The 137,593-nt window shown below is 48.7% G+C and overlaps 10 non-coding genes across 10 annotated transcripts; all 10 read left to right on the forward strand.

The window, feature by feature from the left end:
• Window positions 1-52,858: 52,858 nt before the first annotated feature.
• TRNAN-GUU (transfer RNA asparagine (anticodon GUU)) lies at window positions 52,859-52,932 on the forward strand. Its single transcript has one exon. It is a non-coding gene; the product is annotated as a tRNA-Asn (tRNA).
• A 4,055-nt stretch (window positions 52,933-56,987) lies between these two features.
• TRNAN-GUU (transfer RNA asparagine (anticodon GUU)) lies at window positions 56,988-57,061 on the forward strand. Its single transcript has one exon. It is a non-coding gene; the product is annotated as a tRNA-Asn (tRNA).
• An 807-nt stretch (window positions 57,062-57,868) lies between these two features.
• Window positions 57,869-57,945, forward strand: TRNAN-GUU (transfer RNA asparagine (anticodon GUU)). The gene has a single exon. It is a non-coding gene; the product is annotated as a tRNA-Asn (tRNA).
• A 1,111-nt stretch (window positions 57,946-59,056) lies between these two features.
• Window positions 59,057-59,130, forward strand: TRNAN-GUU (transfer RNA asparagine (anticodon GUU)). The gene has a single exon. It is a non-coding gene; the product is annotated as a tRNA-Asn (tRNA).
• A 955-nt stretch (window positions 59,131-60,085) lies between these two features.
• Window positions 60,086-60,162, forward strand: TRNAN-GUU (transfer RNA asparagine (anticodon GUU)). The gene has a single exon. It is a non-coding gene; the product is annotated as a tRNA-Asn (tRNA).
• A 669-nt stretch (window positions 60,163-60,831) lies between these two features.
• TRNAN-GUU (transfer RNA asparagine (anticodon GUU)) lies at window positions 60,832-60,905 on the forward strand. Its single transcript has one exon. It is a non-coding gene; the product is annotated as a tRNA-Asn (tRNA).
• Window positions 60,906-82,369: 21,464 nt separating this feature from the next.
• On the forward strand, window positions 82,370-82,443 carry TRNAN-GUU (transfer RNA asparagine (anticodon GUU)). The gene has a single exon. It is a non-coding gene; the product is annotated as a tRNA-Asn (tRNA).
• Window positions 82,444-91,070: 8,627 nt separating this feature from the next.
• TRNAN-GUU (transfer RNA asparagine (anticodon GUU)) lies at window positions 91,071-91,144 on the forward strand. Its single transcript has one exon. It is a non-coding gene; the product is annotated as a tRNA-Asn (tRNA).
• A 4,806-nt stretch (window positions 91,145-95,950) lies between these two features.
• TRNAN-GUU (transfer RNA asparagine (anticodon GUU)) lies at window positions 95,951-96,024 on the forward strand. Its single transcript has one exon. It is a non-coding gene; the product is annotated as a tRNA-Asn (tRNA).
• A 956-nt stretch (window positions 96,025-96,980) lies between these two features.
• Window positions 96,981-97,054, forward strand: TRNAN-GUU (transfer RNA asparagine (anticodon GUU)). Its single transcript has one exon. It is a non-coding gene; the product is annotated as a tRNA-Asn (tRNA).
• Window positions 97,055-137,593: the final 40,539 nt, after the last annotated feature.

Consider the following 137,593-nt stretch of genomic DNA (forward strand, 5'->3'; position numbering starts at 1 on the left):
GTTGTGGAGTTTCTAGTTGCGGAGTCTCTAGTTGTGGCGTTTCTAGTTGTGGAGTTTCTAGTTGTGGAGTTTCCAGTTGTGGAGTTTTTAGTTGTGGAGTTTCTAGTTGTGGAGTTTCTAGTTGTGGAGTTTCTAGTTGTGGAGTCTCTAGTTGTGTAGTTTCTAGCTGCGGAGTTTCTAGTTGCGGAGTTTCTAGTTGCAGAGTCTCTGGTTGTGGAGTTTCTAGTTGCGGAGTCTCTAGTTGTGGAGTTTCTAGTTGTGGAGTTTCCAGTTGTGGAGTTTTTAGTTGTGGAGTTTCTAGTTGTGGAGTTTCTGGTTGTGGAGTTTCTAATTGTGGAGTTTCCAGTTGTGGAGTTTTGAGTTGTGGAGTTTCTAGTTGTGGAGTCTCAAGTTGTGGAGTTTAAAGTTGTGACGTTTCAAGTTGTGGAGTCTCTAGTTGTGGAGTTTCTAGTTGTGGAGTATCTAGTTGTGGAGTTTCCAGTTGTGGAGTTTCTAGTTGTGGAGTTTCTACTTGCGGAGTCTCTAGTTGTGGAGCTTCAAGTTGTGGAGTCTAGTTGCGGAGACTCTAGTTGTGGAGTTTCTAGTTTTGGAGTTTCCAGTTGTGAAGTTTTTAGTTGTGGACTTTCTAGACATGAAATGTCGTAGCCGAGTCTCTATTTGTGGAGTTTGTAGTTGTGGAGTTTCTAGTTGTGGAGTCTCTAGTTGCAGAGTTTCTAGTTGTGGAGTTTCTAGTTGTGGAGTCTCAAGTTGTGGAGTTTAAAGTTGTGGAGTATCTAGTTGTGGAGTTTTAACTTGTGGAGTTTCTAGTTGTGGAGTTTCTAGTTGCGGAGTTTTTAATAGCGGAGTTTCTAGTTGTGAAGTTTCAAGTTGCGGAGTCTCAAGTTGTGGAGTTTTCAGTTGTCGAGTTTTAGCTGTGGAGATTCTAGTTGTTGAGTTTCTAGTTGAGAAGTCTCTAGTTTTGCAGTTTTAGTTGTGGAGTTTCTAGATACGAAATTTCTGGTTGCCGAGTCTGTATTTGTGGAGCTTGTAGTTGTGGAGTTTCTAGTTGTGGAGTTTCTAGTTGGTGAGTCTCTAGTTGTGGAGTTTCTAGTTGTGGAGCTTCTAGTTGTGGAGTTTCTGGTTGTGGAGTTTCTATTTGTGGAATTTCTAGTGGTGGAGTCTCTAGTGGCGGAGTTTCTAGTTGTGAAGTTTCTAGTTGTGGAGTTTCTAGTTTTGTAGTTTCTAGTTGTGGAGTTTCTAGTTGTAGAGTCTCCTGTTGCGGAGTTTCTAGTTGCGGAGTTTCTAGTTGTGGAGTTTCCAGTTGTGGAGTTTCCAGTTGTGGAGTTTTGAGTTGTGGAGTTTAAAGTTGTGGAGTTTCAAGTTGTGGAGTCCCTAGTTGTGGAGTTTCTAGTTGCGGAGTATCTAGTTGTGGAGTTTCCAGTTGTGGAGTTCCTAGTTGTGGAGTTTCTACTTGCGGAGTCTCTAGTTGTGGAGCTTCAAGTTGTGGAGTCTAGTTGCGGAGACTCTAGTTGTGGAGTTTCTAGTTTTGGAGTTTCCAGTTGTGAAGTTTTTAGTTGTGGACTTTCTAGACATGAAATGTCTTGTAGCCGAGTCTCTATTTGTGGAGTTTGTAGTTGTGGAGTTTCTAGTTGTGGAGTCTCTAGTTGCAGAGTTTATAGTTGTGGAATTTCTAGTTGTGGAGTTTCTAGTTACGGAGTCTCTAGTTGTGGAGTTTCTGGCTGTGGAGTTTCTACTTGCGGAGTCTCTAGTTGTGGAGTTTCCAGTTGTGAAGTTTTCAGTTGTGGAGTTTCTAGTTGTGGAGTTTTCAGTTGTGGAGTTTCTAGTTGTGGAGTTTCTAGTTGTGGAGTTTCTAGTTGTGGAGTCTCTAGTTGTGTAGTTTCTAGCTGCCGAGTTTCTAGTTGTGGAGTTTCTAGTACTGGAGTTTCTAGTTGTGGAGATTTGAGTTGTGGAGTCTCTAGTTGTGGAGTTTCTAGTTGTGGAGTTTCCAGTTGTGGAGTATCTAGTTGTGGAGTTTCCAGTTGTGAAGTATCTATTTGTAAAGTTTCCAGTTGTGGAGTATCTAGTTGCGGAGTTTCTAGTTGCGGAGTTTTTAATAGCAGAGTTTCTAGTTGTGGAGTTTCCAGTTGTGGAGTTTCGAGTTGTGGAGTTTCGAGTTTTGGAGTTTCTAGTTGTGGAGTATTAAGTTGTAGAGTTTCTAGTTGTGGAGTTTCTAGTTGCGGAGTTTCTAGTTGTGGAGTCTCTAGTTGTGTAGTTTCTAGCTGCAGAGTTTCTAGTTGCGGAGTTTCTAGTTGCAGAGTCTCTGGTTGTGGAGTTTCTAGTTGCGGAGTTTCTAGTTGCGGAGTATCTAGTTGTGGAGTTTGCAGTTGTGGAGTTTCTAGTTGTGGAATTGCAGAGTCTCTGGTTGTGGAGTTTCTAGTTGTGGAGTTTATAGTTGTGGAGTCTCTAGTTGCGGAGTCTCTAGTTGTGAAGTTTCTAGTTGTGGAGTTTCTAGTTGTGGAGTTTCTTGTTTTGGAGTTTCTAGTTGTGGAGTTTCTAGTTGTATAGTCTTCTGTTGCGGAGTTTCTAGTTGCGGAGTCTCTACTTGTGGAGTTTCTAGTTTTGGAGTTTCCAGTTGTGGAGTCTTAAGTTGTGGAGTTTAAACTTTCGGAGTTTCAAGTTGTTGAGTCTATAGTTGTGGAGTTTCTAGTTGTGGATTTTCTAGTTGTGGAGTATCTAGTTGTGGATTTTTCAGTTGTGGAGTTCCTAGTTGTGGAGTTGCGGAGTCTCTAGTTGTGAAGTTTCTAGTTGCAGAGTCTCTAGTTGTGGAGTTTCCACTTGTGGAGTCTCCAGTTGTGGAGTTCCTAGTTGTGGAGTATCTTGTTGGAGTTTAATGTTGTGGAGTTTCTAGTTGTGGAGTTGGGGCGTCTGTGGTTGTGGAGTTTCTAGTACTGGAGTTTCTAGTTGTTGAGATTCGAGTTGTGGAGTCTCTAGTTGTGGAGTTTCTAGTTGTGCAGTTTCCAGTTGTGAAGTATCTAGTTGTGGAGTTTCCAGTTGTGAAGTATCTAGTTGCAAAGTTTCCAGTTGTGGAGTATCTAGTTGTGGAGTTTCTAGTTGTGGAGTTTCTAGTTGTGGAGTCTCTAGTTTGAAGTCTCTAGTTGTAGATTCTCTAGTTGTGGAGTCTCTAGTTTAGGAGTTTCTAGTTGAAGAGTTTTTAGTTGTGGAGTGTCTAGTTGTGGAGTTTCTAGTCGTGAAGTTTCTAGTTGTGGAGTCTCGAGTTGTGTAGTTTCTAGCTGCGGAGTTTCTAGTTGCGGAGTTTCTAGTTGCAGAGTCTCTGGTTGTGGAGTTTCTAGTTGCGGAGTTTCTAGTTGCAGAGTATCTAGTTGTGGAGTTTGCAGTTGTGGAGTTTCTAGTTATGGAATTGCAGAGTCTCTGGTTGTGGAGTTTCTAGTTGTGGAGTTTATAGTTGTGGAGTCTCTAGTTGCGGAGTCTCTAGCTGTGAAGTTTCTAGTTGTGGAGTTTCTAGTTGTGGAGTTTCTGGTTGTGGAGTTTCTAGTTGTGGAATTTCTAGTGGTGGAGTCTCTAGTGGCGGAGTTTCTAGTTGTGAAGTTTCTAGTTGTGGAGTTTCTAGTCTTGGAGTTTCTAGTTGTGGAGTTTCTAGTTGTAGAGTCTCCTGTTGCGGAGTTTCTAGTTGCGGAGTTTCTAGTTGTGGAGTTTCCAGTTGTGGAGTTTCTAGTTGTGGAGTTGCGGAGTCTCTAGTTGTGAAGTTTCTAGTTGCAGAGTCTCTAGTTGTGGAGTTTCCAGTTGTGGAGTCTCTATTTGTGGAGATTCTAGTTTTGGAGTATCTAGTTGGAGTTTCATGTTGTGAAGTTTCTAGTTGTGAAGTTGGGGAGTCTCTGGTTGTGGAGTTTCTAGTACTGGAGTTTCTAGTTGTGGAGATTCGAGTTGTGGAGTCTCTAGTTGTAGAGTTTCGAGTTGTGGAGTTTCCAGCTGTGGAATATCTAGTTGTGGAGTTTCCAGTTGTAAAGTATCTAGTTGTAAAGTTTCCAGTTGTGGAGTATCTAGTTGTGGAGTTTTAAGTTGTGGAGTTTCTAGTTGCGGAATTTCTAGTTGCGGAGTTTTTAATAGCGGAGTTTCTAGTTGTGAAGTTTCAAGTTGCGGAGTCTCAAGTTGTGGAGTTTTCAGTTGTGGAGTTTTTAGTTGTGGAGTTTCTAGTTGTTGAGTTTCTAGTTGAGAAGTCTCTAGTTTTGCAGTTTTTAGTTGTGGAGTTTTGAGTTGTGGAGTTTCAAGTTGTGGTGTTTCTAGTTGTGGAGTTTCGAGTTGTGGAGTTTCTAGTTGTGGAGTTTCTAGCTGCGGAGTTTCTAGGTGCAGAGTCTCTAGTTTTGGAGTTTCTAGTTGCGAATTCTCTAGTTGAGGAGCCTCTAGTTGCAGAGTTTTTAGTTGTGGAGTTTCTAGTTGTGGAGTTTCAAGTTGTGGAGTTTCTAGTTGCGGCGTCTCAAGTTGTGGAGTTTTTAAATGCGGAGTTTCTAGCTGCGGAGTTTCTAGTTGCAGAGTCTCTGGTTGTGGAGTTTCTAGTTGCGGAGTCTTTAGTTGTGGAGTTTCTAGTTGTGGAGTTTCTAGTTGTGGAGTTTCCAGTTGTGGAGTTTTTAGTTGTGGAGTTTCTAGTTGTGGAGTTTCTAGTTGTGGAGTTTCTAGTTGTGGAGTCTCTAGTTGTGTAGTTTCTAGCTGCGGAGTTTCTAGTTGCGGAGTTTCTAGTTGCAGAGTCTCTGGTTGTGGAGTTTCTAGTTGCGGAGTCTCTAGTTGTGGAGTTTCTAGTTGTGGAGTTTCCAGTTGTGGAGTTTTTATTGTGGAGTTTCTAGTTGTGGAGTTTCTGGTTGTGGAGTTTCTAATTGTGGAGTTTCCAGTTGTGGAGTTTTGAGTTGTGGAGTTTCTAGTTGTGGAGTCTCAAGTTGTGGAGTTTAAAGTTGTGACGTTTCAAGTTGTGGAGTCTCTAGTTGTGGAGTTTCTAGTTGCGGAGTATCTAGTTGTGGAGTTTCCAGTTGTGGAGTTTCTAGTTGTGGAGTTTCTAGTTGCGGAGTCTCTAGTTGTGGAGTTTCAAGTTGTGGAGTCTAGTTGCGGAGTCTCTAGTTGTGGAGTTTCTAGTTTTGGAGTTTCCAGTTGTGAAGTTTTTAGTTGTGGACTTTCTAGACATGAAATTTTTTGTAGCCGAGTCTCTATTTGTGGAGTTTGTAGTTGTGGAGTTTCTAGTTGTGGAGTCTCTAGTTGTGGAGTTTCTAGTTGTGGAGTTTCTAGTTGTGGAGTCTCTAGTTGCAGAGTTTCTAGTTGTGGAGTTTCCAGTTGTGGAGTTTCTAGTTGTGGAGTTTCTAGTTGCGGAGTCTCTAGTTGTGGAGTTTCAAGTTGTGGAGCCTAGTTGCGGAGTCTCTAGTTGTGAAGTTTCTAGTTTTGGAGTTTCCAGTTGTGAAGTTTTTAGTTGTGGACTTTCTAGACATGAAATTTCTTGTAGGCAGGTCTCTATTTGTGGAGTTTGTAGTTGTGGAGTTTCTAGTTGTGGAGTTTCTAGTTGTGGAGTCTCTAGTTGCAGAGTTTCTAGTTGTGGAGTTTCTAGTTGTGGAGTCTCAAGTTGTGGAGTTTAAAGTTGTGGAGTATCTAGTTGTGGAGTTTTAAGTTGTGGAGTTTCTAGTTGTGGAGTTTCTAGTTGCGGAGTTTTTTATAGCGGAGTTTCTAGTTGTGAAGTTTCAAGTTGCGGAGTCTCAAGTTGTGGAGTTTTCAGTTGTCGAGTTTTTTTTGTTGTGGAGTTTCTAGTTGTTGAGTTTCTAGTTGAGAAGTCTCTAGATTTGCAGTTTTAGTTGTGGAGTTTCTAGATATGGAATTTCTAGTTGCCGAGTCTGTATTTGGGGAGTTTGTAGTTGTGGAGTTTCTAGTTGTGGAGTTTCTAGTTGTGGAGTTTCTAGTTGTGGAGTTTCCAGTTGTGGAGTTTTTATTGTGGAGTTTCTAGTTGTGGAGTTTCTGGTTGTGGAGTTTCTAATTGTGGAGTTTCCAGTTGTGGAGTTTTGAGTTGTGGAGTTTCTAGTTGTGGAGTCTCAAGTTGTGGAGTTTAAAGTTGTGACGTTTCAAGTTGTGGAGTTTCTAGTTGTGGAGTCTCTAGTTGCAGAGTTTCTAGTTGTGGAGTTTCCAGTTGTGGAGTTTCTAGTTGTGGAGTTTCTAGTTGCGGAGTCTCTAGTTGTGGAGTTTCAAGTTGTGGAGTCTAGTTGCGGAGTCTCTAGTTGTGGAGTTTCTAGTTTTGGAGTTTCCAGTTGTGAAGTTTTTAGTTGTGGACTTTCTAGACATGAAATTTCTTGTAGGCAGGTCTCTATTTGTGGAGTTTGTAGTTGTGGAGTTTCTAGTTGTGGAGTTTCTAGTTGTGGAGTCTCTAGTTGCAGAGTTTCTAGTTGTGGAGTTTCTGGTTGTGGAGTCTCAAGTTGTGGAGTTTAAAGTTGTGGAGTGTCTAGTTGTGGAGTTTTAAGTTGTGGAGTTTCTAGTTGTGGAGTTTCTAGTTGCGGAGTTTTTAATAGCGGAGTTTCTAGTTGTGAAGTTTCAAGTTGCGGAGTCTCAAGTTGTGGAGTTTTCAGTTGTCGAGTTTTTTTTGTTGTGGAGTTTCTAGTTGTTGAGTTTCTAGTTGAGAAGTCTCTAGATTTGCAGTTTTAGTTGTGGAGTTTCTAGATATGGAATTTCTAGTTGCCGAGTCTGTATTTGGGGAGTTTCTAGTTGTCGAGTTTCTCGTTGTGAAGTTTCAAGTTGTGGAGTTTCTAGTTGCGGCGTCTCAAGTTGTGGAGTTTCTAGTAGCGGAGTGTCTAGTTGTGATGTTTCTAGCTCTGGAATTTCTTGTTGCGGAGTTTCTAGTTGCGGAGTTCCATAGTTGCAGAGTCTCTAGTTGTGGAGTTTCTAGTTGTGGAGTGTCTAGTTGTGGAGTTTCCAGTTGTGTAGTTTCTAGTAGATTTTCGAATTTTGAAGTTTCTAGTTGTTGAGTTTTTAGGTCTCTAGTTGTAGTCTCTCTAGTTGTGGAGTCTCTAGTTTTGGAGTTTCTAGTTGAAGAGTTTTTAGTTGTGGAGTGTCTAGTTGTGGAGTTTCCAGTTGTGGAGTTTCGAGTTGTGGAGTTTCGAGTTTTGGAGTTTGTAGTTGTGGAGTTTGAGTTGTGGAGTTTCTAGTTGTGGAGTTTCTAGTCGCGGAGTTTCTAGTTGTGGAGTCTCTAGTTGTGTAGTTTCTAGCTGCGGAGTTTCTAGTTGCGGAGTTTCTAGTTGCAGAGTCTCTATTTTAGGAGTTTCTAGTTGCGGAGTCTCTAGTTGTGGAGTTTCTAGTTGTGGAGTTTCTAGTTGTGGAGTTTCCAGTTCTGGAGTTTTTAGTTGTGGAGTTTCTAGTTGTGGAGTTTCTAGTTGTGGAGTTTCTAGTTGTTGAGTCTCTAGTTGTGTAGTTTCTAGCTGCGGAGTTTCTAGTTGCGGAGTTTCTAGTTGCAGAGTCTCTGGATGTGGAGTTTCTAGTTGCGGAGTCTCTAGTTGTGGAGTTTCTAGTTGTGGAGTTTCTAGTTGTGGAGTTTCCAGTTGTGGAGTTTTTAGTTGTGGAGTTGTTAGTTGTGGAGTTTCTGGTTGTGGAGTTTCTAATTGTGGAGTTTCCAGTTGTGGAGTTTTGAGTTGTGGAGTTTCTAGTTGTGGAGTCTCAAGTTGTGGAGTTTAAAGTTGTGGAGTTTCAAGTTGTGGAGTCTCTAGTTGTGGAGTTTCTAGTTGTGGAGTATCTAGTTGTGGAGTTTCCAGTTGTGGAGTTTCTAGTTGTGGAGTTTCTAGTTGCGGAGTCTCTAGTTGTGGAGTTTCAAGTTGTGGAGTCTAGTTGCGGAGTCTCTAGTTGTGGAGTTTCTAGTTTTGGAGTTTCCAGTTGTGAAGTTTTTAGTTGTGGACTTTCTAGACATGAAATTTCTTGTAGCCGAGTCTCTATTTGTGGAGTTTGTAGTTGTGGAGTTTCTAGTTGTGGAGTTTCTAGTTGTGGAGTCTCTAGTTGCAGAGTTTCTAGTTGTGGAGTTTCTAGTTGTGGAGTCTCAAGTTGTGGAGTTTTCAGTTGTCGAGTTTTTTTTGTTGTGGAGTTTCTAGTTGTTGAGTTTCTAGTTGAGAAGTCTCTAGATTTGCAGTTTTAGTTGTGGAGTTTCTAGATATGGAATCTCTAGTTGCCGAGTCTGTATTTCGGGAGTTTGTAGTTGTGGAGTTTCTAGTTGTGGAGTTTCTAGTTGGTGAGTCTCTAGTTGTGGAGTTTCTAGTTGTGGAGTTTCTGGTTGTGGAGTTTCTAGTTGTGGAATTTCTAGTGGTGGAGTCTCTAGTGGTGGAGTTTCTAGTTGTGAAGTTTCTAGTTGTGGAGTTTCTAGTCTTGGAGTTTCTAGTTGTGGAGTTTCTAGTTGTAGAGTCTCCTGTTGCGGAGTTTCTAGTTGCGGAGTTTCTAGTTGTGGAGTTTCCAGTTGTGGAGTTTCTAGTTGTGGAGTTGCGGAGTCTCTAGTTGTGAAGTTTCTAGTTGCAGAGTCTCTAGTTGTGGAGTTTCCAGTTGTGGAGTCTCTATTTGTGGAGTTTCTAGTTTTGGAGTATCTAGTTGGAGTTTCATGTTGTGAAGTTTCTAGTTGTGAAGTTGGGGAGTCTCTGGTTGTGGAGTTTCTAGTACTGGAGTTTCTAGTTGTGGAGATTCGAGTTGTGGAGTCTCTAGTTGTGGAGTTTCGAGTTGTGGAGTTTCCAGCTGTGGAGTATCTAGTTGTGGAGTTTCCAGTTGTAAAGTATCTACTTGTAAAGTTTCCAGTTGTGGAGTATCTAGTTGTGGAGTTTTAAGTTGTGGAGTTTCTAGTTGCGGAGTTTCTAGTTGCGGAGTTTTTAATAGCGGAGTTTCTAGTTGTGAAGTTTCAAGTTGCGGAGTCTCAAGTTGTGGAGTTTTCAGTTGTGGAGTTTTTAGTTGTGGAGTTTCTAGTTGTTGAGTTTCTAGTTGAGAAGTCTCTAGTTTTGCAGTTTTTAGTTGTGGAGTTTTGAGTTGTGGAGTTTCAAGTTGTGGTGTTTCTAGTTGTGGAGTTTAGAGTTGTGGAGTTTTTAGTTGTGGAGTCTCTAGTTGTGTAGTTTCTAGCTGAGGAGTTTCTAGTTGCGGAGTTTCTAGTTGCAGAGTCTCTGGTTGTGGAGTTTCTAGTTGCGGAGTCTCTAGTTGTGGAGTTTCTAGTTGTGGAGTTTCCAGTTGTGGATTTTTAATTGTGGAGTTTCTAGTTGTGGAGTTTCTGGTTGTGGAGTTTCTAATTGTGGAGTTTCCAGTTGTGGAGTTTTGAGTTGTGGAGTTTCTAGTTGTGGAGTCTCAAGTTGTGGAGTTTAAAGTTGTGACGTTTCAAGTTGTGGAGTCTCTAGTTGTGGAGTTTCTAGTTGCGGAGTATCTAGTTGTGGAGTTTCCAGTTGTGGAGTTTCTAGTTGTGGAGTTTCTAGTTGCGGAGTCTCTAGTTGTGGAGTTTCAAGTTGTGGAGTCTAGTTGCGGAGTCTCTAGTTGTGGAGTTTCTAGTTTTGGAGTTTCCAGTTGTGAAGTTTTTAGTTGTGGACTTTGTAGACATGACATTTTTTGTAGCCGAGTCTCTATTTGTGGAGTTTGTAGTTGTGGAGTTTCTAGTTGTGGAGTCTCTAGTTGTGGAGTTTCTAGTTGTGGAGTTTCTAGTTGTGGAGTCTCTAGTTGCAGAGTTTCCAGTTGTGGAGTTTCCAGTTGTGGAGTTTCTAGTTGTGGAGTTTCTAGTTGCGGAGTCTCTAGTTGTGGAGTTTCAAGTTGTGGAGTCTAGTTGCGGAGTCTCTAGTTGTGGAGTTTCTAGTTTTGGAGTTTCCAGTTGTGAAGTTTTTAGTTGTGGACTTTCTAGACATGAAATTTCTTGTAGGCAGGTCTCTATTTGTGGAGTTTGTAGTTGTGGAGTTTCTAGTTGTGGAGTTTCTAGTTGTGGAGTCTCTAGTTGCAGAGTTTCTTGTTGTGGAGTTTCTAGTTGTGGAGTCTCAAGTTGTGGAGTTTAAAGTTGTGGAGTATCTAGTTGTGGAGTTTTAAGTTGTGGAGTTTCTAGTTGTGGAGTTTCTAGTTGCGGAGTTTTTAATAGCGGAGTTTCTAGTTGTGAAGTTTCAAGTTGCGGAGTCTCAAGTTGTGGAGTTTTCAGTTGTCGAGTTTTTTTTGTTGTGGAGTTTCTAGTTGTTGAGTTTCTAGTTGAGAAGTCTCTAGATTTGCAGTTTTAGTTGTGGAGTTTCTAGATATGGAATTTCTAGTTGCCGAGTCTGTATTTGGGGAGTTTGTAGTTGTGGAGTTTGTAGTTGTGGAGTTTCTAGTTGGTGAGTCTCTAGTTGTGGAGTTTCTAGTTGTGGAGTTTCTGGTTGTGGAGTTTCTAGTTGTGGAATTTCTAGTGGTGGAGTCTCTAGTGGCGGAGTTTCTAGTTGTGAAGTTTCTAGTTGTGGAGTTTCTAGTCTTGGAGTTTCTAGTTGTGGAGTTTCTAGTTGTAGAGTCTCCTGTTGCGGAGTTTCTAGTTGCGGAGTTTCTAGTTGTGGAGTTTCTAGTTGTGGAGTTTCTAGTTGTGGAGTTTCTAGTTGTGGAGTTGCGGAGTCTCTAGTTGTGAAGTTTCTAGTTGCAGAGTCTCTAGTTGTGGAGTTTCCAGTTGTGGAGTCTCTATTTGTGGAGTTTCTAGTTTTGGAGTATCTAGTTGGAGTTTCATGTTGTGAAGTTTCTAGTTGTGAAGTTGGGGAGTCTCTGGTTGTGGAGTTTCTAGTACGGGAGTTTCTAGTTGTGGAGATTCGAGTTGTGGAGTCTCTAGTTGTGGAGTTTCGAGTTGTGGAGTTTCCAGCTGTGGAGTATCTAGTTGTGGAGTTTCCAGTTGTGAAGTATCTAGTTGTAAAGTTTCCAGTTGTGGAGTATCTAGTTGTGGAGTTTTAAGTTGTGGAGTTTCTAGTTGCGGAGTTTCTAGTTGCGGAGTTTTTAATAGCGGAGTTTCTAGTTGTGAAGTTTCAAGTTGCGGAGTCTCAAGTTGTGGTTTTCAGTTGTGGAGTTTTTAGTTGTGGAGTTTCTAGTTGTTGAGTTTCTAGTTGAGAAGTCTCTAGTTTTGCAGTTTTTAGTTGTGGAGTTTTGAGTTGTGGAGTTTCAAGTTGTGGTGTTTCTAGTTGTGGAGTTTCGAGTTGTGGAGTTTCTAGTTGTGGAGTTTCTAGCTGCGGAGTTTCTAGGTGCAGAGTCTCTAGTTTTGGAGTTTCTAGTTGCGAATTCTCTAGTAGAGGAGCCTCTAGTTGCAGAGTTTTACTTGTGGAGTTTCTAGTTGTGGAGTTTCAAGTTGTGGAGTTTCTAGTTGCAGCGTCTCAAGTTGTGGAGTTTTTTAATGCGGAGTTTCTAGCTGCGGAGTTTCTAGTTGCAGAGTCTCTGGTTGTGGAGTTTCTAGTTGCGGAGTCTCTAGTTGTGGCGTTTCTAGTTGTGGAGTTTCTAGTTGTGGAGTTTCCAGTTGTGGAGTTTTTAGTTGTGGAGTTTCTAGTTGTGGAGTTTCTAGTTGTGGAGTTTCTAGTTGTGGAGTCTCTAGTTGTGTAGTTTCTAGCTGCGGAGTTTCTAGTTGCGGAGTTTCTAGTTGCAGAGTCTCTGGTTGTGGAGTTTCTAGTTGCGGAGTCTCTAGTTGTGGAGTTTCTAGTTGTGGAGTTTCCAGTTGTGGAGTTTTTAGTTGTGGAGTTTCTAGTTGTGGAGTTTCTGGTTGTGGAGTTTCTAATTGTGGAGTTTCCAGTTGTGGAGTTTTGAGTTGTGGAGTTTCTAGTTGTGGAGTCTCAAGTTGTGGAGTTTAAAGTTGTGACGTTTCAAGTTGTGGAGTCTCTAGTTGTGGAGTTTCTAGTTGCGGAGTATCTAGTTGTGGAGTTTCCAGTTGTGGAGTTTCTAGTTGTGGAGTTTCTACTTTCGGAGTCTCTAGTTGTGGAGCTTCAAGTTGTGGAGTCTAGTTGCGGAGACTCTAGTTGTGGAGTTTCTAGTTTTGGAGTTTCCAGTTGTGAAGTTTTTAGTTGTGGACTTTCTAGACATGAAATGTCGTAGCCGAGTCTCTATTTGTGGAGTTTGTAGTTGTGGAGTTTCTAGTTGTGGAGTCTCTAGTTGCAGAGTTTCTAGTTGTGGAGTTTCTAGTTGTGGAGTCTCAAGTTGTGGAGTTTAAAGTTGTGGAGTATCTAGTTGTGGAGTTTTGTTTTAACTTGTGGAGTTTCTAGTTGTGGAGTTTCTAGTTGCGGAGTTTTTAATAGCGGAGTTTCTAGTTGTGAAGTTTCAAGTTGCGGAGTCTCAAGTTGTGGAGTTTTCAGTTGTCGAGTTTTTAGCTGTGGAGATTCTAGTTGTTGAGTTTCTAGTTGAGAAGTCTCTAGTTTTGCAGTTTTAGTTGTGGAGTTTCTAGATATGAAATTTCTGGTTGCCGAGTCTGTATTTGTGGAGCTTGTAGTTGTGGAGTTTCTAGTTGTGGAGTTTCTAGTTGGTGAGTCTCTAGTTGTGGAGTTTCTAGTTGTGGAGCTTCTAGTTGTGGAGTTTCTGGTTGTGGAGTTTCTAGTTGTGGAATTTCTAGTGGTGGAGTCTCTAGTGGCGGAGTTTCTAGTTGTGAAGTTTCTAGTTTTGGAGTTTCTAGTTTTGGAGTTTCTAGTTGTGGAGTTTCTAGTTGTAGAGTCTCCTGTTGCGGAGTTTCTAGTTGCGGAGTTTCTAGTTGTGGAGTTTCCAGTTGTGGAGTTTCCAGTTGTGGAGTTTTGAGTTGTGGAGTTTAAAGTTGTGGAGTTTCAAGTTGTGGAGTCCCTAGTTGTGGAGTTTCTAGTTGCGGAGTATCTAGTTGTGGAGTTTCCAGTTGTGGAGTTCCTAGTTGTGGAGTTTCTACTTGCGGAGTCTCTAGTTGTGGAGCTTCAAGTTGTGGAGTCTAGTTGCGGAGACTCTAGTTGTGGAGTTTCTAGTTTTGGAGTTTCCAGTTGTGAAGTTTTTAGTTGTGGACTTTCTAGACATGAAATGTCTTGTAGCCGAGTCTCTATTTGTGGAGTTTGTAGTTGTGGAGTTTCTAGTTGTGGAGTCTCTAGTTGCAGAGTTTATAGTTGTGGAATTTCTAGTTGTGGAGTTTCTAGTTACGGAGTCTCTAGTTGTGGAGTTTCTGGCTGTGGAGTTTCTAGTTGCGGAGTCTCTAGTTGTGGAGTTTCCAGTTGTGAAGTTTTCAGTTGTGGAGTTTCTAGTTGTGGAGTTTTCAGTTGTGGAGTTTCTAGTTGTGGAGTTTCTAGTTGTGGAGTTTCTAGTTGTGGAGTCTCTAGTTGTGTAGTTTCTAGCTGCCGAGTTTCTAGTTGTGGAGTTTCTAGTACTGGAGTTTCTAGTTGTGGAGATTTGAGTTGTGGAGTCTCTAGTTGTGGAGTTTCTAGTTGTGGAGTTTCCAGTTGTGGAGTATCTAGTTGTGGAGTTTCCAGTTGTGAAGTATCTAGTTGTAAAGTTTCCAGTTGTGGAGTATCTAGTTGCGGAGTTTCTAGTTGCGGAGTTTTTAATAGCAGAGTTTCTAGTTGTGGAGTTTCCAGTTGTGGAGTTTCTAGTTGTGGAGTATTGAGTTGTAGAGTTTCTAGTTGTGGAGTTTCTAGTTGCGGAGTTTCTAGTTGTGGAGTCTCTAGTTGTGTAGTTTCTAGCTGCAGAGTTTCTAGTTGCGGAGTTTCTAGTTGCAGAGTCTCTGGTTGTGGAGTTTCTAGTTGCGGAGTTTCTAGTTGCGGAGTATCTAGTTGTGGAGTTTGCAGTTGTGGAGTTTCTAGTTGTGGAATTGCAGAGTCTCTGGTTGTGGAGTTTCTAGTTGTGGAGTTTATAGTTGTGGAGTCTCTAGTTGCGGAGTCTCTAGTTGTGAAGTTTCTAGTTGTGGAGTTTCTAGTTGTGGAGTTTCTTGTTTTGGAGTTTCTAGTTGTGGAGTTTCTAGTTGTATAGTCTTCTGTTGCGGAGTTTCTAGTTGCGGAGTCTCTACTTGTGGAGTTTCTAGTTTTGGAGTTTCCAGTTGTGGAGTCTTAAGTTGTGGAGTTTAAACTTTCGGAGTTTCAAGTTGTTGAGTCTATAGTTGTGGAGTTTCTAGTTGTGGATTTTCTAGTTGTGGAGTATCTAGTTGTGGATTTTTCAGTTGTGGAGTTCCTAGTTGTGGAGTTGCGGAGTCTCTAGTTGTGAAGTTTCTAGTTGCAGAGTCTCTAGTTGTGGAGTTTCCACTTGTGGAGTCTCCAGTTGTGGAGTTCCTAGTTGTGGAGTATCTTGTTGGAGTTTAATGTTGTGGAGTTTCTAGTTGTGGAGTTGGGGCGTCTGTGGTTGTGGAGTTTCTAGTACTGGAGTTTCTAGTTGTTGAGATTCGAGTTGTGGAGTCTCTAGTTGTGGAGTTTCTAGTTGTGGAGTTTCCAGTTGTGAAGTATCTAGTTGTGGAGTTTCCAGTTGTGAAGTATCTAGTTGCAAAGTTTCCAGTTGTGGAGTATCTAGTTGTGGAGTTTCTAGTTGTGGAGTTTCCAGTTGTTGAGTTTCTAGTTTGAAGTCTCTAGTTGTAGATTCTCTAGTTGTGGAGTCTCTAGTTTAGGAGTTTCTAGTTGAAGAGTTTTTAGTTGTGGAGTGTCTAGTTGTGGAGTTTCTAGTCGTGAAGTTTCTAGTTGTGGAGTCTCGAGTTTGTGTAGTTTCTAGCTGCGGAGTTTCTAGTTGCGGAGTTTCTAGTTGCAGAGTCTCTGGTTGTGGAGTTTCTAGTTGCGGAGTTTCTAGTTGCAGAGTATCTAGTTGTGGAGTTTGCAGTTGTGGAGTTTCTAGTTATGGAATTGCAGAGTCTCTGGTTGTGGAGTTTCTAGTTGTGGAGTTTATAGTTGTGGAGTCTCTAGTTGCGGAGTCTCTAGCTGTGAAGTTTCTAGTTGTGGAGTTTCTAGTTGTGGAGTTTCTGGTTGTGGAGTTTCTAGTTGTGGAATTTCTAGTGGTGGAGTCTCTAGTGGCGGAGTTTCTAGTTGTGAAGTTTCTAGTTGTGGAGTTTCTAGTCTTGGAGTTTCTAGTTGTGGAGTTTCTAGTTGTAGAGTCTCCTGTTGCGGAGTTTCTAGTTGCGGAGTTTCTAGTTGTGGAGTTTCCAGTTGTGGAGTTTCTAGTTGTGGAGTTGCGGAGTCTCTAGTTGTGAAGTTTCTAGTTGCAGAGTCTCTAGTTGTGGAGTTTCCAGTTGTGGAGTCTCTATTTGTGGAGTTTCTAGTTTTGGAGTATCTAGTTGGAGTTTCATGTTGTGAAGTTTCTAGTTGTGAAGTTGGGGAGTCTCTGGTTGTGGAGTTTCTAGTACTGGAGTTTCTAGTTGTGGAGATTCGAGTTGTGGAGTCTCTAGTTGTAGAGTTTCGAGTTGTGGAGTTTCCAGCTGTGGAATATCTAGTTGTGGAGTTTCCAGTTGTAAAGTATCTAGTTGTAAAGTTTCCAGTTGTGGAGTATCTAGTTGTGGAGTTTTAAGTTGTGGAGTTTCTAGTTGCGGAGTTTCTAGTTGCGGAGTTTTTAATAGCGGAGTTTCTAGTTGTGAAGTTTCAAGTTGCGGAGTCTCAAGTTGTGGAGTTTTCAGTTGTGGAGTTTTTAGTTGTGGAGTTTCTAGTTGTTGAGTTTCTAGTTGAGAAGTCTCTAGTTTTGCAGTTTTTAGTTGTGGAGTTTTGAGTTGTGGAGTTTCAAGTTGTGGTGTTTCTAGTTGTGGAGTTTCGAGTTGTGGAGTTTCTAGTTGTGGAGTTTCTAGCTGCGGAGTTTCTAGGTGCAGAGTCTCTAGTTTTGGAGTTTCTAGTTGCGAATTCTCTAGTTGAGGAGCCTCTAGTTGCAGAGTTTTTAGTTGTGGAGTTTCTAGTTGTGGAGTTTCAAGTTGTGGAGTTTCTAGTTGCGGCGTCTCAAGTTGTGGAGTTTTTAAATGCGGAGTTTCTAGCTGCGGAGTTTCTAGTTGCAGAGTCTCTGGTTGTGGAGTTTCTAGTTGCGGAGTCTTTAGTTGTGGAGTTTCTAGTTGTGGAGTTTCTAGTTGTGGAGTTTCCAGTTGTGGAGTTTTTAGTTGTGGAGTTTCTAGTTGTGGAGTTTCTAGTTGTGGAGTTTCTAGTTGTGGAGTCTCTAGTTGTGTAGTTTCTAGCTGCGGAGTTTCTAGTTGCGGAGTTTCTAGTTGCAGAGTCTCTGGTTGTGGAGTTTCTAGTTGCGGAGTCTCTAGTTGTGGAGTTTCTAGTTGTGGAGTTTCCAGTTGTGGAGTTTTTATTGTGGAGTTTCTAGTTGTGGAGTTTCTGGTTGTGGAGTTTCTAATTGTGGAGTTTCCAGTTGTGGAGTTTTGAGTTGTGGAGTTTCTAGTTGTGGAGTCTCAAGTTGTGGAGTTTAAAGTTGTGACGTTTCAAGTTGTGGAGTCTCTAGTTGTGGAGTTTCTAGTTGCGGAGTATCTAGTTGTGGAGTTTCCAGTTGTGGAGTTTCTAGTTGTGGAGTTTCTAGTTGCGGAGTCTCTAGTTGTGGAGTTTCAAGTTGTGGAGTCTAGTTGCGGAGTCTCTAGTTGTGGAGTTTCTAGTTTTGGAGTTTCCAGTTGTGAAGTTTTTAGTTGTGGACTTTCTAGACATGAAATTTTTTGTAGCCGAGTCTCTATTTGTGGAGTTTGTAGTTGTGGAGTTTCTAGTTGTGGAGTCTCTAGTTGTGGAGTTTCTAGTTGTGGAGTTTCTAGTTGTGGAGTCTCTAGTTGCAGAGTTTCTAGTTGTGGAGTTTCCAGTTGTGGAGTTTCTAGTTGTGGAGTTTGTAGTTGTGGAGTTTCTAGTTGTGGAGTTTCTAGTTGTGGAGTCTCTAGTTGCAGAGTTTCTAGTTGTGGAGTTTCTAGTTGTGGAGTCTCAAGTTGTGGAGTTTAAAGTTGTGGAGTATCTAGTTGTGGAGTTTTAAGTTGTGGAGTTTCTAGTTGTGGAGTTTCTAGTTGCGGAGTTTTTAATAGCGGAGTTTCTAGTTGTGAAGTTTCAAGTTGCGGAGTCTCAAGTTGTGGAGTTTTCAGTTGTCGAGTTTTTTTTGTTGTGGAGTTTCTAGTTGTTGAGTTTCTAGTTGAGAAGTCTCTAGATTTGCAGTTTTAGTTGTGGAGTTTCTAGATATGGAATTTCTAGTTGCCGAGTCTGTATTTGGGGAGTTTGTAGTTGTGGAGTTTCTAGTTGTGGAGTTTCTAGTTGTGGAGTTTCTAGTTGTGGAGTTTCCAGTTGTGGAGTTTTTATTGTGGAGTTTCTAGTTGTGGAGTTTCTGGTTGTGGAGTTTCTAATTGTGGAGTTTCCAGTTGTGGAGTTTTGAGTTGTGGAGTTTCTAGTTGTGGAGTCTCAAGTTGTGGAGTTTAAAGTTGTGACGTTTCAAGTTGTGGAGTTTCTAGTTGTGGAGTCTCTAGTTGCAGAGTTTCTAGTTGTGGAGTTTCCAGTTGTGGAGTTTCTAGTTGTGGAGTTTCTAGTTGCGGAGTCTCTAGTTGTGGAGTTTCAAGTTGTGGAGTCTAGTTGCGGAGTCTCTAGTTGTGGAGTTTCTAGTTTTGGAGTTTCCAGTTGTGAAGTTTTTAGTTGTGGACTTTCTAGACATGAAATTTCTTGTAGGCAGGTCTCTATTTGTGGAGTTTGTAGTTGTGGAGTTTCTAGTTGTGGAGTTTCTAGTTGTGGAGTCTCTAGTTGCAGAGTTTCTAGTTGTGGAGTTTCTGGTTGTGGAGTCTCAAGTTGTGGAGTTTAAAGTTGTGGAGTATCTAGTTGTGGAGTTTTAAGTTGTGGAGTTTCTAGTTGTGGAGTTTCTAGTTGCGGAGTTTTTAATAGCGGAGTTTCTAGTTGTGAAGTTTCAAGTTGCGGAGTCTCAAGTTCTGGAGTTTTCAGTTGTCGAGTTTTTTTTGTTTTGGAGTTTCTAGTTGTTGAGTTTCTTGTTGAGAAGTCTCTAGATTTGCAGTTTTAGTTGTGGAGTTTCTAGATATGGAATTTCTAGTTGCCGAGTCTGTATTTGGGGAGTTTGTAGTTGTGGAGTTTGTAGTTGTGGAGTTTCTAGTTGGTGAGTCTCTAGTTGTGGAGTTTCTAGTTGTGGAGTTTCTGGTTGTGGAGTTTCTAGTTGTGGAATTTCTAGTGGTGGAGTCTCTAGTGGCGGAGTTTCTAGTTGTGAAGTTTCTAGTTGTGGAGTTTCTAGTCTTGGAGTTTCTAGTTGTGGAGTTTCTAGTTGTAGAGTCTCCTGTTGCGGAGTTTCTAGTTGCGGAGTTTCTAGTTGCAGAGTCTCTGGTTGTGGAGTTTCTAGTTGCGGAGTCTCTAGTTGTGGAGTTTCTAGTTGTGGAGTTTCCAGTTGTGGAGTTTTTATTGTGGAGTTTCTAGTTGTGGAGTTTCTGGTTGTGGAGTTTCTAATTGTGGAGTTTCCAGTTGTGGAGTTTTGAGTTGTGGAGTTTCTAGTTGTGGAGTCTCAAGTTGTGGAGTTTAAAGTTGTGACGTTTCAAGTTGTGGAGTCTCTAGTTGTGGAGTTTCTAGTTGCGGAGTATCTAGTTGTGGAGTTTCCAGTTGTGGAGTTTCTAGTTGTGGAGTTTCTAGTTGCGGAGTCTCTAGTTGTGGAGTTTCAAGTTGTGGAGTCTAGTTGCGGAGTCTCTAGTTGTGCAGTTTCTAGTTTTGGAGTTTCCAGTTGTGAAGTTTTTAGTTGTGGACTTTCTAGACATGAAATTTTTTGTAGCCGAGTCTTTATTTGTGGAGTTTGTAGTTGTGGAGTTTCTAGTTGTGGAGTCTCTAGTTGTGGAGTTTCTAGTTGTGGAGTTTCTAGTTGTGGAGTCTCTAGTTGCAGAGTTTCTAGTTGTGGAGTTTCCGGTTGTGGAGTTTCTAGTTGTGGAGTTTCTAGTTGTGGAGTCTCAAGTTGTGGAGTTTAAAGTTGTGGAGTATCTAGTTGTGGAGTTTTAAGTTGTGGAGTTTCTAGTTGTGGAGTTTCTAGTTGCGGAGTTTTTTATAGCGGAGTTTCTAGTTGTGAAGTTTCAAGTTGCGGAGTCTCAAGTTGTGGAGTTTTCAGTTGTCGAGTTTTTTTTGTTGTGGAGTTTCTAGTTGTTGAGTTTCTAGTTGAGAAGTCTCTAGATTTGCAGTTTTAGTTGTGGAGTTTCTAGATATGGAATTTCTAGTTGCCGAGTCTGTATTTGGGGAGTTTGTAGTTGTGGAGTTTCTAGTTGTGGAGTTTCTAGTTGTGGAGTTTCTAGTTGTGGAGTTTCCAGTTGTGGAGTTTTTATTGTGGAGTTTCTAGTTGTGGAGTTTCTGGTTGTGGAGTTTCTAATTGTGGAGTTTCCAGTTGTGGAGTTTTGAGTTGTGGAGTTTCTAGTTGTGGAGTCTCAAGTTGTGGAGTTTAAAGTTGTGACGTTTCAAGTTGTGGAGTTTCTAGTTGTGGAGTCTCTAGTTGCAGAGTTTCTAGTTGTGGAGTTTCCAGTTGTGGAGTTTCTAGTTGTGGAGTTTCTAGTTGCGGAGTCTCTAGTTGTGGAGTTTCAAGTTGTGGAGTCTAGTTGCGGAGTCTCTAGTTGTGGAGTTTCTAGTTTTGGAGTTTCCAGTTGTGAAGTTTTTAGTTGTGGACTTTCTAGACATGAAATTTCTTGTAGGCAGGTCTCTATTTGTGGAGTTTGTAGTTGTGGAGTTTCTAGTTGTGGAGTTTCTAGTTGTGGAGTCTCTAGTTGCAGAGTTTCTAGTTGTGGAGTTTCTGGTTGTGGAGTCTCAAGTTGTGGAGTTTAAAGTTGTGGAGTGTCTAGTTGTGGAGTTTTAAGTTGTGGAGTTTCTAGTTGTGGAGTTTCTAGTTGCGGAGTTTTTAATAGCGGAGCTTCTAGTTGTGAAGTTTCAAGTTGCGGAGTCTCAAGTTGTGGAGTTTTCAGTTGTCGAGTTTTTTTTGTTGTGGAGTTTCTAGTTGTTGAGTTTCTAGTTGAGAAGTCTCTAGATTTGCAGTTTTAGTTGTGGAGTTTCTAGATATGGAATTTCTAGTTGCCGAGTCTGTATTTGGGGAGTTTCTAGTTGTCGAGTTTCTCGTTGTGAAGTTTCAAGTTGTGGAGTTTCTAGTTGCGGCGTCTCAAGTTGTGGAGTTTCTAGTAGCGGAGTGTCTAGTTGTGATGTTTCTAGCTCTGGAATTTCTTGTTGCGGAGTTTCTAGTTGCGGAGTTCCATAGTTGCAGAGTCTCTAGTTGTGGAGTTTCTAGTTGTGGAGTGTCTAGTTGTGGAGTTTCCAGTTGTGTAGTTTCTAGTAGATTTTCGAATTTTGAAGTTTCTAGTTGTTGAGTTTTTAGGTCTCTAGTTGTAGTCTCTCTAGTTGTGGAGTCTCTAGTTTTGGAGTTTCTAGTTGAAGAGTTTTTAGTTGTGGAGTGTCTAGTTGTGGAGTTTCCAGTTGTGGAGTTTCGAGTTGTGGAGTTTCGAGTTTTGGAGTTTGTAGTTGTGGAGTTTGAGTTGTGGAGTTTCTAGTTGTGGAGTTTCTAGTCGCGGAGTTTCTAGTTGTGGAGTCTCTAGTTGTGTAGTTTCTAGCTGCGGAGTTTCTAGTTGCGGAGTTTCTAGTTGCAGAGTCTCTATTTTAGGAGTTTCTAGTTGCGGAGTCTCTAGTTGTGGAGTTTCTAGTTGTGGAGTTTCTAGTTGTGGAGTTTCCAGTTCTGGAGTTTTTAGTTGTGGAGTTTCTAGTTGTGGAGTTTCTAGTTGTGGAGTTTCTAGTTGTGGAGTCTCTAGTTGTGTAGTTTCTAGCTGCGGAGTTTCTAGTTGCGGAGTTTCTAGTTGCAGAGTCTCTGGATGTGGAGTTTCTAGTTGCGGAGTCTCTAGTTGTGGAGTTTCTAGTTGTGGAGTTTCTAGTTGTGGAGTTTCCAGTTGTGGAGTTTTTAGTTGTGGAGTTGTTAGTTGTGGAGTTTCTGGTTGTGGAGTTTCTAATTGTGGAGTTTCCAGTTGTGGAGTTTTGAGTTGTGGAGTTTCTAGTTGTGGAGTCTCAAGTTGTGGAGTTTAAAGTTGTGGAGTTTCAAGTTGTGGAGTCTCTAGTTGTGGAGTTTCTAGTTGTGGAGTATCTAGTTGTGGAGTTTCCAGTTGTGGAGTTTCTAGTTGTGGAGTTTCTAGTTGCGGAGTCTCTAGTTGTGGAGTTTCAAGTTGTGGAGTCTAGTTGCGGAGTCTCTAGTTGTGGAGTTTCTAGTTTTGGAGTTTCCAGTTGTGAAGTTTTTAGTTGTGGACTTTCTAGACATGAAATTTCTTGTAGCCGAGTCTCTATTTGTGGAGTTTGTAGTTGTGGAGTTTCTAGTTGTGGAGTTTCTAGTTGTGGAGTCTCTAGTTGCAGAGTTTCTAGTTGTGGAGTTTCTAGTTGTGGAGTCTCAAGTTGTGGAGTTTTCAGTTGTCGAGTTTTTTTTGTTGTGGAGTTTCTAGTTGTTGAGTTTCTAGTTGAGAAGTCTCTAGATTTGCAGTTTTAGTTGTGGAGTTTCTAGATATGGAATCTCTAGTTGCCGAGTCTGTATTTCGGGAGTTTGTAGTTGTGGAGTTTCTAGTTGTGGAGTTTCTAGTTGGTGAGTCTCTAGTTGTGGAGTTTCTAGTTGTGGAGTTTCTGGTTGTGGAGTTTCTAGTTGTGGAATTTCTAGTGGTGGAGTCTCTAGTGGTGGAGTTTCTAGTTGTGAAGTTTCTAGTTGTGGAGTTTCTAGTCTTGGAGTTTCTAGTTGTGGAGTTTCTAGTTGTAGAGTCTCCTGTTGCGGAGTTTCTAGTTGCGGAGTTTCTAGTTGTGGAGTTTCCAGTTGTGGAGTTTCTAGTTGTGGAGTTGCGGAGTCTCTAGTTGTGAAGTTTCTAGTTGCAGAGTCTCTAGTTGTGGAGTTTCCAGTTGTGGAGTCTCTATTTGTGGAGTTTCTAGTTTTGGAGTATCTAGTTGGAGTTTCATGTTGTGAAGTTTCTAGTTGTGAAGTTGGGGAGTCTCTGGTTGTGGAGTTTCTAGTACTGGAGTTTCTAGTTGTGGAGATTCGAGTTGTGGAGTCTCTAGTTGTGGAGTTTCGAGTTGTGGAGTTTCCAGCTGTGGAGTATCTAGTTGTGGAGTTTCCAGTTGTAAAGTATCTACTTGTAAAGTTTCCAGTTGTGGAGTATCTAGTTGTGGAGTTTTAAGTTGTGGAGTTTCTAGTTGCGGAGTTTCTAGTTGCGGAGTTTTTAATAGCGGAGTTTCTAGTTGTGAAGTTTCAAGTTGCGGAGTCTCAAGTTGTGGAGTTTTCAGTTGTGGAGTTTTTAGTTGTGGAGTTTCTAGTTGTTGAGTTTCTAGTTGAGAAGTCTCTAGTTTTGCAGTTTTTAGTTGTGGAGTTTTGAGTTGTGGAGTTTCAAGTTGTGGTGTTTCTAGTTGTGGAGTTTAGAGTTGTGGAGTTTTTAGTTGTGGAGTCTCTAGTTGTGTAGTTTCTAGCTGAGGAGTTTCTAGTTGCGGAGTTTCTAGTTGCAGAGTCTCTGGTTGTGGAGTTTCTAGTTGCGGAGTCTCTAGTTGTGGAGTTTCTAGTTGTGGAGTTTCCAGTTGTGGATTTTTAATTGTGGAGTTTCTAGTTGTGGAGTTTCTGGTTGTGGAGTTTCTAATTGTGGAGTTTCCAGTTGTGGAGTTTTGAGTTGTGGAGTTTCTAGTTGTGGAGTCTCAAGTTGTGGAGTTTAAAGTTGTGACGTTTCAAGTTGTGGAGTCTCTAGTTGTGGAGTTTCTAGTTGCGGAGTATCTAGTTGTGGAGTTTCCAGTTGTGGAGTTTCTAGTTGTGGAGTTTCTAGTTGCGGAGTCTCTAGTTGTGGAGTTTCAAGTTGTGGAGTCTAGTTGCGGAGTCTCTAGTTGTGGAGTTTCTAGTTTTGGAGTTTCCAGTTGTGAAGTTTTTAGTTGTGGACTTTGTAGACATGACATTTTTTGTAGCCGAGTCTCTATTTGTGGAGTTTGTAGTTGTGGAGTTTCTAGTTGTGGAGTCTCTAGTTGTGGAGTTTCTAGTTGTGGAGTTTCTAGTTGTGGAGTCTCTAGTTGCAGAGTTTCCAGTTGTGGAGTTTCCAGTTGTGGAGTTTCTAGTTGTGGAGTTTCTAGTTGCGGAGTCTCTAGTTGTGGAGTTTCAAGTTGTGGAGTCTAGTTGCGGAGTCTCTAGTTGTGGAGTTTCTAGTTTTGGAGTTTCCAGTTGTGAAGTTTTTAGTTGTGGACTTTCTAGACATGAAATTTCTTGTAGGCAGGTCTCTATTTGTGGAGTTTGTAGTTGTGGAGTTTCTAGTTGTGGAGTTTCTAGTTGTGGAGTCTCTAGTTGCAGAGTTTCTTGTTGTGGAGTTTCTAGTTGTGGAGTCTCAAGTTGTGGAGTTTAAAGTTGTGGAGTATCTAGTTGTGGAGTTTTAAGTTGTGGAGTTTCTAGTTGTGGAGTTTCTAGTTGCGGAGTTTTTAATAGCGGAGTTTCTAGTTGTGAAGTTTCAAGTTGCGGAGTCTCAAGTTGTGGAGTTTTCAGTTGTCGAGTTTTTTTTGTTGTGGAGTTTCTAGTTGTTGAGTTTCTAGTTGAGAAGTCTCTAGATTTGCAGTTTTAGTTGTGGAGTTTCTAGATATGGAATTTCTAGTTGCCGAGTCTGTATTTGGGGAGTTTGTAGTTGTGGAGTTTGTAGTTGTGGAGTTTCTAGTTGGTGAGTCTCTAGTTGTGGAGTTTCTAGTTGTGGAGTTTCTGGTTGTGGAGTTTCTAGTTGTGGAATTTCTAGTGGTGGAGTCTCTAGTGGCGGAGTTTCTAGTTGTGAAGTTTCTAGTTGTGGAGTTTCTAGTCTTGGAGTTTCTAGTTGTGGAGTTTCTAGTTGTAGAGTCTCCTGTTGCGGAGTTTCTAGTTGCGGAGTTTCTAGTTGTGGAGTTTCTAGTTGTGGAGTTTCTAGTTGTGGAGTTTCTAGTTGTGGAGTTGCGGAGTCTCTAGTTGTGAAGTTTCTAGTTGCAGAGTCTCTAGTTGTGGAGTTTCCAGTTGTGGAGTCTCTATTTGTGGAGTTTCTAGTTTTGGAGTATCTAGTTGGAGTTTCATGTTGTGAAGTTTCTAGTTGTGAAGTTGGGGAGTCTCTGGTTGTGGAGTTTCTAGTACGGGAGTTTCTAGTTGTGGAGATTCGAGTTGTGGAGTCTCTAGTTGTGGAGTTTCGAGTTGTGGAGTTTCCAGCTGTGGAGTATCTAGTTGTGGAGTTTCCAGTTGTGAAGTATCTAGTTGTAAAGTTTCCAGTTGTGGAGTATCTAGTTGTGGAGTTTTAAGTTGTGGAGTTTCTAGTTGCGGAGTTTGTAGTTGCGGAGTTTTTAATAGCGGAGTTTCTAGTTGTGAAGTTTCAAGTTGCGGAGTCTCAAGTTGTGGTTTTCAGTTGTGGAGTTTTTAGTTGTGGAGTTTCTAGTTGTTGAGTTTCTAGTTGAGAAGTCTCTAGTTTTGCAGTTTTTAGTTGTGGAGTTTTGAGTTGTGGAGTTTCAAGTTGTGGTGTTTCTAGTTGTGGAGTTTCGAGTTGTGGAGTTTCTAGTTGTGGAGTTTCTAGCTGCGGAGTTTCTAGGTGCAGAGTCTCTAGTTTTGGAGTTTCTAGTTGCGAATTCTCTAGTAGAGGAGCCTCTAGTTGCAGAGTTTTACTTGTGGAGTTTCTAGTTGTGGAGTTTCAAGTTGTGGAGTTTCTAGTTGCAGCGTCTCAAGTTGTGGAGTTTTTTAATGCGGAGTTTCTAGCTGCGGAGTTTCTAGTTGCAGAGTCTCTGGTTGTGGAGTTTCTAGTTGCGGAGTCTCTAGTTGTGGCGTTTCTAGTTGTGGAGTTTCTAGTTGTGGAGTTTCCAGTTGTGGAGTTTTTAGTTGTGGAGTTTCTAGTTGTGGAGTTTCTAGTTGTGGAGTCTCTAGTTGTGTAGTTTCTAGCTGCGGAGTTTCTAGTTGCGGAGTTTCTAGTTGCAGAGTCTCTGGTTGTGGAGTTTCTAGTTGCGGAGTCTCTAGTTGTGGAGTTTCTAGTTGTGGAGTTTCCAGTTGTGGAGTTTTTAGTTGTGGAGTTTCTAGTTGTGGAGTTTCTGGTTGTGGAGTTTCTAATTGTGGAGTTTCCAGTTGTGGAGTTTTGAGTTGTGGAGTTTCTAGTTGTGGAGTCTCAAGTTGTGGAGTTTAAAGTTGTGACGTTTCAAGTTGTGGAGTCTCTAGTTGTGGAGTTTCTAGTTGCGGAGTATCTAGTTGTGGAGTTTCCAGTTGTGGAGTTTCTAGTTGTGGAGTTTCTACTTGCGGAGTCTCTAGTTGTGGAGCTTCAAGTTGTGGAGTCTAGTTGCGGAGACTCTAGTTGTGGAGTTTCTAGTTTTGGAGTTTCCAGTTGTGAAGTTTTTAGTTGTGGACTTTCTAGACATGAAATGTCGTAGCCGAGTCTCTATTTGTGGAGTTTGTAGTTGTGGAGTTTCTAGTTGTGGAGTCTCTAGTTGCAGAGTTTCTAGTTGTGGAGTTTCTAGTTGTGGAGTCTCAAGTTGTGGAGTTTAAAGTTGTGGAGTATCTAGTTGTGGAGTTTTGTTTTAACTTGTGGAGTTTCTAGTTGTGGAGTTTCTAGTTGCGGAGTTTTTAATAGCGGAGTTTCTAGTTGTGAAGTTTCAAGTTGCGGAGTCTCAAGTTGTGGAGTTTTCAGTTGTCGAGTTTTTAGCTGTGGAGATTCTAGTTGTTGAGTTTCTAGTTGAGAAGTCTCTAGTTTTGCAGTTTTAGTTGTGGAGTTTCTAGATATGAAATTTCTGGTTGCCGAGTCTGTATTTGTGGAGCTTGTAGTTGTGGAGTTTCTAGTTGTGGAGTTTCTAGTTGGTGAGTCTCTAGTTGTGGAGTTTCTAGTTGTGGAGCTTCTAGTTGTGGAGTTTCTGGTTGTGGAGTTTCTAGTTGTGGAATTTCTAGTGGTGGAGTCTCTAGTGGCGGAGTTTCTAGTTGTGAAGTTTCTAGTTTTGGAGTTTCTAGTTTTGGAGTTTCTAGTTGTGGAGTTTCTAGTTGTAGAGTCTCCTGTTGCGGAGTTTCTAGTTGCGGAGTTTCTAGTTGTGGAGTTTCCAGTTGTGGAGTTTCCAGTTGTGGAGTTTTGAGTTGTGGAGTTTAAAGTTGTGGAGTTTCAAGTTGTGGAGTCCCTAGTTGTGGAGTTTCTAGTTGCGGAGTATCTAGTTGTGGAGTTTCCAGTTGTGGAGTTCCTAGTTGTGGAGTTTCTACTTGCGGAGTCTCTAGTTGTGGAGCTTCAAGTTGTGGAGTCTAGTTGCGGAGACTCTAGTTGTGGAGTTTCTAGTTTTGGAGTTTCCAGTTGTGAAGTTTTTAGTTGTGGACTTTCTAGACATGAAATGTCTTGTAGCCGAGTCTCTATTTGTGGAGTTTGTAGTTGTGGAGTTTCTAGTTGTGGAGTCTCTAGTTGCAGAGTTTATAGTTGTGGAATTTCTAGTTGTGGAGTTTCTAGTTACGGAGTCTCTAGTTGTGGAGTTTCTGGCTGTGGAGTTTCTAGTTGCGGAGTCTCTAGTTGTGGAGTTTCCAGTTGTGAAGTTTTCAGTTGTGGAGTTTCTAGTTGTGGAGTTTTCAGTTGTGGAGTTTCTAGTTGTGGAGTTTCTAGTTGTGGAGTTTCTAGTTGTGGAGTCTCTAGTTGTGTAGTTTCTAGCTGCCGAGTTTCTAGTTGTGGAGTTTCTAGTACTGGAGTTTCTAGTTGTGGAGATTTGAGTTGTGGAGTCTCTAGTTGTGGAGTTTCTAGTTGTGGAGTTTCCAGTTGTGGAGTATCTAGTTGTGGAGTTTCCAGTTGTGAAGTATCTAGTTGTAAAGTTTCCAGTTGTGGAGTATCTAGTTGCGGAGTTTCTAGTTGCGGAGTTTTTAATAGCAGAGTTTCTAGTTGTGGAGTTTCCAGTTGTGGAGTTTCTAGTTGTGGAGTATTGAGTTGTAGAGTTTCTAGTTGTGGAGTTTCTAGTTGCGGAGTTTCTAGTTGTGGAGTCTCTAGTTGTGTAGTTTCTAGCTGCAGAGTTTCTAGTTGCGGAGTTTCTAGTTGCAGAGTCTCTGGTTGTGGAGTTTCTAGTTGCGGAGTTTCTAGTTGCGGAGTATCTAGTTGTGGAGTTTGCAGTTGTGGAGTTTCTAGTTGTGGAATTGCAGAGTCTCTGGTTGTGGAGTTTCTAGTTGTGGAGTTTATAGTTGTGGAGTCTCTAGTTGCGGAGTCTCTAGTTGTGAAGTTTCTAGTTGTGGAGTTTCTAGTTGTGGAGTTTCTTGTTTTGGAGTTTCTAGTTGTGGAGTTTCTAGTTGTATAGTCTTCTGTTGCGGAGTTTCTAGTTGCGGAGTCTCTACTTGTGGAGTTTCTAGTTTTGGAGTTTCCAGTTGTGGAGTCTTAAGTTGTGGAGTTTAAACTTTCGGAGTTTCAAGTTGTTGAGTCTATAGTTGTGGAGTTTCTAGTTGTGGATTTTCTAGTTGTGGAGTATCTAGTTGTGGATTTTTCAGTTGTGGAGTTCCTAGTTGTGGAGTTGCGGAGTCTCTAGTTGTGAAGTTTCTAGTTGCAGAGTCTCTAGTTGTGGAGTTTCCACTTGTGGAGTCTCCAGTTGTGGAGTTCCTAGTTGTGGAGTATCTTGTTGGAGTTTAATGTTGTGGAGTTTCTAGTTGTGGAGTTGGGGCGTCTGTGGTTGTGGAGTTTCTAGTACTGGAGTTTCTAGTTGTTGAGATTCGAGTTGTGGAGTCTCTAGTTGTGGAGTTTCTAGTTGTGGAGTTTCCAGTTGTGAAGTATCTAGTTGTGGAGTTTCCAGTTGTGAAGTATCTAGTTGCAAAGTTTCCAGTTGTGGAGTATCTAGTTGTGGAGTTTCTAGTTGTGGAGTTTCCAGTTGTTGAGTTTCTAGTTTGAAGTCTCTAGTTGTAGATTCTCTAGTTGTGGAGTCTCTAGTTTAGGAGTTTCTAGTTGAAGAGTTTTTAGTTGTGGAGTGTCTAGTTGTGGAGTTTCTAGTCGTGAAGTTTCTAGTTGTGGAGTCTCGAGTTTGTGTAGTTTCTAGCTGCGGAGTTTCTAGTTGCGGAGTTTCTAGTTGCAGAGTCTCTGGTTGTGGAGTTTCTAGTTGCGGAGTTTCTAGTTGCAGAGTATCTAGTTGTGGAGTTTGCAGTTGTGGAGTTTCTAGTTATGGAATTGCAGAGTCTCTGGTTGTGGAGTTTCTAGTTGTGGAGTTTATAGTTGTGGAGTCTCTAGTTGCGGAGTCTCTAGCTGTGAAGTTTCTAGTTGTGGAGTTTCTAGTTGTGGAGTTTCTGGTTGTGGAGTTTCTAGTTGTGGAATTTCTAGTGGTGGAGTCTCTAGTGGCGGAGTTTCTAGTTGTGAAGTTTCTAGTTGTGGAGTTTCTAGTCTTGGAGTTTCTAGTTGTGGAGTTTCTAGTTGTAGAGTCTCCTGTTGCGGAGTTTCTAGTTGCGGAGTTTCTAGTTGTGGAGTTTCCAGTTGTGGAGTTTCTAGTTGTGGAGTTGCGGAGTCTCTAGTTGTGAAGTTTCTAGTTGCAGAGTCTCTAGTTGTGGAGTTTCCAGTTGTGGAGTCTCTATTTGTGGAGTTTCTAGTTTTGGAGTATCTAGTTGGAGTTTCATGTTGTGAAGTTTCTAGTTGTGAAGTTGGGGAGTCTCTGGTTGTGGAGTTTCTAGTACTGGAGTTTCTAGTTGTGGAGATTCGAGTTGTGGAGTCTCTAGTTGTAGAGTTTCGAGTTGTGGAGTTTCCAGCTGTGGAATATCTAGTTGTGGAGTTTCCAGTTGTAAAGTATCTAGTTGTAAAGTTTCCAGTTGTGGAGTATCTAGTTGTGGAGTTTTAAGTTGTGGAGTTTCTAGTTGCGGAGTTTCTAGTTGCGGAGTTTTTAATAGCGGAGTTTCTAGTTGTGAAGTTTCAAGTTGCGGAGTCTCAAGTTGTGGAGTTTTCAGTTGTGGAGTTTTTAGTTGTGGAGTTTCTAGTTGTTGAGTTTCTAGTTGAGAAGTCTCTAGTTTTGCAGTTTTTAGTTGTGGAGTTTTGAGTTGTGGAGTTTCAAGTTGTGGTGTTTCTAGTTGTGGAGTTTCGAGTTGTGGAGTTTCTAGTTGTGGAGTTTCTAGCTGCGGAGTTTCTAGGTGCAGAGTCTCTAGTTTTGGAGTTTCTAGTTGCGAATTCTCTAGTTGAGGAGCCTCTAGTTGCAGAGTTTTTAGTTGTGGAGTTTCTAGTTGTGGAGTTTCAAGTTGTGGAGTTTCTAGTTGCGGCGTCTCAAGTTGTGGAGTTTTTAAATGCGGAGTTTCTAGCTGCGGAGTTTCTAGTTGCAGAGTCTCTGGTTGTGGAGTTTCTAGTTGCGGAGTCTTTAGTTGTGGAGTTTCTAGTTGTGGAGTTTCTAGTTGTGGAGTTTCCAGTTGTGGAGTTTTTAGTTGTGGAGTTTCTAGTTGTGGAGTTTCTAGTTGTGGAGTTTCTAGTTGTGGAGTCTCTAGTTGTGTAGTTTCTAGCTGCGGAGTTTCTAGTTGCGGAGTTTCTAGTTGCAGAGTCTCTGGTTGTGGAGTTTCTAGTTGCGGAGTCTCTAGTTGTGGAGTTTCTAGTTGTGGAGTTTCCAGTTGTGGAGTTTTTATTGTGGAGTTTCTAGTTGTGGAGTTTCTGGTTGTGGAGTTTCTAATTGTGGAGTTTCCAGTTGTGGAGTTTTGAGTTGTGGAGTTTCTAGTTGTGGAGTCTCAAGTTGTGGAGTTTAAAGTTGTGACGTTTCAAGTTGTGGAGTCTCTAGTTGTGGAGTTTCTAGTTGCGGAGTATCTAGTTGTGGAGTTTCCAGTTGTGGAGTTTCTAGTTGTGGAGTTTCTAGTTGCGGAGTCTCTAGTTGTGGAGTTTCAAGTTGTGGAGTCTAGTTGCGGAGTCTCTAGTTGTGGAGTTTCTAGTTTTGGAGTTTCCAGTTGTGAAGTTTTTAGTTGTGGACTTTCTAGACATGAAATTTTTTGTAGCCGAGTCTCTATTTGTGGAGTTTGTAGTTGTGGAGTTTCTAGTTGTGGAGTCTCTAGTTGTGGAGTTTCTAGTTGTGGAGTTTCTAGTTGTGGAGTCTCTAGTTGCAGAGTTTCTAGTTGTGGAGTTTCCAGTTGTGGAGTTTCTAGTTGTGGAGTTTGTAGTTGTGGAGTTTCTAGTTGTGGAGTTTCTAGTTGTGGAGTCTCTAGTTGCAGAGTTTCTAGTTGTGGAGTTTCTAGTTGTGGAGTCTCAAGTTGTGGAGTTTAAAGTTGTGGAGTATCTAGTTGTGGAGTTTTAAGTTGTGGAGTTTCTAGTTGTGGAGTTTCTAGTTGCGGAGTTTTTAATAGCGGAGTTTCTAGTTGTGAAGTTTCAAGTTGCGGAGTCTCAAGTTGTGGAGTTTTCAGTTGTCGAGTTTTTTTTGTTGTGGAGTTTCTAGTTGTTGAGTTTCTAGTTGAGAAGTCTCTAGATTTGCAGTTTTAGTTGTGGAGTTTCTAGATATGGAATTTCTAGTTGCCGAGTCTGTATTTGGGGAGTTTGTAGTTGTGGAGTTTCTAGTTGTGGAGTTTCTAGTTGTGGAGTTTCTAGTTGTGGAGTTTCCAGTTGTGGAGTTTTTATTGTGGAGTTTCTAGTTGTGGAGTTTCTGGTTGTGGAGTTTCTAATTGTGGAGTTTCCAGTTGTGGAGTTTTGAGTTGTGGAGTTTCTAGTTGTGGAGTCTCAAGTTGTGGAGTTTAAAGTTGTGACGTTTCAAGTTGTGGAGTTTCTAGTTGTGGAGTCTCTAGTTGCAGAGTTTCTAGTTGTGGAGTTTCCAGTTGTGGAGTTTCTAGTTGTGGAGTTTCTAGTTGCGGAGTCTCTAGTTGTGGAGTTTCAAGTTGTGGAGTCTAGTTGCGGAGTCTCTAGTTGTGGAGTTTCTAGTTTTGGAGTTTCCAGTTGTGAAGTTTTTAGTTGTGGACTTTCTAGACATGAAATTTCTTGTAGGCAGGTCTCTATTTGTGGAGTTTGTAGTTGTGGAGTTTCTAGTTGTGGAGTTTCTAGTTGTGGAGTCTCTAGTTGCAGAGTTTCTAGTTGTGGAGTTTCTGGTTGTGGAGTCTCAAGTTGTGGAGTTTAAAGTTGTGGAGTATCTAGTTGTGGAGTTTTAAGTTGTGGAGTTTCTAGTTGTGGAGTTTCTAGTTGCGGAGTTTTTAATAGCGGAGTTTCTAGTTGTGAAGTTTCAAGTTGCGGAGTCTCAAGTTCTGGAGTTTTCAGTTGTCGAGTTTTTTTTGTTGTGGAGTTTCTAGTTGTTGAGTTTCTTGTTGAGAAGTCTCTAGATTTGCAGTTTTAGTTGTGGAGTTTCTAGATATGGAATTTCTAGTTGCCGAGTCTGTATTTGGGGAGTTTGTAGTTGTGGAGTTTGTAGTTGTGGAGTTTCTAGTTGGTGAGTCTCTAGTTGTGGAGTTTCTAGTTGTGGAGTTTCTGGTTGTGGAGTTTCTAGTTGTGGAATTTCTAGTGGTGGAGTCTCTAGTGGCGGAGTTTCTAGTTGTGAAGTTTCTAGTTGTGGAGTTTCTAGTCTTGGAGTTTCTAGTTGTGGAGTTTCTAGTTGTAGAGTCTCCTGTTGCGGAGTTTCTAGTTGCGGAGTTTCTAGTTGCAGAGTCTCTGGTTGTGGAGTTTCTAGTTGCGGAGTCTCTAGTTGTGGAGTTTCTAGTTGTGGAGTTTCCAGTTGTGGAGTTTTTATTGTGGAGTTTCTAGTTGTGGAGTTTCTGGTTGTGGAGTTTCTAATTGTGGAGTTTCCAGTTGTGGAGTTTTGAGTTGTGGAGTTTCTAGTTGTGGAGTCTCAAGTTGTGGAGTTTAAAGTTGTGACGTTTCAAGTTGTGGAGTCTCTAGTTGTGGAGTTTCTAGTTGCGGAGTATCTAGTTGTGGAGTTTCCAGTTGTGGAGTTTCTAGTTGTGGAGTTTCTAGTTGCGGAGTCTCTAGTTGTGGAGTTTCAAGTTGTGGAGTCTAGTTGCGGAGTCTCTAGTTGTGCAGTTTCTAGTTTTGGAGTTTCCAGTTGTGAAGTTTTTAGTTGTGGACTTTCTAGACATGAAATTTTTTGTAGCCGAGTCTTTATTTGTGGAGTTTGTAGTTGTGGAGTTTCTAGTTGTGGAGTCTCTAGTTGTGGAGTTTCTAGTTGTGGAGTTTCTAGTTGTGGAGTCTCTAGTTGCAGAGTTTCTAGTTGTGGAGTTTCCGGTTGTGGAGTTTCTAGTTGTGGAGTTTCTAGTTGCGGAGTCTCTAGTTGTGGAGTTTCAAGTTGTGGAGTCTAGTTGCGGAGTCTCTAGTTGTGGAGTTTCTAGTTTTGGAGTTTCCAGTTGTGAAGTTTTTAGTTGTGGACTTTCTAGACATGAAATTTCTTGTAGGCAGGTCTCTATTTGTGGAGTTTGTAGTTGTGGAGTTTCTAGTTGTGGAGTTTCTAGTTGTGGAGTCTCTAGTTGCAGAGTTTCTAGTTGTGGAGTTTCTAGTTGTGGAGTCTCAAGTTGTGGAGTTTAAAGTTGTGGAGTATCTAGTTGTGGAGTTTTAAGTTGTGGAGTTTCTAGTTGTGGAGTTTCTAGTTGCGGAGTTTTTAATAGCGGAGTTTCTAGTTGTGAAGTTTCAAGTTGCGGAGTCTCAAGTTGTGGAGTTTTCAGTTGTCGAGTTTTTTTTGTTGTGGAGTTTCTAGTTGTTGAGTTTCTAGTTGAGAAGTCTCTAGATTTGCAGTTTTAGTTGTGGAGTTTCTAGATATGGAATTTCTAGTTGCCGAGTCTGTATTTGGGGAGTTTGTAGTTGTGGAGTTTGTAGTTGTGGAGTTTCTAGTTGGTGAGTCTCTAGTTGTGGAGTTTCTAGTTGTGGAGTTTCTGGTTGTGGAGTTTCTAGTTGTGGAATTTCTAGTGGTGGAGTCTCTAGTGGCGGAGTTTCTAGTTGTGAAGTTTCTAGTTGTGGAGTTTCTAGTCTTGGAGTTTCTAGTTGTGGAGTTTCTAGTTGTAGAGTCTCCTGTTGCGGAGTTTCTAGTTGCGGAGTTTCTAGTTGTGGAGTTTCTAGTTGTGGAGTTTCTAGTTGTGGAGTTTCTAGTTGTGGAGTTGCGGAGTATCTAGTTGTGAAGTTTCTAGTTGCAGAGTCTCTAGTTGTGGAGTTTCCAGTTGTGGAGTCTCTATTTGTGGAGTTTCTAGTTTTGGAGTATTTAGTTGGAGTTTCATGTTGTGAAGTTTCTAGTTGTGAAGTTGGGGAGTCTCTGGTTGTGGAGTTTCTAGTACTGGAGTTTCTAGTTGTGGAGATTCGAGTTGTGGAGTCTCTAGTTGTGGAGTTTCGAGTTGTGGAGTTTCCAGCTGTGGAGTATCTAGTTGTGGAGTTTCCAGTTGTGAAGTATCTAGTTGTAAAGTTTCCAGTTGTGGAGTATCTAGTTGTGGAGTTTTAAGTTGTGGAGTTTCTAGTTGCGGAGTTTCTAGTTGCGGAGTTTTTAATAGCGGAGTTTCTAGTTGTGAAGTTTCAAGTTGCGGAGTCTCAAGTTGTGGAGTTTTCAGTTGTGGAGTTTTTAGTTGTGGAGTTTCTAGTTGTTGAGTTTCTAGTTGAGAAGTCTCTAGTTTTGCAGTTTTTAGTTGTGGAGTTTTGAGTTGTGGAGTTTCAAGTTGAGGTGTTTCTAGTTGTGGAGTTTCGAGTTGTGGAGTTTCCAGTTGTGGAGTTTCTAGCTGCGGAGTTTCTAGGTGCAGAGTCTCTAGTTTTGGAGTTTCTAGTTGCGAATTCTCTAGTAGAGGAGCCTCTAGTTGCAGAGTTTTACTTGTGGAGTTTCTAGTTGTGGAGTTTCAAGTTGTGGAGTTTCTAGTTGCGGCGTCTCAAGTTGTGGAGTTTTTTAATGCGGAGTTTCTAGCTGCGGAGTTTCTAGTTGCAGAGTCTCTGGTTGTGGAGTTTCTGGTTGCGGAGTCTCTAGTTGTGGCGTTTCTAGTTGTGGAGTTTCTAGTTGTGGAGTTTCCAGTTGTGGAGTTTTTAGTTGTGGAGTTTCTAGTTGTGGAGTTTCTAGTTGTGGAGTTTCTAGTTGTGGAGTCTCTAGTTGTGTAGTTTCTAGCTGCGGAGTTTCTAGTTGCGGAGTTTCTAGTTGCAGAGTCTCTGGTTGTGGAGTTTCTAGTTGCGGAGTCTCTAGTTGTGGAGTTTCTAGTTGTGGAGTTTCCAGTTGTGGAGTTTTTAGTTGTGGAGTTTCTAGTTGTGGAGTTTCTGGTTGTGGAGTTTCTAATTGTGGAGTTTCCAGTTGTGGAGTTTTGAGTTGTGGAGTTTCTAGTTGTGGAGTCTCAAGTTGTGGAGTTTAAAGTTGTGACGTTTCAAGTTGTGGAGTCTCTAGTTGTGGAGTTTCTAGTTGCGGAGTATCTAGTTGTGGAGTTTCCAGTTGTGGAGTTTCTAGTTGTGGAGTTTCTAGTTGCGGAGTCTCTAGTTGTGGAGTTTCAAGTTGTGGAGTCTAGTTGCGGAGTCTCTAGTTGTGGAGTTTCTAGTTTTGGAGTTTGCAGTTGTGAAGTTTTTAGTTGTGGACTTTCTAGACATGAAATTTTTTGTAGCCGAGTCTCTATTTGTGGAGTTTGTAGTTGTGGAGTTTCTAGTTGTGGAGTCTCTAGTTGTGGAGTTTCTAGTTGTGGAGTTTCTAGTTGTGGAGTCTCTAGTTGCAGAGTTTCTAGTTGTGGAGTTTCCAGTTGTGGAGTTTCTAGTTGTGGAGTTTCTAGTTGCGGAGTCTCTAGTTGTGGAGTTTCAAGTTGTGGAGTCTAGTTGCGGAGTCTCTAGTTGTGGAGTTTCTAGTTTTGGAGTTTCCAGTTGTGAAGTTTTTAGTTGTGGACTTTCTAGACATGAAATTTCTTGTAGGCAGGTCTCTATTTGTGGAGTTTGCAGTTGTGGAGTTTCTAGTTGTGAAGTTTCTAGTTGTGGAGTCTCTAGTTGCAGAGTTTCTAGTTGTGGAGTTTCTAGTTGTGGAGTCTCAAGTTGTGGAGTTTAAAGTTGTGGAGTATCTAGTTGTGGAGTTTTAAGTTGTGGAGTTTCTAGTTGTGGAGTTTCTAGTTGCGGAGTTTTTAATAGCGGAGTTTCTAGTTGTGAAGTTTCAAGTTGCGGAGTCTCAAGTTGTGGAGTTTTCAGTTGTCGAGTTTTTTTGTTGTGGAGTTTCTTGTTGTTGAGTTTCTAGTTGAGAAGTCTCTAGATTTGCAATTTTAGTTGTGGAGTTTCTAGATATGGAATTTCTAGTTGCCGAGTCTGTATTTGGGGAGTTTGTAGTTGTGGAGTTTCTAGTTGTGGAGTTTCTAGTTGGTGAGTCTCTAGTTGTGGAGTTTCTAGTTGTGGAGTTTCTGGTTGTGGAGTTTCTAGTTGTGGAATTTCTAGTGGTGGAGTCTCTAGTGGCGGAGTTTCTAGTTGTGAAGTTTCTAGTTGTGGAGTTTCTAGTCTTGGAGTTTCTAGTTGTGGAGTTTCTAGTTGTAGAGTCTCCTGTTGCGGAGTTTCTAGTTGCGGAGTTTCTAGTTGTGGAGTTTCCAGTTGTGGAGTTTCTAGTTGTGGAGTTGCGGAGTCTCTAGTTGTGAAGTTTCTAGTTGCAGAGTCTCTAGTTGTGGAGTTTCCAGTTGTGGAGTCTCTATTTGTGGAGTTTCTAGTTTTGGAGTATCTAGTTGGAGTTTCATGTTGTGAAGTTTCTAGTTGTGAAGTTGGGGAGTCTCTGGTTGTGGAGTTTCTAGTACTGGAGTTTCTAGTTGTGGAGATTCGAGTTGTGGAGTCTCTAGTTGTGGAGTTTCGAGTTGTGGAGTTTCCAGCTGTGGAGTATCTAGTTGTGGAGTTTCCAGTTGTGAAGTATCTAGTTGTAAAGTTTCCAGTTGTGGAGTATCTAGTTGTGGAGTTTTAAGTTGTGGAGTTTCTAGTTGCGGAGTTTCTAGTTGCGGAGTTTTTAATAGCGGAGTTTCTAGTTGTGAAGTTTCAAGTTGCGGAGTCTCAAGTTGTGGAGTTTTCAGTTGTGGAGTTTTTAGTTGTGGAGTTTCTAGTTGTTGAGTTTCTAGTTGAGAAGTCTCTAGTTTTGCAGTTTTTAGTTGTGGAGTTTTGAGTCGTGGAGTTTCAAGTTGTGGTGTTTCTAGTTGTGGAGTTTCGAGTTGTGGAGTTTCTAGTTGTGGAGTTTCTAGCTGCGGAGTTTCTAGGTGCAGAGTCTCTAGTTTTGGAGTTTCTAGTTGCGAATTCTCTAGTAGAGGAGCCTCTAGTTGCAGAGTTTTACTTGTGGAGTTTCTAGTTGTGGAGTTTCAAGTTGTGGAGTTTTTAGTTGTGGAGTTTCTAGTTGTGGAGTTTCTGGTTGTGGAGTTTCTAATTGTGGAGTTTCCAGTTGTGGAGTTTTGAGTTGTGGAGTTTCTAGTTGTGGAGTCTCAAGTTGTGGAGTTTAAAGTTGTGACGTTTCAAGTTGTGGAGTCTCTAGTTGTGGAGTTTCTAGTTGCGGAGTATCTTGTTGTGGAGTTTCCAGTTGTGGAGTTTCTAGTTGTGGAGTTTCTACTTGCGGAGTCTCTAGTTGTGGAGCTTCAAGTTGTGGAGTCTAGTTGCGGAGACTCTAGTTGTGGAGTTTCTAGTTTTGGAGTTTCCAGTTGTGAAGTTTTTAGTTGTGGACTTTCTAGACATGAATTGTCTTGTAGCCGAGTCTCTATTTGTGGAGTTTGTAGTTGTGGAGTTTCTAGTTGTGGAGTCTCTAGTTGCAGAGTTTCTAGTTGTGGAGTTTCTAGTTGTGGAGTCTCAAGTTGTGGAGTTTAAAGTTGTGGAGTATCTAGTTGTGGAGTTTTAACTTGTGGAGTTTCTAGTTGTGGAGTTTCTAGTTGCGGAGTTTTTAATAGCGGAGTTTCTAGTTGTGAAGTTTCAAGTTGCGGAGTCTCAAGTTGTGGAGTTTTCAGTTGTCGAGTTTTTAGCTGTGGAGATTCTAGTTGTTGAGTTTCTAGTTGAGAAGTCTCTAGTTTTGCAGTTTTAGTTGTGGAGTTTCTAGATATGAAATTTCTGGTTGCCGAGTCTGTATTTGTGGAGCTTGTAGTTGTGGAGTTTCTAGTTGTGGAGTTTCTAGTTGGTGAGTCTCTAGTTGTGGAGTTTCTAGTTGTGGAGTTTCTAGTTGTGGAGTTTCTGGTTGTGGAGTTTCTAGTTGTGGAATTTCTAGTGGTGGAGTCTCTAGTGGCGGAGTTTCTAGTTGTGAAGTTTCTAGTTGTGGAGTTTCTAGTTTTGGAGTTTCTAGTTGTGGAGTTTCTAGTTGTAGAGTCTCCTGTTGCGGAGTTTCTAGTTGCGGAGTTTATAGTTGTGGAGTTTCCAGTTGTGGAGTTTCCAGTTGTGGAGTTTTGAGTTGTGGAGTTTAAAGTTGTGGAAGTCCCGCTGGCCTTGTCGGCGGTGTCTTGCGTCGCTGACAGTCCCGGCATATTCTCACATAAAAAGTGACGTCGGTGGTAAGACGTGGCCAGTAGTACCTTTCTTGTATCCTCGCGAGCGTGCGAGAAACACCGAGGTGCCCTGCCGTCGGATCGTCGTGCAGGGCCTGCAGGAGTTCTGGTCGCAGAGCTGAAGGCACCACAAGGAGGTACTTAGCTCGAAGAAAAGTTTTTCTTTTGTAGAAGACCGTTTCGTAGAGAGAACGACGCAAGTGCGCGCTTGAATACCTTCGGGACTTCGGCGGTCCTGCCTTCGAGGTATTCTATTAGGGTCTTAAGTTCCGGGTCGGCCCTCTGTCGTTCAGCGAAGTCGTCGGTAGTTATCGTTCCTAACAAGTAGTCGTCATCCGGGTCGTCGGGTAGCGGTTGGTCGACAGGCGCACGAGAGAGACAGTCGGCGTCGGAGTGTTTTTTGCCGGACTTGTAAATGACAGTAATGTCATATTCTTGAAGTCTCAGGCTCCATCGTGCGAGGCGACCTGAAGAGTCCTTCAAGGTGGCTAGCCAACACAATGCATGGTGGTCGCTCACAACTTTGAAGGGTCTGCCGTAGAGGTAGGGGCGAAATTTCGACGTAGCCGAGATGATGGCGAGGCACTCCTTTTCTGTTGTGGAATAATTTGCTTCTGCTTTGGATAGCGATTGGCTGGCGTAACTAACAACCCTTTCAAGTCCGTCAGTCCTCTGCACAAGAACGGCGCCAAGACCTACGCTGCTTGCGTCAGTATGTATTTCTTTCTCGGCGAATTCGTCGAAATGGGCAAGTAACGGAGGCGTCTGGGGGCGATGTTTAAGCTCCTGGAAAGCGTGTTCCTGCGGCGTTTCCCACTTAAACTCCACGTCGGCCTTGGTAAGGTTAGTGAGAGGATGGGCGATGCGGGCGAAGTTTTTCACGAACCGCCTATAATAGGCACACAGGCCCAGAAATCGGCGCACGGCTTTCTTGTCAGTGGGCAGCGGGAAGTTGGCGATGGCGGCTGTTTTCCGTGGATCGGGACGAACTCCAGACTTGCTGATAACGTGCCCCAGAAACAAGAGCTCCTCATACGCAAATCTGCACTTTTCTGGCTTCAGTGTGAGTCCCGAAGTCTTGATGGCTTGAAGTACAACTTCAAGGCGCCGAAGATGCTCGTCGAAACTCGAGGAAAATACGACGACGTCGTCCAAGTAAACAAGGCAAGTCTGCCACTTCAATCCTGCCAGTACTGTATCCATAACGCGTTGAAAAGTTGCAGGCGCTGAGCAAAGGCCGAAGGGCATCACCTTAAACTCGAAGAGGCCATCTGGTGTTATAAACGCCGTCTTCTCTTGGTCTCTTTCGTCGACTTCGATTTGCCAATAGCCAGTCTTGAGGTCCATTGACGAAAAGTACTTGGCGTTATGGAGCCGATCAAGTGCGCCGTCTATTCGTGGGAGAGGATACACGTCCTTTCTTAAGATTTTGTTCAGGCGGCGATAATCGACACAGAAACGTAGGGTCCCATCCTTTTTCTTCACTAACACCACGGGGGATGCCCATGGACTCTTGGGCGGCTGGATAATGTCATCCCGCAGCATTTCATCAACTTGTCTCTTCATGGCCTCACGTTCTCACGTCGAAACCCTGTACGGACTCTGGCGGAGTGGTCTGGCATTTTCTTCGGTTATGATGCGATGTTTCGTGATTGGGGTCTGCCGAATTTTCGATGACGATGAAAAGCAATCTTCGTATTGCAGGAGCAGGGCCTTGAGCTGTTCTTGCTTATCGTTCGGAAGTCTGGGATTGACGTCGAAAGCTATGGGAGGGGCTTGGTTCCTGAGAGCAGGTTCCGCAGAATCGGCGAGGGCGAAAGCACTTGTGGCTTCGACAATGTCTTCGATGTATGCGACCGTTGTTCCTTTGTTCACATGTTTGTACTCATTGCTGAAATTCGTGAGCATAACCGTTGCTTTGCCTCCCAGCAGCTCTGCAATCCCTCTTGCGACGCAAATATTTCGGGTGACCAACAGATGCCGACTGCCTTCAACGACGCCTTCCAAGTCAGGTGATTTAGGAGCGCCGACTGAAATAATGACGCTTGAGCGAGGCGGAATGGTGACTTGTTCTTCCAGCACATTCAAGGCATGGTGTTCTGACGGCGTGCGCGGCGGTAGTGCTTCTTCTGTGGATAACGTTATCGACTTTGTTTTTAGGTTGATGACAGCACCATGGAGGCATAAGAAGTCCATGCCAAGGATGACATCTCTTGAGCAACGCTGTAGGACTACGAAGTATGTAGGATAAATACGGCCGTTAATGGTGACTCTCGCTGTGCAGATTCCTGCAGGCGTTACGAGATGGCCTCCGGCTGTGCGGATTTCAGGGCCTTTCCAAGCTGCCCTAACTTTCTTTAACTTCGCGGCGAACGACCCACTGATGACAGAATAGTCGGCTCAGGTATTGACGAGAGCGGTCACACTGTGGCCGTCGATAAGAACGTCGAGGTCGCTAGTTCGCCGTCTCGCGTTACAGTTAGGGCGTGGCGTCGGGTCACGGCTGCGTCGGCTTGTTCCGCTGCTTCCATGTTGCGTCGTCAGGCCATCTTCGGTAAGTGAGCTTTCGCCGTCAGGGCTTTGCCTGTTTGGCGTTGTGTTCGGAAAGCTCCGTCGCGGCGTCGTCGTCGTCGGAGGATCTTCGGTAGTTCGTCGCACAGCAACCGCCCCTCCACCGGTTGCTGCCCTTAGTTTCCCGGATACGGGCTAGGAGACCGGCCCCGCGTTGGGCCAGAGTACTGCCGGTGGTGCGGTGACGTGCGGCGGCTGGGCGACGGCGAACGCGAAGGGCATCGTGGTGTCCACCGAGTTCCTGTCAGGTAGTCGGCGATGTAACGTGGTTGTTCTCCTGGCTGTGGACGCGGTGCATTGACGGCGAAGCCACGCAGTCCCATCTGTCGGTACTGGCAGCGGCGGTATGTGTGTCCGGCCTCGCTGCAGTGGTAGCAGAGTGGGCGATGGTCAGGGGTGCGCCAGACGTCAGTCTTCCTCGGTGCACTGCGCTGGGCTGCTGGCGTACGGTATGACGTCGGTGGGGGTAGTGGCGGCGGTGGCGTCTGTCGACGGAAGTGCGATGGGGCGGCGTCTTGGCGTGGACGGGGAGGAGCGTTGTGGCGCAGTGCAGCGGCGTAGCTCATAGGTTCCGGCTCGGGCAGCGGTGCGTGGGGAATTTGAAGCGATTGCCGGACTTCTTCTCGCACAATGTCTGCGATCGAATCCACTTGAGGCTGCGCCGAAGGCAACAGTTTGCGCAGCTCTTCAAGCACGATCGCTCGGATCGTTTCACGCAGGTCGTCGGAGTCACTGGCTCGAGCAGAAGCGCATTCTGGAGACAGGTGACGATTATACTGTCTGGTTCGCATGTCCAGGGTTTTTTCGATGGTGGTCGCTTCGGGTACAAATTCTTGAACGGTGTTCGGTGGATTCCTCATTAGTTCTGCGAAGAGCTCCTGTTTGACCCCTCGCATGAGGAACCGAACTTTCTTTTCCTCAGGCATGTCTGGGTCAGCGTGACGGAATAGGCGGGTCATCTCCTCTGTGAAAATTCCAACCTTTTCATTTGGTAGCTGAACCCGGGTCTCGAGTAGAGCAGCGGCCCTCTCTTTGCGAGCGACGCTCGCGAACGTTTGCAGAAATGCGCCGCAGAAGACATCCCACGATCGGAGCGTGGACTCCCGGTTCTCTAGCCAGGTCTTTGCGGTGTCTTCCAGGTAGAAGTACACACGACGGAGCTTTTCTTCGTTGTCTCAGTGGTTGAGGGTGGCCACGCGGTCGTATGTTATTAGCCAGGTTTCCGGGTCTTCAAACGATCTCTCATAATCATAGAGTGGTTTTGGGACGTTAAACCCCACATATCAATCAATCTTCAAACGATGAGCCATGGAACGTTGGTGGTTCCCTAGGTTGATGAATGACGATCGCGGGCTGGGACGCTCCGGTTGTCATTGTCGCTGCAGTCGAGGTCATGGTCTTGGTCTTCCGTGCCTTGTCTTGTAGAAGGCCGTACTCCGGTGGGAGACCTTGCTGCCGGCGGCTTGTTCGCTGCTCTTGGTTGGCGTCGGTGTCTTCTCCGCGACGGGGGCTAGATTCACTGCTTGACGGGGGCGTCCGGTACATGAACGAAGCAGCACCTCCACCAGATGTCACGAGGTCGTGACGTGGCCGAAGACAGGAAACTTCGTGTTGTGATTTAACTGTTTATTTGGGCGAACCTGTGCCCGGTAAAGGGAAAGTCTAATTACAGCACCAGTCTTGTACACATAGCAGTCTCGGACTGATAGCGGCGAACGCAGCGTCGGCCTTCGATCAACAACTGACAGGCGGCGAAGCGCGTTGACATTTATACTCTTGCCGTCGAATGTTCTAGCGTTATCGCTGGCGGTGGCGTAGGTTCCAGAACAATCTGTACCGTTCGCACAGTGGGCGTGATCTTATCGAAATGATCTACTACAGTCCGGAACCTTCTAGAAAACTGCAGGCGCGGTTTGCGCTGAGAATCGTGTGGTGTTTTGGGATGATAACAAAAACTTGGGAAATGGAACGTGGCAATATGTTATATAGGTGAGGCTGGTAAACTGGAGACAACAATACGAACAGTTTTTAGTTCTTCCGACTCGGCCCCCTTCAAACACACTTCTATACGCCCTCTTCGACTCACAGCAGCTGCGATATAGAGCAGCAGCGATTGAATTCATTTTCTAAGACACATGATGTTGTTTTCAGGCGGGAGGAAGTCCATACAGCGTTTCCCATTTGCTTTCCACCTGAACCTACGTCACCTTCGATGTAAACTTCAGGTCAGACAAACTCCAATAAAGGCACGTCAGAGTGGTTCAAAGAGCCAGAGCTCCGACTGAGCCGTGGCTTCCCTTGCAATGTTCGAGCGTAAGGCACGAAAGTATTGCATAAGCGGCCTGCAATGCAAAAAGCTTACATTGCACGGTCACAATTAAGACACGGAAAGAACCCCTATGAGCAAAACTCTACGAAAAGTATCTTTAAATATCATTATATATATTTATGTGATAGCTGCGCTGAACGAAAATTTCGTCTGAGTTCGTTTCTCAGTGTGCAGTCGACAGCGGCCACTGCCGAAAGTGGGGGGGGGAGCTCAGCCTCCCTTACTTTCCTTAGTGGGAGGGGGCAGCACTCTCCTTGCCCCCCCAGGAGATACGCCTATGCATGAGGCATGACTCTTGTAAGCTTAATCTTCATAAAAGCATCACAAATGAATTCAACTATTGTAAATATGCTATTTCAGAGATGTCATGTATGTTTATGTATCCATTCATTACTTTTGAATTAAATGACTTGCCTTTAGATTTCCAAGTCCGTTCATTCGCTTAGTTTACATGTAATGTTGAAAATAATGTATAGTAATCAAGGCTGTGTACACTCTGGCCTATTTGGCCACCGGCTGGCACGTGCGGAAATGTCTTGTGCAAGTGGAAACAATGCATTGAAATTATCTGTGAAGTTGGATTGTGCAGAACGAAAGCCACGGTTTTTATTGAGAAACCCTTACCCAAAACTTTTTGCTCTATAGAATCCTGAGCATTTCACAGAAGCAATATTTCCTTACACGACCAGTCAAATAGCAGCACTTAGAAGAACTGAAGCGTTCTGCGATGATATCATGCATGTAACGTGGATGCACGCTGACGAAAAAAATTTCATTGAACAACCAAAAAGACAAACACAATAACCCCAATTCTAAAAGTTCTTAGCTAACTTGTGCATAGACTACAGAAAAAAAAATTTCAATATTACTCATTTATTTCTATTTCAGTATGAACAAATTCATCTAACCTTTTCTCAAGCATAATTTACAAAAAAAGCAATATTTTTATTGTACAAAACGAGAAATTATTCTATTCGCTAACCTTTAAATATATAAATTTTTTTTCTGAGCTACCCATTTCCTAATAAATCCCCCAGAATGGTTGTGAGCCAGAAATCTGCAAACCTTTTGGGCAGTACGTGCATGAAAGCAAAGGCGAGCAGCTTACGAAGAACACGACTGCATCATGTGCGAATGCATAACCAACGTATACGCAATAAATCACCAGAGAAAAGACCGCAAAGGCTCACAGCACTGTACTCACGATGCTGAAAATTCCAGCCTTCATGTTTTCGATAGTGCTGTACACTAGCGTTGCATGCTAGCCAAAATTTTTATTGGCATATCACGGGTGCCGACCCGCAAGTGAGAATAAAGATGGCGGCCTGCCCAATTTAGCGCCGGCTATGGATGGTAACTAGGTTGCCCGTCAAATTCGGTGGCTACTTGTGCTTGCACTGTTGCAGATTTCATCACCCTGAAACTGGGCGGGAGGTGCGTGTGCATAAAAGCTCCCTGAGACTACGCGAAGCTGGCGCTGAACAACCACGAGTACAAGGAAGCTCCTGGATTCGTGTTTTTGAGCGAGTTAATTTGCATTTGTGCTTCTCACCGGCTTTGCATTTGTGCTACTCGCCGGGTACAGCGAGGAAGAAAAGTAACACAAACATAGCAGCGCGCTGTTTCTACTGGGCTCTGACTGTAGTGGCAACAAAACGATGCAATATGGTCTTCGCCACATGTGTGACTCTGTCTTTTTATTATCCCAGCTCCAACCACTTAGAAATAATTGTAACAGAAAGGGAGGTACAGTATAGACCGCTTATAAGATAAGTCGCGGGAGTGAAGAATATCCCCACTATAAGTGGTACCGCACTATAACTATAACGACCTTTTTCAAGAGCTCCACTAGCACAAAACATGTTAAGCATGCAGCTTTGTGTGTCTGAGAATGAAAGCATGCGATGTGTGCTTGCTAACATTTAACTTTCTGAATGTTAAAAGAATTTAACGTTCAAAGACAGGTGTTGCCAATGAAATGAATGCGAAAGGAGGGTTCATCACAAAACATTATGATTTGTGATGTCATAAGATGACGTCTTCTTCATGTAACGATGATTTGGTGCATCATATCGTGTAAACGCAGCTGGCTTGAGAAGATGCCGGATGCCGCCAACGATCCATTTTCGCTTTTCATGAGGAATTTGTTGCATTCGCATCTGTTTTGGTGAGGATTTTTTATGCTGTTTATTTGCCCCGTTTATTCACATTGTTAATTATTGCCTCCTCATGTTATATCGCTGCGAGTTTTTTTTTCTTGCTCCTTCATAAGTGCAGCGCAACTGCAAACGCTCCAAAGTGTACAATTAGAGGGAGGGCGGAGCTTATCAAGCTGCTTGTCAGCTTTTTATCTCACCCTCGATCATTGTCTTGGTGAAAAATAAAGGATATACTATTGTTATTTATGCTTCTGCCTTAATACAATGTATGGCTGTCATTCCGCGAAATTGCAGCTCCACTGGTGTACGAGGGAGGGTGCTTGCAGTAATCAGGCAAGGTAAGTGATCTTGTAATACAATATTTGTGCTACACTCAAATATGTAGCCGTGATTCACAACTCAAATATTTTGCAGATTATAAGAAGTGGTGGCGCAAGACTACACTTCACATTTGGAAGCATGGCAATCGGTATGACTAAGCGGCACTGCGCTACGTCCGAACAGTCAACGAATGAGTCTTATCAGTAGCTACACTGCCCGGCGATCACTCCAGAGTGCAACGCTTACATTACGCCCCGAAGCTGAATGGGAGCCCTAGGGCAAAACATGAGTTACACGCGAAACACGCGACAGTTATCATGTACTGTGTCGTAATGAATGCGTCCTTCTAAGGCTGAACAGGGTGCCTCCCGTGGTGAAAGCGTCCGTGTCTACAGCCATTCAACCTCTACTGTGCTCGCTACCGAATAGAACGGCCGAAGAAAAGAAAAAAGAAACAGAACCGAGCAGCCAAATAAATCTGTCCAGGAATACACAGACGAAATCCAGGAATTGACAACAGCCAGCATTTTTCTCGCCTGTCACCTTGGCTCAAGATGTGGATCGGCATCAGACTTTACACTAACGACCGCGCCTGTTCAAAACATCGGCCACGGTTGCAGGAATCGTGCCGTACATGGAGCTGTTTTTGTTTGTTTTTCGTACCAACACCTTTCTGTCAAATGGTGAATTCAAATGGCATCTTTTCTCATTTTCTCGCACTTGCTTTCTCTCAGTGTAAACACATGTAATACTCAAAAGCGTTACGAAGGAAATGGATGATCACTTATATTCCTGGAAGCAGTTCAGTGGCAATTCATGCCATTTAGCGCATGAACTCCGTGCTTGCATATAATGTGCTACACCACTGTACAGTAGCAAGCATCAGAGAACATAAAGCACCCAAGGCTTTAGAATTGGCGTCTTGCACAGAAGCTAATACTCTCAAAAATCAACTTTCAGTAAGTCAAAAAAGCAACTCTCAGAAGAGCAAACAAAACAATGAAAAAATTATTTTCGGCGCATCGCTGGCCTGGCATGAGCTATCTGGTATCGGCTTAGCAGAGGACAAGCGATTGCCTCAATGAAGAAGTCGAAAACGACACATGCCTAGGAAACGAGCTAGGTGTCTAGAACAACAAGTGTTTCACATCTCAACAATTATACCTCAAACAATGCCAATACAGCCGAAGGCCGAACCGTATACAGCTTCGAACGCACCCCCGGCGTTGTTTGCGCGAGAGACGACGCGGTGATATGCCTACTCTGGTAGTGGTGCCTGGCAGCAAAATGCCACACTAACACCGACGGCCGCTTCCCATTGAAATCTGCTCCTTCGCCCAGGCATTGGAAAAAGGCGCTAGGCAAGCACATCGAAAGCTGTTCCACGTTGCTCACATACAAATGACGCACGAAACGTATGCGCAGGTACAGATGAACGCAAATAAGCACCTCAATTGTTACTTCCCAGTGTCTGAAAAGCATGGCGCTTTCGTAGAGACTGTGCAGCGAGTGTAGTGACCTTTGTGCACCCAATAAATACAACAAAATATTTCAAGTGGAAGACCAAGGCATACGATTCTCACCACCGTAAGATAAGCGCGCGCACGCATGAGCGTCCATTCCCCCTTTCGCAGGGCAAAGTACGCGTGAAAGACGAGAGCACGCGCCACAGCATCGTGATCTGGCGACGCGCACTTATTGCATCATCCCACTGGCAATGCTCAAAATATAGAAGATAGAATGGTGAATAGCCGGCAGTGTCGTGACGTGACGAATTATATGCGAACGTCACAAATGGCAAATGAACGTCCCAGTCCTGGTGGTCGGCCGCTACGTATTTAGAAAGCATGTCGGTTATGGTGTGGTCGAGGCGCTCCGTAAGACCGTTCGTTTGCGGATGGTACGAAGTGGCAAACTTGTGCTTTGCAGAGCAAGAGCGCAGGATTTCATCAACGACAGCTGATAGGAAGGTCCGGCCCCGGTCAGTGAGAAATTGACGTGCAGCTCCGTGTACTAAAATAATATCATATACCAGAAAGTTCGCCACATCGGTTGCGCAACTCGTTGGAAGTGCTCGTGTGATAGCGTACCGTGTCGCATAGTCAGTGGCGACAGTGATCCAATTGTTGCCTGAGCTGGAGATCGAGAATGGGCCAAGCAGGTCGAGGCCAATTCGAAAGAAGGTTCAATGGGAATGTCGATTGGCTGAAGGAATCCAGCTGGTAGGGAAGATGGCTTTTTGCGGCGCTGGCAGGGCTCACAAGCGGCGACGTAGCGTCGAACAGAGCGGGCAAGACCAGGCCAAAGGAAACGACGACGTACACGGTCGTATTGCCGAGAGACGCGCAAGTGTCCCGCCAAAGGAGCGTCATGAAGCTGGTTGAGAACAGTCGCACGAAGATGTGCTGGTATGATGGGGAGCAAGTCATGGCCATATGGATCGAGGTTATGGCGATACAGGATGCCGTCTTTTACCAGGAACCTTTGTAGAGATGCCTCGCGAGGCATTGACTCAAGCTTGTCAATGATGGTTCGCAGGGAAGCATCCAGGCGTTGTTCGTGGCCAAGGTTGAGTAGCTGCGTCACAGGCAAAAGGTCTGGAAAGGTGTCAGTATGGGCAGCCTCTTCCACAGGGTAGCGTGATAAAGAATCCGCATCTTGATGTGACCGCCCTGTTTTGTACGTTACGGTGAACGTGTATTCTTGTAATTGTAGGGACCAACGAGGGAGGCGTCCTGAGGGATTCTTGAGCGAGGCCAGCCAGCAGAGCGCGTGGTGGTCGGTGACTACCCGGAGTGAACGCCCGTATAAGTATGGGAGAAACTTGGCGACTGCCCACACAAGAGCGAGACACTCACGTTGTGTGATTGAATAGTTGCGCTTGGCTGTAGATAGCAGGCGGCTTGCATACGCTATAACACGGTCTTGTCCGCGTTGATGTTGCATTAGCATTGCCCCGATGCCATGCCCACTAGCGTCAGTGCGAACCTCGGTTGGAGCTGATGGATTGAAATGGGCTAAAATCGGCGGTGTTTTAAGGAGCATCGTGAGCTGGGAAAAAGATGAAGCTTGATCAACGCCCCAGAAAAACGGGGTGTCCTTCTTCAGGAGGTTTGTGAGTGGGCGTGCAATGATGGCGAAGTCCTTAACAAACCGTCGAAAGTAGGAGCACAAGCCCACAAAACTGCGAACGTCCTTTGTTGACTTCGGAACAGGAAAGTCCGTGACGGCGCGAATTTTCTCGGGATCTGGGCGGACTTTTGCGGCATCGACGATGTGGCCAAGTACGGTTATTTGACGACGAGCAAAGTGGCATTTAGACGAGTTCAGTTGAAGTCCGGCTCGATGAAAAACTTCAAGAATCGCCGATAAACGCTTGAGACGGGAGTCGAATGTGGGCGAGGAAACGATAACGTCGTCTTAATAACATAAGCAGGTTGACCGTTTAAACCCTTGGAGAAATGAGTCCATCATTCTTTCGAATGTGGCCGGCGCATTACAGAGACCAAAAGGGCATGACTGTTTTTCTTTGGGCTGATAGCTCTGGAGAAATGTTCTGATGGTGGTGAGAGGGGAGCACGACTGTCTCCGTGGTGCAATTGGCTAGCGCGATAGGCTGTTAACCGAAAGGTTGGAGCTTCGAGCCCTCCCGGGAGTGGTGCGGCGCTTTTTTTCTTTGGGCTGATAGCTCTGAAGAAATGTTCTTACGGAGGTGGGAGTGCTGCACTACTGTCTCCGTGGCGAAATTTGCTAGCGCGATCGGCTGTTACCTGAAAGGTTGGAGGTTCGAGCCCTCCCGGGAGTGGTTTGTTGCTTTTTTTTCTTTGGGCTAATAGCTTTGAAAATATGTTCTGATGGTGGTGAGAGTGGAGCAGGACTGTCTCCGGGGCACAATTGGCTAGCGCGATCGGCTGTTAACCGAAAGGTTGGAGGTTCGAGCCCACCCGGTGGTGGTGCGGCGCTTTTTTTCCTTTGGGCTGATAGCTTTCAAGATATGTTCTGATGATGGTGAAAGTGGAGCAGGACTGTCTCCGTGGCGCAATTGGCTAGCGCGATCATCTGTTAACCGAAAGGTTGGAGTTTCGAGCCCACCCGTGGACGGTGTGTCGCTTTTTTTGCTTTGCGCTGATGGCGTTGAAGATATGTTCTCATGGTGGTGAGAGTGAAGCACGACTGTCTCCGTGGCGCAATTGGCTAGAGCGATCGGCTGTTAACCGAAAGGTTGGAGGTTCGAGCCCACCCGGGGGTGGTGCGGCGCTTTTTTTTCTTTGGGCTGATAGCTTTGAAGATATGTTTGATGGTGGTGAGAGTGGTGCAGGACTGTCTCCGTGGCGCAGTTGGCTAGCGCGATTGGCTGTTAACCGAAAAGTTGGAGGTTCGAGCTCACCAAGGGACGGTGTGTCGCTTTTTTCTTTGCGCTGATAGCTTTGAAGATATGTTCTGATGGTGGTGAGAGGGGAGAACGACTGTCTCCGTGGCTGGCGCAATTGGCTAGCGCGATCGGCTGTTGACCGAGAAGTTGGAGGTTCGAGCCCACCCGGGGGTGGTGCGGCGTTTCTTTTTCTTTGGGCTGAAAGCTCTGAAGAAATGTTCTGACAGTGATGAGAGTGGACCACGACTGCCTCCGTGTCCCAACTGGCTAGCGCGATCGGCTGTTAACCGAATGGTTGGAGGTTCGAGCCCACCCGGTGGTGGTGCGGCGCTTTTTTTTTCTTTGGGCTGATAGCTTAGAAGATATGTTCTGCTGGTGGTGAGAGGGTAGCACGACTGTCTCCGTGGCGCAATTTCCTAGCGCGATAGGCTGTTAACCGAAAGGTTGGAGGTTCGAGCCCTCCCGGGAGTGGTGCGGCGCTCTTTTTTCTTTGCGCTGATAGCTTTGAAGATATGTTCTGATGGTGGTGAGAGTGGAGCACGACTGTCTCCGTGGCGCTACTGGCTAGCACGTTCGGCTGTTAACCAAAAATTGGAGGTTTCAGCCCTCCCGGGAGTGGTGTGTTGCTTTTTTCTTTGCGCTGATAGCTTTGAAGATATGTTCTGATGGTGGTGAGAGTGGAGCACGACTGTCTCCGTGGCGCTATTAGCTAGCGCGATGGGCTGTTAACCGAAAGGTTGGAGGTTCGAGCCCACCCGGTGGTGGAGCGGCGCTTTTTTTCTTTGGGCTGATAGCTCTGAAGAAATGTCCTGACGGAGGTGGGAGTGCTGCACTACTGTCTCCGTGGCGCAATTGGCTAGCGCGATCGGCTGTTAACAGAAAGTTTGTAGTTTTGAGCCTTCCCGGGAGTGGTGTGTTGCTCTTTTCTTTGCGCTGATAGCTTTGGAGATATGATCTGATGGTGGTGAGAGTGGAGCACGACTGTCTCCGTGGCGCGATTGGGTAGCACGATCGGCTGTTAACCGAAAGGCTGGAGGTTCGAGCCCACCCGGTGGAGGTGCGGCGCTTTTTTTTCTTTGGGCTGATAGCTCTGAAGAAATGTTCTGACGGAGGTGGGAGTGCTGCACTACCCTACCAGAAAAATTGCCATGGTGGATACTGGAAAACATGGTGGGCGTAGTGGAAATAATAGTGGGCATGGTGGAAATTATGATGGATATGGTGAGACGTAGTGGAAAATATGGTGGATATGCCGGGACATACTGGGTGGTATGGTGTACAGATGATGGGTAAAGTGGAAATGATGGTGGAAAGCAGAGGCTAGATAGTGGGCAATAATGGGACACTCGGCCCACCATTGCGATAATGCTGGGAAGCCCTAAGTATATGTTGGGTGGTGCTTATTATGGTGGGCTACATGGTGTACCAAGCTGAGAAGCTCTGCCCACCATCGCGATAATGCTGGGAAGGAGTAAGCAGATGATGGGTGGGCTTATAATGGCGGGCAATTTATATAGTGTACCAAGCTGGGATCTGTACACTACATGTTCTACCACCATGATTTCCACCAAATGTTAGGCCTACCGACCGAGCCCGTACAATTGTGTTATCCGTGCTTCCGGGTTTCAGAATACACGATTTCGACGATTAAGTATGACAATACAGCGCAGCCATGGCATCAATTAACCTAAATGAAGCATTTTTCATTGTGTATGGTGTCCGCTCAAGAAGCAACAAACATCGATGCGACGCGATTAAAGCACTCCCAGAGAACGTCAGTGTCTTCTCACCGAAAGCCACCGGTCGCGCTCGCCGGCACTTCTCTAGCTTTTGTACGGGAACTCAGAAGTGGCAATTCGTATGCTTGGTGAACCAATATGATAGCGTAATGTTTCCGGCACACTGAATTCGTTTTGGCCAAGCTGTTATGTAGTTGTTGCTTTAGCGAAAGAGCTACAGCATTGCGCTGGCACGACCGCCCTCTACATTGCGCGAAAAACATCCCAATACTCAATCAAATAAACTAGGCGGGCGAATCTATGGAATGAGCCTAGAAGCGTCATAAAGCGTGAGCAGATGTCGCCCTTTAGAACGAGCGCGAAACGGATAATAAACTTGGCAGACCCCGCCGGTAAACTGTTGCTGCTCCCCAGTACACTTGTTTTTTTTCTTGAAGTTGTGAATTGTAAAAAAATAGCACTAGTGCCATTAACACAATGGCAATCGTTACAGGCCGCAGTTGCCTGTGTCTATTAAATGTGCAATTTTTAGTAGCAGGTGTATATCTTGTCTATGTTGTGTACTCGACAAACATAAGTTGAACCGTACGTTAGTATGCCAACTAAGTATTCAGCACACCATCAACGTCATGTTGGTGTGGCGCAGTCGTTAGTGTCTTCGAATCAAAATCCGCAGGTTGCACGTTCGATCTCCCTGGGCGCCTTGTTTTTTTTTTACAGGACAGGTGTTTTTTATACCGTTTCTATGGAATTCTTTTTTATTTTTTGTGGCAGCTCGTCACGGTGATTCTGACGTCATTTCGCGCTGAAGCGTTGACGGCACTGCAGCACCCACCATACGCACCATGCACCATGGTGGGCGTTTTCCACCATTCACCCACTACATTAATCCACTATAATGGTGGGTGGTTGTTTCCACCATGCCCACCATACGTTTTTTTTCGATAGGGTACTGTCTCCGTGGCGCAAATTCCTAGCGCAATAGGCTGTTAACCGAAAGGTTGGAATTTCGAGCCCTCCCGGGAGTGGTGTGTTGCCTTTTTCTTTGCGCTGATAGCTTTGAAGACATGTTCTGATGATGGTGAGAGTGGAGCATGACTGTCTCCGTGGCGCAATTGGCTAGCGCGTTCGGCCGTTAACCGAAAGGCTGGAGGTTCGAGCCCACCCGGTGGTGGTGTGGCGCTTTTTTTTCTTTGGGCTGATAGCTATGAAGAAATGTTCTGACGGTGGTGAGAGCGGAGCACGACTGTCTCCGTGGCGCCATTGGCTAGCGCGATCGGCTGTTAACCAAAAGGTTGGAAGTTCAAGCCCACCCGGTGGTGGTGCGGCGTTTCTTTTTCTTTGGGCTGATAGCTTTGAAGATATGTTTGATGGTGGTGAGAGTGGTGCAGGACTGTCTCCGTAGCGCAATTGGCTAGCGCGATTGGCTGTTAACCAAAAGGTTGGAGGTTTGAGCCCACCAGCGGACGGTGTGTCGCTTTTTTCTTTGCGCTGATAGCTTTGAAGATATGTTCTGATGGTGGTGAGAGCGGAGAACGACTGTCTCCGTGGCTGTCGCAATTGGCTAGCGCGTTCGGCTGTTGACCGAGAGGTTGGAGGTTCGAGCCTTCCCGGGAGTGGTGTGTTGCTTTTCTCTTTGCGCTGATAGCTTTGAAGATATGTTCTGATGGTGGTGAGAGTGGACCACGACTGTCTCCGCGGCGCAATTGGCTAGCGCGTTGGGCTGTTAACCGAAAGGTTGGAGGTTCGAGCCCACCCGGTTGTGGTGCTGCGCTTTTTTTCCTTTGGGCTGATAGCTCTGAGGAAATGTTCTGACGGTGGTGAAAGTGTAGCGCGACTGTCTCCGTGTCGCAATTGGCTAGCGCGATCGGCTTTTAACTGAAAGGTTGGAGGTTCGAGCCCTCCCGAGAGTGGTGTGTTGCTCTTTTTTCTTTGGGCTGATAGCTTTGAAGATATGTTCTGATGGTGGTGAGAGTATAGCAGGACTGTCTCCGTGGCGCATCTGGCTAGCGCGACCGGCTGTTAACCGAAAGGTTGGAGGTTCGAGCCCACCCGGTGGTGCTGCGGCGCTTTTTTTTCTGTGGGCTGATAGCTTTGAAGTTATGTTCTCATGGTGGTGAGAGTGGAAAAGGACTGTCTCCGTGGCGCAATTGGTTAGCGCAATCGGCTGTTAACCGAAAGGTTGCAGTTTCGTGCCCTCCCGGAAGTGGTGTGTTGCTTTTTTCTTTGCGCTGATAGCTTTAAAGTAATGTTCTGACAGTGGTGAGAATGGAGCACGACTGTCTCCGTGGCGCATTTGGCTAGCGCGTTCGGCTGTTAACCGAAAGTTTGGAGGTTCGAGCCCTCCCGGAAGCAGTGTGTCAGTTTTTTTATCTTTGCGCTGATAGCTTTGGAGAAATGTTTTCACGGTGGTGAGAGTTGCGCATGACTGTCTCCGCTGCGCAATTGGCTAGCGCGATCGGCTGTTAACCAAAAGGTTGGAGTTCCGAGCCCTCCCGGGAGTGGTGTGATGCTCTTTTCTTTGTGCTGATAGATTTGGAGAAATGTTCTAACGTTGGTGAGATTGGAGCACGACTGTCTCCGTGGCGCAATTGGCTAGCACGTTCGGTTGTTAACCGAAACTTTGGAGGTTCGAGCCCTCCCGGGAGTGGTGTGTTGCTCTTTCTTTGCGCTGATAGCTTTGAAGATATGTTCTGATGGTGGAGAGATGAGCACGACTGTCTCCGTGGCGCAATCGGCTAGCGTGAACGGCTGTTAACCGAAAGGTTGGAGGTTCGCGCCCACCCGGTGGTGGTGCGGCGCTTTTTTTTCTTTGGGCTGATAGTCTGAAATATGTTCTGACGGTGGTGAGAGAGGAGCACGACTGTCTCCGTGGCGCTATTGGCTAGCGCGATGGGCTGTTAACCGAAAGGTTGGAGTTTCGAGCCCACCCGGTGGTGGTGCGGCGCTTTTTTTCTTTTGGCCTGATAGCTCTGAAGAAATGTTCTGATGGTGTTGAGAGTGGAGCACGACTGTCTCTGTGGCGCAGTTGGCTAGCGCGATCGGCTGTTAACTGAAAGGTTGGAGGTTCGAGCCCTCCCGGGAGTGGTTTGTTGCTTTTTTTCTTTGGGCTGATAGCTTTGAAGATATGTTCTCAGGGTGGTGAGAGTGGAGCAGGGCTGTCTCCGTAGCGCAATTGGCTAGCGCGATCAGCTGTTAACTAAAAGGTTGGAGGTTCGAGCCCACCCGGTGGTGGTGCGGCGCTTCTTTGTCTTTGGGCTCATAGATTTGAAGATATGTTCTGATGGTGGTGAGAATGGAGCACGACTGTCTCCGTGGCGCATTTGGCTAGCGCGTTCGGCTGTTACCCGAAAGTTTGGAGCTTCGAGCCCTCCCGGAAGCAGTGTGTCACTTTTTTTTATCTTTGCGCTGATAGCTTTGGAGAAAGGTTTTCACGGTGGTGAGAGTTGCGCATGACTGTCTCCGCTGCGCAATTGGCTAGCGTGATCGGCTGTTAACCAAAAGGTTGGAGTTCCGAGCCCTCCCGGGAGTGGTGTGATGCTCTTTTTTTTTTTGCTGATAGCTTTGGAGAAATGTTCTGACGTTGGTGAGATTGGAGCACGACTGTCTCCATGGCGCAATTGGCTACCACGTTCGGCTGTTAACCGAAAAATTGGAGTTTCGAGCCCTCCCGGGAGTGGTGTGTTGCTTTTTCTTTGCACTGATAGCTTTGAAGATATGTTCTGATGGTGGTGAGAGTGGAGCACGACTGTCTCCGTGGCGCAATCGGCTAGCGTGATCGGCTGTTAACCTAAAGGTTGGAGGTTCGAGCCCACCCGGTGGAGCTGCGGCGCTTTTTTTTCTGTGGGCTGATAGCTTTGAAGTTATGTTCTCATGGTGGGGAGAGTGGAAAAGGACTGTCTTCGTGGCGCTATTGGCTAGCGCGATGGGCTGTTAACCGAAAGGTTGGAGGTTCGAGCCCACCCGTGGACGGTGTGTCGCTTTTTTTGCTTTGCGCTGATGGCGTTGAAGATATGTTCTGATGGTGGTGAGAGTGAAGCACGACTGTCTCCGTGGCGCAATTGGCTAGCGCGATCGGCTGTTAACCGAAAGGTTGGAGTTTCGAGTCCACCCGTGGACGGTGTGTCGCTTTTTTTTGCTTTGCGCTGATGTCGTTGAAGATATGTTCTGATGGTGGTGAGAGTGAAGCACGACTGTCTCCGTATCGCAATTGGCTAGCGCGTTCGGCTATTAACCGAAGGTTTGGAGGTTCGAGCCCTCTCGGAAGCAGTGTGTCACTTTTTTTATCTTTGCGCTGATAGCTTTGGAGAAATGTTTTCACGGTGGTGAGAGTTGCGCATGACTGTCTCCGCTGCGCAATTGGCTAGCGCGATCGGCTGTTAACCAAAAGGTTGGAGTTCCGAGCCCTCCCGGGAGTGGTGTGATGCTCTTTTCTTTGTGCTGATAGCTTTGGAGAAATGTTCTGACGTTGGTGAGATTGGAGCACGACTGTCTCCGTGGCGCAATTGGCTTCCACGTTCGGCTGTTAACCGAAAATTTGGAGGTTCGAGCCCTCCCGGGAGTGGTGTGTTGCTTTTTCTTTGCACTGATAGCTTTGAAGATATGTTCTGATGGTGGTGAGAGTGGAGCACGACTGTCTCCGTGGCGCAATCGGCTAGCGTGATCGGCTTTTAACCGAAAGGTTGGAGTTTCGAGCCCACCCGGTGGTGCTGCGGCGCTTTTTTTTTCTGTGGGCTGATAGCTTTGAAGTTATGTTCTCATGGTGGTGAGAGTGGAAAAGGACTGTCTCCGTGGCGCTATTGGCTAGCGCGATGGGCTGTTAACCGAAAGGTTGGAGGTTAGAGCCCACCCGTGGACGGTGTATCGCTTTTTTTGCTTTGCGCTGATGGCGTTGAAAATATGTTCTGATGGTGGTGAGAGTGAAGCACGACTGTCTCCGTGGCGCAATTGGCTAGCGCGATCGGCTGTTAACCGAAAGGTTGGAGTTTCGAGTCCACCCGTGGACGGTGTGTCGCTTTTTTTGCTTTGCGCTGATGGCGTTGAAGATATGTTCTGATGGTGGTGAGAGTGAAGCACGACTGTCTCCGTGGCGCAATTGGCTAGTGCGATCGGCTGTTAACCGAAAGTTTGGAGGTTCGAGCCCACCCGGGGGTGGTGCGGCGCTTTTTTTTTCTTTGGGCTGATAGCTTTGAAGATATGTTTGATGGTGGTGAGAGTGGTGCAGGACTGTCTCCGTAGCGCAATTGGCTAGCGCGATTGGCTGTTAACCAAAAGGTTGGAGGTTTGAGCCCACCAGGGGACGGTGTGTCGCTTTTTTCTTTGCGCTGATAGCTTTGAAGATATGTTCTGATGGTGGTGAGAGCGGAGAACGACTGTCTCCGTGGCTGTCGCAATTGGCTAGCGCGTTGGGCTGTTAACCGAAAGGTTGGAGGTTCGCGCCCACCCGGTTGTGGTGCTGCGCTTTTATTCCTTTGGGCTGATAGCTCTGAGGAAATGTTCTGACGGTGGTGAAAGTGTAGCGCGACTGTCTCCGTGTCGCAATTGGCTAGCGCGATCGGCTTTTAACCGAAAGGTTGGAGGTTCGAGCCCTCCCGAGAGTGGTGTGTTGCTCTTTTTTCTTTGGGCTGATAGCTTTGAAGATATGTTCTGATGGTGGTGAGAGTAGAGCAGGACTGTCTCCATGGCGCAACTGGCTAGCGCGACCGGCTGTTAACCGAAAGGTTAGAGGTTCGAGCCCACCCGGTCGTGCTGCGGCGCTTTTTTTTCTTTGGGCTGATAGCTTTGAAGTTATGTTCTCATGGTGGTGAGAGTGGAAAAGGACTGTCTCCGTGGCGCAATTCGCTAGCGCAATCGGCTGTTAACCGAAAGGTTGGAGGTTCGAGCCCTCCCGGGAGTGGTGTGTTGCTTTTTCTTTGCGCTGATAGCTTTGAAGATATGTTCTGATGGTGGTGAGAGTGGAGCACGACTGTCTCTGTGGCGCAATCGGCTAGCGTGATCGGCTGTTAACCGAAAGGTTGGAGGTTCGAGCCCACCCGGTGGTGCTGCGGCGCTTTTTTTTCTGTGGGCTGATAGCTTTGAAGTATGTTCTCATGGTGGGGAGAGTGGAAAAGGACTGTCTTCGTGGCGCTATTGGCTAGCGCGATGGGCTGTTAACCGAAAGGTTGGAGGTTCGAGCCCACCCGTGGACGGTGTGTCGCTTTTTTTGCTTTGCGCTGATGGCGTTGAAGATATGTTCTGATGGTGGTGAGAGTGAAGCACGACTGTCTCCGTGGCGCAATTGGCTAGCGCGATCGGCTGTTAACCGAAAGGTTGGAGTTTCGAGTCCACCCGTGGACGGTGTGTCGCTTTTTTTGCTTTGCGCTGATGGCGTTGAAGATATGTTCTGATGGTGGTGAGAGTGAAGCACGACTGTCTCCGTGGCGCAATTGGCTAGCGCGTTCGGCTGTTAACCGAAAGTTTGGAGGTTCGAGCCCTCTCGGAAGCAGTGTGTCACTTTTTTTATATTTGCGCTGATAACTTTGGAGAAACGTTTTCACGGTGGTGAGAGTTGCGCATGACTGTCTCCGCTGCGCAATTGGCTAGCGCGATCGGCTGTTAACCAAAAGGTTGGAGTTCCGAGCCCTCCCGGGAGTGGTGTGATGCTCTTTTCTTTGTGCTGATAGCTTTGGAGAAATGTTCTGACGTTAGTGAGATTGGAGCACGACTGTCTCCGTGGCGCAATTGGCTACCACGTTCGGCTTTTAACCGAAAATTTGGAGGTTCGAGCCCTCCCGGGAGTGGTGTGTTGCTTTTTCTATGCACTGATAGCTTTGAAGATATGTTCTGATGGTGGTGAGAGTGGAGCACGACTGTCTCCGTGGCGCAATCGGCTAGCGTGATCGGCTGTTAACCGAAAGGTTGGAGGTTCGAGCCCACCCGGTGGTGCTGCGGCGCTTTTTTTTTCTGTGGGCTGATAGCTTTGAAGTTATGTTCTCATGGTGGTGAGAGTGGAAAAGGACTGTCTCCGTGGCGCTATTGGCTAGCGCGATGGGCTGTTAACCGAAAGGTTGGAGGTTAGAGCCCACCCGTGGACGGTGTATCGCTTTTTTTGCTTTGCGCTGATGGCGTTGAAAATATGTTCTGATGGTGGTGAGAGTGAAGCACGACTGTCTCCGTGGCGCAATTGGCTAGCGCGATCGGCTGTTAACCGAAAGTTTGGAGGTTCGAGCCCACCCGGGGGTGGTGCGGCGCTTTTTTTTCTTTGGGCTGATAGCTTTGAAGATATGTTTGATGGTGGTGAGAGTGGTGCAGGACTGTCTCCGTAGCGCAATTGGCTAGCGCGATCGGCTGTTGACCGAGAGGTTGGAGGTTCAAGCCCTCCCGGGAGTGGTGTGTTGCTTTTTTCTTTGCGCTGATAGCTTTGAAGGTATGTTCTGATGGTTGTGAGAGTGGACCACGACTCACGACTGTCTTCGTGGCGCAATTGGCTAGCGCGTTGGGCTGTTAACCGAAAGGTTGGAGGTTCGCGCCCACCCGGTTGTGGTGCTGCGCTTTTTTTCCTTTGGGCTGATAGCTCTGAGGAAATGTTCTGACGGTGGTGAAAGTGTAGCGCGACTGTCTCCGTGTCGCAATTGGCTAGCGCGATCGGCTTATAACCGAAAGGTTGGAGGTTCGAGCCCTCCCGAGAGTGGTGTGTTGCTCTTTTTTCTTTGGGCTGATAGCTTTGAAGATATGTTCTGATGGTGATGAGAGTAGAGCAGGACTGTCTCCATGGCGCAACTGGCTAGCGCGACCGGCTGTTAACCGAAAGGTTAGAGGTTCGAGCCCACCCGGTCGTGCTGTGGCGCTTTTTTTTCTTTGGGCTGATAGCTTTGAAGTTATGTTCTCATGGTGGGGAGAGTGGAAAAGGACTGTCTCCGTGGCGCAATTCGCTAGCGCAATCGGCTGTTAACCGAAAGGTTGGAGGTTCGAGCCCTCCCGGGAGTGGTGTGTTGCTTTTTCTTTGCGCTGATAGCTTTGAAGATATGTTCTGATGGTGGTGAGAGTGGAGCACGACTGTCTCCGTGGCGCAATCGGCTAGCGTGATCGGCTGTTAACCGAAAGGTTGGAGGTTCGAGCCCACCCGGTGGTGCTGCGGCGCTTTTTTTTCTGTGGGCTGATAGCTTTGAAGTATGTCCTCATGGTGGGGAGAGTGGAAAAGGACTGTCTTCGTGGCGCTATTGGCTAGCGCGATGGGCTGTTAACCGAAAGGTTGGAGGTTCGAGCCCACCCGTGGACGGTGTGTCGCTTTTTTTGCTTTGCGCTGATGGCGTTGAAGATATGTTCTGATGGTGGTGAGAGTGAAGCACGACTGTCTCCGTGGCGCAATTGGCTAGCGCGATCGGCTGTTAACCGAAAGGTTGGAGTTTCGAGTCCACCCGTGGACGGTGTGTCGCTTTTTTTGCTTTGCGCTGATGGCGTTGAAGATATGTTCTGATGGTGGTGAGAGTGAAGCACGACTGTCTCCGTGGCGCAATTGGCTAGCGCGTTCGGCTGTTAACCGAAAGTTTGGAGGTTCGAGCCCTCTCGGAAGCAGTGTGTCACTTTTTTTATCTTTGCGCTGATAGCTTTGGAGAAATGTTTTCACGGTGGTGAGAGTTGCGCATGACTGTCTCCGCTGCGCAATTGGCTAGCGCGATCGGCTGTTAACCAAAAGGTTGGAGTTCCGAGCCCTCCCGGGAGTGGTGTGATGCTCTTTTCTTTGTGCTGATAGCTTTGGAGAAATGTTCTGACGTTGGTGAGATTGGAGCACGACTGTCTCCGTGGCGCAATTGGCTACCACGTTCGGCTGTTAACCGAAAATTTGGAGGTTCGAGCCCTCCCGGGAGTGGTGTGTTGCTTTTTCTTTGCACTGATAGCTTTGAAGATATGTTCTGATGGTGGTGAGAGTGGAGCACGACTGTCTCCGTGGCGCAATCGGCTAGCGTGATCGGCTGTTAACCGAAAGGTTGGAGGTTCGAGCCCACCCGGTGGTGCTGCGGCGCTTTTTTTTCTGTGGGCTGATAGCTTTGAAGTTATGTTCTCATGGTGGTGAGAGTGGAAAAGGACTGTCTCCGTGGCGCTATTGGCTAGCGCGATGGGCTGTTAACCGAAAGGTTGGAGGTTAGAGCCCACCCGTGGACGGTGTATCGCTTTTTTTGCTTTGCGCTGATGGCGTTGAAAATATGTTCTGATGGTGGTGAGAGTGAAGCACGACTGTCTCCGTGGCGCAATTGGCTAGCGCGATCGGCTGTTAACCGAAAGGTTGGAGTTTCGAGTCCACCCGTGGACGGTGTGTCGCTTTTTTTGCTTTGTGCTGATGGCGTTGAAGATATGTTCTGATGGTGGTGAGAGTGAAGCACGACTGTCTCCGTGGAGCAATTGGCTAGTGCGATCGGCTGTTAACCGAAAGTTTGGAGGTTCGAGCCCACCCGGGGGTGGTGCGGCGCTTTTTTTTTCTTTGGGCTGATAGCTTTGAAGATATGTTTGATGGTGGTGAGAGTGGTGCAGGACTGTCTCCGTAGCGCAATTGGCTAGCGCGATCGGCTGTTGACCGAGAGGTTGGAGGTTCAAGCCCTCCCGGGAGTGGTGTGTTGCTTTTATCTTTGCGCTGATAACTTTGAAGGTATGTTCTGATGGTTGTGAGAGTGGACCACGACTCACGACTGTCTCCGTGGCGCAATTGGCTAGCGCGTTGGGCTGTTAACCGAAAGGTTGGAGGTTCGCGCCCACCCGGTTGTGGTGGTGCGCTTTTTTTCCTTTGGGCTGATAGCTCTGAGGAAATGTTCTGACGGTGGTGAAAGTGTAGCGCGACTGTCTCCGTGTCGCAATTGGCTAGCGCGATCGGCTTTTAACCGAAAGGTTGGAGGTTCGAGCCCTCCCGAGAGTGGTGTGTTGCTCTTTTTTCTTTGGGCTGATAGCTTTGAAGATATGTTCTGATGGTGGTGAGAGTAGAGCAGGACTGTCTCCATGGCGCAACTGGCTAGCGCGACCGGCTGTTAACCGAAAGGTTAGAGGTTCGAGCCCACCCGGTCGTGCTGCGACACTTTTTTTTCTTTGGGCTGATAGCTTTAAAGTTATGTTCTCATGGTGGTGAGAGTGGAAAAGGACTGTCTCCGTGGCGCAATTCGCTAGCGCAATCGGCTGTTAACCGAAAGGTTGGAGGTTCGTGCCCTCCCGGAAGTGGTGTGTTGCTTTTTTCTTTGCGCTGATAGCTTTAAAGTTATGTTCTGACAGTGGTGAGAATGGAGCACGACTGTCTCCGTGGCGCATTTGGCTAGCGCGTTCGGCTGTTAACCGAAAGTTTGGAGGTTCGAGCCCTCCCGGAAGCAGTGTGTCAGTTTTTTTATCTTTGCGCTTATAGCTTTGGAGAAATGTTTTCACGGTGGTGAGAGTTGCGCATGACTGTCTCCGCTGCGCAATTGGCTAGCGCGATCGGCTGTTAACCAAAAGGTTGGAGTTCCGAGCCCTCCCGGGAGTGGTATGATGTTCTTTTCTTTGTGCTGATAGATTTGGAGAAATGTTCTGACGTTGGTGAGATTGGAGCACGACTGTCTCCGTGGCGCAATTGGCTAGCACGTTCGGCTGTTAACCGAAATTTTGGAGGTTCGAGCCCTCCCGGGAGTAGTGTGTTGCTCTTTCTTTGCGCTGATAGCTTTGAAGATATGTTCTGATGGTGGTGAGAGTGGAGCACGACTGTATCCGTGGTGCAATCGGCTAGCGTGAACGGCTGTTAACCGAAATGTTGAGGTTCGCGCCCACCCGGTGGTGGTGCGGCGCTTTTTTTTCTTTGGGCTGATAGTCTGAAGAAATGTTCTGACGGTGGTGAGAGAGGAGCACGACTGTCTCCGTGGCGCTATTGGCTAGCGCGATGGGCTGTTAACCGAAAGGTTGAAGGTTCGAGCCCACCCGGTGGTGGTGCGGCGCTTTTTTTCTTTTGGCCTGATAGCTCTGAAGAAATGTTCTGATCGTGTTGAGAGTGGAGCACGACTGTCTCTGTGGCGCAATTGGCTAGCGCGATCGGCTGTTAACTGAAAGGTTGGAGGTTCGAGCCCTCCAGGGAGTGGTTTGTTGCTTTTTTTCTTTGGGCTGATAGCTTTGAAGATATGTTCTCAGGGTGGTGAGAGTGGAGCAGGACTGTCTCCGTGGCGCAATTGGCTAGCGCGATCAGCTGTTAACCAAAAGGTTGGAGGTTCGAGCCCACCCGGTGGTGGTGCAGCGCTTTTTTTTCTTTGGGCTCATAGATTTCAAGATATGTTCTGATGGTGGTAAGAATGGAGCACGACTGTCTCCGTGGCGCATTTGGCTAGCGCGTTCGGCTGTTAACCGAAAGTTTGGAGGTTCGAGCTATCCCGGAAGCAGTGTGTCACTTTTTTTATCTTTGCGCTGATAGCTTTGGAGAAATGTTTTCACGGTGGTGAGAGTTGCGCTTGACTGTCTCCGCTGCGCACTTGGCTAGCGCGATCGGCTGTTAACCAAAAGGTTGGAGTTCCGAGCCCTCCCGGGAGTGGTGTGATGCTCTTTCTTTGTGCTGATAGCTTTGAAGAAATGTTCTGACGTTGGTGAGATTGGAGCACGACTGTCTCTATGGCGCAATTGGCTACCACGTTCGGCTGTTAACCGAAAATTTGGAGGTTCGAGCCCTCCCGGGAGTGGTGTGTTGCTTTTTCTTTGCGCTGATAGCTTTGAAGATATGTTCTAATGGTGGTGAGAGTGGAGCACGACTGTCTCCGTGGCGCAATCGGCTAGCGTGATCGGCTGTTAACCGAGAGGTTGGAGGTTCGAGCCCACCCGGTGGTGCGGCGGCGCTTTTTTTTTCTGTGGGCTGATAGCTTTGAAGTTATGTTCTCATGGTGGTGAGAGTGGAAAAGGACTGTCTCCGTGGCGCTATTGGCTAGCGCGATGGGCTGTTAACTGAAAGGTTGGAGGTTCGAGCCCACACGGTGGTGGTGCGGCGCTTTTTTTCCTTTGGCCTGATAGCTCTGAAGAAATGTTCTGACGGTGGTGAGAGTGGAGCACGACTGTCTCTGTGGCGCAATTGGCTAGCACAATCGGCTGTTAACTGAAAGGTTGGAGGTTCGAGCCCTCCCGGGAGTGGTTTGTTGCTTTTTTTCTTTGGGCTGATAGCTTTGAAGATATGTTCTCATGGTGGTGAGAGTGGAGCAGGATTGTCTCCGTAGCGCAATTGGCTAGCGCGATCAGCTGTTAACCAAAAGGTTGGAGGTTCGAGCCCACCCGGTGGTGGTGCGGCGCTTTTTTTGTTTGGGCTCATAGATTTGAAAACATGTTCTGACGTTGGTAAGAGGGGAGAACGACAGCCTCCGTGGCGCTATTGCCTAGCGCGTTGGGCCTTTAACCGAAAAACTGGAGGTTCGAGCCCACCCTGTGGTGGTGCGGCACTTTTGTTTCTTTGGGCTGATAGCTCTGAAGAAATGTTCTGACGGTGGTGAGAGTAGAGCACGACTTTCTCCGTGGCGCAATTGGCTAGCGCGATCGGCTGTTAACCGAAATGTTGGAGGTTCGAGCCCACCCGGTGGTGGTGCGGCGCTTTTTTCTTCTTTGCGCTGATAGCTTTGAAGAAATGTTCTAACGGGGGTGAGAGTGCGCAAAAATGTCTCCGTGAAGCAATTGGCTAGCGCGTTCGGCTGTTAACCGAAAGGTTGGAGGTTCGAGCCCACCCGGTGGTGGTGCGGCGCTTTCTTTTCTTTGGGCTCATAGATTTGAAGATATGTTCTGACGGTGGTAAGAGTGAAGCATGACTGTCTCCGTGGTGCAATTGGCTAGCGCGATCGGCTGTTAACAGAAAGGTTGGAGGTAAGAGCCCACCCGGGGGTGGTGCGGCGCTTTTTTTTCTTTGGGCTTATAGCTTTGAAGATATGTTTGATGGTGGTGAGAGTGGTGCAGGAATGTCTCCGTAGCGCAATTGGCTAGCGCGATTGGCTGTTAATCGAAAGGTTGGAGGTTTGAGCCCACCAGGGGACGGTGTGTCGCTTTTATCTTTGCGGTGATAGCTTTGAAGATATGTTCTAATGGTGGTGAGAGGGGAGAACGACAGTCTCCGTGGCGCTATTGCCTAGCGCGTTCGGCCGTTAACCGAAAAGCTGGAGGTTCGAGCCCACCCGGTGGTGGTGCGGCGCTTTTGTTTCTTTGGGCTGATAGCTCTGAAGAAATGTTCTGACGGTGGTGAGAGTAGAGCACGACTTTCTCCGTGGCGCAATTGGCTAGCGCGATCGGCTGTTAACCGAAAGGTTGGAAGTTCGAGCCCACCCGGTGGTGGTGCGGCGCTGTTTTCTTCTTTGCGCTGATAGCTTTGAAGAAATGTTCCAACGGGGGTGAGAGTGCGGCAAAATGTCTCCGTGAAGCAATTGGCTAGCGCGTTCGGCTGTTAACCGAAAGGTTGGAGGTTTGAGCCCACCAGGGGACGGTGTGTCGCTTTTATCTTTGCGCTGATAGCTTTGAAGATATGTTCTAATGGTGGTGAGAGGGGAGAACGACAGTCTCCGTGGCGCTATTGCCTAGCGCGTTCGGCCGTTAACCGAAAAGCTGGAGGTTCGAGCCCACCCGGTGGTGGTGCGGCGCTTTTGTTTCTTTGGGCTGATAGCTCTGAAGAAATGTTCTGACGGTGGTGAGAGTAGAGCACGACTTTCTCCGTGGCGCAATTGGCTAGCGCGATCGGCTGTTAACCGAAAGGTTGGAAGTTCGAGCCCACCCGGTGGTGGTGCGGCGCTTTTTTCTTCTTTGCGCTGATAGCTTTGAAGAAATGTTCTAACGGGGGTGAGAGTGCGGCAAAAATGTCTCCGTGAAGCAATTGGCTAGCGCGTTCGGCTGTTAACCGAAAGGTTGGAGGTTCGAGCCCACCCGGTGGTGGTGCGGCGCTTTCTTTTCTTTGGGCTCATAGATTTGAAGATATGTTCTGACGGTGGTAAGAGTGAAGCATGACTGTCTCCGTGGTGCAATTGGCTAGCGCGATCGGCTGTTAACAGAAAGGTTGGAGGTTAGAGCCCACCCGGGGGTGGTGCGGCGCTTTTTTTTCTTTGGGCTTATAGCTTTGAAGATATGTTTGATGGTGGTGAGAGTGGTGCAGGAATGTCTCTGTTGCGCAATTGGCTAGCGCGATTGGCTGTTAACTGAAAGTTTGGAGGTTTGAGCCCACCAGGGGACGGTGTGTCGCTTTTTTCTTTGCGCTGATAGCTTTGAAGATATTTTCTAATGGTGGTGAGAGGGGAGAACGACAGCCTCCGTGGCGCTATTGCCTAGCGCGTTCGGCCGTTAACCGAAAAACTGGAGGTTCGAGCCCACCCGGTGGTGGTGCGGCACTTTTGTTTCTTTGGGCTGATAGCTCTGAAGAAATGTTCTGACGGTGGTGAGAGTAGAGCACGACTTTCTCCGTGGCGCAATTGGCTAGCGCGATCGGCTGTTAACCGAAATGTTGGAGGTTCGAGCCCACCCGGTGGTGGTGCGGCGCTTTTTTCTTCTTTGCGCTGATAGCTTTGAAGAAATGTTCTGACGGGGGTGAGAGTGCAGCAAAAATGTCTCCGTGAAGCAATTGGCTAGCGCGTTCGGCTGTTAACCGAAAGTTTGGAGATTCGAGCCCTCCCGGTAGATGTGTGTTGCTTTTTTTTGCGCTGATGGCTTTGGAGAAATGTTCTGATGGTGGTGAGAGTGCAGCACGAACTTCCAATCACAGGTAATGTTATCAGGTTCCTTCCGTTCAAAAAGAGTCTGACTGATAATACTCCTTACGACTTGTTTATGTTGTTGGGACTGTATTCATTATGGAAAAGTCGCGTGATTGATGGACATGCCGAGCCACCATTGTCGACTAGATCTGTCTTCCGAGAAGCAGCTGCTCAAGTGCGCAGTGTTGTCGACACTTTTGACCCTGTTCCGGAGTCACTTCTCGTTCTTGACGCTTTTGCGTGTTTTCCGGACTTCTGGTGAAGTATGCTCTTTGTACATTACTGTTGATAATTTCATTCATTTAAGAAAAAAAAAGTCTCCGTGGCGCAATATTCTAGCGCGATCAGCTGTTAATCGAAACGTTGGAGGTTCGAGCCCTCCCGGGAGTGGTGTGTCGCTTTTTTTTTCTTTGCGCTGATAGCTTTCAAGAAATGTTCTGACGGTGGTGAGAGTGGAGCACGACTGTCTCCGTGGCGCAACTGGCAAGCGCGTTCGTATGGTAATCGAAAGGTTGGAGGTTCCAGCCCTTCCGGGAGCAGTGTGTCGCTTTTTTTATTGCGCTGGTAGCTTTGGAGAAATGTACAGACGGTGGTGAGAGCACTGCACTACTGTCTTCGTGGCACATTTGGCTAGCGCGTTCGACTGTTAACCGAAAGACTGGAGGTTCGAGCCCTCCCAGGAGCGGTGTGTCGCTTTTTTCTTCTTGGCGCTGAAAGCTTTGGAGAAATGTTCTGACGGTGGTGAAAGTGGAGCACGACTATCTCCGTTGCGCCATTGGCTAGCGCGATGGGCTGTTAACCGTAAGGTTGGAGGTTCGAGCCCACCCGGTGGTGGTGCGGCGCTTTTTTTCCTTTGGGCTAATAATAGCTCTGATGAAATGTTCTGACGGTGTTGAGAGTGGAGCACGACTGTCTCCGTGGTGCAATCGGCTAGCGTGAACGGCTGTTAACCGAAATGTTGGAGGTTCGAGCCCTCCCGGGAGTGGTTTGTTGCTTTTTTGTTTGGGCTGATAGCTTTGAAGCTATGTTCTGATGGTGGTGAGAGTGGAGCAGGACTGTCTCCGAGGTGCAATTGACTCGCGCGATCCGCTGTTAACCAAAAGATTGGAGGTTCGTGCCCACCCGGTGGTGGTGCGGCGCTTTTTTTTCTTTGCGCTCATAGCTTTGAAGATATGTTTTGATGGTGGTGAGAGGGGAGAACGACTGTCTCCGTTGCTGTCGCAATTGGCTAGCGCGATCGGCTGTTGACCGAGAGGTTGGAAGTTCGAGCCCTCCCGGGAGTGGTGTGTTGCTTTTTCCTTTGCCCTGATAGCTTTGAAGATCTGTTCTCATGGTGGTGAGAGTGGAAAAGACTGTCTCCGTGGCGCCATTGGCTAGCGCGATGGGCTTTTAACCGAAAGGTTGGAGGTTCGAGCCCACACGGTGGTGGTGCGGCGCTTTTTTTCCTTTGGCCTGATAGCTCTGAAGAAATGTTCTGACGGTGGTGAGAGTGGAGCACGACTGTCTCTGTGGCGCAATTGGCTAGCGCAATCGGCTGTTAACTGAAAGGTTGGAGGTTCGAGCCCTCCCGGGAGTGGTTTGTTGCTTTTTTCTTTGGGCTGATAGCTTTGAAGATATGTTCTCATGGTGGTGAGAGTGGAGCAGGATTGTCTCCGTGGCGCAATTGGCTAGCGCGATCAGCTGTTAACCAAAAGGTTGGAGGTTCGAGCCCACCCGGTGGTGGTGCGGCGCTTTTTTTTCTTTGGGCTCATAGATTTGAAAACATGTTCTGACGGTGGTAAGAGTGAAGCATGACTGTCTCCGTGGTGCAATTGGCTAGCGCGATCGGCTGTTAACAGAAAGGTTGGAGGTAAGAGCCCACCCGGGGGTGGTGCGGCGCTTTTTTTTTCTTTGTGCTTATAGCTTTGAAGATATGTTTGATGGTGGTGAGAGTGGTGCAGGAATGTCTCCAAAGCGCAATTGGCTAGCGCGATTGGCTGTTAATCCAAAGGTTGGAGGTTTGAGCCCACCAGGGGACGGTGTGTCGCTTTTATCTTTGCGCTGATAGCTTTCAAGATATGTTCTAATGGTGGTGAGAGGGGAGAACGACAGTCTCCGTGGCGCTATTGCCTAGCGCGTTCGGCCGTTAACCGAAAAGCTGGAGGTTCGAGCCCACCCGGTGGTGGTGCGGCGCTTTTGTTTCTTTGGGCTGATAGCTCTGAAGAAATGTTCTGACGGTGGTGAGAGTAGAGCACGACTTTCTCCGTGGCGCAATTGGCTAGCGCGATCGGCTGTTAACCGAAAGGTTGGAGGTTCGAGCCCACCCGGTGGTGGTGCGGCGCCTTTTTCTTCTTTGCGCTGATAGCTTTGAAGAAATGTTCTGACAGGGGTGAGAGTGCTGCAAAAATGTCTCCGTGAAGCAATTGGCTAGCGCGTTCGGCTGTTAACCGAAAGGTTGGAGGTTCGAGCCCACCCGGTGGTGGTGCGGCGCTTTCTTTTCTTTGGGCTCATAGATTTGAAGATATGTTCTGATGGTGGTAAGAGTGAAGTATGACTGTCTCCGTGGTGCAATTGGCTAGCGCGATCGGCTGTTAACAGAAAGGTTGGAGGTTAGAGCCCACCCGGGGGTGGTGCGGCGCTTTTTTTTCTTTGGGCTTATAGCTTTGAAGATATGTTTGATGGTGGTGAGAGTGGTGCAGGAATGTCTCTGTTGCGCAACTGGCTAGCGCGATTGGCTGTTAACCGAAAGGTTGGAGGTTTGAGCCCACCAGGGGACGGTGTGTCGCTTTTTTCTTTGCGCTGATAGCTTTGAAGATATTTTCTAATGGTGGTGAGAGGGGAGAACGACAGTCTCCGTGGCGCTATTGCCTAGAGCATTCGGCCGTTAACCGAAAAACTGGAGGTTCGAGCCCACCCGGTGGTGGTGCGGCACTTTTGTTTCTTTGGGCTGATAGCTCTCAAGAAATGTTCTGACGGTGGTGAGAGTAGAGCACGACTTTCTCCGTGGCGCAATTGGCTAGCGCGATCGGCTGTTAACCGAAAGGTTGGAGGTTCGAGCCCACCCGGTGGTGGTGCGGCGCTTTTTTCTTCTTTGCGCTGATAGCTTTGAAGAAATGTTCTAACGGGGGTGAGAGTGCAGCAAAAATGTCTCCGTGAAGCAATTGGCTAGCGCGTTCGGCTGTTAACCGAAAGTTTGGAGATTCGAGCCCTCCCGGTAGATGTGTGTTGCTTTTTTTTGCGCTGATGGCTTTGGAGAAATGTTCTGATGGTGGTGAGAGTGCAGCACGAACTTCCAATCACAGGTAATGTTATTAGGTTCCTTCCGTTCAAAAAGAGTCTGACTGATAATACTCCTTACGACTTGTTTATGTTGTTGGGACTGTATTCATTATGGAAAAGTCGCATGATTGATGGACATGCCGAGCCACCATTGTCGACTAGATCTGTCTTCCGAGAAGCAGCTGCTCAAGTGCGCAGTGTTGTCGACACTTTTGACCCTGTTCCGGAGTCACTTCTCGTTCTTGACGCTTTTGCGTGTTTTCCGGACTTGTGGTGAAGTATGCTCTTTGTACATTACTGTTGATAATTTCATTCATTTAAGAAAAAAAAAGTCTCCGTGGCGCAATATTCTAGCGCGATCGGCTGTTAATCGAAACGTTGGAGGTTCGAGCCCTCCCGGGAGTGGTGTGTCGCTTTTTTTTTCTTTGCGCTGATAGCTTTCAAGAAATGTTCTGACGGTGGTGAGAGTGGAGCACGACTGTCTCCGTGGCGCAATTGGCTAGCGCGTTCGTATGGTAATCGAAAGGTTGGAGGTTCCAGCCCTTCCGAGAGCAGTGTGTCGCTTTTTTTATTGCGCTGATAGCTTTGGAGAAATGTACAGACGGTGGTGCGAGCGCTGCACTACTGTCTTCGTGGCACATTTGGCTTGCGCGTTCGACTGTTAACCGAAAGACTGGAGGTTCGAGCCCTCCCAGGAGCGGTGTGTCGCTTTTTTCTTCTTGGCGCTGAAAGCTTTGGAGAAATGTTATGACGGTGGTGAAAGTGGAGCACGACTATCTCCGTTGCGCCATTGGCTAGCGCGATGGGCTGTTAACCCTAAGGTTGGAGGTTCGAGTGCACCCGGTGGTGGTGCGGCGCTTTTTTTCCTTTGGGCTAATAGCTCTGAAGAAATGTTCTGACGGTGTTGAGAGTGGAGCACGACTGTCTCCGTGGCGCAATTGGCTAGCGCGATCGGGTGTTAACTGAAAGGTTGGAGGTTCGAGCCCTCCCGCGAGTGGTTTGTTGCTTTTTTCTTTGGGCTGATAGCTCTGAAGAAATGTTCTGACAGTGGTGAGAGTGGAGCACGACTGCCTCCGTGGCCCAATTGGCTAGCGCGATCGGCTGTTAACCGAAAGGTTGGAGGTTCGAGCCCACCCGGTGGTAGTGCGGCGCTTTTTCTTCTTTGAGCTGATAGCTCTGAAGAAATGTTCTGACGGTGGTGAGAGTGGAGCACGACTGTCTCCGAGGCGCAATTGGCTAGCGCGTTCGGCTGTTAACCTAAAGGTTGGAGGTTCGAGCCCACCAGGTGGATGTGTGGCGCTATTTTTTCTTTGGGCTGATAGTCTGAAGAAATGTTCTGACGGTGGTGAGAGTGGAGCACGATTGTCTCCGTGGCGCAATTGGGTAGCGCGATGGGCTGTTAACCGAAAGGTTGGAGGTTCGAGCCCACTCGGTGGAGGTGCGGCGCTTTTTTTCCTTTGGGCTGATAGCTCTGAGGAAATGTTCTGACGGTGGTGAGAGTGGAGCACGACTGTCTCCGTGGCGCAACTGGCTAGCGCGATCGGCTGTTAACCGAAAAGTTGGAGGTTCGATCCCTTCCGGGAGTGGTGTGTTGCTTTTTTCTTTGCGCTGATAGCTTTGAAGATATGTTCTGATGGTGGGGATATTGGAGCATGACTCTCTCCGTGGCGCTATTGGCTAGCGCAATCGGCTGTTAACCGAAAGGTTGGAGGTTCGAGCTCGCCCGGTGGTGGTGCGGCGCTTTTTATCCTTTGGCCTGACAGCTCCGAAGAAATGTTCTGACGGTGGTGAGAGTGTAGCACGACTGTCTCCGTGGCGCAATGGCCTAGCGCATCCGGCTGTTAACCGAAAGTTTGGAGGTTCGAGCCCACCCGTTGGTGGTGCGGCGCTTTTTTTTCTTTGGGCTGATAGCTCTGAAGAAATGTTCTGACGGAGGTGGGAGTGCTGCACTATACTGTCTCCGTGGCCTAATCGCCTAGCGCGATCGGCTGTTAACCGAATAGTTGGAATTTCGAGCCCTCCCGAGAGTGGTGTGTTGCTTTTTTCTTTGCGCTGATAGCTTTGAAGATATGTTCTGATGGTGGTGAGAGTGAAGCACGACTGTCTCCGTGGCGCAATTGGCTAGCGCGATCAGCTGTTAACCAAAAGGTTGGAGGTTCGAGCCCACCCGGTGGTGGTTCGGCGCTTTTTTTTCTTTGGGCTCATAGCTCTGAACATATGTTCTGATGGTGGTGAGAGTGGAGCAGGACTGTCTCCGGGGCGCAATTGGCTAGCGCGATCGGCTGTTAACCGAAAGGTTGGAGGTTCGAGCCCACCCGCTGGTGGTGCGGCGCTTCTTTTTCTTTGGGCTGATAGCTTTGAAGTTATGTTCTCATGGTGGTGAGAGTGGAGCACGACTGTCTCCGTGGCGCAATGGCCTAGCGCATCCGGCCGTTAACCGAAAGTTTGGAGGTTCGTGCCCACCCGGTGGTGGTGCGGCGCTTTTTTTTCTTTGGGCTGATAGCTCTGAAGAAATATCCTGACGGAGGTGGGAGTGCTGCACTACTGTCTCTGTGGCACAATTGGCTAGCGCGATCGGCTGTTAACCGAAAGGTTGTAGTTTCGAGCCTTCCCGGGAGTGGTGTGTTGTTCTTCCCTTTGCGCTGATAGCTTTGGAGATATGTTCTGATGGTGGTAAGAGTGGAGCACGACTGTCTCCGTGGCGCAATTGGCTAGCGCGATCGGCTGTTAACCGAAAGGCTGGAGGTTCGAGCCCACCCGGAGGAGGTGCGGCGCTTTTTTTTTCTTTGGGCTTATAACTCTGAAGAAATGTTCTGACGGAGGTGGGAGTGCTGCACTATACTGTCTCCGTGGCCTAATCGCAAAGCGCGTTCGGCCGTTAACCGAAAGGCTGGAGGTTCGAGCCCACCCGGTGGTGGTGTGTTGCTTTTTTCTTTGCGCTGATAGCTTTGAAGATATGTTCTGATGGTGGTGAGAGTGGCGCACGACTGTCTCCGTGGCGCAATTGGATAGCGCGATGGGCTGTTAACCGAAAGGTTGGAGGTTCGCGCCCACCTGGTGGTGGAGCGGCGCTTTTTTTCTTTGGGCTGATAGCTCTGAAGAAATGTTATGACGGTGGTGAGAGTGGAGCACGACTATCTCCGTGGTGCAATTGGCTAGCGCGATCGGCTGTTAACTGAAAGGTTGGCGGTTCGAGCCCTCCCGGGAGTGGTTTGTTGCTTTTTTTTTCTATGGGCTGAAAGCTTTGAAGATAAGTTCTGAAGGTGGTGAGAGTGGAGCAGGACTGTCTCCGTGGCGCAATTGGCTTGCGCGATCAGCTGTTAACCAAAAGGTTGGAGGTTCGAGCCCACCCGGTGGTGGTTCGGCGCTTTTTTTTCTTTGGGCTCATAGCTCTGAAGATATGTTGTGATGGTGGTGAGAGTGGAGCAGGACTGTCTCCGGGGCGCAATTGGCTAGCGCGATCGGCTGTTAACCGAAAGGTTGGAGGTTCGAGCCCACCCGGTGGTGGTGCGGCGCTTCATTTTCTTTGCGCTGATAGCTTTGAAGATATGTTCTCATGGCGGTGAGAGTGGAGCACGACTGTCTCCGTGGCGCAATGGCCTAGCGCATCCGGCTGTTAACCGAAAGTTTGGAGGTTCGAGCCCACCCGGTGGTGGTGCGGCGCTTTTTTTTCTTTGGGCTGATAGCTCTGAAGAAATATCCTGACGAAGGTGGGAGTGCTGCACTACTGTCTCCGTGGCGCAATTGGCTAGCGCGATCGGCTGTTAACCGAAAGCGTGTAGTTTCGAGCCTTCCCGGGGTGGTGTGTTGCTCTTTTCTTTGCGCTGATAGCTTTGGAGATATGTTCTGATTTTGGTAAGAGTGGAGCACGACTGTCTCCGTGGCGCAATTGGCTAGCGCGATCGGCTGTTAACCGAAAGGCTGGAGGTTCGAGCCCACCCGGAGGAGGTGCGGCGCTTTTTTTTCTTTGGGCTGATAGCTCTGAAGAAATGTTCTGACGGAGGTGGGAGTGCTGCACTATACTGTCTCCGTGGCCTAATCGCCTAGCGCGATCGGCTGTTAACCGAAAGGTTGGAATTTCGAGCCCTCCCGGGAGTGGTGTGTTGCTTTTTTCTTTGCGCTGATAGCTTTGAAGATATGTTCTGATGGTGGTGAGAGTGAAGCACGACTGTCTCCGTGGCGCAATTGGCTAGCGCGTTCGGCCGTTACCCGAAAGGCTGGAGGTTCGAGCCCACCCGGTGGTGGTGCGTTGCTTTTTTCTTTGCGCTGATAGCTTTGAAGATATATTCTGATGGTGGTGAGAGCGGAGCACGACTGTCTCCGTGGCGCAATTGGCTAGCACGTTCGGCTGTTAACCAAAACATTGGAGGTTTGAGCCCTCCCGGGAGTGGTGTGTTGCTTTTTTCTTTGCGCTGATAGCTTTGAAGATATGTTCTGATGGTGGTGAGAGTGGCGCACGACTGTCTCCATGGCGCAATTGGCTAGCGCGATCGGTTGTTAACCGAAAGAATGGAGTTTCGAGCCCACCTGTGGACGGTGTGTCGCTTTTTTTGCTTTGCGCTGATGGCATTGAAGGTATGTTCTGATGGTGGTGAGAGTGAAGCACGACTGTCTCCGTGGCGCAATTGGCTAGCGCGATCGGCTGTTAACCGAAAGGTTGGAATTTCGAGCCCTCCCGGGAGTGGTGTGTTGCTTTTTTCTTTGCGCTGATAGCTTTGAAGATATATTCTGACGGTGGTGAGAGTGGCGCACGACTGTCTCCGTGGCGCAATTGGCTAGCGCGTTCGGCCGTTAACCGAAAGGCTGGAGGTTCGAGCTCAACTGGTGGTGGAGCGGCGCTTTCTTTTTCTTTGGGCTGATAGCTCTGAAGAAATGTTCTGATGGTGGTGAGAGTGGAGCAGGACTGTCTCCGGGGCGCAATTGGCTAGCGCGATCGGCTGTTAACCGAAAGGTTGGAGGTTCGAGCCAACCTTGTGGTGGTGCGGCGCTTCTTTTTCTTTGGGCTGATAGCTTTGAAGATATGTTCTCATGGTGGTGAGAGTGGAGCAGGACTGTCTCCGTGGCGCAATTGGCTAGCGCGATCGGTTGTTAACCGAAAGAATGGAGTTTCGAGCCCACCTGTGGACGGTGTGTCGCTTTTTTTTGCTTTGCGCTGATGGCATTGAAGGTATGTTCTGATGGTGGTGAGAGTGAAGCACGACTGTCTCCGTGGCGCAATTGGCTAGCGCGATCGGCTGTTAACCGAAAGGTTGGAATTTCGAGCCCTCCCGGGAGTGGTGTGTTGCTTTTTTCTTTGCGCTGATAGCTTTGAAGATATGTTCTGACGGTGGTGAGAGTGGCGCACGACTGTCTCCGTGGCGCAATTGGCTAGCGCGTTCGGCCGTTAACCGAAAGGCTGGAGGTTCGAGCCCACACGGTGGTGGTGTGGCACTTTTTTTTCTTTGGGCTGATAGCTCTGAAGAAATGTTCTGACGGTGGTGAGAGCGCAGCACGACGGTCTCCGTGGCGCCATTGGCTAGCGCGACTGGCTGTTAACCGAGAGGTTGGAGGTTCGAGCCCAGCTGGCGGTGGTGCGGCGCTTTTTCTTCTTTGGGCTGATGGCTATGAAGAAATGTTCTGACGGTGGTGAGAGTGGAGCACGACTATCTCCGTGGTGCAATTGGCTTGCGCGATCGGCTGTTAACTGAAAGGTTGGAGGTTCGAGCCCTCCCGGGAGTGGTTTGTTGCTTTTTTTCTTTGGGCTGATAGCTTTGAAGATATTTTCTGATGGTGGTGAGAGTGGCGCACGACTGTCTCCATGGCGCAATTGGCTAGCGCGATGGGCTGTTAACCGAAAGGTTGGAGGTTCGAGCCCACCTGGTGGTGGAGCGGCGCTTTCTTTTTCTTTGGGCTGATAGCTCTGAAGAAATGTTCTGATGGTGGTGAGAGTGGATCAGGACTGTCTCCGTGGCGCAATTGGCTAGCGCGATCGGTTGTTAACCGAAAGAATGGAGTTTCGAGCCCACCTGTGGACGGTGTGTCGCTTTTTTTTGCTTTGCGCTGATGGCATTGAAGGTATGTTCTGATGGTGGTGAGAGTGAAGCACGACTGTCTCCGTGGCGCGATTGGCTAGCGCGATCGGCTGTTAACTGAAAGGTTGGAGGTTCGAGCCCTCCCGGGAGTGCTGTGATGCTCTTTTCTTTGTGCTGATAGGTTTGGAGAAATGTTCTGACGTTGTTGAGATTGGAGCACGACTGTCTCCGTGGCGTAATTGGCTAGCACGTTCGGCTGTTAACCGAAAATTTGGAGGTTCGAGCCCTCCCGGGAGTGGTGTGTTGCTCTTTCTTTGCGCTGATAGCTTTGAAGATATGTTCTGGTGGTGGTGAGAGTGGAGCACGACTGTCTCCGTGGCGCAATCGGTTAGCGTGAACGGCTGTTAACCGAAAGGTTGGAGGTTCGCGCCCACCCGGTGGTGGTGCGGCGCTTTTTTTTCTTTGGGCTGATAGTCTGAAGAAATGTTCTGACGGTGGTGAGAGAGGAGCACGACTGTCTCCGTGGCGCTATTGGCTAGCGCGATGGGCTGTTAACCGAAAGGTTTGAGGTTGGAGCCCACCCGGTGGTGGTGCGGCGCTTTTTTTCTTTTGGCCTGATAGCTCTGAAGAAATGTTCTGATGGTGTTGAGAGTGGAGCACGACTGTTTCTGTGGCGCAATTGGCTTGCGCGATCGGCTGTTAACTGAAAGGTTGGAGGTTCGAGCCCTCCCGGGAGTGGTTTGTTGCTTTTTCCTTTGGGCTGATAGCTTTGAAGATATGTTCTCAGGGTGGTGAGTGTGGAGCAGGACTGTCTCCGTGGCGCAATTGGCTAGCACGATCAGCTGTTAACCAAAAGGTTGGAGGTTCGAGCCCACCCGGTGGTGGTGCGGCGCTTTTTTTTCTTTGGGCTCATAGATTTGAAGACATGTTCTGATGGTGGTGAGAATGGAGCACGACTGTCTCCGTGGCGCATTTGGCTAGCGCGTTCGGCTGTTAACCGAAAGTTTGGAAGTTCGAGCCCTCCCGGAAGCAGTGTGTCACTTTTTTTATCTTTGCGCTGATAGCTTTGGAGAAATGTCTTCACGGTGGTGAGAGTTGCGCATGACTGTCTCCGCTTCGCAATTGGCTAGCGCGATCGGCTGTTAACCAAAAGGTTGGAGTTCCGAGCCCTCCCGGGAGTGGTGTGATGCTCTTTTCTTTGTGCTGATAGCTTTGGAGAAATGTTCTGATGGTGGTGAGAGCGAAGCACGACTGTCTCCGTGGCGCAATTGGCTAGCACGTTCGGCTGTTAACCAAAACATTGGAGGTTTGAGCCCTCCCGGGAGTGGTGTGTTGCTTTTTTCTTTGCGCTGATAGCTTTGAAGATATGTTCTGATGGTGGTGAGAGTGGCGCACGACTGTCTCCATGGCGCAATTGGCTAGCGCGATGGGCTGTTAACCGAAAGGTTGGAGGTTCGAGCCCACCTGGTGGTGGAGCGGCGCTTTCTTTTTCTTTGGGCTGATAGCTCTGAAGAAATGTTCTGACGGTGGTGAGAGTGGAGCACGACTATCTCCGTGGTGCAATTGGCTAGGGCGATCGGCTGTTAACTGAAAGGTTGGAGGTTCGAGCCCTCCCGGGAGTGGTTTGTTGCTTTTTTTTCTTTGGGCTGAAAGCTTTGAAGATATGTTCTGATGGTGGTGAGAGTGGAGCAGGTCTGTCTCCGTGGCGCAATTGGCTAGCGCGATCAGCTGTTAACCAAAAGGTTGGAGGTTCGAGCCCACCCGGTGGTGGTTCGGCGCTTGTTTTTCTTTGCGCTCATAGCTCTGAAGATATGTTCTGATGGTGGTGAGAGTGGAGCAGGACTGTCTCCGGGGCGCAATTGGCTAGCGCGATCGGCTGTTAACCGAAAGGTTGGAGGTTCGAGCCAACCTTGTGGTGGTGCGGCGCTTCTTTTTCTTTGAGCTGATAGCTTTGAAGATATGTTCTCATGGTGGTGAGAGTGGAGCAGGACTGTCTCCGTGGCGCAATTGGCTAGCGCGATCGGTTGTTAGCTGAACGGTTGGAGGTTCGAGCCCAGCTGGCGGTGGTGCGGCGCTTTTTCTTCTTTGGGCTGATAGCTCTGAAGAAATGTTCTGACGGTGGTGAGAGTGGCGCACTTCTGTCTCCGTGGCGCAATTGGCTAGCGCGTTCGGCCGTTAACCGAAAGGCTGGAGGTTCGAGCCCACACGGTGGTGGTGTGGCGCTTTTTTTTCTTTGGGCTGATAGCTCTGAAGAAATGTTCTGACGGTGGTGAGAGCACAGCACGACTGTCTCCGTGGCGCCATTGGCTAGCGCGACTGGCTGTTAACCGAGAGGTTAGAGGTTCGAGCCCACCCGGTGGTGGTGCGGCGTTTCTTTTTCTTTGGGCTGATAGCTCTGAAGAAATTATTTATTTATTTAGTACCCACAGCGCCAGAGGCATTACAGTGGGGGAGGGGTTTAAAGTCAGTCTGGACAGTTCAATATTTTGTCATATATAAAGCGTGGAAAACGGTAATAGCAACAACAACAGCTACAGCAGATCGACAACATAAGTTATTCACAGCAGTATGCAGTATATGTGAGAAACAAGAACACTACAAGGTTGAGTCACTTCAACAGGAAAAATAAGTGATTTGATACCGGAGTATAGCCGCAATTCCCTTCTGCATACAGTGTGAGGACAAAAGAAAGAAGAACAAAAGATAAGAACAGTAATACATACAGTACGTCCTAAAAAGATCAAAGAAACAATCATTTCAGCAGGGCAAAAAACATCTCATTCGAAACTACGTTGACGATGTCAGCAGGTAACCTATTCCAGTCGTGGATTGTTTTTGGAAAGAAAGATTTCTTAAAAAGTTCCGTGCGGCATAGGACCTCTCTTACTTTTCGCTCATGGTCCACGCGTTGGGACCTATAGTTAGGCGGTATTATATATATGTCTCTCTGTATGTTAATCGTACCATAGTAAATGGAATGAAAAAGCTTCAGGCGCAGCTTTCTGCGTCGTTCTACCAGGGTATCCCATTTGAGTTCTTCCTTAGTTCTTGTTGCACTGAAATTAATTGTGTATTGACGGGACACGTACCTCGCACCGAGATTCTGAACTCTTTCAAGTTTAATAACGTCGCGCGCCGTCGTAGGGTCCCACACTACACAAGCGTACTCGAGGACGGACCTCACGTACGTCTTGTAGAGTAGCTCACGTGTGGACTGACTGAATGCACCAGAGTTCCTGCGAATGAAGCCCAGCATTTTTCCCGCCTTTCCGGTTACGTAGTTAACCTGCTTCTGCCACGATAATTCTGGGGTATACCAAACACCTAAGTATTTAAATTCGGTTACTTTACCAATTACAATGTTATTCAGGGTGTAGCAGTAATTTAGAGGGTTCTTCTTTCGAGTGAATGTCATATTGACAGTTTTCGTGAGGTTTAGCTGCATGCGCCACCTAGTGCACCATGTGCTGATTCGATCGAGGTCTTGCTGAATCAGGTTGAGGTCTTCCGTACCGTTAGTGATCCTATAAACCGCACAGTCATCTGCAAACAGCCTCAACTGCGATGTCAAACCGTCGCCAATATCATTGATGTACAATAAGAACAGCAAAGGTCCCAGGACGGAGCCCTGGGGTACACCAGATGAAACGCTTTGTGCCCGTGACCGAACCCCATTTACAACCACGAATTGCCGGCGTAACGTTAGATATTCTTTAATCCATGAGACAACCGCCGGATTTATTTTATATGTGAGCATCTTTTCAATGAGTAATGAATGGGGTACTGTGTCGAAAGCTTTCCTGAAATCGAGGAAAATACATTCAACCGCAAGCCGTTTATCTAATGCAGAAGCAATATCATTTGTGAATTCCAATAATTGGGTAACACAGGAAAAACCTTTACGAAATCCATGTTGGGCTGACGTAATCGCAGAATGAGTATTCAAGTGAGCTACAATACTCGTGAATAGAATGTGCTCCATTATTTTACATGCAACGGATGTCAGCGATATCGGGCGGTAGTTTGAAACGTCGCTTCTAGGGCCGGACTTATGAATAGGGACCACAATACCTGCTTTCCAATCATCAGGAAGAGAAGCTTCGAGTAGTGACATATCAAATATAACTTTCAAGTACTTTGCTATCGATTCAGCGCATGATTTAAGCAGGAAATTGGGTAAGTCGTCAGGACCACACGCTTTAGAAGAGTCGAGCCTTCGAAGCAACGATTCAATGCCGTGTGTACATATGACAACATCATCCATGTCGCTTATCGTTTCAAGTACCGGTGGGACGTCTTCAGAAGGCATTACTGCAGGAGTGAAGACGGAGCAGAAGTAGGCGTTAAAGCATTCTGCCTTGTCAGCGTCTTCGCGAACAATGACGTCACCAGACACGAGTGGAGGGATAGTTACAACATCCTTGCCATTCTGCTTCACGTGCTTCCAGAACACTTTCGGTTTATCTTTTAGTCTTGTTTGAATAGTTCCCGAATAACTGTCTTTGGCAATGCGTGTTGCTTCTTTAACTTCACGAGTTATTTCTTTCAGTTTTTTCTCTGTCTCTTTTGAAGGTTTTCTGCAATAAGCGCGATAAGTTCGTTGTCTTTTTTGTGTGAGCTGGCGCAAGGTTTTCGTAAACCAAGGCTTGCTTCTACCCTGTCTCGCCGTCAACACCCAAGTTAGGACGAACAGCTCACGTAATTCGAGTATTTTCTGCTTAAATAACCGCCACAGCCCGTCCACACTCCTACACTCGGCTTCCGTTTCGAACACTACTAAATAAGCCTGTAATGCTTGATTTATACAATCGAAATTGGCCTTTTTATAATTGTACAGTTTTCTGTTAGCATGGTTTTTTGTTTTAACATAGGCCAGCGACATCGTCGACACGACAGCGTGATGGTCGCTTATGCCAGGAATCACAAGCGTTGACTGAACAAGTTCTGGTCGATTGGTAAGCAGAAGGTCTAAAATGTTGTTTCCCCGCGTTGGGGTGAGGACTAGCTGATGCATAGCATGCAGGTTGACCATGTTCATCATTTCTGTATTGCATATTCCATTAACTGTGGCGGTGTTCGATGCATCCCATTTCAAGTCCGGTAAATTGAAGTCTCCCCCAATGACCACGGTATCTGAGTGAACTTCATCAATCGCACTTTGAAGTCGAGTGAGAACATCCGGCGATGCATTAGGGGGACGATAAAAGCTACATACTGTTAAGGCGATGCGGTTCGGAAGTTCTAGTTTGCACAACACTACTTCACTCACGCCAGCATCAACGTCAATCTGGGAGGACCTAATGCTACTATCAATGAGAATGAACACACCCCCTCCATGACCGTTCCCGTCTTTTCTGTAGCAGGTGTAACCAGTTGGAAATACCTCGTGGTCACCAATGTCAGGATCTAACCAGGATTCCGTACCGAGAATCACGGAAGGCTTAACAGTTTCTACTAAGGCGGAAAATTCATCTCTCTTATTCTTTATGCTCCTGCAATTCAGCAGAATAATACTAATGTTCACAGAACTAGACTGGCACGGTCACTTCTGTGGGGTCACATGCATTGTTGCATCATCGCAGACAAACTTCTGCCCGTTCAAAAGAAGGTAATCGTACCTAAGCATAGCTTTCGCGCCATCCTGTTTTTGTGCTTTTGCATATTCCCACAAAATTTTTCTTTTCTTTCGTACTGCTTCGGAGAAATCTTCGGAAATGCTAGTCGTAGTGCCTTTTAACTTTCTTGCGTTGCTTAGGACATGCTGTTTTTCTTTGAAAGATGAAAATTTTGCGATAATGGGTCTGCTCCTCCCAGCTCGAAAACGCCCCAACCGGTGTGCCCTTTCTATTCCTATAGTGGGAATTCCTAACTTCGAAGAACAGATATCCAAGATCTGTTTCTCACACTCCGCGTTTGTTTCGTTGGCTCCTTCGTCGGGTATACCGTGAAAGATGAGGTTGCACCTTCTGCTGCGGTTTTCAAGGTCGTCAACCTTTGAAGTTAGAGACTTCAACACTCGTGCTTGAGTCTCACATTGTACAACGCACTCTGCTAAAGACGATTTCATTTCATCAAGGTTTGTGAACTTAGTTTCAAGGGATTTGATACGATCACCTAGATCGTTTATAGCGAGCTTGTTTGCAGCTTGAACGGTTTCAATAGCATTTAGTTTATCCTTAATTATGCTTTGACCTGCTAAGAGCTGCTGCAGTGTCGCCTCGGTGGACGGTCCCGGATTCACCTCTACGTCGCCACATATTAGCAGAAGTAAAAAATAAAAAGAGAAGCGACGCAGCAAGCGAAACTGTTTCCGCGAACGGTATTGCGTGCATGAATGTGACAGAATGCAGTCAAACAACTTTTGGGGTGAAACCGGCAAGAAAAAGGGGAGCAAGAAAGGGGGTTCCGTATGACTAACCTGCATAAGCAGTAGGAACAGCGTGAAGCGTACTGCTGCAGCCATGCCGGTTTCACGCCCCACTGACGCACTGAAGAGTCCCGCCTTATGAAGCTGAGCGTTATCGTCGAGCCGGTAATCACTCAGATTTTCACTGGCAGGAATCGCACATGCGCCGGATACCGGAACGTCTGGTGGCGTCATCCCGCTGTCGTCATCAGGTGCTACGTTGGTTTTAAGGGTTGTTCCTCGTAGTCCTTGCGTTGTGGCTACTTCCGGTGGAAGAAACGCTGCGGCTTTCCTGGGACACTGTCTTGCAGAAGCGCCGTTAACCTGCATAAGCAGTAGGAACAGCGTGAAGCGTACTGCTGCAGCCATGCCGGTTTCACGCCCCACTGACGCACTGAGAGTGGAGCACGACTGCCTCCGTGGCCCAATTGGCTAGCGCGATCGGCTGTTAGCTGAACGGTTGGAGGTTCGAGCCCAGCTGGCGGTGGTGCGGCGCTTTTTCTTCTTTGGGCTGATAGCTCTGAAGAAATGTTCTGACGGTGGTGAGAGTGGAGCACGACTATCTCCGTGGTGCAATTGGCTAGGGCGATCGGCTGTTAACTGAAAGGTTGGAGGTTCGAGCCCTCCCGGGAGTGGTGTGATGCTCTTTTCTTTGTGCTGATAGATTTGGAGAAATGTTCTGACGTTGTTGAGATTGGAGCACGACTGTCTCCGTGGCGCAATTGGCTAGCACGTTCGGCTGTTAACCGAAAATTTTGAGGTTCGAGCCCTCCCGGGAGTGGTGTGTTGCTCTTTCTTTGCGCTGATAGCTTTGAAGATATGTTCTGATGGTGGTGAGAGTGGAGCACGACTGTCTCCGTGGCGCAATCGGCTAGCGTGAACGGCTGTTAACCGAAAGGTTGGAGGTTCGCGCCCACCCGGTAGTGGTGCGGCGCTTTTTTTTCTTTGGGCTGATAGTCTGAAGAAATGTTCTGACGGTGGTGAGAGAGGAGCACGACTGTCTCCGTGGCGCTATTGGCTATCGCGATGGGCTGTTAACCGAAAGGTTGGAGGTTCGAGCCCACCCGGTGGTGGTGCGGCGCTTTTTTTCTTTTGGCCTGATAGCTCTGAAGAAATGTTCTGATGGTGTTGAGAGTGGAGCACGACTGTTTCTGTGGCGCAATTGGCTTGCGCGATCGGCTGTTAACTGAAAGGTTGGAGGTTCGAGCCCTCCCGGGAGTGGTTTGTTGCTTTTTTTCTTTGGGCTGATAGCTTTGAAGATATGTTCTCAGGGTGGTGAGAGTGGAGCAGGACTGTCTTCGTGGCGCAATTGGCTAGCGCGATCAGCTGTTAACCAAAAGGTTGGAGGTTCGAGCCCACCCGGTGGTGGTGCGGCGCTTTTTTTTCTTTGGGCTCATAGATTTGAAGACATGTTCTGATGGTGGTGAGAATGGAGCACGACTGTCTCCGTGGCGCATTTGGCTAGCGCGTTCGGCTGTTAACCGAAAGTTTGGAGGTTCGAGCCCTCCCGGAAGCAGTGTGTCACTTTTTTTATCTTTGCGCTGATAGCTTTGGAGAAATGTTTTCACGGTGGTGAGAGTTGCGCATGATTGTCTCCGCTGCGCAATTGGCTAGCGCGATCGGCTGTTAACCAAAAGGTTGGAGTTCCGAGTCCTCCCGGGAGTGGTGTGATGCTCTTTTCTTTGTGCTGATAGCTTTGGAGAAATGTTCTGACGTTGGTGAGTTTGGAGCACGACTGCCTCCGTGGCGCAATTGGCTACCACGTTCGGCTGTTAACCGAAAATTTGGAGGTTCGAGCCCTCCCGGGAGTGGTGTGTTGCTTTTTCTTTGCCCTGATAGCTATGAAGATATGTTCTGATGGTGGTGAGAGTGGAGCACAACTGTCTCCGTGGCACAATCGGCTAGCGTGATCGGCTGTTAACCGAAAGGTTGGAGGTTCGAGGCCACCCGGTGGTGCTGCGGCGCTTTTTTTTCTGTGGGCTGATAGCTTTGAAGTTATGTTCTCATGGTGGTGAGAGTGGAAAAGGACAGTCTCCGTGGCGCTATTGGCTAGCGCGATGGGCTGTTAACCGAAAGGTTGGAGGTTCGAGCCCACCCGTGGACGGTGTGTCGCTTTTTTTGCTTTGCGCTGATGGCTTTGAAGATATGTTCTGATGGTGGTGAGAGTGAAGCACGACTGTCTCCGTGGCGCGATTGGCTAGCGCGATCGGCTGTTAACCGAAAGGTTGGAGTTTCGAGTACACCAGTGGACGGTGTGTCGCTTTTTTTGCTTTGCGCTGATGGCGTTGAAGATATGTTCTGATGGTGGTGAGAGTGAAGCACGACTGTCTCCGTGGCGCAATTGGCTAGCGCGATCAGCTGTTAACCAAAAGATTGGAGGTTCGCGCCCACCCGATGGTGGTGCGGCGCTTTTTTTTCTTTGGGCTGATAGTCTGAAGAAATGTTCTGACGGTGGTGAGAGAGGAGAACGACTGTCTCCGTGGCGCTATTGGCTAGCGCGATGGGCTGTTAACCGAAAGGTTGGAGGTTCTAGCCCACCCGGTGGTGGTGCGGCGCTTTTTTTCTTTTGGCCTGATAGCTCTGAAGAAATGTTCTGATGGTGTTGAGAGTGGAGCACGACTGTCTCTGTGGCGCAATTGGCTAGCGCGATCGGCTGTTAACTGAAAGGTTGGAGGTTCGAGCCCTCCCGGGAGTGGTTTGTTGCTTTTTTTCTTTGCGCTCATAGCTCTGAAGATATGTTCTGATGGTGGTGAGAGGGGAGCAGGACTGTCTCCGTGGCGCCATTGGCTAGCGCGACTGGCTGTTAACCGAGAGGTTGGAGGTTAGAGCCCACCCGGTGGTGGTGCGGCGTTTCTTTTTCTTTGGGCTGATAGCTCTGAAGAATTGTTCTGACAGTGGTGAGAGTGGAGCACGACTGCCTCCGTGGCCCAATTGGCTAGCGCGATCGGCTGTTAGCTGAACGGTTGGAGGTTCGAGCCCAGCCGGTGGTGGTGCGGCGCTTTTTCTTCTTTGAGCTGATAGCTTTGAAGATATGTTCTGATGGTGGTGAGAGTGGAGCACGACTGTCTCCGTGGCGCAATCGGCTAGCGTGAACGGCTGTTAACCGAAAGGTTGGAGGTTCGCGCCCACCCGGTGGTGGTGCGGCGCTTTTTTTTTCTTTGGGCTGATAGTCTGAAGAAATGTTCTGACGGTGGTGAGAGAGGAGCACGACTGTCTCCGTGGCGCTATTGGCTAGCGCGATGGGCTGTTAACCGAAAGGTTGGAGGTTCGAGCCCACCCGGTGGTGGTGCGGCGCTTTTTTTCTTTTGGCCTGATAGCTCTGAAGAAATGTTCTGATGGTGTTGAGAGTGGAGCACGACTGTCTCTGTGGCGCAATTGGCTAGCGCGATCGGCTGTTAACTGAAAGGTATGAGGTTCGAGCCCTCCCGGGAGTGGTTTGTTGCTTTTTTTTCTTTGGGCTGATAGCTTTGAAGATATGTTCTCAGGGTGGTGAGAGTGGAGCAGGACTGTCTCCGTGGCGCAATTGGCTAGCGCGATCAGCTGTTAACCAAAAGGTTGGAGGTTCGAGCCCACCCGGTGGTGGTGCGGCGCTTTTTTTTCTTTGGGCTGATAGATTTGAAGATATGTTCTGATGGTGGTGAGAATGGAGCACGACTGTCTCCGTGGCGCATTTGGCTAGCGCGTTCGGCTGTTAACCGAAAGTTTGGAGGTTCGAGCCCTCCTGGAAGCAGTGTGTCACTTTTTTATCTTTGCGCTGATAGCTTTGGAGAAATGTTTTCACGGTGGTGAGAGTTGCGCATGACTGTCTCCGCTGCGCAATTGGCTAGCGCGATCGGCTGTTAACCAAAAGGTTGGAGTTCCGAGCCCTCCCGGGAGTGGTGTGATGCTCTTTTCTTTGTGCTGATAGCTTTGGAGAAATGTTCTGACGTTGGTGAGATTAGAGCACGACTGTCTCCGTGGCGCAATTGGCTACCACGTTCGGCTGTTAACCGAAAATTTGGATGTTCGAGCCCTCCCGGGAGTGGTGTGTTGCTTTTTCTTTGCGCTGATAGCTTTGAAGATATGTTCTGATGGTGGTGAGAGTGGAGCACGACTGTCTCCGTGGCGCAATCGGCTAGCGTGATCGGCTGTTAACCGAAAGGTTGGAGGTTCGAGCCCACCCGGTGGTGCTGCGGCGCTTTTTTTTCTGTGGGCTGATAGCTTTGAAGTTATGTTCTCATGGTGGTGAGAGTGGAAAAGGACTGTCTCCGTGGCGCTATTGGCTAGCGCGATGGGCTGTTAACCGAAAGGTTGGAGGTTCGAGCCCACCCGTTGACGGTGTGTCGCTTTTTTTGCTTTGCGCTGATGGCATTGAAGATATGTTCTGATGGTGGTGAGAGTGAAGCACGACTGTCTCCGTGGCGCAATTGGCTAGCGCGATCGGCTGTTAACCGAAAGGTTGGAGTTTCGAGTCCACCCGTGGACGGTGTGTCGCTTTTTTTTTGCTTTGCGCTGATGGCGTTGAAGATATGTTCTGATGGTGGTGAGAGTGAAGCACGACTGTCTCCGTGGGGCAATTGGCTAGCGCGATCAGCTGTTAACCAAAAGGTTGGAGGTTCGCGCCCACCCGGTGGTGGTGCGGCGCTTTTTTTTCTTTGGGCTGATAGTCTGAAGAAATGTTGTGACAGTGGTGAGAGAGGAGCACTACTGTCTCCGTGGCGCTATTGGCTAGCGCGATGGGCTGTTAACCGAAAGGTTGGAGGTTCGAGCCCACCCGGTGGTGGTGCGGCGCTTTTTTTCTTTTGGCCTGATAGCTCTGAAGAAATGTTCTGATGGTGTTGAGAGTGGAGCACGACTGTCTCTGTGGCGCAATTGGCTAGCGCGATCGGCTGTTAACTGAAAGGTTGGAGGTTCGAGCCCTCCCGGGAGTGGTTTGTTGCTTTTTTTCTTTGGGCTGATAGCTTTGAAGATATGTTCTCAGGGTGGTGAGAGTGGAGCAGGACTGTCTCCGTGGCGCAATTGGCTAGCGCGATCAGCTGTTAACCAAAAGGTTGGAGGTTCGAGCCCACCCGGTGGTGGTGGGGCGCTTTTTTTTCTTTGGGCTCATAGATTTGAAGATATGTTCTGATGGTGGTGAGAATGGAGCACGACTGTCTCCGTGGCGCATTTGGCTAGCGCGTTGGGCTGTTAACCGAAAGTTTGGAGGTTCGATCCCTCCCGGAAGCAGTGTGTCACTTTTTTTATCTTTGCGCTGATAGCTTTGGAGAAATGTTTTCACGGTGGTGAGAGTTGCGCATGACTGTCTCCGCTGCGCAATTGGCTAGCGCGATCGGCTGTTAACCAAAAGGTTGGAGTTCCGAGCCCTCCCGGAAGTGGTGTGATGCTCTTTTCTTTGTGCTGATAGCTTTGGAGAAATGTTCTGACGTTGGTGAGATTGGAGCACGACTGTCTCCGTGGCGCAATTGGCTACCACGTTCGGCTGTTAACCGAAAATTTGGAGGTTCGAGCCCTCCCGGGAGTGGTGTGTTGCTTTTTCTTTGCGCTGATAGCTTTGAAGATATGTTCTGATGGTGGTGAGAGTGGAGCACGACTGTCTCCGTGGCGCAATCGGCTAGCGTGATCGGCTGTTAACCGAAAGGTTGGAGGTTCGAGCCCACCCGGTGGTGCTGCGGCGCTTTTTTTTTTCTGTGGGCTGATAGCTTTGAAGTTATGTTCTCATGGTGGTGAGAGCGGAAAAGGACAGTCTCCGTGGCGCTATTGGCTAGCGCGATGGGCTGTTAACCGAAAGGTTGGAGGTTCGAGCCCACCCGTGGACGGTGTATCGCTTTTTTTGCTTTACGCTGATGGCGTTGAAGATATGTTCTGATGGTGGTGAGAGTGAAGCACGACTGTCTCCGTGGCGCAATTGGCTAGCGCGATCGGCTGTTAACCGAAAGTTTGGAGGTTCGAGCCCACCCGGGGGTGGTGCGGCGCTTTTTTTTTTCTTTGGGCTGATAGCTTTGAAGATATGTTTGATGGTGGTGAGAGTAGAGCACGACTGTCTCTGTGGCGCAATTAGCTAGCGCAATCGGCTGTTAACTGAAAGGTTGGAGGTTCGAGCCCTCCCGGGAGTGGTTTGTTGCTTTTTTTCTTTGGGCTGATAGCTTTGAAGATATGTTCTCATGGTGGTGAGAGTGGAGCAGGATTGTCTCCGTGGCGCAATTGGCTAGCGCGATCAGCTGTTAACCAAAAGGTTGGAGGTTCGAGCCCACCCGGTGGTGGTGCGGCGCTTTTTTTTCTTTGGGCTCATAGATTTGAAAATATGTTCTGACGGTGGTAAGAGTGAAGCATGACTGTCTCCGTGGTGCAATTGGCTAGCGCGATCGGCTGTTAACAGAAAGGTTGGAGGTAAGAGCCCACCCGGGGGTGGTGCGGCGCTTTTTTTCTTTGGGCTTATAGCTTTGAAGATATGTTTGATGGTGGTGAGAGTGGTGCAGGAATGTCTCCGTAGCGCAATTGGCTAGCGCGATTGGCTGTTAATCGAAAGGTTGGAGGTTTGAGCCCACCAGGGGACGGTGTGTCGCTTTTTTCTTTGCGCTGATAGCTTTGAAGATATGTTCTAATGGTGGTGAGAGGGGAGAACGACAGTCTCCGTGGCGCTATTGCCTAGCGCGTTCGGCCGTTAACCGAAAAGCTGGAGGTTCGAGCCCACCCGGTGGTGGTGCGGCGCTTTTGTTTCTTTGGGCTGATAGCTCTGAATAAATGTTCTGACGGTGGTGAGAGTAGAGCACGACTTTCTCCGTGGCGCAATTGGCCAGCGCGATCGGCTGTTAACCGAAAGGTTGGAGGTTCGAGCCCACCCGGTGGTGGTGCGGCGCTTTTTTCTTCTTTGCGCTGATAGCTTTGAAGAAATGTTCTGACGGGGGTGAGAGTGCAGCAAAAATGTCTCCGTGAAGCAATTGGCTAGCGCGTTCGGCTGTTAACCGAAAGGTTGGAGGTTCGAGCCCACCCGGTGGTGGTGCGGCGCTTTTTTTTCTTTGGGCTCATAGATTTGAAGATATGTTCTGACGGTGGTAAGAGTGAAGCATGACTGTCTCCGTGGTGCAATTGGCTAGCGCGATCGGCTGTTAACAGAAAGGTTGGAGGATAGAGCCCACCCGGTGGTGGTGCGGCGCTTTTTTTCTTTTGGCCTGATAGCTCTGAAGAAATGTTCTGATGGTGTTGAGAGTGGAGCACGACTGTCTCTGTGGCGCAATTGGCTAGCGCGATCGGCTGTTAACTGAAAGGTTGGAGGTTCGAGCTCTCCCGGGAGTGGTTTGTTGCTTTTTTTCTTTGGGCTTATAGCTTTGAAGATATGTTCTCAGGGTGGTGAGAGTGGAGCAGGACTGTCTCCGTGGCGCAATTGGCTAGCGCGATCAACTGTTAACCATGAGGTTGGAGGTTCGAGCCCACCCGGTGGTGGTGCGGCGCTTTTTTTTCTTTGGGCTCATAGATTTGAAGATATGTTTTGATGGTGGTGAGAATGGAGCACGACTGTCTCCGTGGCGCATTTAGCTAGCGCGTTCGGCTGTTAACCGAAAGTTTGGAGGTTCGAGCCCTCCCGGAAGCAGTGTGTCACTTTTTTTATCTTTGCGCTGATAGCTTTGGAGAAATGTTTTCACGGTGGTGAGAGTTGCGCATGACTGTCTCCGCTGCGCAATTGGCTAGCGCGATCGGCTGTTAACCAAAAGGTTGGAGTTCCGAGCCCTCCCGGGAGTGGTGTGATGCTCTTTTCTTTGTGCTGATAGCTTTGGAGAAATGTTCTGACGTTAGTGAGATTGGAGCACGACTGTCTCCGTGGCGCAATTGGCTACCACGTTCGGCTGTTAACCGAAAATTTGGAGGTTCGAGCCCTCCCGGGAGTGGTGTGTTGCTTTTTCTTTGCGCTGATAGCTTTGAAGATATGTTCTGATGGTGGTGAGAGTGGAGCACGACTGTCTCCGTGGCGCAATCGGCTAGCGTGATCGGCTGTTAACCGAAAGGTTGGAGGTTCGAGCCCACCCGTTGGTGCTGCGGCGCTTTTTTTTCTGTGGGCTGATAGCTTTGAAGTTATGTTCTCATGGTGGTGAGAGTGGAAAAGGACTGTCTCCGTGGCGCTATTGGCTAGCGCGATGGGCTGTTAACCGAAAGGTTGGAGGTTCGAGCCCACCCGGTGGTGGTGCGGCGCTTTTTTTCCTTTGGCCTGATAGCTCTGAAGAAATGTTTTGACGGTGGTGAGAGTAGAGCACGACTGTCTCTGTGGCGCAATTGGCTAGCGCAATCGGCTGTTAACTGAAAGGTTGGAGGTTGGAGCCCTCCCGGGAGTGGTTTGTTGCTTTTTTTCTTTGGGCTGATAGCTTTGAAGATATGTTCTCATGGTGGTGAGAGTGGAGCAGGATTGTCTCCGTGGCGCAATTGGCTAGCGCGATCAGCTGTTAACCAAAAGGTTGGAGGTTCGAGCCCACCCGGTGGTGGTGCGGCGCTTTTTTTTCTTTGGGCTCATAGATTTGAAAATATGTTCTGACGGTGGTAAGAGTGAAGCATGACTGTCTCCGTGGTGCAATTGGCTAGCGCGATCGGCTGTTAACAGAAAGGTTGGAGGTTTGAGCCCACCAGGGGACGGTGTGTCGCTTTTTTCTTTGCGCTGATAGTTTTGAAGATATGTTCTAATGGTGGTGAGAGGGGAGAACGACAGTCTGCGTGGCGCTATTGCCTAGCGCGTTCGGCCGTTAACCGAAAAGCTGGAGGTTCGAGCCCACCCGGTGGTGGTGCGGCGCTTTTGTTTCTTTGGGCTGATAGCTCTGAATAAATGTTCTGACGGTGGTGAGAGTAGAGCACGACTTTCTCCGTGGCGCAATTGGCCAGCGCGATCGGCTGTTAACCGAAAGGTTGGAGGTTCGAGCCCACCCGGTGGTGGTGCGGCGCTTTTTTCTTCTTTGCGCTGATAGCTTTGAAGAAATGTTCTGACGGGGGTGAGAGTGCAGCAAAAATGTCTCCGTGAAGCAATTGGCTAGCGCGTTCGGCTGTTAACCGAAAGGTTGGAGGTTCGAGCCCACCCGGTGGTGGTGCGGCGCTTTCTTTTCTTTGGGCTCATAGATTTGAAGATATGTTCTGACGGTGGTAAGAGTGAAGCATGACTGTCTCCGTGGTGCAATTGGCTAGCGCGATCGGCTGTTAACAGAAAGGTTGGAGGATAGAGCCCACCCGGGGGTGGTGTGGCGCTTTTTTTTCTTTGGGCTTATAGCTTTGAAGATATGTTTGATGGTGGTGAGAGTGGTGCAGGAATGTCTCCGTAGCGCAATTGGCTAGCGCGATTGGCTTTTAATCGAAAGGTTGGAGGTTTGAGCCCACCAGGGGACGGTGTGTCACTTTTTTCTTTGCGCTGATAGCTTTGAAGATAAGTTCTAATGGTGGTGAGAGGGGAGAACGACAGTCTCCGTGGCGCTATTGCCTAGCGCGTTCGGCCGTTAACCGAAAAGCTGGAGGTTCGAGCCCACCCGGTGGTGGTGCGGCGCTTTTGTTTCTTTGGGCTGATAGCTCTGAATAAATGTTCTGACGGTGGTGAGAGTAGAGCACGACTTTCTCCGTGGCGCAATTGGCCAGCGCGATCGGCTGTTAACCGAAAGGTTGGAGGTTCGAGCCCACCCGGTGGTGGTGCGGCGCTTTTTTTTCTTTGGGCTTATAGCTTTGAAGAAATGTTCTGACGGGGGTGAGAGTGCAGCAAAAATGTCTCCGTGAAGCAATTGGCTAGCGCGTTCGGCTGTTAACTGAAAGTTTGGAGATTCGAGCCCTCCCGGTGGATGTGTGTTGCTTTTTTTTGCGCTGATGGCTTTGGAGAAATGTTCTGATGGTGGTGAGAGTGGAGCACGACTGTCTCTGTGGCGCAATTGGCTAGCGCGATCGGCTGTTAACTGAAAGGTTGGAGGTTCGAGCTCTCCCGGGAGTGGTTTGTTGCTTTTTTTCTTTGGGCTTATAGCTTTGAAGATATGTTCTCAGGGTGGTGAGAGTGGAGCAGGACTGTCTCCGTGGCGCAATTGGCTAGCGCGATCAACTGTTAACCAAGAGGTTGGAGGTTCGAGCCCACCCGGTGGTGGTGCGGCGCTTTTTTTTCTTTGGGCTCATAGATTTGAAGATATGTTTTGATGGTGGTGAGAATGGAGCACGACTGTCTCCGTGGCGCATTTGGCTAGCGCGTTCGGCTGTTAACCGAAAGTTTGGAGGTTCGAGCCCTCCCGGAAGCAGTGTGTCACTTTTTTTATCTTTGCGCTGATAGCTTTGGAGAAATGTTTTCACGGTGGTGAGAGTTGCGCATGACTGTCTCCGCTGCGCAATTGGCTAGCGCGATCGGCTGTTAACCAAAAGGTTGGAGTTCCGAGCCCTCCCGGGAGTGGTGTGATGCTCTTTTCTTTGTGCTGATAGCTTTGGAGAAATGTTCTGACGTTAGTGAGATTGGAGCACGACTGTCTCCGTGGCGCAATTGGCTACCACGTTCGGCTGTTAACCGAAAATTTGGAGGTTCGAGCCCTCCCGGGAGTGGTGTGTTGCTTTTTCTTTGCGCTGATAGCTTTGAAGATATGTTCTGATGGTGGTGAGAGTGGAGCACGACTGTCTCCGTGGCGCAATCGGCTAGCGTGATCGGCTGTTAACCGAAAGGTTGGAGGTTCGAGCCCACCCGGTGGTGCTGCGGCGCTTTTTTTTCTGTGGGCTGATAGCTTTGAAGTTATGTTCTCATGGTGGTGAGAGTGGAAAAGGACTGTCTCCGTGGCGCTATTGGCTAGCGCGATGGGCTGTTAACCGAAAGGTTGGAGGTTCGAGCCCACCCGGTGGTGGTGCGGCGCTTTTTTTCCTTTGGCCTGATAGCTCTGAAGAAATGTTTTGACGGTGGTGAGAGTAGAGCACGACTGTCTCTGTGGCGCAATTGGCTAGCGCAATCGCCTGTTAACTGAAAGGTTGGAGGTTCGAGCCCTCCCGGGAGTGGTTTGTTGCTTTTTTTCTTTGGGCTGATAGCTTTGAAGATATGTTCTCATGGTGGTGAGAGTGGAGCAGGATTGTCTCCGTGGCGCAATTGGCTAGCGCGATCAGCTGTTAACCAAAAGGTTGGAGGTTCGAGCCCACCCGGTGGTGGTGCGGCGCTTTTTTTTCTTTGGGCTCATAGATTTGAAAATATGTTCTGACGGTGGTAAGAGTGAAGCATGACTGTCTCCGTGGTGCAATTGGCTAGCGCGATCGGCTGTTAACAGAAAGGTTGGAGGTTTGAGCCCACCAGGGGACGGTGTGTCGCTTTTTTCTTTGCGCTGATAGCTTTGAAGATATGTTCTAATGGTGGTGAGAGGGGAGAACGACAGTCTGCGTGGCGCTATTGCCTAGCGCGTTCGACCGTTAACCGAAAAGCTGGAGGTTCGAGCCCACCCGGTGGTGGTGCGGCGCTTTTGTTTCTTTGGGCTGATAGCTCTGAATAAATGTTCTGACGGTGGTGAGAGTAGAGCACGACTTTCTCCGTGGCGCAATTGGCCAGCGCGATCGGCTGTTAACCGAAAGGTTGGAGGTTCGAGCCCACCCGGTGGTGGTGCGGCGCTTTTTTCTTCTTTGCGCTGATAGCTTTGAAGAAATGTTCTGACGGGGGTGAGAGTGCAGCAAAAATGTCTCCGTGAAGCAATTGGCTAGCGCGTTCGGCTGTTAACCGAAAGGTTGGAGGTTCGAGCCCACCCGGTGGTGGTGCGGCGCTTTCTTTTCTTTGGGCTCATAGATTTGAAGATATGTTCTGACGGTGGTAAGAGTGAAGCATGACTGTCTCCGTGGTGCAATTGGCTAGCGCGATCGGCTGTTAACAGAAAGGTTGGAGGATAGAGCCCACCCGGGGGTGGTGTGGCGCTTTTTTTTCTTTGGGCTTATAGCTTTGAAGATATGTTTGATGGTGGTGAGAGTGGTGCAGGAATGTCTCCGTAGCGCAATTGGCTAGCGCGATTGGCTTTTAATCGAAAGGTTGGAGGTTTGAGCCCACCAGGGGACGGTGTGTCACTTTTTTCTTTGCGCTGATAGCTTTGAAGATATGTTCTAATGGTGGTGAGAGGGGAGAACGACAGTCTCCGTGGCGCTATTGCCTAGCGCGTTCGGCCGTTAACCGAAAAGCTGGAGGTTCGAGCCCACCCGGTGGTGGTGCGGCGCTTTTGTTTCTTTGGGCTGATAGCTCTGAATAAATGTTCTGACGGTGGTGAGAGTAGAGCACGACTTTCTCCGTGGCGCAATTGGCCAGCGCGATCGGCTGTTAACCGAAAGGTTGGAGGTTCGAGCCCACCCGGTGGAGGTGCGGCGCTTTTTTTTCTTTGGGCTTATAGCTTTGAAGAAATGTTCTGACGGGGGTGAGAGTGCAGCAAAAATGTCTCCGTGAAGCAATTGGCTAGCGCGTTCGGCTGTTAACTGAAAGTTTGGAGATTCGAGCCCTCCCGGTGGATGTGTGTTGCTTTTTTTTGCGCTGATGGCTTTGGAGAAATGTTCTGATGGTGGTGAGAGTGCAGCACGAACTTCCAATCACAGGTAATGTTATTAGGTTCCTTCCGTTCAAAAAGAGTCTGACTGATAATACTCCTTACGACTTGTTTATGTTGTTGGGACTGTATTCATTATGGAAAAGTCGCATGATTGATGGACATGCCGAGCCACCATGGTCGACTAGATCTGTCTTCCGAGAAGCAGCTGCTCAAGTGCGCAGTGTTGTCGACACTTTTGACCCTGTTCCGGAGTCACTTCTCGTTCTTGACGCTTTTGCGAGTTTTCCGCACTTCTGGTGAAGTATGCTCTTTGTACATTACTGTTGATAATTTCATTCATTTAAGAAAAAAAAAGTCTCCGTTGCGCAATATTCTAGCGCGATCGGCTGTTAATCGAAACGTTGGAGGTTCGAGCCCTCCCGGGAGTGGTGTGTCGCTTTTTTTTTCTTTGCGCTGATAGCTTTCAAGAAATGTTTTGACGGTGGTGAGAGTGGAGCACGACTGTCTCCATGGCGCAATTGGCTAGCGCGTTCGTATGGTAATCGAAAGGTTGGAGGTTCCAGCCCTTCCGGGAGCAGTGTGTTGCTTTTTTTATTGCGCTGATAGCTTTGGAGAAATGTACAGACGGTGGTGAGAGCGCTGCACTACTGTCTTCGTGGCACATTTGGCTAGCGCGTTCGACTGTTAACCGAAAGGCTGGAGGTTCGAGCCCACCCGGTTGTGGTGCTGCGCTTTTTTTCCTTTGGGCTGATAGCTCTGAGGAAATGTTCTGACGGTGGTGAGAGTGCAGCGCGACTGTCTCCGTGGCGCAATTGGCTAGCGCGATCGGCTTTTAACCGAAAGGTTGGAGGTTCGAGCCCTCCCGAGAGTGGTGTGTTGCTTTTTTTTCTTTGGGCTGATAGCTTTGAAGATATGTTCTGATGGTGGTGAGAGTAGAGCAGGACTGTCTCCGTGGCGCAACTGGTTAGCGCGACCGGCTGTTAACCAAAAGGTTGTAGGTTCGAGCCCACCCGGGGGCGCTGCGGCGCTTTTTTTGCTTTGGGCTGATAGCTTTGAAGTTATGTTTTCATGGTGGTGAGAGTGGAAAAGGACGGTGTCCGTGGCGCAATTGGCTAGCGCAATCGGCTGTTAACCGAAAGGTTGGAGGTTCGTGCCCTCCTGGAAGTGGTGTGTTGCTTTTTTCTTTGCGCAGATAGCTTTAAAGTAAAAGTGGTGAGAATGGAGCACGACTGCCTCCGTGGCACATTTGGCTAGCGCGTTCGGCATTTAACCGAAAGTTTGGTGGTTCGAGCCCTCCCGGAAGCAGTGTGTCACTTTTTCTATCTTTGCGCTGATAGCTTTGGAGAAATGTTTTCACGGTGGTGAGAGTTGCGCATGACTGTCTCCGCTGCGCAATTGGCTAGCGCGATCGGCTGTTAACCAAAAGGTTGGAGTTCCGAGCCCTCCCGGGAGTGGTGTGATGCTCTTTTGTTTGTGCTGATAGCTTTGGAGAAATGTTCTGACGGTGGTGAGATTGGAGCACGACTGTCTCCGTGGCGCAATCGGCTAGCGTGATCGGCTGTTAACCGAAAGGTTGGAGGTTCGTGCACACCCGGTGGTGGTGCGGCGCTTTTTTTCTTTGGGCTGATTGTCTGAAGAAATGTTCTGACGGTGGTGAGAGAGGAGCACGACTGTCTCCGTGGCGCTATTGGCTAGCGCGATGGGCTGTTAACCGAAAGGTAGGAGGTTCGAGCCCACCCGGTGGTGGTGCGGCGCTTTTTTTTCTTTGGGCTGATAGCTTTGAAGATATGTTCACATGGTGGTGAGAGCGGAGCAGGACTGTCTCCGTGGCGCAATTGGCTAGCTCGATCAGCTGTTAACCAAAAGGTTGGAGGTTCGAGCCCACCCGGTGGTGCTGCGGCGCTTTTTTTCTGTGGGCTGATAGCTTTGAAGTTATGTTCTCATGGTGGTGAGAGTGGAAAAGGACAGTCTCCGTGGCGCTATTGGCTAGCGCGATGGGCTGTTAACCGAAAGGTTGGAGGTTCGAGCCCACCCGTGGACGGTGTATCGCTTTTTTTGCTTTACGCTGATGGCGTTGAAGATATGTTCTGATGGTGGTGAGAGTGAAGCACGACTGTCTCCGTGGCGCAATTGGCTAGCGCGATCGGCTGTTAACCGAAAGTTTGGAGGTTCGAGCCCACCCGGGGGTGGTGCGGCGCTTTTTTTTTCTTTGGGCTGATAGCTTTGAAGATATGTTTGATGGTGGTGAGAGTGGTGCAGGACTGTCTCCGTAGCGCAATTGGCTAGCGCGATTGGCTGTTAACCAAAAGGTTGGAGGTTTGAGCCCACCAGGGGACGGTGTGTCGCTTTTTTCTTTGCGCTGATAGCTTTGAAGATATGTTCTGATGGTAGTGAGAGCGGAGAACGACTGTCTCCGTGGCTGTCGCAATTGGCTAGCGCGATCGGCTGTTGACCGAGAGGTTGGAGGTTCGAGCCCTCCCGGAAGTGGTGTGTTGCTTTTTTCTTTGCGCTGATAGCTTTAAAGTTATGTTCTGACAGTGGTGAGAATGGAGCACGACTGTCTCCGTGGCGCATTTGGCTAGCGCGTTCGGCTGTTAACCGAAAGTTTGGAGGTTCGAGCCCTCCCGGAAGCAGTGTGTCAGTTTTTTTAACTTTGCGCTGATAGCTTTGGAGAAATGTTTTCACGGTGGTGAGAGTTGCGCATGACTGTCTCCGCTGCGCAATTGGCTAGCGCGATCGGCTGTTAACCAAAAGGTTGGAGTTCCGAGCCCTCCCGGGAGTGGTGTGATGCGCTTTTCTTTGTGCTGATAGATTTGGAGAAATGTTCTGACGTTGGTGAGATTGGAGCACGACTGTCTCCGTGGCGCAATTGGCTAGCACGTTCGGCTGTTAACCGAAAATTTGGAGGTTCGAGCTCTCCCGGGAGTGGTGTGTTGCTCTTTCTTGGCGCTGATAGCTTTGAAGATATGTTCTGATGGTGGTGAGAGTGGAGCACGACTGTCTCCGTGGCGCAATCGGCTAGCGTGAACGGCTGTTAACCGAAAGGTTGGAGGTTCGCGCCCACTCGGTGGTGGTGCGGCGCTTTTTTTTCTTTGGGCTGATAGTCTGAAGAAATGTTCTGACGGTGGTGAGAGAGGAGCACGACTGTCTCCGTGGCGCTATTGGCTAGCGCGATGGGCTGTTAACCGAAAGGTTGGAGGTTCGAGCCCACCCGGTGGTGGTGCGGCGCTTTTTTTCTTTTGGCCTGATAGCTCTGAAGAAATGTTCTGATGGTGTTGATAGTGGAGCGCGACTGTCTCTGTGGCGCAATTGGCTAGCGCGATCGGCTGTTAACTGAAAGGTTGGAGGTTCGAGCCCTCCCGGGAGTGGTTTGTTGCTTTTTTTCTTTGGGCTGACAGCTTTGAAGATATGTTCTCAGGGTGGTGAGAGTGGAGCAGGACTGTCTCCGTGGCGCAATTGGCTAGCGCGATCAGCTGTTAACCAAGAGGTTGGAGGTTCGAGCCCACCCGGTGGTGGTGCGGCGCTTTTTTTTCTTTGGGCTCATAGATTTGAAGATATGTTTTGATGGTGTTGAGAATGGAGCACGACTGTCTCCGTGGCGCATTTGGCTAGCGCGTTCGGCTGTTAACCGAAAGTTTGGAGGTTCGAGCCCTCCCGGAAGCAGTGTGTCACTTTTTTTATCTTTGCGCTGATAGCTTTGGAGAAATGTTTTCACGGTGGTGAGAGTTGCGCATGACTGTCTCCGCTGCGCAATTGGCTAGCGCGATCGGCTGTTAACCAAAAGGTTGGAGTTCCGAGCCCTCCCGGGAGTGGTGTGATGCTCTTTTCTTTGTGCTGATAGCTTTGGAGAAATGTTCTGACGTTGGTGAGATTGGAGCACGACTGTCTCCGTGGCGCAATTGGCTACCACGTTCGGCTGTTAACCGAAAATTTGGAGTTTCGAGCCCTCCCGGGAGTGGTGTGTTGCTTTTTCTTTGCGCTGATAGCTTTGAAGATATGTTCTGATGGTGGTAAGAGTGGAGCACGACTGTCTCCGTGGCGCAATCGGCTAGCGTGATCGGCTGTTAACCGAAAGGTTGGAGGTTCGAGCCCACCCGGTGGTGCTGCGGCGCTTTTTTTCCTTTGGCCTGATAGCTCTGAAGAAATGTTTTGACGGTGGTGAGAGTAGAGCACGACTGTCTCTGTGGCGCAATTGGCTACCGCAATCGGCTGTTAACTGAAAGGTTGGAGGTTCGAGCCCTCCCGGGAGTGGTTTGTTGCTTTTTTTCTTTGGGCTGATAGCTTTGAAGATATGTGCTCATGGTGGTGAGAGTGGAGCAGGATTGTCTCCGTGGCGCAATTGGCTAGCGCGATCAGCTGTTAACCAAAAGGTTGGAGGTTCGAGCCCACCCGGTGGTGGTGCGGCGCTTTTTTTTCTTTGGGCTCATAGATTTGAAAATATGTTCTGACGGTGGTAAGAGTGAAGCATGACTGTCTCCGTGGTGCAATTGGCTAGCGCGGTCGGCTGTTAACAGAAAGGTTGGAGGTAAGAGCCCACCCGGGGGTGGTGCGGCGCTTTTTTTTCTTTGGGCTTATAGCTTTGAAGATATGTTTGATGGTGGTGAGAGTGGTGCAGGAATGTCTCCGTAGCGCAATTGGCTAGCGCGATTGGCTTTTAATCGAAAGGTTGGAGGTTTGAGCCCAGCAGGGGACGGTGTGTCGCTTTTTTCTTTCCGCTGATAGCTTTGAAGATATGTTCTAATGGTGGTGAGAGGGGAGAACGACAGTCTCCGTGGCGCTATTGCCTAGCGCGTTCGGCCGTTAACCGAAAAGCTGGAGGTTCGAGCCCACCCGGTGGTGGTGCGGCGCTTTTGTTTCTTTGGGCTGATAGCTCTGAATAAATGTTCTGACGGTGGTGAGAGTAGAGCACGACTTTCTCCGTGGCGCAATTGGCCAGCGCGATCGGCTGTTAACCGAAAGGTTGGAGGTTCGAGCCCACCCGGTGGTGGTGCGGCGCTTTTTTCTTCTTTGCGCTGATAGCTTTGAAGAAATGTTCTGACGGGGGTGAGAGTGCAGCAAAAATGTCTCCGTGAAGCAATTGGCTAGCGCGTTCGGCTGTTAACCGAAAGGTTGGAGGTTCGAGCCCACCCGGTGGTGGTGCGGCGCTTTCTTTTCTTTGGGCTCATAGATTTGAAGATATGTTCTGACGGTGGTAAGAGTGAAGCATGACTGTCTCCGTGGTGCAATTGGCTAGCGCTATCGGCTGTTAAGAGAAAGGTTGGAGGATAGAGCCCACCCGGGGGTGGTGTGGCGCTTTTTTTTCTTTGGGCTTATAGCTTTGAAGATATGTTTGATGGTGGTGAGAGTGGTGCAGAAATGTCTCCGTTGCGCAATTGCCTAGCGCGATTGGCTGTTAACCGAAAGGTTGGAGGTTTGAGCCCACCAGGGGAAGGTGTGTCGCTTTTTTTTGCGCTGATAGCTTTGAAGATATTTTCTAATGGTGGTGAGAGGGGAGAACGACAGTCTCCGTGGCGCTATTGCCTAGCGCGTTCGGCCGTTAACCGAAAAACTGGAGGTTCGAGCCCACCCGGTGGTGGTGCGGCACTTTTGTTTCTTTGGGCTGATAGCTCTGAAGAAATGTTCTGACGGTGGTGAGAGTAGAGCACGACTTTTTCCGAGGCGCAATTGGCTAGCGCGATCGGCTGTTAACAGAAAGGTTGGAGGATAGAGCCCACCCGGGGGTGGTGTGGCGCTTTTTTTTCTTTGGGCTTATAGCTTTGAAGAAATGTTCTGACGGGGGTGAGAGTGCAGCAAAAATGTCTCCGTGAAGCAATTGGCTTGCGCGTTCGGCTGTTAACTGAAAGTTTGGAGATTCGAGCCCTCCCGGTAGATGTGTGTTGCTTTTTTTGCGCTGATGGCTTTGGAGAAATGTTCTGATGGTGGTGAGAGTGCAGCACGAACTTCCAATCACAGGTAATGTTATTAGGTTCCTTCCGTTCAAAAAGAGTCTGACTGATAATACTCCTTACGACTTGTTTATGTTGTTGGGACTGTATTCATTATGGAAAAGTCGCATGATTGATGGACATGCCGAGCCACCATGGTCGACTAGATCTGTCTTCCGAGAAGCAGCTGCTCAAGTGCGCAGTGTTGTCGACACTTTTGACTCTGTTCCGGAGTCACTTCTCGTTCTTGACGCTTTTGCGAGTTTTCCGGACTTCTGGTGAAGTATGCTCTTTGTACATTACTGTTGATAATTTCATTCATTTAAGAAAAAAAAAGTCTCCGTTGCGCAATATTCTAGCGCGATCGGCTGTTAATCGAAACGTTGGAGGTTCGAGCCCTCCCGGGAGTGGTGTGTCGCTTTTTTTTTCTTTGCGCTGATAGCTTTCAAGAAATGTTTTGACGGTGGTGAGAGTGGAGCACGACTGTCTCCGTGGCGCAATTGGCTAGCGCGTTCGTATGGCAATCGAAAGGTTGGAGGTTCCAGCCCTTCCGGGAGCAGTGTGTCGCTTTTTTTATTGCGCTGATAGCTTTGGAGAAATGTACAGACGGTGGTGAGAGCGCTGCACTACTGTCTTCGTGGCACATTTGGCTAGCGCGTTCGACTGTTAACCGAAAGGCTGGAGGTTCGAGCCCTCCCAGGAGCGGTTTGTCGCTTTTTTCTTCTTGGCGCTGATAGCTTTGACGATATGTTCTGATGGTGGTGAGAGTGGACCACGACTGTCTCCGTGGCGCAATTGGCTATCGCGTTGGGCTGTTAACCGAAAGGTTGGAGGTTAGAGCCCACCCAGGGGTGGTGCGGCGCTTTTTTTCCTTTGGGCTTATAGCTTTGAAGATGTGTTTGATGGTGGTGAGAGTGGTGCAGGACTGTCTCCGTGGCGCAATTGGCTAGCGCGATTGGCTGTTAACCGAAAGGTTGGAGGTTTGAGCCCACCAGGGGGCGGTGTGTTTTTTTCTTTACGCTGATAGCTTTGAAGATATGTTCTGATGGTGGTGAGAGGGAAGAACGACTGTCTCCGTGGCTGTCGCAATTGGCTAGTGCGATCGGCCCTTGATCGAGAGGTTGGATGTTCGAGCCCACCCGGTGGTGGTGCGGCGTTTCTTTTTCTTTGGGCTGATAGCTCTGAAGAAATGTTCTGAGAGTGGTGAGAGTGGAGCACGACTGCCTCCGTGGCCCAATTGGCTAGGGCGATCGGCTGTTAACCGAACGGTTGGAGGTTCCAGCCCACCCGGTGGTGGTGCGGCGCTTTTTTTTCTTTGGGCTGATAGTCTGAAGAAATGTTCTGATGGTGGTGAGAGTGGAGCACGACTATCTCCGTGGCGCAATCGGCTAGCGTGATCGGCTGTTAACCGAATGGTTGGAGGTTCGAGCCCACCCGGTGGTGGTGCGGCGCTTTTTCTTCTTTGGGCTGATAGCTCTGAAGAAATGTTCTGACGGTGGTGAGAGTGGAGCACGACTGTCTCCGTGGCGCAATTGGCTAGCGTGATCGGCTGTTAACCGAACGTTTGGAGGTTCTAGCCCACCCGGTGGTGGTGCGGCGCTTTTTTTTCTTTGGGCTGATCGTCTGAAGAAATGTTCTGACGGTGGTGAAAGAGGAGCACGACTGTCTCCGTGGCGCTATTGGCTAGCGCGATGGGCTGTTAACCGAAAGGTTGGAGGTTCGAGCCCACCCGGTAGTGGTGCGGCGCTTTTTTTCCTTTGGGCTGATAGCTCTGAAGAAATGTTCTGACGGTGGTGAGAGTGGAGCACGACTGTCTCTGTGGCGCAATTGGCTAGCGCGATCGGTTGTTAACTCAAAGGTTGGAGGTTCGAGCCCTCCCGGGAGTGGTGCGGCGTTTCTTTTTCTTTGGGCTGATAGCTCTGAAGAAATGTTCTGACAGTGGTGAGATTGGAGCACGACTGCCGCCGTGGCCCAATTGGCTAGCGCGATCGGTTGTTAACCGAAAGGTTGGAGGTTCGAGCCCACCCGGTGGTGGTGCGGCGCTTTTTTTCTTTGGGCTAATAGTGTGAAGAAATGTTCTGCGGTGGTGAGAGTGGTGCACGACTGTCTCCGTGGCGCAATTGGCCAGCGCAACGGGCCCTTAACCGAAAGGTTGGAGGTTCTAGCCCACTCGGTGGAGGTGCGGCGCTTTTTTTCCTTTGGGCTGATAGCTCTGAGGAAATGTTCTGATGGTGGTGAGAGTGGAGCACGACTGTCTCCGTGGCGCAATTGGCTACCGCGATCGGCTGATAACCGAAAGGTTGGAGGTTCGAGCCCACCCGGTGGTGGTGCGGCGCTTTTTTTTCTTTGGGCTGATAGCTCTGAAGAAATGTTCTGACAGTGGTGAGAGTGGAGCACGACTGCCTCCGTGGCCCAATTGGCTAGCGCAATCGGCTGTTAACCGAAAGGTTGGAGGTTCCAGCCCACCCGGTGGCGGTGCGGCGCTTTTTTTCTTTGGGCTGATAGTCTGAAGAAATGTTCTGACGGTGGTGAGAGAGGAGCACGACTGTCTCCGTGGCGCTATTGGCTAGCGCGATGGGCTGTTAACCGAAAGGTTGGAGGTTCGAGCCCACCCGGTGGTGTTGCGGCGCTTTTTTTCCTTTGGGCTGATAGCTCTGAAGAAATGTTCTGACGGTCGTGAGAGTGGAGCACGACTGTCTCCGTGGCGCAATTGGCTAGCGCGATCAGCTGTTAACTGAAAGGTTGAAAGTTCGAGCCCTCCCGGGAGTGGTTTGTTGCTTTTTTTCCTTTGGGCTGATAGCTCTGAGGAAATGTTCTGACGGTGGTGAGAGTGCAGCGCGACTGTCTCCGTGGCGCTATTGGCTAGCGCGATCGGCTTTTAACTGAAAGGTTGGAGGTTCGAGCCCTCCCGAGAGTGGTGTGTTGCTTTTTTTTCTTTGGGCTGATAGCTTTGAAGATATGTTCTGATGGTGGTGAGAGTAGAGCAGGACTGTCTGCGTGGCGCAACTGGTTAGCGCGACCGGCTGTTAACCAAAAGGTTGTAGGTTCGAGCCCACCCGGGGGTGCTGCGGCGCTTTTTTTTCTTTGGGCTGATAGCTTTGAAGTTATGTTTTCATGGTGGTGAGAGTGGAAAAGGACTGTGTCCTTGGCGCAATTGGCTAGCGCAATCGGCTGTTAACCGAAAGGTTGGAGGTTCGTGCCCTCCTGGAAGTGGTGTGTTGCTTTTTTCTTTGCGCAGATAGCTTTAAAGTAAAAGTGGTGAGAATGGAGCACGACTGTCTCCGTGGCGCATTTGGCTAGCGCGTTCGACATTTAACCGAAAGTTTCGTGGTTCGAGCCCTCCCGGAAGCAGTGTGTCACTTTTTTTATCTTTGCGCTGATAGCTTTGGAGAAATGTTTTCATGGTGGTGAGAGTTGCGCATGACTGTCTCCGCTGCGCAATTGGCTAGCGCGATCGGCTGTTAACCAAAAGGTAGGAGTTCCGAGCCCTCCCGGGAGTGGTGTGATGCTCTTTTGTTTGTGCTGATAGCTTTGGAGAAATGTTCTGACGGTGGTGAGATTGGAGCACGACTGTCTCCGTGGCGCAATCGGCTAGCGTGATCGGCTAATAACCGAAAGGTTGGAGGTTCGTGCCCACCCGGTGGTGGTGCGGCGCTTTTTTTTCTCTGGGCTGATTGTCTGAAGAAATGTTCTGACGGTGATGAGAGAGGAGCACGACTGTCTCCGTGGCGCTATTGGCTAGCGCGATGGGCTGTTAACCGAAAGGTTGGAGGTTCGAGCCCACCCGGTGGTGGTGCGGCGCTTTTTTTTCTTTGGGCTGATAGCTTTGAAGATATGTTCTCATGGTGGTGAGAGCGGAGCAGGACTGTCTCCGTGGCGCAATTGGCTAGCTCGATCAGCTGTTAACCAAAAGGTTGGAGGTTCGAGCCCACCCGGTTGTGGTGCGGCGCTTTTTTTTCTTTGGGCTCATAGATTTGAAGATATGTTCTGATGGTGGTGAGAGTGGAGCAGGACTGTCTCCGTGGCGCAATTGGCTATCGCGATCGGCTGTTAACCGAAAGGTTGGAGTTTCGAGCCCACCCGTGGACGGTGTGTCACTTTTTTTTTGCTTTGCGCTGATGGCGTTGAAGATATGTTCTGACGGTGGTAAGAGTGAAGCACGACTGTCTCCGTGGTGCAATTGGCTAGCGCGATCGGCTGTTAACAGAAAGGTTGGAGGTTAGAGCCCACCCAGGGGTGGTGCGGCGCTTTTTTTCCTTTGGGCTTATAGCTTTGAAGATGTGTTTGATAGTGGTGAGAGTGGTGCAGGACTGTCTCCGTGGCGCAATTGGCTAGCGCGATTGGCTGTTAACCGAAAGGTTGGAGGTTTGAGCCTACCAGGGGACGGTGTGTTTTTTTCTTTACGCTGATAGCTTTGAAGATATGTTCTGATGGTGGTGAGAGGGGAGAACGACTGTCTCCGTGGCTGTCGCAATTGGCTAGTGCGATCGGCCCTTGATCGAGAGGTTGGATGTTCGAGCCCACCCGGTGGTGGTGCGGCGTTTCTTTTTCTTTGGGCTGATAGCTCTGAAGAAATGTTCTGACAGTGGTGAGAGTGGAGCACGACTGCCTCCGTGGCCCAATCGGCTAGCGTGATCGGCTGTTAACCGAATGGTTGCAGGTTCGAGCCCACCCGGTGGTGGTGCGGCGCTTTTTCTTCTTTGGGCTGATAGCTCTGAAGAAATGTTCTGACGGTGGTGAGAGTGGAGCACGACTGTCTCCGTGGCGCAATTGGCTAGCGCGATCGGCTGTTAACGGAAAGTTTGGAGGTTCTAGCCCACCCGGTGGTGGTGCGGCGCTTTTTTTCTTTGGGCTAATAGTGTGAAGAAATGTTCTGCGGTGGTGAGAGTGGTGCACGACTGTCTCCGTGGCGCAATTGGCCAGCGCAACGGGCCCTTAACCGAAAGGTTGGAGGTTTTAGCCCACTCGGTGGAGGTGCGGCGCTTTTTTTCCTTTGGGCTGATAGCTCTGAGGAAATGTTCTGATGGTGGTGAGAGTGGAGCAGGACTGTCTCCGTGGCGCAATTGGCTATCGCGATCGGCTGTTAACCGAAAGGTTGGAGTTTCGAGCCCACCCGTGGACGGTGTGTCACTTTTTTTTTGCTTTGCGCTGATGGCGTTGAAGATATGTTCTGACGGTGGTAAGAGTGAAGCACGACTGTCTCCGTGGTGCAATTGGCTAGCGCGATCGGCTGTTAACAGAAAGGTTGGAGGTTAGAGCCCACCCAGGGGTGGTGCGGCGCTTTTTTTCCTTTGGGCTTATAGCTTTGAAGATGTGTTTGATAGTGGTGAGAGTGGTGCAGGACTGTCTCCGTGGCGCAATTGGCTAGCGCGATTGGCTGTTAACCGAAAGGTTGGAGGTTTGAGCCTACCAGGGGACGGTGTGTTTTTTTCTTTACGCTGATAGCTTTGAAGATATGTTCTGATGGTGGTGAGAGGGGAGAACGACTGTCTCCGTGGCTGTCGCAATTGGCTAGTGCGATCGGCCCTTGATCGAGAGGTTGGATGTTCGAGCCCACCCGGTGGTGGTGCGGCGTTTCTTTTTCTTTGGGCTGATAGCTCTGAAGAAATGTTCTGACAGTGGTGAGAGTGGAGCACGACTGCCTCCGTGGCCCAATCGGCTAGCGTGATCGGCTGTTAACCGAATGGTTGCAGGTTCGAGCCCACCCGGTGGTGGTGCGGCGCTTTTTCTTCTTTGGGCTGATAGCTCTGAAGAAATGTTCTGACGGTGGTGAGAGTGGAGCACGACTGTCTCCGTGGCGCAATTGGCTAGCGCGATCGGCTGTTAACGGAAAGTTTGGAGGTTCTAGCCCACCCGGTGGTGGTGCGGCGCTTTTTTTCTTTGGGCTAATAGTGTGAAGAAATGTTCTGCGGTGGTGAGAGTGGTGCACGACTGTCTCCGTGGCGCAATTGGCCAGCGCAACGGGCCCTTAACCGAAAGGTTGGAGGTTTTAGCCCACTCGGTGGAGGTGCGGCGCTTTTTTTCCTTTGGGCTGATAGCTCTGAGGAAATGTTCTGATGGTGGTGAGAGTGGAGCACGACTGTCTCCGTGGCGCAATTGGCTACCGCGATCGGCTGTTAACTGAAAGGTTGGAGGTTCGAGCCCACCCGGTGGTGGTGCGGCGCTTTTTTTTCTTTGGGCTGATAGCTCTGAAGAAATGTTCTGACAGTGGTGAGAGTGGAGCACGACTGCCTCCGTGGCCCAATTGGCTAGTGCAATCGGCTGTTAACCGAAAGGTTGGAGGTTCCAGCCCACCCGGTGGCGGTGCGGCGCTTTTTTTCTTTGGGCTGATAGTCTGAAGAAATGTTCTGACGGTGGTGAGAGAGGAGCACGACTGTCTCCGTGGCGCTATTGGCTAGCGCGATGGGCTGTTAACCGAAAGGTTGGAGGTTCAAGCCCACCCGGTGGTGTTGCGGCGCTTTTTTTCCTTTGGGCTGATAGCTCTGAAGAAATGTTCTGACGGTCGTGAGAGTGGAGCACGACTGTCTCCGTGGCGCAATTGGCTAGCGCGATCAGCTGTTAACTGAAAGGTTGGAAGTTCGAGCCCTCCCGGGAGTGGTTTGTTGCTTTTTTTTCTTCGGGCTGATAGCTTTGAAGATATGTTCTCATGGTGGTGAGAGTGGAGCAGGACTATCGCCGTGGCGCAATTGGCTAGCGCGATCAGCTGTTAACCAAAAGTTTGGAGGTTCGAGCCCACCCGGTGGTGGTGCGGCACTTTTTTTTCTTTGGGCTCATAGCTTTGAAGATATGTTCTTATGATGGTGAGAGTGGAGCACGACTGTCTTCGTGGCGCAATTGGCTGGCGCGTTCGGCTGTTAACCGAAAGGTTGGAGGTTCGAGCCCACCCGTGGACGGTGTGCCGCTTTTTTTTGCTTTGCGCTGATGGCGTTGAAGATATGTTCTGATGGTGGTGAGAGGGAAGCACGATTGTCTCCGTAGCGCAATAGGCTAGCGCGATCGGCTGTTATCCGAAAGGTTGGAGGTTCGAGCCCGCCCGGGGGGGTGCGGCGCTTTTATTTCTTTGGGCTGATAACTTTGAAGTTATTTTGTGACGGTGGTGAGAGTGGAGCACGACTGTCTCCGAGGCGCAATTGGCTGGCGCGTTCGGCTGTTAACCTAAAGGTTGGAGGTTCGAGCCCACCAGGTGGTTGTGTGGCGCTTTTTTTTCTTTGGGCTGATAGTCTGAAGAAATGTTCTGACGGTGGTGAGAGTGGAGCACGATTGTCTCCGTGGCGCAATTGGGCAGCGCGATCGGCTGTTAACCGAAAAGTTGGAGGTTCGATCCCTCCCGAGAGTGGTGTGTTGCTTTTTTCTTTGCGCTGATAGCTTTGAAGATATGTTCTGATGGTGGGGATATTGGAGCACGACTGTCTCCGTGGCGCTATTGGCTAGCGCAATCGGCTGTTAACCGAAAGGTTGGAGGTTCGAGCTCGCCCGGTGGTGGTGCGGCGCTTTTTTTCCTTTGGCCTGACAGCTCCGAAGAAATGTTCTGACGGTAGTGAGAGTGGAGCACGACTGTCTCCGTGGCGCAATGGCCTAGCGCATCCGGCTGTTAACCGAAAGTTTGGAGGTTCGAGCCCACCCGGTGGTGGTGTGGCGCTTTTTTTTCTTTGGGCTGATAGCTCTGAAGAAATATCCTGACGGAGGTGGGAGTGCTGCATTAGTGTCTCTGTGGCGCAATTGGCTAGCGCGATCGGCTGTTAACCGAAAGGTTGTAGTTTCGAGCCTTCCCGGGAGTGGTGTGTTGCTCTTTTCTTTGCGCTGATAACTTTAGAGATATGTTCTGATGGTGGTAACAGTGGAGCACGACTGTCTCCGTGGCGCAATTGGCTAGCGCGATCGGCTGTTAACCGAAAGGCTGGAGGTTCGAGCCCACCCGGTGGAGGTGCGGCGCTTGTTTTTCTTTGGGCTGATAGCTCTGAAGAAATGTTCTGACGGAGGTGGGAGTGCTGCACTATACTGTCTCCGTGGCCTAATCGCCTAGCGCGTTCGGCCGTTAACCGAAAGTCTGGAGGTTCGAGCCCACCCGGTGGTGGTGTGTTTCTTTTTCTTTGCGCTGATAGCTTTGAAGATATGTTCTGATGGTGGTGAGAGCGGAGCACGACTGTCTCCGTGGCGCAATTGGCTAGCACGTTCGGCTGTTAACCAAAACATTCCAGGTTTGAGCCCTCCCGGGAGTGGTGTGTTGCTTTTTTCTTTGCGCTGATAGCTTTGAAGATAGGTTCGGATGATGGTGAGAGTGGCGCACGACTGTCTCCGTGGCGCAATTGGCTAGCGCGATGGGCTGTTAACCGAAAGGTTGGAGGTTCGAGCCCACCTGGTGGTGGAGCGGCGTTTTTTTTTCTTTGGGCTGATAGCTCTGAAGAAATGTTCTGACGGTGGTGAGAGTGGAGCAGGACTGTCTCCGTGGCGCAATTGGCTAGCGCGATCAGCTGTTAACCAAAAGGTTGGAGGTTCGAGCCCACCCGGTGGTGGTTCGGCGCTTTTTTTTCTTTGGGCTGATAGCTTTGAAGTTATGTTCTCATGGTGGTGAGAGTGGAGCACGACTGTCTCCGTGGCGCAATGGCCTAGCGCATCCGGCTGTTAACCGAAAGTTTGGAGGTTCGAGCCCACCCGGTGGTGGTGCTGCGCTTTTTTTTCTTTGGGCTGATAGCTCTGAAGAAATATCCTGACGGAAGTGGGAGTGCTGCACTACTGTCTCTGTGGCACAATTGGCTAGCGCGATCGGCTGTTAACCGAAAGGTTGTAGTTTCGAGCCTTCCCGGGAGAGGTATGTTGCTCTTTTCTTTGCGCTGATAGCTTTAAAGATATGTTCTGATGGTGGTAAGAGTGGAGCACGACTGTCTCCGTGGCGCAATTGGCTAGCGCGATCGGCTGTTAACCGAAAGGCTGGAGGTTCGAGCCCACCCGGAGGAGGTGCGGCGCTTTTTTTTTCTTTGGGCTGATAGCTCTGAAGAAATGTTCTGACGGAGGTGGGAGTGCTGCACTATACTGTCTCCGTGGCCTAATCGCCAAGCGCGATCGGCTGTTAACCGGAAGGTTGGAATTTCGAGCCCTCCCGGGAATGGTGTGTTGCTTTTTTCTTTGCGCTGATAGCTTTGAAGATATGTTCTGATGGTGGTGAGAGTGAAGCACGACTGTCTCCGTGGCGCAATTAGCTAGCGCGTTCGGCCGTTAACCGAAAGGCTGGAGGTTCGAGCCCACCCGGTGGTGGTGTGTTGCTTTTTTCTTTGCGCTGATAGCTTTGAAGATATGTTCTGATGGTGGTGAGAGTGGCGCACGACTGTCTCCGTGGCGCAATTGGATAGCGCGATGGGCTGTTAACCGAAAGGTTGGAGGTTCGAGCCCACCTGGTGGTGGAGCGGCGCTTTTTTTTCCTTTGGGCTGATAGCTCTGAAGAAATGTTATGACGGTGGTGAGAGTGGAGCACGACTATCTCCGTGGTGCAATTGGCTAGCGCGATCGGCTGTTAATTGAAAGGTTGGAGGTTCGAGCCCTCCCGGGAGTAGTTTGTTGCTTTTTTTTCTTTGGGCTGAAAGCTTTGAAGATATGTTCTGAAGGTGGTGAGAGTGGAGCAGGACTGTCTCCATGGCGCAATTGGCTAGCGCGAATAGCTGTTAACCAAAAGGTTGAAGGTTCGAGCCCACCCGGTGGTGGTTCGGCGCTTTTTTTTCTTTGGGCTCATAGCTCTGAAGATATGTTGTGATGGTGGTGAGAGTGGAGCAGGACTGTCTCCGGGGCGCAATTGGCTAGCGCGATCAGCTGTTAACCGAAAGGTTGGAGGTTCGAGCCCACCGGGTGGTGGTGCGGCGCTTCATTTTCTTTGCGCTGATAGCTTTGAAGATATGTTCTCATGGTGGTGAGAGTGGAGCATGACTGTCTCCGTGGCGCAAAGGCCTAGCGCATCCGGCTGTTAACCGAAAGTTTGGAGGTTCGAGCCCACCCGGTGGTGGTGCGGCGCTTTTTTTTTCTTTGCGCTGATAGCTCTGAAGAAATATCCTGACGGAGATGGGAGTGCTGCACTACTGTCTCCGTGGCGCAATTGGCTAGCGCGATCGGCTGTTAACCGAAAGGGTGTAGTTTAGAGCCTTCTCGGGGTGGTGTGTTGCTCTTTTCTTCGCGCTGATAGCTTTGTAGATATGTTCTGATGGTGGTGAGAGCGCAGCACGACTGTCTCCGTGGCGCCATTGGCTAGCGCGACTGGCTGTTAACCGAGAGGTTGGAGGTTCGAGCCCACCCGGTGGTGGTGCGGCGTTTCTTTTTCTTTAGGCTGATAGCTCTGAAGAAATGTTCTGACAGTGGTGAGAGTGGAGCACGACTGCCTCCGTGGCCCAATTGGCTAGCGCGATCGGCTGTTAGCTGAACGGTTGGAGGTTCGAGCCCAGCCGGTGGTGCTGCGGCGCTTTTTCTTCTTTGAGCTGATAGCTCTGAAGAAATGTTCTGACGGTGGTGAGAGTGGAGCACGACTGTCTCCGTGTTGCAATTGGCTAGCGCGTTCGGCTGTTAACCGAAATGTTGGAGGTTCGAGCCCACCCGGTGGTGGTGCGGCGCTTTTTTTCTTCGGGCTGATAGTCTGAAGAAATGTTCTGCGGTGGTGAGAGTGAAGCACGACTGTCTCCATGGCGCAATTGGCTAGCGCGTTCGGCCGTTAACCGAAAGGCTGTAGGTTCGAGCCCTCCCGGGAGCGGTGTGTCGCTTTTTTCTTCTTGGCGCTGAAAGCTTTGGAGAAATGTTCTGACGGTGGTGAGAGTGGAGCACGACTGTCTCCGTGGCGCAATCGGCTAGCGCGATCGGCTGTTAACCGAAAGTTTGGAGGTTCTAGCCCACCCGGTGGTGGTGCGGCGCTTTTTTTCTTTGGGCTGATCGTCTGAAGAAATGTTCTGACGGTGGTCACATATAAAACGTCACATATATGACGGTGGGCACATATATATGTCACATATAAAATAGCCCCTGTAAACCTTTTGATGCCCTCCACATCTTCCAACATCGTCCGCGTCGCTCGCCTGAAGCCATACCTCTCGTACAACACCTGCTAACAAGCGCCGGGTCGCTTGTTTGACAACCATTTGCTGGAGAACGCATGCAAGAGAGGGGAAACGCCCATGTCGTCTGCCACAGCTCTAATTGGCTACCACTGCTGCAAATGTCAATTCCGCGCAATGCCTGATGCCCTCGTCTGTCCTCGGCTCTGTTACCGCCGCGGCCGCGCTCCCGGGGTGAGGAGTGGCTGATTGCGGTGCTGCGTTGTGACACGACTGGTTCGGGGTTGTTTCCGAACTACTGAAGCTGAAAGTAAACAGTGAGGGCTGACTGCGTAAACAGGCGGCATCTGCACACTCGTGGCGTTACGACAAGTAGCAGACGAACAAGATTTACGCGTTGGAGCGAGACGTACAGCCGTGGCCGCGGGGTTCCATAGTGTGGGGAGCTTGTTTTTCGCCACGCGTCTTTAACTAATGCCTTAATTTTAATTCCCCATAGTAGTAGTTTTAATTCCCATTCTAATGGTCGTATGCTGCTGTTCATGTTTTGAGCAGTTTCCAGTGCTTGCTTGTACTTGCGAGTTTTAAACAGATCGGTACAGACTTGTCTAAATTCAACATTTTGCAATGTACTTACCAACCGGCCCGGTTCAGTTCGCTAAGGCAGGTGAACTTTCTTCATTCTGTTTCTGAAAACACTGTTTACACTTGAGCGCAGCTTACATGCTCAAGTCAATATATGGCAAGGTTATTAAAACAGTTATGGAAGAGCTATATTGCAAAAATATCCCATTAGCAGGTCCCAGAGTTCTGAGAAACTGCTGGGAGCTTATTGTGAAAATGCATGTTGCTTGTCTGAAGCCCTCCACATGAAAGCAGGAAGAGTAACTCACAGTGAAGGCTTAATGTGGAAGCGTAGAAATAATGAAGTGAATCGGCTGCAATGAAAAATTAAAGAAACAAAGTCCTGAAACAGGTGGAAGCTGATGAAATTATTCACAGGATTTTTACTTTCTCGGTCCATGAGTACTTGCTTACTTACATTCTTACTTACATTTTACTTACATTAAAACGCCTGATCCTTACAATAAACACCTGAACCACAGTAAAATTAGAAATTACTAATGCTTACTTTGTGTGCATTGAATTTGCTAGTCTCTCCTGTGATGCCCTAAGGCCTTGGAAGTAATACAAATGAAATATCCAGCATAAACAAACATACTCTTGCAGAAATTTATCAAAAACTAAGGTCTCCCTTAACCATCATAAAGTTTTCTTTTGCACCATCTGCCTGTGATGGATCTTTTTTTCTATTCGTCATTGCAGTAGGCTACTCAGTACCTTCACAGTGATACAGTTGGGAGCCATGCACACGTTGTCAAGTCTGGTTTTTGTTTCGCACTACAACTACCCCATATCTCCCTGATTTTGCTTCAAATGTTGCCAACAGTCACCTGCAAGTTATACACGTGCAGTATTTTGGAGAATCACTGTTACACAAAGTTCCGAAAACTGCTGCAGGCATCACGAACCGACACTGCAATGTCGAGTAACAGGCAGCTGGTCTATTTTTAAACAGGACATACTCAGGGAATCAACAACTGTTTCACGTTCTTACGTCGCTCTCGCTGCAGGTCAAACACCGATCGTAGCATATTATGAGCACTTAATTTGATAGTTTGAACTCGCAATTACTAACGATATACAGTCGAAACCCGTAATAACAAAATCGCCGTAAAAACCGCTAAAATTCGTTTTCGCGGGAATTTTGTTGCCGCGAGTATGATACATAAAAACAGTGATACGACCAGCAGGACGAAAATTTATTGAAAGATGTCAGTCAACTTACTTTGCCGGCCCTTGCCATGCAACAACTTCAAAGCTCTGCTTTCGCACTGGAAAATGTGGTCCATTGCTACGTCGTCATCATGTAGGCCGAAGGAGCGAAGGGTGTCTTGCGGATCTAAAACAACCCGCGGGTTTTTTCGGATGCGCTAGCGCGTTGTTCCTGCCCGCAGTCTCACTGTCAGCGAAGCTAGGGCTAAGGCCGACTCCGGTTACACGCCCCGCTCGTAGACCGCGCGCCCGCTCGTAGTAATCTGACTGTGCATCTAGTGCGGCCACTCGTAGTAATCTGACCAAGCCGCCGCTTACAGCTTCGTTGCATGCGACGAAGCACGTCACTACGAGTGCGCTAGCGCGTCATTCCTGCCTACAGTCTCGCTGTTGGCGGAGTGAGGGCTAAAGACGACTGCGATGACACGCCGCGCTCATAGTTACATGATAGCGCATCCGCTTACTGCTCCTAACTAAAGCGTAATTATATCTTAACTCATCATCGAGCCGCGAACACGTCAAGAAGTAGCAATTTTCGAGAGCCATGTCCTCGCGACGCACATTCTGCAAAGACAGAACAAGCAGCAGGCGAAAAGGGTCTTGTCATCCTTGGAGACTTCAATGCGTGGCACAAGAGCTAGGAATATGTCAAGGAAACTCAGAAAGGCAGGGATTTGGCCAGAGAAGCTTATCGCAGAAGGCTAAGCCTCATTACAGACCACACTCAACCAACGTGAGTGGGGAATAGTATCAACCGAGATACGTGCCCGGACTTGGCGTTTGTTAAAGGTGTCAGAGAGGCCCGATGGGAAAACGGCGGGGAAACCCTTGGCAGTGACCAATGCATTTTGCGTATCCAGATAGAAACCCTCCCTGTTAAGAAACGACATGGCCTGGCTCGACTTACAGACTGGGAAGATTTTAGAAAAACTAGGGCAGAATTCGGGGATAAAGAAATTGCGGACATTCAGAGTTGGGTCTCGGGAATCAAGGCAGACTGGAAACAATTAACTCGAGAAGTTACCCTATCTACAAACACGCCCAAGGTGGGCAAGCATCTCCTACACCTCTGGGACGCCCGCCGGGGCCTATTAAGAAGATGGAAGCGGCAGAAACACAATCGCAAACTGAGACTTAGGATCGCCGCAGTCACCAGGAAAGCTGAAGAGTATGCGACAGAGCTGTCAAGGCGCAACTGGGACCAAAAATGCAAGCAGCTACAAGGTACACTAGGTTGGAAAAGAACATGGGCCTTGCTGAGGGCCCTCATAGACCCAACCACGACCAAAACTGAAACTTGTAAGGTGACTCAAACAATTGCACACTGGTTCAAAGGCACAGACCGGGAACTGCTAGAACACATAAAGCTGCGCTATACTGGCGATACAACAAATACTGACTGCAACCCGGCATACACTGGTGTAGCAAATCCCGCTCTGGGCGAACCCATTACCACAGAAAAAGTTCGACATGCTTTGCTGTCGGCAACAAAGAACACTACGCCAGGAAAGGATGGCGTCAGCAACGCTATGATATGGAACCTCGATGACAAATCTATCACAAGGTTTACAGAATTTGTCAACAAACATTGGGAAGAGGGTACCGTTCCAAACGACTGGAAACATGTGGAAACAATAATGATTCCAATGTCTGGAAAGGCTCCAAGCTTGGAAAACGTAAGACCCATTTCGTTGATTTCCTGTTTGGGAAAGGTATACGAGAGAATCGTGCTTCAGAGGCTGGAAACCTACCTGGAAGACAACGAACTTATGCCGCACACCATGTTGGGCTTCCGAAAATGCCTCTCAATGCAGGACGTCCTTCTACAAATCAAGGAAGAGGTGCTTACCGATGTCCCAAACTATGGCGAAAACGTACTACTTGCACTGGATCTCAAGGCTGCTTTCGACAATGTCAGTCATAAGGCTGTGCTAGAAAGGCTTAGCAAATTAGGTTGTGGAAAGTGAATACACAACTACATCAAAGCTTTTCTCAGTAACAGAACCGCCACAATTGGTATAGGAGGCATCCGGAATGATACGTTTCATACGCCCACAGAAGAAACGCCCCAAGGTTTTGTGATATCACCGATGCTGTTCAACATCAGTATGATCGGCTTAGCTCAGAACCTCGAAAACATTGAAGGACTCAGACATGCCATCTACGCAGGCGATGTTTCAATCTGGGTGACAAGAGGATCTCTAGGCCAAAAAAGATCTTCTGCAACACGCAGCTGATACAGTTCATGACTACGTGCGTCAATGTGGCCTCGTCTGCTCTCCGGAGAAATAAGAAATCCTGAGAGTCTACACATAAGGATACCATCTGCAAAACTCCATAGATGTCTATATAATGGGGCGAGAAGATTCCAGAAGTGTCCCGAATTAAGATTCTCGGCATGTGGATACAAAGCAAATGTTGTAGAGACCACACACACCATCAGACAGCTGTCTAACACTACAGCGCAAATCACGAAGATGATCACCAGAATCTCTAACAAAAGACGGGGTATGAAGGAGGAGGACACTTGCAGGCTTGTACAGGCCCTCGTGGTCAGTAGGATTGTATATAGTGTCCCATACCAAACACCACTCCCATAGGAAAAAGAACAATTAGAGGCAATCCTTAGAAAAGCCTACAAGTCCGCCCTTGGTCTACCTGTCAGCACCTCGACAGAGAAATTTCTTAAACTCGGGATAAACAACACAGTGCAAGAACACATAGAGGCGCATTTTAATGCGCAGAAAATGAGATTACTGTTGACTTCTACGGGCAGGTACACGTCGCAGACATTGGGCATGAGGGATGCTTGCGGAGAAATCAATAACACGGCGAGCATACCAAAGAACATTCACCAGATCATTGAAGTCAGCCCAATACCTCAAAACATGCATCCAGAAATCCATAAGGCCCGAAGAAAAGCCAGATCAGAAGCACAAGAAAAAATTTAAAGCCGAGAACTGACATTTTGTACATTGTCCCGACCACATACAAAGAGCACTCCGGGACAGTTGTAAGCGTTGTTGATCAACAACTTAGGGAAGTCAACAGCGCTTCGATCATAAGCAACAACATTCTCGAGGCTGAGGAAGTAGCGATCACGCTCGCCATCACACACCAGAGCGAAGAGTCTACTACAGAAATAGTAACTGGCTCGCAAAAAGCGTGTCGATAGTACAGCAGTGGACGCATATCCAGTGCTGCCATCTGCATACTCAAGGGAAGAAAAATGAACTTCTCAAGCTGCTCCATTACGTGGACACCAGGCCATGAAACTGTGACAGGGAACCAGCATGCCGACGACATTGCCCGAGAATACGGCGACCGGGGGGCGCACAATGACGAGAAACCAGCCACAGTTACTAGACGCTATGGAGCAATTTTAGAACACCAGAGAGCCCTGAGGAGGATATATCCCCTCCCCACAAAGACCTCAACAGACAGCAGTCGGTTGCCTAGAGACAGCTGCAGACTAATACGTGCCCCAATCTCAGTCTTCTGAGTAAAATCTATCCGGGAATATACATCAACGCCGGCTATGCAGAGAACACTCCACACTTTACCACGTGACATGGGCCTGCCAACACACACAGGTAGTGCCAAGAAACTGTACACCAACATTGGAGCAAAGGGAGGCTGCGCTGTCTTGCTCTAAGCCTGAAGAACAGCTCAAGCTGAACGACAGAGCTTGCAAGATGGCAAAGGCGACAGGGGCCCTGGACTGAGGGCTCCATCTTCACCGAAAAAAAAACTATTTATAATAAAGTTTTGCATTCAATAATTCATTCGCGACGCACAAGCAGCAGACGATGATCTCCCGGAGCGAACATCGGGCCAATGGCGAGGCGAGCTGAGGCAACATGGCGGCCACAGCCAATCAAGAGCCTCAAAACGACCTTCAAACATTTGCTTTTTGTGCGCTTGTTTTTAAAGGGAGGAGCCAGCTGAGGCGGGAAAGTTAAACACGGAGAAATGCTCTTTCCGATGAGCCCAAGATGCCGGCTCCCGGCCCCGCTATCGTGAAGCACCGTGGTGGAAAATTCATTATAGCGGGATCGCTGTCCAAAAACATTTCGTTGTCGCGAGATACGTAATACATGGGCTTCTATGAACGTTCGCCGGAGATTCAGAAATATTTCGTTGCCGCGGGGATTTCGTACTCGCGGGGTTTCGTTATTGCGGATTTCGGCTGTACACTGATCGTGTTGGCAAGACTGTCGGTAGCCTCGAGATTTCTCAAAGCATGAACAGTGATATACAACCGTCCCTGCAACAGCGTAATAAGCCATCCAGATCAAAACTTGACATGCGTTTAACAGACGTGACGAACATGCTGTGGGATCTATGGGCAAATGCGAGCCCTGATGCAAGCAACGCTGCGGCAAAAAAATGCGTCTTGTGTGCAGTCTGTCTTAGTGATTTGCCCGAGACTGTTTACTTACGGTTTCAGTAGTTCAGAAACAATCCAAAAGCCATCTGATTCATAAAACACGCCACACCACACAGCTGCTCTAAGTACACCCCTGACGCAGTTTGCCCGAGACTGTTCACATAAAGTTTCAGTAGCTCGGAAACAACCGAAAAGCCACCTGATTCACAATTAAAACACACCACACCACAAACAGCTGCTCTCAGTACCGGCGCTACCAGCGAGACCACTGCGGCCTTGGCTGCCGTAGCAGACAACATGGGCGTCTCCCCTCTCTCTCACGTGTTCTCCAGCATAGGGTTGACAAACACACCGCCGGGTCAGCGATCTTGCCGCCGGAGGTCGATGTTGCGGGGTTGCGGCTATCTTTACGTGGGGTTGTGCAAAGATGAGGACAACGACATGTTGGTGTTCGAAAGATACAACAGCTGCCAGCTTGGCTGCCGGACTATTTTTCTACAAGAAAGTAGTAAATACACCTGCAACGATATTCTCGAACTGTTAAACTTGCAGGCGTAAAATCTATCGACCCGTGTGTCCGTACAGGTTTTTCAGAGTAGAAAGCCAGCATAGGGCATGGTGCTCCGTCACGATTGTGAATTGACGGCCACACAGATATAAAAACGAAACTTCTCTACTCACCAAACCACAGCGAGGCACTCCTGCTCAGCGATCGTGCAGTTCTTCTCAGTAGCGGTGAGCACTCGACCAGCGTATGCAACGAATCTCTCCTGTGAAGTCATTCCGTTGCAGACCAACACCTACACCACAGCCGCTGGTGTCTATGCAGGAGTGTCAGGGCAGTCTCAGTACAAGCTCTGACAGGACGGATTTCCTTCAACAGGTCAAATACCGATTGACATACTTCGGATTACACAAAGGGTATGCCAGAAGAAACTAGCTGGTGTGGCGGCGCACGTACTGAAGCGAAGTACGGTATCAAATGACGAAGATAGGATGTGAGTCCACAAAAATTTCGCGAATTCCTCGGCCTTCTGGACATGTGAAGCGAAGGACAGCAGCAATAATGTCAGGGTCAGGGCCAATTCCATCTTTGCTCACGACATGGCCGATCACTTTGATGGATTTGCTGGCGAAACGGCATTTCTTGGCGCTGAATGGCAGACCCATGTCGGTGAGGCATGTTAGGACTTCATCGAGGCGTTGCAGGTGTTGAGAAAGTGTTCATGGAAAGATAATAATGTGATCAAGGTACTAGAGGCAGATCTTCCTTCGAAGGCTATAAGCCCGGTGTCAATCATGCTCTCAAAGGTCGCGGGTGCATTGCAGAGCCCGAAAGGCATCACGTTAAATTCTTATAGTCTGGCGGGAGTTGCAGATGACATATTTTCTTTATCGTCATCGTGCATTAAAATTTGTCAATATCCCCAACCTAAATCACGGCTCAACAAGTATTCGGCGCCTTGTAGGGAATCAAGGGCATTGCCGACGCGTTGAATGGGGTACATGTCCTTACGTGTGATTTTGTTAAGTGCCCGGTAATCGACGCAAAAGCGCACGAAACCATGCTTTTTCGTACCAAAACAACAGGCCATGACCTAGGGCTAGCTGCGATGCACTGCAGTGGTAGTCTGGCTCAACGTCCGGGAGCAGGCGTCAAAAGGACCGTGTAGTGTTGAGAGAGCAATGCAGTTACTGGGCCTGCGTAGCCGTTAAGTCATCGCTGATAAGTGCTGTGAAGGGGGAGGAAGAACGGGGCTCACAAGTAGGAGGATTTTTTAGACAGGCTCAAGTAGCGCTACGCTTACAGCAAGCATCAGCATCGACAGTGCAGGGTACTGTGGTGCAGTATTGCAGAATGAGTGCCTTAATTTCATTTCAACTTGATTCCAGGGAATGAGAACTTGGAACAATTCAACTTCTTTCAATTCTTCGGAATGAAAAAAGAACAGTCCACTCCAACTCCAGGAATGGCCAGATATTTCAATTCTATTCCTGTAATTCTCCAATGTAGAAAAGGCATCATGATATTATCGGGTTAAGAATGAATGCACCAAAAAGCTAATGTTACAGATGATAAGAAGTGAGAAATTACGCAAGACACGTTACCAAGGTTGATGGCTAATATATAGCTTGGTGACATATTTTGCGCAGAAGCATACCAATTTCCACAAAGGCCGTTCTCTCGTTACTTATAGTATTTACAAGGTGCGCAAGTTTGAACGAATGATGCCATTTTTTTATTTTGTTTATGCTGAAATATGTTAATGTTAAAATGACAACATAACTCATTTTCATGCCCACAAATGTAGTTTTCAAGAAGATAAAGCAGTTTTGCCGCACGTCTGGAGTGGCCGTGAACATGGAGACAACTAAAATTCGGTAAAAGGGGAACAAAGTTCTCTAGATTTACTGGTATTACGAGACATAGTGCAGCACTCGAGCACCTTCTGCATCTGCATTTAATACAGAACACTGGGACGCACTGGTTCTCAGCATTCACGCTTGTAAATTGCATCTCGCAAGCATGGGTGGGGTGAGAATGATCTGTGTTTGCTTACTTGAGCATAGCTATGCGCTGCTTTCCTTGTGCGAAAAATCACAGCATATTCACGGAGTGAATGATGATGAGTGGGGCAAAGCATCCGTCCGCCTGTCCATTCTCCATTCTTCCGTACATCCGTTCATTCCTGTTTCCGTCTGTCTGTGTGAGTCTGTCGATCTGTTTGCTCGTGCGTCCATCGGCCCATACGTCCGCACGTCCATTCATCCGTCTTTCGGTCTGCTAGTCTGTCTGTCCGTCCGTTCGTGCGTCGATCTAGTGAACACTCCCAGTACCCTCATCTCCGATCCTGCAACCCCTGTGGCGTGTACCTGCTCTAGAGCGGGTATGTGCCTTAGGTGAGTGGCTACTTACATGCATGCATGCATACATACATACATACATACATACATACATACATACATACATACATACATACATACATACATACATACATACATACATACATACATACATACATACATACTGTGAAGATAGGTTTGCACTAGGCTTACCTACTAAGCGCAACCTTGTAGGGATGCAACGTCCTCCACTGCCGCTGTGTGCGAAGACGCTGCGGCCGGGTTCGTCGATTCCTTCGGCACGGCGCAGAAACCACCCAAGAGGCAGGAAAAGAAGAACAACGAGTTTATTAAACCAAGATGCAGCACAGTGCGACACTCACGGGCTTGCAGGCCGTATAGGAAACTCCGCAAGACCGAGCAAGTACGCTTGCCTAGGGCGCGACGACTCCCGCACAAGGGCCCAAGTCGAGCGCACGAACGAGAAGCCGCCTGCTGAGCAGCGCTTCAACCCCTCGTGCAGATAACTGATGCACGAACAGCGCAACCTAGAAGTAGTTACTTCGTAATTACGGAAGCAAAAAAAAGGACAGAAACAAAAGCAGCGCTCTTTTCTGTCCTTGTTTTTTTTCGCTTCCGTAGTTAGGAAGTAACTACTTCTAGGTTGCGCTGTTTCTGCATTCAGTTATGTCCTACCAACTTGCCCAAGCTTCCACGCTTCATACCCTCGTGGAGGCCTGAAAGCTCAGTGCCACTCAGTGCCGTCCACGAGATCGACGGGGGCCCCGGTTTCTTCGTTCGGCGGCGTGTCAGCAGAAACCTGGGATGGCTGACTTGAATGAAAAGTACGTGGTGAGCGCCACCACGACCGCCTGAACGGAGTAGGTCGACTGGGCAGGTTGAAGGCCAGGGCCTGGTGGCACTGCCGGAGCGGACAGAATCGCAGAGACACTGCCAGACTTCGCTCGGTGAACCCGCGAACGGAGGTGGGTAGCCTCGTGCACCAGCACGACACCACAAGCGTCGCAGTAGGAGGCCTCAGAAGCAGGCGGCATTGGGGCACCTCCGGAAGCGTCGAGCAGGTCCGAAAGGGTGCGTCCGCAGAAAGGACGCGGGACGCACTCGGGGTCTACCCTCACCCAGACTTTGCGCTGCTTGGACCAGCGTCGAGTCGACAGGAAGGCGACTGGGGCCTCAGTGCCTTGTTGAAATTTCCACGTAGCGACTTCACGACGAGGCGGTGTCTTGTTGGCCGGGGCCGGAGGAGCATTCGACGAAGGTGGCAGAGATGCGGCCGGTGCCAGCGGAACAACCGAGCACGCAGCTGGTCTCCCGGGCTTTTTGTTGGAAAAACGGGTCATCGAGGAAGACATAACGATAGCTGGGGTGTCGGTGAAAAGCCGAAACGCAACTAAAGAGGAGGCCTCGGAGGCGCGACAGGCTGGCCCAATAAAGGGAGCCTACTCCGTCAGATTGAAGGTTCCGTCAGCCAATAGGGCGCACGCTTCCCTTCTCCCGCCGACTACGCAGAAGATACTCAGTGAGAGGGTGGGCCACCGGGGAAAGGGTTTTTTTCTCTCGAGCAGCCGGGAGCGCTGGGAACTAACTGGGTGGTTATTCCGTGCCCAGCGCGTGTAATGATGTTCCCAGGGAGAAAGCTCGCCAGGTAGCCGTTACTGTTGCTGCTGGATAGGCTCTCGCACAGCAGCTATAAACCTACGCTCCCTTACATGGAGGGGATAAAGTCCCGCTACATGCCGGAGGCGAAAATCAGCCTAAGTGAGTTTTCGCAAGTTGTACCGGTGGCGTGGTTTAGAACCAGCCTTATCCCGGTTTCCCTGCGGTTGGGTGACCGCCTCCCTCTCCCCGCAGTCGTTGCTGCGGGCAACGAAAGGTTTGAGGTCGGAGACGTTAACTGGACCGCCAACTGGTTCCTCTTGGGAGTCAGCCAGCTTGTATACCAGGGGCGACACTTTGGTGCGCACTAGGTATGGGCCCAACCACTTGGCCGAAAAGGAGGCCGAGATGCCTTTGGCGGCGTCACTCAAGACGTGATTGCACCTGAGCACGAGATCGCCGACATCGTAACGGACATCCCGATGCGACCGGTCATATTGAGCCTTCTGACGAGCTTGCGCTTTGGTAGGTTGGAACGCGCCAGGTCGAGGGCCGCGTCCACCCGTGAGTGCAGTTTCGCCCCGTAGCCAGACGGACTGACCTTCGCGGCACTTGCCCCGCCGCCGCCCCTAGGGACGCAGTCCATGGGGTTAGGCAGCTCTTTACCCAAGTTGAGGAAAGCGGGCGTGTACCCTGTCGAGCGATTGACCGTAGACCGCAAGGAGATGTCGATCTCGTTAAGGCAAGCCTCCCAATTCCTGTGTTGCTACGCAAAGGCTGTCAGCAAGGGCTTGAGGTTCCGGTTGATCCGCTCGGTCGGGTTGGCCTGTGGGTGATACATGGTTGTTTTATGGTGCTTAATGCCAAAGGCAGCACACGCATCCACAAACACCTTTGCCGTGAAATAGGACGCATTGTCCGTGATCAACTCCGCCGGAAAACCAAAGCGGGTAAAGACCTCAATCAACTTGTCCCAGATTACGCGTGCCGTTAACTTCCGAAAGGGAAACAGTTCGGCCCACTTCGTGAAGTGATCTGTGGCCGACAAGAGAAAAACATGGCCTCTCCGGCTTCTTGGGAAAGGTTCCATAATGTCACAGGCCACGACCTGCCAAGGTTGTTGCCTGTCGATCGGTTGCATGAGCCCGGGAGGCTTGCCCCCGCGAGGCTTCACGCATTGGCACATGCGGCATGAGCGGGCGTAGTGAAGGGCATCGCGCTTCATGCCAGGCGAGGTAGCGGAGCGATACAACTTTTGAAAAGTCTTAAGGCCACTCGGTTGTACGGCCAACCGCGAGTCGTGGAAATAACCTAAGATGGTTTTCCTTAGACTGCGGGGTATCAGCACTTTGAAAGACTCCTGGGGAGCTTCTTCAGATGAGACGTAGCGCAAAAGAACGCCATCGGCATCAAGCAGGTACGAGTCCAATGTGCCCGCAGCAATACCAGCCTGCGTACTGCGCTCGGCGCCGACAGCAATACCAGCTGTCTGTTCGCGCCCGGCGGCTTGGCCGCCCCGCTCCGCTTGAGAGCTCAGCTCTTTGAGCTCATCAACGATGTGTTGACAAAACGGATTGTCCTGCTGTGCCTTGAGCAGCTCCTCTCTGCTAAAGACGATACCGGTGGACGTGACAGGGTCTACCAGGTATGCGTCCTCACCCGAGGCTGTTGACACGAAAGTCACTTTGTCATCGGGGTTCGCGCCTTTCGACCCTTAGGAGCCAGAGGGCCCGGTGTCTACTTGATGCGACTGCTCTCGAGAGTGGCAGACTCGAGTGCCAGACACCAAAACGGGGGCACGCGACAAAGCGTTAGAAACGACATTCAAACTTCTTTTCCGGTAGCGCAAAACAAAGTTGTACCGCTGCAAGGTCAATGCCCAGGGCGTGAGGCGGTCCGAGGGCTCGCGCAAGCGTTTAAGCCAGGTGAGTGCCATGTGGTCTGTTTCCACCACGAATGGCACGCTGTTGACATAGCAGTCAAACTTCCGGAGAGCAAAAACTATAGCGAGACATTCCTTTTCTGTGACGCTATAGTTGCGCTCGGCGGCGTTAAGTGACCGGCTCGCAAATACCACTGGCTGGAGGACGCCGTCGTGCTGAAGAGACCCAGGTCGCTCGCGTCAGCTTGGACAACGAACTCCCTGTTCAGGTCGGCAGCTTTAACTCGGCTGTAGCCACTACAGCTTCCGAAAGCGCCTTGAAGGCTCGCTCTTGTTCTGGCCCCCAGCTCCATCGTGCCGACGTTTTCAAGAGTGCAGTCGAGGGCGCTTGGAGGGCCACACAGTTTGAGATGAAATGTCGATAGTAGTTCACCATGCCCAAAAAGCGCTTCAGGCCCTGAATGTTTGCCGGCGTCGGGTAGTCCACAACGGCACGTACCTTCTCCTCGCACGGCAGAACACGACCGCTCTGAATGGTAAAGCCTAATAGTGAGATGCGAGTCTCAGCTATTTGAGCTTTCTTCGGGTTAAAAGTCAACCCGGCGGCACGCAACCTCCCGAGGACATCCCCCAAGTGGTGAAGGTGTTCCTCGAACGTTCGTGAGAAGACGATGTCGTCGAGGTACGCCATGGCGTGTTGCCATTTAGCGTCCCCTAGAACGCGGTCTATCAATCTCTGGAACGTAGCTGCAGTTCCAGAACAGCCAAACGGCATGTGGGTAAACTCATACAAATCTCTGTGAGAGGTGAACGCAGTTTTCTGCGCGTCAGTCTGCTCAATCTGAACCTGTAGGTAACCGCGGCTAGCATCCAAGGTGCTGAAGTAGCAAGCACCACCTAGAGCAACCACAATCGAGTCAACGTTACGCATAGGATAAGCATCCTTTCTCGTGACCTCGTTCAGCCGGCAGTAGTCCACGCAGAGCCGGTGAGAGCCGTCTCTTTTGGGGACCATTACCACCGGTGAATCCCAACGACTGTTTGAGCATTGAACAACTCTGGTTTCCATCAACTCATCCAGTGCCTGGTCAATTGCTTTCCTCTTTGCCGCACGCACTAACAGGGCGAGGATTGCATTTCTACGGTTGTGCGTCACCTGTTTCAATCCGGTGCCTCACCAGAGAGGTGCAACCCGGGCGTTCCGTGAACGTATCGCTGAAACGTGTCAACAGCGACGACAGGCGTGCTTTCTCACGTTTCGACAAGCTGTCCGGCAAAGGCGGCAGCGAGCCATTCGAGTTGCTGCTTAGCGGGGAGGTCACCAGCATAGCTGAGACCTCATTCACCGCGCTAGCATTATGCTCGAGGGAAAGCTGTACGCACGGACCGTTTTCTGCCGCGCTGGCCGAAGGACCAGTCTTGGCGTCGGAGGAGGAGACGCGGGCCGCGGTGGCAACGCTTGGTCTCCTTTCCTTCTTCTTCCTCGTGGCATCCGGCGACTTACTGGCAGCCGAGACCACGGGAGGTGCAGCGAAAGACTGTAGGGCGCCAAAGGGCCGTCCCTGTAGCCTCCGCTTGCGACGTCAATCGCGATACCTGTGGGTGACAGAGAAAGTCGCGACCGAGAATCATAGGCACGGAAAGACCAGGGAGATGCACAAAGCGCTGTCAGCGTGCAGGATTCTCCCAACGCACAACCAACCGGGCAGCGTTGCACGAGGTGGCGGTACCGCTGGCGAGGTGGAAGGCAGTGTCGCAAGCTCGAATGCGGACAGAGCAGTCGCGCAAATGAGCCCTAACCTCTTCGCCGAACAGCGAGATAGAAGCCCCACTATTCAACGCCGCAAACTCTCGACCAGCGATCGTAAGGGCGATGAATGGTGCCGGCGTGGCTGGAATGTCATGCCCAGCGCGACACGCCATCGGTGCCAGAGGTTGTGTTACACTCCCGTGCTCTTTTACTACTGCAGCCGCCAGCAAGGGGGAGCTCACCGACGGCTCACCCCGCTTCCCGACGGGCAAGCAAGCCCTTGTGTTGGTAGGGGCGCGTCGCACTCACGCGCGGTGTGACCACGCTCACGGCAACGAAAGCAGACCACGCCTTTTCCTCCAACAGGGGGGGATTTTGGCGATCCTTTAGAGCAACGACGTGTTTCTTGGCTAGCCACACTGGGGGCTCCACGATCAGATATCCCCTCGTGCACAGAAGCACGGGACGGGGTTTCCGTTCTTGTTCACGCTGCCGGGCAACGGTGGCCACCCGGGCGTACAAGTACGGGTCCAGAGCGCGGTCCGACACATCGAGCGCGTCTCGGTCTCTCGCGGCAGAGGCCACCTCACGGTTCGGGGAACCCCAGTGTGACGAGTCACGATCAGCCCACGCGCAACGAGGCTCGAGAGACGCAGATGGCGGTGGCGGCGGGCGATAGGCTCACGCCGCCAGTATGTCGCCCTGAATACGCTTCGCATCGGATGCCAGCTTGTTTAGGTCACGAGAACGGGCGCTCCGAAGGTAAGCGGCGAAGGTTGGGTGAGCCTGGCGTATGGCTCGCTCCACCTTCTCAGAGTCTGATGCCATAAGATCGGCAAGGAGGTAAAGCCCGAACGTACTCGAGAATAGATTCGTCGGGATGCTGTGTACGAAGCTCTAACTCGTGATGCATGTGGCGCTCGTATTCAGGAGGAAGGAATTCGGTACGGCAGAGCGCCCTAAACTCCTCTATTGAGCGAGCTTGGTGGCCGACGAGCCGGTACCACCTCGCCGCTTGGGCTCTCAGCGACACGGGCAAAACGGAGCCTAGCATAACGCGGTCGCTCAGCCGCGTAGCCTGCTGATAGCGGTGCAGCACCTCGAGGTACTCTGTGGCACTGATGCGGTCCGAATAACCGCTGTACTCAGGCAGAGGTACCCTTAAGCTACTCGGAACGCTTGGCTAAGGTGACTCGGGGTCTCCCTTTAAAGCACAAGACTGTGAGCGCACCGCTTCCAACAGAACGTTTAGGAGCTGTGCCGCAATTACGTGCAGCGGTGACTGCTCCGGCGCGGGAGCGGCCGTAACAGGTGCGTGCGCCTGTTCCCCAACATGCGCGTCCGACTGAAAAGGGCCAGTACACGACATGGAGGAGAATAGGGTTTGCGCTCTTACTGGTGCTTGAGGCTTCACGCGACTGGCAAACGGGTCGACAGCGGAGCACGGTGGCCCACGTCCCTCGAAAGCATCGCCCACGCGAGTCTCAGGCCAGCGAGTGTCGGTGAACGCGGCGACGTTGTCGGTTAAGCGAGCAGGCTCGCAAACAACTTCGTCAACCCTTTGCCCTTGCGACCACGATGGGTCAGTAAGCGCGTTTTCGCCAACACCTGAGTGCCCCCGGCAGGAAGGACTGGGTGCGGCGATTTGAGCTGTCAACCGTGCTGCTGACGGGGAAAGGCCAGCGAGCGGAGACTGCGGCGGGGACAGGTTCGTAAGCGCGTGAGTTTCTAACAGCTGATACAGCCCGTTACTGGCTTGGCTAGGACTGTGGTCCTCGTTCAAGTGGCTCACATCACTGTAGAGGGCCCCGAAAAAGGGATCTCTCCCGGTGAACGAAAGCCGAGGGTCGCCGAGAGGGCCATGCCGCTGTACTGCACGGCGCTGTACTGCATGCTCACAGCACGGGCCGTACCCCGTGCTGTCACAGCCGTCCGCCTCGAACGAGATCAAGTCCGTCGCCACAGGATCGAGCAGGAACTAGCGCCTCGAAGGGCTCTGCTCTGATGCCATGCCAAAACCAAGTTGGCCAGTTATGTGGAGATAGGTTTGCACTAGGCTTACCTACTAAGCGCAACCGTGTAGGGATGCGACGTCCTCCACTGCCACTGCGTGTGAAGACGCTGCGGCCGAGTTCGTCGATTTCTCCGGCACGGCGCAGAAACCACGCACGAAGCAGGAAAACAAGAACAACGGGTTTATTAACCCAAGATGCAACACAGTGCGACACTCGCGGGCTTGCAGGCCGTACAGGGAACTCCGCAAGACCGAGCAAGTAAGCTTGCCTAGGGCGCGACAACTCCAGCACAAGGGCCGAAGTCGAACGCACGAACGAGAAGCCGCCTGCTGAGCAGCGCATCAGCCCCTCGTGAAGGCCTAAGAGCATCTGCCGCGACGAGCGAATCGTCCGGCGCAACAAAGCACGTAGGAGAGGAGGATGTCACGCGCGCCCAAAGGGAAATGGCGCTGCGTCGTGACGTAGACCCGCGCAGCATGCCAGCGTAGCGTGCCCAGACATGCCAGCGCAGGAAGGAGCCCATGATTAACTGGCCCCACGGAGGAAGGAAAAGGTAAGGAGAGGCCCTGACGTCACTCGTTGTGAAGCCACGATGAAGCCGGAAGTCGGCCATATTGAGTAGGCAAATTCTCCTCTCTTGTTTACATATTGAATGCGAAGCAGAAGGCGCGACTCTCTCTCCGGCTCGGAAAGCAAGTGGGCTGCGCAGCGCGTGTGTCGTGACGATCCGAAACTAATGGAACTGGGTTTATCACTCAGAGCCAGCGGGACACCTTCAGCGAAATCGCTTCGTCCGAGTAATAACAAAGAGTAACAGCTCGCTGACAACGAAGCAACTACGAAAGAACGCGCGCTAGATGCACTGACAACGGCGAGTGCTTTCACGTCATTATTTCAGCAACTGTACAGACAACACAATCGGTCGTGCGCCTTCTACGGTTGCATTCCGCCACGCGACTGATGCAGCGTCCTGCCACTGTGTCCGTGTTCCGCGTGAAACTCACCTGCGTCAGCATTCTGCGACCGTGGTGACTTTGAGCACGGTGCTAGTGACAGTTGAACGTGGTTGCTGTTACGTTGAGATTACATGCAATGCTGGTGGAGAGTGTACCAAGCGGAACAGAAAAGGTGTTTTAATACGCACATGCAAGTTGTTACTGTACACACACAACACGAAACTACGTATGTACACATGGTTCTCACGGCGTCTTGCTGGGCTCAACAGCGTCGTCCGTTGTCACAAGCAGGAGCACTGCTCAACCGTCACTGACCTGCAAGGCGTTCGTCGTCATTCAGCTTCGTCATGGTGCCCAACGCCATTTCGCTGAACACTAACTGCTTCATCACCGTCATCCGCCGCACGACACATGGATATGCACTTGTTCTACGCACTGTTGAAACCCCGTGATGGACAAAGAGATTTGCAAACGTTGCTAAGAGTAATGTAACAGCCAGACAAACACTGCGTAATCAATAACGCGGCGCAGAGCACAGATATCGTCCGCCACGGCTCAGCACGAGACCTGGGGAGGCACACATTCCGCCGCCAGCCGCGGCCGCTCACTGCTAGACCAGCTTCACTGCGCAACACGTAACCATAACAACGCCGCCATTGTGCCTACTGATCATGGCCGCCATGATGTCATTTCCGCCACATTTTTTACGCCCTGCGCCGGCTGGGCATGCCCTCTCCTTACCTTTTTCCTTCCTCCGTGACTGGCCCAGACCAAGAGGCGCCCTGGCGGCCATCTTGGCGGATGCCGGTGTTGATGCGCGCCCGGGCTACGCCGTCGGCGCGCGCGCGGCAGCTGGGGAACGAGGCGCTAGGTTGGAGGGCGCTCTCGATTCCCACAATACATACATACATACATACATACATACATACATACATACATACATACATACATACATACATACATACATACATACATAGATACATAAATTACATACATACATACATAAATACATACATACATACATACATACATACATACATACATACATACATACATACAAGGGATGGACAGACCCCCGCAAGAAGGGTCTTTGCCCCTAAAAGGTATTTATGTGTGTCAGATATGATGCTGCTCATGAGATAAAGATGAGGCTGTGCATAGAGTGCTTATTTATTACAGCGAAAGCTGTTATGAGATCAGAATGCGAGTCACACGCGGCGCTGTAGTTGTCTGCCGCCGCCGGTGTCCGTTATCAGTATCAAACGAAAAAAAATGCAGTAAATAAAAAACACGAATGACAAAATATGATTCGAACCCGGGTACACTGCGTGCCAGCCCAGTATTCTCCCACAAAGCAATGCCAGTGCTTAGAACTCGTTTTAAAACTGGCCTTAAGCATGCTTGATGCCAGAAAAAAAAATCTTGTTAATATGAATAATAAAGTGCTTTAGAACATCAAAGAAACAGGCAGGCATCACACAGTACGAATTGCATAAGTAGTGGGCCGTCCAATGCTTCAACCCATCCGAAAACTTGTTCTTGGTCACCTATTAACTGTGGCGCATACCCACATAAGGTGTATTTCTTCATCCTCGTTAGCCAATGCATAAAACAAATTGCCCAGAATTCTTAACAACTGTGTAGCAGATACCACTTTTCTCTAAAAAATGACAAATGTTAGCATAGTGAGTGCTGGCCTACTACACAAAATTTATGATTTTTATTGCATAGTGGGTACCCAGCAGTAGCATCCCAAAGAGAGTTTAGAAAAGGCTCTGAAAGGCCGCTCTTCTAGCTTTTGCTGTGAGTGTGCTGCGCGTTCTGCACAGGTATAAAAATTTTGTATTTATCACAGTACCCTCAGTACCATAAGCCATTACAGAGGATGGGCTACACACTACTACATATTAGTGGGAATTAACCAGCAGGAATAGTTTATTTCTCTTCAGTATCCACTCTAATATTGCATTCGTTTGTACACTTACTTTTGCCTCGGTTTTATTTTTACACGTGGGCAGATCATTTGCCTTTTTAACCACACCTTCCCGTGGCTCGGGATAACAAAAGGTGGAGAGAGAATGCGTAAAAAACATGTACTCGGGCTTGCATGACTAAGTTGAGATTTATATTTGAGAAGTAGCACGAGTATGCACCAAGTTAGAGCAACGGAGGGAATAAAAGATGCAAAGAAAACAAACTGCCCCCACCTCGCCGAAGAGAATCGTGCTTGCGTTGAGAGTACACAGTGTAGTATTTTTATGGCGTGAAAAATTAGTGACGAGACGAGGATTTGTACCGTAACCACTTATTTACACATTTATCAGCCAGCGAATGTTCGAGAACCAGGTATGCACTTCACTCCATTTATAAGTATGTACGAGCAAGCGGACGGGAGATTGGGATGCAGAGAGGAGAGAAAGCAAACTGCGGTAGAAGGAGCAGCGAAGCACTGCACCTACCCTCTCCTACATTCTCTCCCCACACCCAGGAGCTCCGCTGAGCTCTCGCGATGCGAGCACCCTCACACGCATGAGTGCAGTCCTTTCCACTCGCTCTCTGCTACTCCATCTGCATCATTTGCTCCGGTTTCTGGGGGGCGAGGATAGGCATAAGCACCCACAGCTATGGCTACAGGTCAGGAAATGAGAGCAGAGAAATAAGACCTCACGGTGCAGACACCAACAGACGCCTGACATCCCCGACTAAAATATGCATTTGTATTTAGAAGAATAGAGACAACAATTAAATGATCCTATCCTGAAGCAGTGGAAATGCAGGCTGATCAGCTCTCAGCTCGAGACTAAGGAACACCTGATCTCCCGAGCTATACTCTCTTTCACAAACTGTTGGCAGTGTTGTGGAAGGTACGGGCGCTCTCTGCTAATCATGGCAGAGCGCACTACACAAGTGTGTTCCTATGCACATATTGTGTCCGTTAATTCGACAGGTGGCCCCATCTGTGTGGCAGTGGGTGTACTATTCTAATTACGTTTTGATTTTTGTGGCAGATGGCACTTGGTACCTTTTTGATACGTTTTTCTTATTGTCAGATGGGATGACCAGGGTTGCCCTACCACAGTGCTTTAGAGGCTAAGGTGCTCTACTGCTGACTCGCAGGTCCCGGGATCGAATCCCGGCTGTGGCGGCTGCATTTTCATTGGAGGCAAAAATGCTCTATATCTGTGTGCTCATATTGAGGTGCATGTTGAAAAACCCCAGGTGATTGAAATTTCCAGAGCCCTCCACTATGGCGTCTCTCACAATCATATGGCGGTTTTGGGACGTTAAACCCCACAATATCAATAAATAAAGGACCAGCATTGCAATGAAAGTGGCACATTCTCTTCTATATATTATCCTAACCGGTTCCTGTGAGTTCTTGTCACGTTCCACTTTTTTACTTGTTTATGCAGTTTGCATACGAACATCTAATTCAGGCATTGAATCAACAAACGAAGGATTGATTGGCTCAAACAATCAGAAGCTTTATTTTCACTTCTCAGTGGTCGCTTGCTTCATTCCTAGCCATACCAGAGCATCAATATCTTCAAGCTTAAACGTCCTGTTTTTTGCTGCTACGAAGTCCTCCACATAGATGCAAACAAGCTTTACGGGAGTCCATCTGGTAGTGGTTGGGAGGTAAATGCACACGAGGTGATCAGCAACCTCAGCAATGCACTCCACACTTTATAAGTGCCACTGCAGATGGGGTTTCGAGGACCAGCCGACAAACCAGGTCAACGGGCTTTGTGCGTAGACAGGACAGTGCCATCAGTCCACACTCGACTATATGCGTATGACCGGCCTTGACCCACGTTTCGTCGGTGGAAAAGAAAAAGATTGGCCTGCTCTGGCGTCACAGCTCCTCTATTTGGCGCAGATATTGGTGGCGACTCTGGACAATCTGCGTCGCTTCTGTTAGAAGGGCGTTCCAAGAGCGTTTCTGGTTTGTCAAGGCAAGCTTTTTTCAGACCATCTGCACTATCATCCTGGACAGAGTCGGTAGCGTCTCATCCTCTTTGAAACACTGCACCACTTTGGCGATAGCAAACATTTAGCTTTTCTCAGAAAAGCCATGCACCACTCTTAGCAACAGGTGGAGGCCAAAATCATACAACTTTTTCATCCGATCACGACATTTCCCACTAGAACGCTTCTTTGCTGGGAGGACTTTGCTGGCGTCCCACGTCTGTGTTTTCCACTGATACAGCATTTGCTCACTCATTCTGGTCAGTTTGCAGTTCTCTTAAGGAGTGCATGCACACTTGCACTATCTCCGCACTTGACGCAAAGCACTTCAAAAACACTGAAAGCTACCTGCATTGCCAGCTTAGAAAAACGAAGCCCATTCGAAGGATGGCTCATTGGTCAGACATCTTGCACAGACACAACCAACTCTGATGACGTCTTGTTTCTGATAGGCAGCGCATCACCCCGACACAACAACCATCGCAAAGATGCCTTCATGCAGGCTTTCGGTTTAATAGTCTCTGTTGATTAAAACACTCTACACACTTTTAAAAAAACACTCCTAACGATGTTTCTAACTTCTGTTGGTATAGCTTGCAAAATAGAACTGGACAGCTAAAATATTTTAGGGACTATTTGCTGTGCCTCTACAGTCCTGATTGGACGAGAGAGCTGTACCTTTGGCTCCCCTGGCAACAGATTGTGAAACGAAGTATAAGGCATCAGCAGCCACTCGCAGTTTACTGAACTTAGAAGAGGCCACTCACAGACCTTCGCCGACCGATTTCCTGGCAAATGCGCCCACGTGTCTAGACAGAGGGACAGTATTGAAAAAAGGTGGGGGTGGTAGTTTGAGGTGAGACGATCTTAACAAGGGTGCTACTATGTCAATGCAACCAAAGTCTGTAGAGTCGTGAAAGTGATGAATTAACCACTGAGCCACCCTGGACAAGCTGGCAGACTGGTCTGGTAATGTTGCGGCTTCTTGGGCCCCAACCTAGCCTTCGTCAGACTTGGTTTCTCCATTTCTCCCCCTTTCAGAATAATAAAGTCTATTTTTCCTCCTCCTGTTGAGTCATGCACCTCAGGGCTTACCATCAAGTTTTGCGTCCATCCATCTGTAAAGTGCCGAGAGTGAAGCCAGGAAGGGAGGTACATGGCTTACGCTTAGCGATATTAAAGTTCATTGCTATATTATACGCGAGAAACGAGTGGCTAACACTGCAGGCTATTCACGAAATATATTTGCTAGAGTGGTTACATGCTACATGCTACATGTAGGCTGCTGGAATGCATATCGTCGTCGCGCACCTGGGTGTGCACATGACAAAGAGGACAAAAGTCGCTTGCTTCTCGAGCTCGGAGCCGGACTGGCTAGCGCTGCAACCTTTCTTGAAATATATTTTGTGAATGGCCTGCAACAAAAGTGACTCGTTACTCACGTAACGAATTTGGTGGAGGTGCGTGGTATTCACAAAATATAATTGCAAGAGCAGTTGCAGCGCTGGCCAGAGTGGCTCCTAGCTCGAGCACCAAGGCACCTTCCTCCCTTTCGTCGGGTGCACGCCCGCGTCTCGACAGTATGCATTCTGGCAGCCTACACGTAGTAATATATGTATATATATATATACATATATATATATATATATATATATATATATATATATATATATACACAGAAGAATAACTTCGGTTGCCGCAAGGTTATAAATATGAAAGTAGGTGCGCTTTCACATAACAACTGTTTATTGTGCCGACGTTTCGACGAGAACCCCGTCTTTTACGTGCGTATTATACCTTGAAAAAGACGGGGTTCTCGTCGAAACGTCGGCACAATAAACAGTTGTTATGTGAAAGCGCATCTACTTTCATATATATATATATATATATATATATATATATATATATATATATATATTCATGAAGAGCAATAAGAGACAACGCCTGTTCAGTAGGCCGGCTGTTCTTATTCTGCTCTTTGTCGTTTTTCTCTACATGCTAGCTGAGCGTGAGCCCGTGCCCGAGCCCCGCTCAGTCTTCCTTACACTCGGCTCCGCTGCGAGCATGCAATCTGACCGAAATTGACTCTCTGGTGGCGTTGACCATCGCTTCAAAGGTGGCATCATTCAGAGGTCTTGAGCTCTGAACTACCAAAGATAGAAGAAATGCCTCTAGCAGGCGACATTGGCATCCTCAAGGAGGCTGGTCACACTTAACTGCGAACCATGCCTCAAGCAGTCAGCTTTGGCGTTTGCATGCTGGATGGCCTCCTGATGAAAAGCTTTCTGAATGGTGACACTAGCTGTAGCACTGCGGTCGGTATCAGCGACAGGGTCTTAGCAGGGCCACATGCTGAGTATCCCGAAAAGGCATTGTTAGCTGAATGGTTCCTGGCGGACAGCATTGCCAGTGCCATGGTGGACAATCAAGCTTCCGCCCGGCTGCATCCTCAACGGACACTACTTTGCCATCAAATGCACATAATATATCTTCGATGTCAGCAGCAATGTTACTATCTTTTCAGCATTCATCAATGAGCAATTCTTGAACAAGACGGATGGTCACTGCAAAGATGTGGGGATTGTTGAATATGAAGCCATTGTTGAGGCGGCCTTGTTGTGGATCACATTGTCGTCAGGTAAAATGTAACTTTGCATGTGGACAGCCTTCCCACGCCCGGCCAATGACTGTGGTGACGGTCCAGCTGATTGCGAGGGAGCTGACGCCATCACACTGTCGGCCGATGCGTTCAAGCACTCTCGCACTGGCCTGCTTGGACGCAGGCTCACCAACTGTTGTGACTTGGAGACAGATTTGGTCAGTGTAAGTTCGAAAGTGGGACACAAAGGAGAGTTTGGGTCCTCTGCAGCGAAACCCGCCTTTCGGCCTTTTTCGGTGTTTGTCGTGGGGTGTTCCGGGAAGCTTACTCGAAGGTGTTGACTAGACACAGATGTACAGTCATGGCACTGCCCCTCAGGAACTCTGTATCTGTGAGACAGAACGCTGGTGCATGGTGCAGCTGTAGCGTCGGGATGCGCCCAATCTTTGTCAACGAGGGAGAGAAGTGTGGTAGAGGCCTTAGTGCTACTGTCTATGCTGTGCATCTCACAGCTGGTGTCCGCAATTGACAATGAGTTAGTGAAGGCGTAGTTGCAGTTAGTGAAAAGTGGGCGAAACAGACTGGTCAACTTATAGCGCACTATTCTGACCAGGATCGCTGCCTGACAACCTGGTAGCCATGCCAGGCCTTGGCAGCTCTGCGAAGGCTGTCGATGGCAACTGCCTATTTCCGATATTCCAGCCAGGCATGGAGAGTGCCAAGTGCGTCCACTGTCTCGAGCCACCCAAAGACGTCCTCCTGGATTCTGCAGTACAATGTTAAAATGCGCCTGCCGCGGTGGTCTAGTGGCTAAGGTACTCGGCTGCTGACCCGCAGGTCGCGGGCTCGAATCCCGGCTGCGGCGGCTGCATTTCCGATGGAGGCGGAAATGTTATAGGCCCGTGTGCTCAGATTTGGGTGCACGTTAAAGAACCCCAGGTGGTCAAAATTTCCGGAGCCCTCCACTACGGCGTCTCTCATAATCATATGGTGGTTTTGGGAAGTTAAACCCTACAAATCAATCAAATCAATCAATCAATGTTAAAATGCGTGGAGCCGGCGATGGCAGGACGGCGGCTGAAATTCCCATGTGTGCCCACGCCAAGCAGCCCAGTTGCTCCGATAGCTCCGTGAGAGAATGCTAGAGCGCACGGCGGGTCTCAGGTGAGCTGGCCTCAAGAATTTGTGCGATGGCAGCAGTTAACAAGATCTTGCTTGCGCACAGTGCTGGTAAGGTGGCTAGATGAAACCTGGAGCTCAACTCTATCAAGTGGTTAGTTGTGACCCGGAAAAAGCTCGGCAGGGCTTTCTGGCGAACCGCGTGCAGAGCCAGGTGTGAATGTAAACATTTGACAGATGTCTGTCTGCTTGGGTATGAAAACTGGAAAATAATTTAAACTCCAAGCAAAAGTATGTAAAGAAACACGACATTTCGGCACCGACTTGGTTCCTTCCTCAAAGGCGACTGTGCCTACGTAGCAGCGGTGTCTTCAAAGCACTCGCGGGGCGGTTCATGACCCCTCTCTCAATCTCCCGTTTTGCCCTGGAGCGCAGGCCGTGTGTATACACTGGGGGAAGGGTTCCAAGAGAGCGGTTGATGTTATGGGAAGTTCGCTGTATATGCTATGACTCAAGCAGTAACCTTCTCCTCCCGTTAGTCTCGCTTTCAAGGATGGTCATTGTGTCGAAATTTATCGGGTGTCCAACGTCTTCGCATGCTTGGCGACAGCACTGCGCTTTTTGTAGAGTTTCCGCACGTCGTTGGCGTGTTGTTCGAGTCGTTCCGGTAGGTTTTTTTGTATCGCCTATATACAAAAAGGGCGCTCAGCACACGGAAATTCGTAAATTACACCGGGGATCCTGTCCATCGTTGGCAGGTCCTTTGGGCGGGGAAGGAGGCGGCCCAGCATACATGAAGTGTGCGATGCGAACCCCCCCCCCCTTTTTTTTTGAATACCCGTGCCAACATCTCGCTGGTTCCCTGGACGTATGGGACAGGTATGCGTTTCGGAGGGCTGGCTGATTGGGTTTTTCGTATGCTCTGTTGCTCTGCGTGGCAGCTCGAAGGAAGCTTTTTGGGGATCCAATTTTTCTGAAGTCCGCATTACGCGGGCCTCTACTTTCTTTCGCTCTGGGTCATTAGAGCTTATGTTCTTGGCTCTCCGAAATAACGTGGTCACAACCGAGGCTTTATGGCAGGCGGGCATGAGAAAAGGGCAGGCATAGGAATAGTCTCCAAACCACTTGGCTGGTAATTTGCCTTGAGGCTACCCGGTTTCGCTCTGGTTTTTGAAGCTGAGCTGTCATCATGGCAATGCGAAAACTTCCGATGAATGAGAACAAGGCGGTAATAATTACTGATTCGTTTTCGGTATGCACAACTCTTACAACTTCTCATAACTCTCGTGCTATAATGACGTTACGATCTTTGGTTCCGTCTCATCTGAAGTGCCTGAAGTTAGTATGGGTCCCACATCACTGAGGATTAACATTAAATTAAATGGCCGGCGCTTTAGCCCGCTTAAGGCTAGACCTCTCAATAGTTCAGGTTTCCCCGGTGGTAGAATACTTCACTACAATTAAGTACAGAAGATTAGCTATTCACACAGATAGGATGGAAGCAAGTGTACGAAATAGATTCATCTAAAATATCCATGGATGTTGCAGCGAAGCAATTCTCGACAATCAGAAGTGACGATCCACAGATTTTGATGCCCCATCCCCCTATCAAACTTTTAGCTGTACAGGGCTCCTCTGACGATATCATCCCTCAGCCGATTCTGCGGAGAACTGGAAAATATTACGCATTACTTTTTGCGATGTTCAAGATACTCTCGTATTCCAAGACGACTTCTCATTACTCTTTTTTAAATTAGGCTTAACCTCATCGGAGGAAAATATTTTGAAGCTTCAGTGCCTCAGGCTTGGGATACTGCCACAGGGATGCCTTTGATACCATGTGTAATTTCATTAAAACTACTCAACAAGTACCATTTTAATCCGGTATTTAGAATTCTTCGAAATTTCAATGAGGTAGAACCTAAGTTTTCAAAAATTGTTTCCAATAAATTAGTACCACAGTATGAAATACAAGCTCAAAAGCATGATACTTGTAGTTTAAATTAAATATATTACATACTATTGCCATTTTTTAAATTTTTTATTCTCCTATTATACCTAAAATTAAAAGTCTCAACCTCGCATTCATGGCCAATCCACCAAAATGGGTACGAGCATTGTGTCTTATTTCTACCTAACAATAGCGCACTTGCGAACTACTGACATGGACATTCCTGCGTTTACTACACTTCGAAGTGGACAACTGCTCTCCGGCTCGCCTTCAACCACGGACCGCGTACAAACAAGCTTCCACGTCCGCTCCGCACTACGACTGCA

Source organism: Rhipicephalus microplus, unplaced genomic scaffold (assembly GCF_043290135.1).
Source record: "Rhipicephalus microplus isolate Deutch F79 unplaced genomic scaffold, USDA_Rmic scaffold_53, whole genome shotgun sequence".
Lineage (NCBI taxonomy): Eukaryota > Metazoa > Arthropoda > Arachnida > Ixodida > Ixodidae > Rhipicephalus > Rhipicephalus microplus.